The sequence below is a fragment of the Filicampus tigris genome, chromosome 13 (assembly GCF_054856515.1).
Source record: "Filicampus tigris isolate MCC_2025a chromosome 13, RoL_Ftig_1.0, whole genome shotgun sequence".
Classification (NCBI taxonomy): domain Eukaryota; kingdom Metazoa; phylum Chordata; class Actinopteri; order Syngnathiformes; family Syngnathidae; genus Filicampus; species Filicampus tigris.
Window position 1 is genome coordinate 10,076,311 of NC_141229.1, and position 121,896 is coordinate 10,198,206.

Sequence of the window (121,896 nt, forward strand, 5' to 3'; positions counted from 1 at the left end):
CAAGTCCATTATGGTAAGACAGGGCAAAGTGGAGATGCAGGAGGAATGATGCAGTGACAGGGACAAAGAACATTCATGGCCAACTGGCTTTATAGTCCATAAGAACTCTTCTTTGTTATCTTGTATGCGGTTACGTCTACACGCTGTGTGTTAATGTGATTGTACTGCGCTCTGTGTTCTGTTGGGGTCACCAGAAAATATCCTACAGTGAGTTATGGGCAGCTGCACTGGGCTGGTTCCATTTCCCAATACAGCCCAATCTCTCCCTGCGGAGCAAATCCTGGAAGATAAGAGCAGACAGCTATCGCTCCATTTCATCCATACGGACAAGCCGGCTCAGAGGAGGTGGAGATTGCTCCACGGGAGGGGGGGGTCATAGTCCTATCTAGTGGCTTTAGAGATCTTTGTGGCAGTGTCTGTCTTATCAAAACGGCTCTGATGTCTCTTTACCCACGCATTAAACATTACAATGACTGAGAGTAGTAAAAAGACACGAACGTCCAAGAAAGAAAATAAACCCATGTTGCATGAACTTGATAAAGCGCAGTATGGGACCAATCAATTAATTAAGGCCTCACCCTCATTAACTATGTGGCTGCAGGAGCTATGAAAATGACATCCAGTGTACTGTTGAGGCTTCTTTATTCTGCTTTGCATATTCATTAGCTGCAATCTTCAACAATAAATCTGACCTTGGAGCCAGTGACCTATGTGCTTGTAAACATAAAGCAATTTCGAACATGCTCTTACACTGAACAGCAAATTAGTAGTAAAAGGCACACATGATAATGAAAAATGTCCATTAAATATTCAGCGTTTAGCAGGGCTGTTTGAAAACACTGATGCAAGAGGTTGTAGATTTTCTGGCGACTATCACTTTATGTAGTCCATTGACTGAAAAGAACGTACATATAAAAGCACGGAAGAAACAATTATAACAGTAGGTATAATGGTGGACTGTATATAATGTACCGTAGGTGTTATGGTCATGAAGAATTGTAAGCCCCAGCTTGCTTCACAGTCACTAATCAGCAGCTGTTGAGTGACAAGATGAAGGTACAGTATATAGGAGGAGGTTTCCTTCTCGAGTTGCTTGAATGTCTGCAGAGTCAACACCGTCAGTTGGTGAATTTGAATTTGTGTGGGGGTGTACAGCACGTTTGTGTTCTAGAGTTTCAGGAGGATGACTTGGTTACAATCTGTGTATCATTCTTTTTTTATTTTTTTCGATTTACAATTTGTGACTGAAAAATAAAAAAGTGACTCAATCCCTGCACAAGTCACTTGCAATTACCACAACAGTAGCAGCGGCCCTGTTTAAATAAGGTGCATTGATTGGTTACCACAATTCATCACAACCGATTATGAGAGGAAATTGATGTGCAGATACTGAACATAAACAGTATATATAACTATATTGTCTCTGAATGGATAGACAGTCAGTCCTCGCATTATGACCAGATTGACAGACTGCCCACCCGGTGAGATTCATGAAAAAATATATACTTTTAAATATTTTGTAAATTATTATAAAATTACTTTTTAATTTGTGTTTTGTTGTGTTTTTATTTAATTGAATATCAAGAATGGCATAACCGTGCTTGTCTAAGTCATTTATTTGAATATGCGATGTGTCGAGACAGGAGGATTGTGCTCAGTGAGAAAAATATTGAGGCCCACCCTGATTTTCTTTCAGGCCCACCCATTAGCCACGTTCTGGTTCCCCTGGAGCAGACATTCCACATCCATAACCGCTTCCCCAAAAAACTGCTCGCTTCCATGCTGATAATTGTACAGAATTTTGTCAATCATTATCTCGAGTTCCATTGTACATCAAGTACCACCAACAAGACCCATTTACAGACAAACATTTCACCAGCCAAACGCACTGCAAAATGAGCTTTTTGAATGATTTCTGTACCCTGGAAAAAAAAAATCCATTCAACCACTTAAAATATATAATGTAATTTCTCTATTTTACAGATTATTTTTTCAAAAAGAGTGCAATCAAAACCACTCTGCCTTCTAATTTGATAGATTGCTGAGCTTTTAACCTTTTGTGCGTAGAAAGGCTGGAAATATGAAAAGGGGAAAAAAGAGTGGTAGAAATTCATTCAGAGCCATTTGGAAAAGGACAGGTAATTACAGAACATAAAATGGAAAATGTGATCAGTTTCCCAAGAACGCCAGTTGGATGGAACACTGCTCACCATTTCAGCCAATTTCATCACTCTTTCGCTAAAGCTTCTGACCGAGTTTGACGCTTAAAACTGAGCTGATCTGTGTAGACCACTACATACAACATGACAACATATCAAGAGACGCTGCTAAATAGAATACATTACAAAGTAAAGTCAGAGCAAGGGAGGAAGCACTCTGCACTGTCAAGAAAGCCTGAAGGGCAGATAGTATCAGCCATACGGGAAGTCCCCACTCAGAGGTGATGTGCTATCATTGCAGACTGAGGGGAATTGAGGAGAGTACTTTCTGCTGTACAGTTGCACTCTCCAATTCAGCAGGGATCCAAGTACTATGATGAACAGTGTTCCTGCCGATTCCTGACATGGTTCAAGGGCAAAGGCTACTTTTTACGTTGACAATTTCACATTAGAGGTCACCACACCCAGCATTCAAGAGCTTGTGTGTTCCAAAACACCAAGAAACAACCGATAAATTGCTGCTTGTTTTAGAAACAGTTTCCTCGTGACAAAGGGACATCTAATGAAAAAAATATCGATTTTGACGTCTAAATATTACATTCTAATACATGCTTTGTCTCTGCACATAAAGTTGTTATATTTCCTCATACAATGTCCGAGTGTGTTTATTTAGTCAACTGCAGATGAGGTGCGGGAAGTGGGTAAGGCTTTATTTTTAGAATTTTATAGAGAGTATTTTCCACAAATAATAATTATGCTTGGCTAAAATAGAACATAACATACCAATATGTTAGGTTGCATTGCTCCCTGAAAGATAAACATCGGCCTATACTTGTTACTGTTGACGGACCATGGAAGGAACCCCACGCTGCTGACGGATGATGAATAACGGATGCTCAATTTGTAGTAAACTGCCCAGCTCTAGTGAAAAGTAAGCTATCTATTTGAGGGAATTGCAGTGCTGAATAAAACTACAGAAAATACAACAATCCAGTAATCCTCACAATTGTTGTGTTCTGACAAAGAAACTAAAGATTTTGTCACTGTCTTCTCTGGTGTGCTCCCCTCTTTTAAAAGCATACACACTGGCTTCTGCAGGGCCAAGCCATCACCCCCAGTAAAGGTCATGGGCAACCATGATAGATGGTCGCGGCTGTGGATTTAATTTAAAATAAAGAGCAATAAACACAAGGCTTGCACTGGTGGCACAGGACAATGATGAAGGATCCATTAGTTAAGAAAAGGTTGCAGGCTCCTCCCTTGAGAGCAACTGTCACCATGGCATCACAAACGCTGACAAGGGGCGGACAAAGAGGGTCACGAGCCGACATCAGCTCGACACAAGTTCTTTTCTGTCACAGCTGTCGTGTTTATCGGCTGTGTCCATCGCGAGGGGTACTTTGAAGCACGTACCTACTGGGTCAAGAAAAGGGAGTCACTGAAAAGGAGGCTGCCTCAGGATGCCATGCGCAGTGTCTCACAAAAGGGAGTACACCCTCACATTTTTGTAAATATCATATACATATATATACTGTTTTACATAAGTATGAATGAACTTGTCAGTACTGAAAATGTGGCATTTCCTTCAAAGATATAGCCGTCCGAAAGATGATACGTACCTCAATAAGTGGAATGACTCAATTTGGTTTGATTCTATGTGCTGTCATCTTTTAAATCACGTCAGATTTTTTTATTCAAAATGGTTTTGTAACACCCTTCTTGTAGTGAGGCCAAGTGGTGTGCAAAGCAAAACAGCGACCAGCCGTTTTTGAAGCCCCTGCAAAGGAATGTTTCCCAACTCAATGCTTCTCTATCCGAGCTGGCTGCCCGTTAAGCATGCCCGTCAACACACATTTTTTTTGTTTGCTTCAGATCCTCATAGAATTCTTTGCCATGAGGTGCCATATTGACCTTCCAGTGACCAGGATGAGAGCGAAAACACCAAATTTAACACACATGCTCCTCATTCAGACCTTTAAGATTAACAAGTCACGCTATGGAGGGGAATGTCTAACTGGTCCCAATCTGGTCATTGTCAGATATCGGTGGTTCTCACTTTTGTTGCCAGTGAAACAATAGACTTAGAAATAGAAATAGAAATGAATTTACTATTACACAAACTGTACGCTGACAACTTTATGTTGTGGAAAAGTGTCATTTCTTTAGTGTTGTCACATCAAAATATATAGTGTAATAAAATACTTGCAATAATGTTAGGTTTGCTCACCTTTATGAGATACTGTGTGTCTTTATGATTTGTGAGACATTGAGCATCCTTATGATTCAGATATTGAGAGGAACTTGACAACCGCTTCATTGTCATGTATTGAAAGCCACCTAAGATCAAATTTTCTTCTTCCCAGCAACACAATCAATGATACAGGGGCAGCATACAGATTAGAACATAAACATAAGCATTTTTCACAAGATCAGCCTCAGTAGTGTCATTTGTCAGCCAGTCTGCAATCTTTCACCTTAAAGAAAATAATAGCATAGAAAACCTCTGTTTCACAAGGACAATTTGCTGCTTTCTAACTTGAGGCCACTAATGGTGTTTAATTGATACCATCAGCCAAAATTGTGACAGCGTAATATATTTTGCCAACAAGCCAAACTAATAAGTGGAATCAAATGTAATTTCAGTTTTAGGCCATGGTTATCTCAGTAGAGGTCAATTCATTTAGTGTCACCTTTTAAGTAGAAGCGTTTGGCAAAGTCACATGGGCCAATGCAAACACAAGTGAAGGCTATCAACTATTAGTGCTGCTGATTGGCTTGTAGCAGAGCTTAATTTTATTTTCAGTTTGCAAAACGAAGTAAAATTTTGCATGGGACGGGGGATAATTTGTCCAATTTATGAAGGAGCTATAGATATCCGTATCATCTGTAATAATATTTTCTCCATAAATCACTCCTTGCATAAACTCTTTTACCTCCTACTGGACCAAATTGTCAATCAATTTTGAATACATAACTCAAGATGCATCATATATTTCAATAATAATTGATACATTATTATCCATCATTTTTTGACTTTCCAGCAGCACCCACACACAAGCGCCCATGCCTGATTATTACAGGCGCTTCAGGAGCCATTTGCTAAAAAGCTTTATGCAAATTGTAATTAGCCGTAATTAAAACCCAGCCGGCCTTGAATCACTGCTGTGGTACCAGTGCATTATTTACAGAATGTAATTGAATGTAATGGTTTTACTGTGTCAAACAGGCAGGAGGTCTGAGATGGGACAAGGGATGGGGAAAATTCAAAATCAGCATTTCTTAAATACAGTATTATAATAGCGCCATGGTAGAATGTCTTTTGAATGATCTGAAGTTTTAATGCCAGTGTCTCTTTCAGCTGAGCAAAACTGCCTTAAAAAATGCCATAGTGGAGGTCTGCCTGGATGTAGCTCAACTTCCCACATGCAGCTGATGTCTTGTTTTTCTTTAGACTGCAAATACAAACTGACATCAAGTCAAAATGAGCACTTTGCGCCTCATTAAAACACATTCACTAGCAAAACTGATAATTAACAATCTTAAAGTTTTGTTTGCGGTATTTTGCATTACCAATAGCAAAAGTTGCAAAAAGTGTACCGATGAACTTTTTTAAACAATGGGCTGATTTTTTAATATCAAGATTATTAAGAAGAGATGTTAATTTACGTCATGCTGATCTAATGTTACATGAGCTTGAATATCCAAAGTCAGTGGCGTTATCACCATCTGCAGCGAAAACCCAAGCCAGATCAGGGTTTACAATTCCATACCGTGGCAAAGTGAGAGGCTTAGACCTTTGGACACTTGGTTTATGATTTCACATTGACAATAAGTCATCCTAAAGGAATTGTTGTCTTTTATAGTCCTACACTCCAGCACATTTGTAGTATATTGTTGACTTTGTCACATCTGACGGGCTTATAGTCATCAAAATCAAATACTTCTTGCTGGATTTTATTACCTAGAAATGACCTGAAACTGTGAAAAATTGACCAGCTTAGTAAAACAGAGGTGACTGTTGGTAACTTGGTACCTTTCACCTTTCACAGTTAAGCTGTCCTCTGTAGCACTGGCAACTACTGCTGAAGATATACCTTCAAATCAATCATAGATTTGCTGTGGATTGCTTTTTTTCCCTCAAAGACAATAACTCATACCTTTTTTTTCTTTTAAGTACAGTACACAAGCCTGAACCACATGGCTACACACAGCACGTTTGGATAGAAGATGTATGACGATACAGAAGAGTACAATAACATGCATATTGTTAGCCTCATAGCATAATTGCCTAAGCCATTTTTAATGATAACATAAAAAGATGCCCTTGGTAAAAATTGTGCTTTTGCTGGTTTTTCGAAAATGTTCAATTATGACTTGAACAACTATGTTTACTAGTCTAATGATATGCAGCACAACAGAGGTTCAAAGTGTTCATTGTCATTACACGTTTCCCCTTGTGCAATGGAATTCTTATTTTGCCATCTGAATCGATGCAATAACTAAGATTAAATAAAAAATCTATAAACATAAGAAAAACAATAATACTAAGCAAAAAATACAATAGAGGAATAACACTACAAAATAACAGAATACCGTATAACTGGGTATAAACCCATATGGCAATTGTACAACTTGTGCAAAATATCATTGTGCATATCATCGTAAAGGCAGATTGACCCGAGGTAGTATCAAAACATGCAATATGATATACGTGTAGATACCAACTCGTACACCTCTCAACTGTCGAGGAGTCTGATGGCAGTGGGAAAGAACATTTTTCAATGTGGTCGTCATGCTTTACACAATTCTGTACCTCGAGCCTGAGGGTAAAAGAGTGAATAGTTCGTGCTGGGATTGAGTGGAATCTTTGACGACGGAGGCAGTCCTCGTGCGGGCTCCGCGGTGGTCGATGCTTTGCTGGCGTCGTGGGGATTTTGTCAGCAGTTTTCACCATTCTCTGCAGGCGTCTGCGGTGCATAGCAGCAGTTCTGCCGTACCACACAGTGATGCAGCTGGTCATGATGCTCTCCACATTGCATCTGCAGAAGTTGCGAAGATTCTTCGGCAACATGCCAAACTACTACCTGAGGAAGTATAGCCGCTGTCGAGCCTTTCTGTCAAGCTGTGTCATTTTAGGGTTAGTGTCCGGATAAGGTCCTCACTGATATGGATGCCCAGGTAATTGAAACTGCTCCCCCTTCCCACTTCAAGCCCCCAGATCATCAGTGGTGTGTGAGGCCTCCTCTCCTCCCTCATATCCATAATATCTCCTTTGTCTTGTTTGTGTTCACGCTGAGGTTTTTGTCCTCACATCATGACATTAAACTAGCAACCTCCATCCTCTAAGATGCTTCCTCCCCGCCAGTATCGAGTCCTAAACTGCAGTGTCCATTGTCTCTGCACAAGGTGACACTGTTGCACATGAACAAGGTGTAAAGGATGGGACTGAGGACGCATCCTTATGGTGTGCCTGCATTGGTGGTGATGCTGGCTGAAAGTCTTTCACCAATTTTGACAGATTTCGGCCTTTCTGGTTATATGCACACGTTTGGAATTGGATATCTCCTCAGAAAAAAACTAAATTGAACCTTTATGACCTATGCTTTTTACTTCACAGAGTCCAGGATGGAACATGACATAAGCTAGTAAACACATGAGCCAATTATTCCTCCTGTGTTGCTCACCTATGGTCAGTAGCATATAAATATACATGCTCAAACCATCTGCCTGGATTTACTCAAGATGCAATGGGAGAAGCCAAGAACTTATCTCCTGCTGCACATGTAAGCTGACAAAGGCGGAAAAAAAGGGAGGCGAGTGTGAAGAAAAATGCTTGAGAGTAAATACCGTGTAGAGAAGCGTGCAGCAGCCTCCTCTTGATGGCCCGGCTCACAGCAGGAAATGATGATTGCAGAATGGAATTCAGCTACAAGGAGAATGAAAAGAGAATGAAGAGAGATGAGCGCTTGCTATTGCTCTGGCCATTAGTGCACAAAACTCCAGGGCTTTTATTTCTTGGGGCAGTGGTGCACACCACATTATCCACTTTAATTTTCACTTAATTAAGACACATTTGAATTTTGCATTAAAGCAGGATAAAATGAACAAAGCTTCAGACAGATTAGTTGAAGACAAAAAAAACACTTGCTGGTAAATGTATCAATGACAAAAAAATAGCTTTTTTAATCGTGCAAAATTATAATACTATTTCCTCAAAGAGAGGCTAGGTACTATGTGTTCTTTTCAAATAAGGCATTTACTCAAGAGGAGGTCTTTCTATGCGTGGATGCTTGTGCAACAGCGGAGCTATTCATGCTGCGTTGTCATGATTAGTTAACCTAGAATTTTAACTATATGAATGGATATGGAATGTAAAAATGCCTCAAATCATCCATTTCTTTTGTACTTTGTCCTTATTTCGTTTCAAACAGAACAGTTGTAGGAGGACTAATTGTTCCCAAATTAAGTTTTGTCACCATCACTGCCTGAACACTGTGTATAAAGCAGACAAGTACAAGCGCCCTGGTACTGTTACAAGCAAAGCACGATGAGAAACACTTTTAAACTTAGGTCTTAGGTTTATGATGACGTGAGCTTTATTCAGTGTTACAGTATGTCTCTTACATTTCTGCATTTGCTGCTAAAGAATAAAGCCCCGTTTTTATGTGTGTGTGTTTTCTTTGTGTGTCTTTTTAAAAAAAATACCTCTGGCTTCCTGCGTTAATTGAGAAAGCAAACAAATGACAGGGGTCATGACCCCAAAAGAATTTAAAGACATTTATGGTGCTTGTTTACATAAAATTCCACATCCATCACAATACTGTCACATTTTTGTCTGCTGAGTTCCATGCTGTCCTCCCGCTAGTAAGCGTGCCACTTACGAGCAGCAGGACATTTACTGCTTAAAAAATGTGGCCGTAGTAAAGGTAAAGCAAGGCTACTGTACATAAAGGCACCGCCTCTTTTATTTCCTAACAGAAAATAGGTGAGCTGCTATTTGAGGTGAGTTATTTATTTATTTTTATTTTTTGAAGTGGATACATTTTCATAATACCAACCAACAAAGCTTTGATTATAACACCAAATTTACAGTATGTGTTTGTTATAAACAACTCTATATAGGGTACATTTCATCATGTAAAATAAATAAATACAGGATTTATTCATTAATCCTGTGAAAAAATAAATAAATAATATATACTAATTAATAAATAAAATGCGAAGAACAGTGTCCTACAGGTCAATGTAGCTTTAACAAAGAGGTTATTCTCTGCATAAAGTCTTGCTTATTTCACAATATGCTGATTGATTCAGTAGCACGGAGCCCATCAGATGCTAGCTCCCACACAAACAAGTGGACACACACGCTGACAAGGTGGTGCTAGATGTGGTTATTGACATCTCTATCAAGCTACTACACATAAGGCATCATCTGCTCACTTGTGTGTGTAATACTGGCAGCTAGAATAATAATGGCTGTCAGCCATTGGTGTGTATCTCACATCAGGAACTGTTGGACCGTGACAGGCCATAATGTATTGCGCTTGTTCGGCTTGCATATTTCCCTAAAAATGGAAGGTCAGCAGAGCTTGAGCGGTACTTATCAAACTCAAACCTGCTCTGAGGAAGGTGATATGCAGTCCCTCTGACATGACGGCTGCTAATGATGCACACGCTGCACTGGGTTTGCACTCACTCAATTCACTGTCATGCCACAGCAAGGGCTTCACTTCATGGGTGACAGAAAGTAGGGGTTAAAATAAGGGTTAATACACATTTCACTGTTTGCTGATATGCATGAGACATCTGCATTAAAAATGTGAAGGTGGCTGGCTATAGATGGACTTTTTATACACAATAGGATGTGGCTGGTCTCAGAATATCATGAGCCACAATAGACAAAACTGCTGCACAAGATGCAAACATTGGCATTTTAAGCTGGGAAACCATTTTAGCAGTCAAAATGATTACTTTCTATCTAATTCAATATTAAGAGGGCATTGTTGGAAACTAATGTCATGTGTCTCTTTAAGTGACTGTACTATATTAGGGCTAGGAAAAATTTGACCAAGTTGACCACAAAAGTATGTCGACATAAATATTTTGGCCCAAGGTTTCACCAGCACCATGTACGCAATGCACACAGAAATGTCCAAGTCTACATTAACGACCATTCTACTGTAGCTGAACTACACATGACCTTTTCACAGTCTATTACAACGCGCTATTGGTGGAAAGTTGACACTGCAGTCAATGATACTATCTCGTCAGGGGTCGCCACAGCGATGATATTTTTTGTGGAGTTTTTACACAGGAAGCCCTTTCTGATGCCACCCCCTCCTTTTTTATGTGGGTTTTGGAGGTACTTAATTGGAGTCCAGCATACACACTAGGATTTTACCGCTAGCATTAGCCTACTAGTTGGAATGTATTGTACAGTGTTTGTAGACTAGATGTCATGTTAAGAAAAGTTGGAAATGGAAACTAATTTGTGTTAAAAATGCAACAAAGCTAAACCTAGCATAGTTTGCTGCCTGCGAAACAAACAAACAAACAAACACATCTGTTATCAAAAGATCGCTAATTGGAGAGTACCGGTATGTGTGAGTGAGGAGATTATTGTGGGAAAATGTATACAAAAAAAAGATAGGCCTAGGCCATAGCAGGCAGTGTAATGCACGTCCCTCGTAATCCATCCGATTACTCAATCATTTGATGGAATCGCCAATAGGATAATCAATTCCAAAAAGGATCAATAGTGACAACCCAATACTAAATGTGTAAAAGCCTGCCTTTACTAAATAAAAATGCACATTTTTCTTTGACACTCCAAGACGTATTATTAAAGACAATGTATATTACCGTTGCTTTTTGCAACGTAGAGTGCTTGAATATGCATGAATGTATATTAAATATTGTGCACACCCCATTTAGCTAATTAGTGATACCATTGAATATGATTAGTTTGTTCTTTTTTACACCACTGCTTGCCTAATCCTTAATGTAGTGTGCATGTGGAATGTATGCACCGCGCACAGAAATAAAGCAACACACTCTTGCATATGAAGAATTGTGAAAATGTGTAATTGTTATTCATGAAAAATACAAAGTGACAAATTCACCATTTCCTAGCTACAGTGGGGAATAAAATAAAACATGAGTTGCTTTATTGGCAGCCCAGGGGAACGTCGCTCCCTTCAATGAATATGATTTGGCATATCCCCCCCTCTACGTCTTCCATAATTCACAGTATTGATTCGAAACAAAGTCATACACTGAAGTGCACATTGCTTCCATTTATTGGTCTAGTGATCAGTGGCTTGTGATTTTGTACACAAACGTACATGTGTGGGAATGTGCTGGTCCTATGGGGAACTGTAGTGACATAGGACTACATCAGGGTGAAATAGGGACTGAAAAGAAAGATGATGTTCGACACCTATACGTCACCTGTGACATACTGATAGCGCCACGCAGGCGTGATGAAATGTATCATGGGCCAAATAAACACAACATAAAAAGGAAACCTCTTAATACACCTTTTTTTGGAGAGGTCCTTCACATTATTAATGATATCACCCGCTTTTTTTGACACTTTCAATCAATTACAGATTGTATCCAGGTGATTTCATTCGATTTTTGTGTTGCAGTGGAGCGATTTTGGGATGCTCGGCATTAATCAAAGAATTATGCGGAGTGAAACACAGGGGAGGCCTGTTGTCACTGTTACAGCCAAATCAATCAGAAGCCGCTGAGCCCCATTCTCAACATGCAGCCCATTTTTATTCTCTTGATATGTTGGGGTGGGGGTCTCTATCTGCACCAGACACACCAGCAACAAAACACATTTCTGTCTTTTTTTAAACACATGGGACACATTAGAAGCACAGAAACGCACTTTGAAACCTATCATTTTAGTTTACCCTTCAAGTAAATGCATGAAGACATTTATGCCCTTTTTTACAAATAGCACACCATCTACCATGCTGATGAGCTATGGAACAGAACAAGTTATCACGGTAAATCCTTTCTACCAGTGAATTAAAGTCATCACTCAACTTTTATGGCTCGCAGAAAAGAAGTCACAGTCTAAGACCCACTTCAAGGTCTCGATGGTCATATCTACACCACTGTGGCTCATTTTTCTGATCTGACTGGCTTTTCCATCACATGGTGTTTAGGCAGGATGGCGGTAAATAATTTATTATTGTATCAATGCCATGAAATTGATGAAAGAAAAATAACACAACAGAGAACAGTGTTGTATGCTATCAAAATATGCATACAGACTATACTGTAAAAAAGAAGGGTATGAAAGAGTGGTAGGTTTCAATTTTGTAAGGAAAATAAATGGCTTATTAGTCAATTGTTCTTTTATTTCAATGGAACTAGCGAATCTCTGAACATTCTGGACTCCTTTTTCAAGGCCAGAGCATCAAGAAGAATAATGCTACCATAACGGAGTGATGTGTGGATGTAGCTCAACGTCCCACGGCTAGTGTAATGTTGTATTCTTTAGACAGCAAACTTTAGTCGAGTGAGGAGCCTCGATGTTCATCTATTAGTGAGTGGAAGCGGAATCCTCTTCTCAGTCGTGCTACATGGCAAATCATATGGAAAGCCGTGACTCCCTCAGGGTCGGGCAACTACAATCCCCTCTCGATCAGACACCATTCACACCTCTACATCAGAAGCACGCACACATACTTCACCAAGATGAGGAAATAAATGACGGGAATAAATAATTAAGTCCAAGGGCTGCCTATCCTCCCCTCTTCATAGGAGGCAGCAGCGTCTTGATAAGCAAACCCTGATGACAGCCAGACACATTTAGTGTCACAAAACGACCGCTGACAAAGGATCATTACGAGTGTGCAAACGTTCTGCCAAAGTTTTGCTAATAATGCAGACTGATCCTTTTTTAATTTGACTCAATCTCATGAAGTCCCTCTTATCAGCGGTGTCATATGTTCCGCGTGATGCTAGAGCAACGACAGGCTTGCAGCAGGGGAGCACAGGATTAGAAAAGGATTTCTATGACAGCCTTGCAAAGCAGCCGGCTGTCCTGTGTCTGCTGGCTGAGGATGCTGCGCACTGGCAAAGGCAGACACAGGCAGCCGGTTTAGCTGCCCACTAATTAGCCCATTAAAATGGATATCCAGGTACAAGAGCGCAGTAATATAAAAATAAACCATGGTCATATCTTAAGCGCTGGGCAATGTCTAAATGGATTTTCTCCGCCCATCTTTTTTCTACACAACTGGAAAACGAAGATGCATCGAGTGTGGTTGGTTGTAAAACGATTTTATGGCCAATGGAGGGCATGGTGTAGATTCTGGTTTTAATGATGGGAAGTCAAGTGAAGTCAAATTATTTATATATAGCCCTTAATCACAGGAAAGTCTCAAAGGGCTTCACATATGTACTAGATCATATACATAACATCCCCCCCAAAAAAGTGAGAAACCTTGAGAAGGGACCCCAGATGGGGAATCCCCCTTCCAGGACGATCAGGCTGCAATGGATGCTGAGTGGGCAACATTGAACACACATTATAGTACTATACAGTGTTTGTTAAAGTGATGTGAAAGTTAATCAAATGAAGTGCTGCGGGAAGATGACATCGGTGAAGTGAGTCAACAGTCTAATTAAAGGGCACATATTGCAGTATTTTCTAATCATTTGAAAATGCCGGCAAAATAAGAACTGACAGAGGCTAGTATAGTACCAATCTGATGTTTTTAATTGTAATCTAATTTTGTCAGAGCAATAGGCAAGATTCAATCTGATGCTATGTAAAAATAGAAGACACAACATTTGTGGGAACTTAGTTACGATCGCGAACTACATTGAAACCACAGAGGTCGAACACACTTTTCACGAATTTCAAAGAACACATTTTCCCCAGAGGAAATATCCTGAATTGAAAGGAAAATTAATTGCTTAAAAATAATTGATGGTTTTGTTTGAAAAAAACACGAAAGGTGATTGCATTCATGTAGAATTTTTTCCATTTGATGCTCTTTGAAGTCTGTAAATTAGTAGTACTTAATCAACATGTAGATTAAAGAGTCAGGACAAAATAAGAGAGCTACAAAAGTGCACATTGTAAAAACAAACAAAAAATGAATGCAAATTTAAAAGCAATAGTGTTGAGTGAAGTGTAGAATTCACTCCATGTTCCCTTGAATGATTTGAGGTAAGATTTATCAATAACCAATTCCTCACTATCGACAGAGTTCTTAGCAATCAATTAGCCCATTTTAGCAGTACTACATATAACGAAAGCAAGAAAAAGAGAGGTCAGATCCCCCTCAGCATGACTTTCCAAAGTGCAGCTAGAGAGATCATCCTTCTCTTTGAAGGATTGGTGGCCAAGTGCACAGTAGTTATGAAGAACACATCAGTCTCCACTATAACAATGTTGGAATCGCGGCGATGTCAGGCGCCTGGAATGACAGAATTAAGCTCCTAAATTTCCCTAACAGTGTCTGATGAGTAATGAAGCTCTCTGGAAACAGGGCGCTCTCATCTTTTACCAAGACGTCTTTATTGCCTCTAGCGGCTTCTTCTCTGGCACAGAGACCGATAGGCAGCAATGCACATTCATATTGAGACTGAAACATATTAAAGAACTACACCAAAGGACATTTATCAGAAAATGATCCACATTCTTAAGGTTCTAAACGCATATGACAGGTGATCAGCCTGAATCACTTTTGATTCTGCTACCATTTTAGAAACATTAAGCCAGGTACAGTAGCTCTTATTAACGAAGTGTGCATTAGACTGTGACTGGAGCGTGCAAATGAGCATCTATGTATTGATCGACGAAGAGAAGACAGAGACTCCCGGGTTTGAAGTGGGCAGGGGCACATCAAGACTTCATCAAAAACAATTTGTTTTCTAGGCTGAGTTCGATGTGAAGGACAGAGCTGGTTGGGGGTCTTCACGTCACTGAAAAATAAAGAACAGCGGAAATAGATTATCTCCAAGACCATCCCTCAAGGTAATATCCCTTATCTGCCCAGGTGCCTCTGTTACCAGTTGAGTGAAGAGCTGGAAGAACACTAACGATGTGCATTTAACAACAGGCCTGCAGAAACATGCCAGCATTTCAAACTGAGCTTCGAACACTGGCCGGAAAAAAATAATTAATTAAAAAAATAAAAAGAATCACATTGTGGAACGCCCCGATCAATACTCCCATTAAGCCCTAATCAATTGACCATTAACAAGCTGTTTCTAAGCAAATTGCGGGCCAAAGATTGTCACTGAGAAGTTATGCACACGTGAAGTCGATTACGTATTTGCGAGACGCAAACGTTGTCAGAAAATGGTCAACAATACTCGCACCAATGCACAAATCCGAACCGGACTATTGTTGTAGGCGGATAATATCCCCCAGCAAAAGTCATGTGCTATAAAGCAAGTAGGACGTTTGCCGCATGAATTCTTGATATTAAAAAGGTACTTAAGTAGATAAGCCATTCATTTTCACAATTCATTCATTTCTGACAAAGTTTACTCCATTTCTAATTTAATCCACTTGTTTCACTCTGTTGCAGCTCGATGCTAAACAGTCACATTGTGGTCTCGTGAGACGCTCTCTTCATGGCCTGTAAATGGGCTCAAGCAGACTAATCCCATACACACGGCATCTCTAATCTCCATAAAAAAAGGGAGAACAGAGAAATGGTGTTATTCATGGCTGCACTGGCTGGGCACTGGTGGTAGTGGCAAAGATAAACAAGGTGGAAGGCGGATTAAAAACTCCCAAATATTTGGGCTGTTTAATTGAAACCTCCCCTCGGGAGAGCACGTAGGGTGACGGAAAGGCAGCGAGGTCGTGTGGGGACACTCGAAGGTGAAGCCATTGCCTCGTGCCTCACAGTATCTGATGATGAATCGTGTGACATCACGGCCCCGTGGGGACACGGGTGGGCCGTGCTCGGCCAGACAACCTCGTGCTATGACAAAGACGGACAACGTGGGGTGGGCTTGTGGCGTGATCAATAGTTAATTAAAACATGTCGTTTTCTGACAGGCTAATTGTTGAATCTGTCTTGTAGGAAGTGAAGGGGAGGATCTACATTTTCGAAAGGTTTTGTTTTTTTCTGAAGTAAAATGTAAAAAGTCAAATATGTGCTATTGCTGTTTTTAAAGAAGATATGCCAGCACAGGTTTGAATTATACTTCTTGTCCAATACATTTCCCTTAGTCATTTTGTTTACTGGCGGCACGGTGGTCGACTGGTTAGCACGTCCGCCTCACAGTTCAGAGGTCATGGGTTCGATTCAGGCTCCAGCCTCCCTGTGCGGAGTTTGCATGTTCTCCCCGTGCCTGCGTGGGTTTCCTCCGGGAACTCCGCTTTCCTCCCACATTCCAAAAACATGCATGGTAAGTTGATTGGACTCTCTAAATTGCCCCTAGGTGTGGCTGTGAGTGCGGATGTTTCTTTGTCTCTGTGTCCCCTCCGTTTGGCTGGCAACCAATTCAGGGTGTCCCCCGCCTACTGCCCAAAGACAGCTGGGATAGGCTCCAACACACCCGCGACCCTTGTGCGAACAAGCGATCTAGATAATGGTTGGATGGATTTTGTTTACTAAATTAAACTAATCTAAAATCCGAAGAATGGATTTGTTGATAAAAAAAAGCATCAACCACGGTCTTCCCTGTGGTAAGAATACTGGCAGGGGGAGATCATAAAATGAGATGCATTTTGTATAATATATCCCTCCCACCTTTTAAGGGACTGAAAGTAATGGTACAAATGACCAATCAATTGTCAAACTTTCACTTTTACTTTCAATACTTAAGTACATTTAATATTTAAAAAAATAATTGTAAAATCTGAAGCTCGGCAAATGTTATGGTTTAAGACTTTTTACCCAAGTAATAATCTACAAGGTTACTAAATTCTACCAGTTGTTTTTTGTTCAAATACTCGTACATTTACTCCAGCATCTTCAGGTACTTCTTACAAGACTGGACATGGGGAGGAAAAAACACAACAATTAGTTTACAACAGCAAAAGTCTTGAGTTTTTCATAACATTTATTACTGCTATAAACCAAGTTTTATGGTGTTGCTTTTAATAGATCAGAAAGGGCAAACCTCTCGTTAATATCTTTCATCAGGCAATTTTGATCAGCGGTTGCAAAAGTTAAACTTGTCGGGAATAAAAGTTACTAATGAATGGGAAATCATGCAGAATTAACGTCGATCAGTATATATACACGCCATGCATATCAACATGTGACTTCATTTTTTGAAGTTGCTTCATGTATTTATTACTTGACCTCAAGTATAGGATAGAGAGGGTTCAAATTAAAACTATACATGCCACACAATGACAAAACTCCTGAATATCTGGTGTATTGCGCTGCACTGTACAACTCTACAGCAGAATCCCGTGACCGACAATACTGTAATCAAATCAAATCGATGAGATGACTGCTATTAATAATTTATCTTGGTTATGACAGTGTTTGGTGATGGTCAAGAACACAATGCATAAAATGACAGCTAACATCTCATGCAATAAGGACTCTCTAGTAGCAGTCCCTTATCGTGAGATCTTGTATTAAAACATCCATGACGTTAAAGGAAAAAAAAAGCCATTAAGGGTTTTATGGTTGCATCTCATTTAGTACTGAGCAAAGGGCATAAAGCTGTGATTCACAGACAGTGGATGACAGACACTGTGATCACAGTGTCTGTCATCCACACATATCACATCCATTTGCAAAAGAGACCCCCACCCCCAATCCCGACAGGTCAATTGATAGAACACCTATAGAGTGATCTATCATAATTATCAAAAATCTGGGTGGGTGAGAGGTGCACTAACACAGACGATGGTCAAGTTGTTTCCATCCAATTAACCAATGTCCCTCATGGGAGGGATGTCTGTCTGTCTGTCTGTCTGTCTGTCTGTCTAGCTACCTAGCTAGCGAGCAAAGCATTTGCTACTTGTTCAAAGAAATGAGAAACTGCTTTTTTGATGTGCACAATTGTCATGATGATGTGAAAATTGAACAATTACGGAGTTTTGACAAATTCAATTCTAAACTGAGAAATGTACCAAAGCAACTGAGAAAAACTCTAAAATAATGTCTATGTCTAGGCAATCTGAGGGCATTCGTATGGTGCAATGTGTCATGAAATTGAAAACGTCAGTTCCACTGTTGACCATGTGGTGGCACTCTTCCGGCTTATAACAGCGCCATGGATGTTTCCCCAATGGGACCAAGCACTGCCATGCCCACTGAACAAAGGCGAGCTCACGCAGTGATCTCATCCTCCATGCCGTCAGGTGATATATCTATGTAATGTTCCTATTTACACCATGCTTTTTTTGGCGTTTGCATTTTGAATCCCACTGAACCAAGATGGGCAACCATTCTAACCTGCATCACAAACAACCACATGCGCATACTCGATTGATGTATATGATTTCTTAAATTACAATGAATGTTTGTTCTTTCATACTTTGTGCATGATAAAAACTGCAAACACCACCAATAAGTGATGAGGCAACATGTTGCATGTGATAGCAGAGTGTGACATCATGACTTTGCATTAATTAACAAATCACCATGAGCTAATGTCTACTGCAGAAGCAGACTGGTACTTATTGTCAAAGGCTAAAACCTCTCTAGTGCCTGACTGGCAGCAGCTCTCCGCCCCAGCCTCTTACCACGCCCACCGTGTTGACTGTCAGCAGCACCTCCCCTCCTCAGCCCTAATGAGCCATCTCCTGGGGCAGGGCTTTCCTCTCGCCAGGGGTAAAGAGGCCATCATGTTGCTCATCTAAAGACGACACATAGCCATGACTTCCACCTAATTGTGTGCTCGTGTAGGCTCATTTGTTTTCCTCATTAGAAAGGAAAAAAAAAAAAAAAAACTAAATTTGCCCAACCCCTTTGACAGAGCGGCTGTGAGCAATTTGGAGGAGCAGAACGCCTCTGTGACGTTAACACCCACAAACAAAGGCAGACTTCTATCAATCCATTTTCTGTAGTGCTTGTCCTCATAAGGGCCTCAGGAGAGCTATACAGTCTATCCCAGCTGACTTTGGCGACAGGTGTGCACCACCTGGACTGGTCGCCAGTATGGTAAAAGGCGGACTTTTAAAATACAAGTCACATCCACATTTTAGATGCAAACACACGCAATCCCACACAAACATACACACACACCCAATCAGGATCTCCCCTGGGACGGTTTGGGCGTGTGGTGAATTTCAAAGTAGTAAATATCAAAACCAGACTTCAGGTGAAGAGACCTTTAGCTGCCACATTTAATATTGATGCAGGCAAGTTATGCAGATTGTTTATTGATTAGCACTGCAAAAAATGGGGGAGGGATGAAATAATCCATCTGGACAGATATTTTTTTCCCTTAAAATTACTTAGATATTTGGAGTCCTCTTGTAAAATCAACAAGTAATTCAAAAAAATTAAAGAACATATGATGACTTAAGTGCCTCTCTTCAGTTTGCATAGGATGAATGTTGGCACAATGAATCTGTAATCCTTCAATTTCACATAATTAGGGCATTTTCTCAATCAGTTGTCTTGACTGTGACATTAGCCAGGTGGGGTTCACCTTAAGCATATTAATACCCTAAGTATCCTGTTTGTCTGAAGTGAATTTGATTACAGCAGAATCTTCACCTTTACTATGGACTCTGTAGCATTTCAATCCTATACACGCCCACCAACTATTTCTCTTAACGGTGCCAACTAAAAGTGTTCAATTAATTTACAATATGATTACATGTAGCTCCTGGGGTCAGACAGATCATATAGAAGACACCACCTACTGTCAAGTGGCTCAAAAATTCAAATTAATCCAAGCTTGTTTAATCATCAGGTCCATGACTGTTTTACAGCCTTTGCAGGAGACAAATGATTCACACTTAATCATTTACTCTGCGCACAATCGGAATTAAATTGACTTAACCTTTTTTTTTTTTTTTTTTTTTCAAAACCACATTAATTCACGTATTAATATTCAAAATGTAATTTGTGCCCACTATTAGACCTGGAGCATCTTCTTTGCGCTAAAATCCAATTTGGTAGAAAGACTTACAATAAAAACTGTACAAGCAAAACTGTGACATGAAATGTCAAATCTGGGAGGGCAACGGACATACTCTGCAGACACTGGGCAGCTACTGGCACTGCTCCCGGTATTATACATTTTTATGGGCTGTCTTGAGCTGCTGCTTATCCAAGCCACGCAGTATGGGCATAGTGCTGGCAATGTGTCCAAACCGGGCAAGCACCATGTGGTTAATCCCTTGATGAAAAAGTGCCAGAGATACCTACAAGGTTGTAGCTTCTGTAGAGGATCTTGACAGAAGCATGTCTTGTATGTCACATATTCTTCCAGGAGTGCCGTCATGATTGATAAATGCAGCAAGAATACAGTAAGAGGGAAAAATCAAAGAAAGACAACAAGAAGATGTTGTTGCCTCAGGTGAGACATTTGCTACTGCCTTAGTTTGACAAGAGGGAATCCAGAAAAATAGATGAGCTTGTACTTTAGCGTGCGCACTGCAGACATGTTTTTTTCAGGGATTACTGTCTTTTCAAACTCTCATACATCTCGAACGTGGAGCGATATTATGTGTGTAGGCACACGGTGAATGATTTTAAGCCTTGTCTTTTCACACCCGCTAGCATAGGAACCAATTGGGCTAAAAATTATTACCAAAGAATGATTCCCTCATGTTGCCTCAGTTGGTGCAAGTGTTCTTTCGTGTTGCAGATCGTCAAAAAAAGAGTAGTCATATGATCCAGAACAACAGTTGCAGTGGGGAAGAATCAATAATGCTACGGTTATGTTGCTCACTTCCCAGATTTCCAACACATGAACAGCAGCGTACCTTTTGTGGATCCCCCAAGCACCTTGTCAGTGTCTGTACTTGTGAAAGTACTGACAAAGGTTGCTTTGTGCACTGTGGGACATAGACCAGTGAAGAGCCTTCTCCAAACAGTTGCCACAGACTTGGTTCAAAGTATATTCCAAAAATATGTTGGTAAAAGGAACGACTACAATTCAGGAGTAACTAAGGGCCCTATTTTAAAAAAGTGCAGTCTGACTGTGCGCATGGGTGAATTTTCTTTCTTCTGGTATTTCACTAGACTTTGCACAGTGGTGAAGTGGGTTTTCGTCCGTCCATTTATTCGTCCCTAACCGGGTCCACTACAGACTTATGTGTTGTTTTGGGTTCTTTGAAAAGAAAGACCACTGTTCTCTTCTGCGATATCACGGAGCCGCCTTGATTAACTGCCTGCACAATACTTTTCATGTGCGTTCCCTGCAGGAACATTGCACAGACATAGTGTGCCCTCTAGTGGTTCAACACATGTATAATAACATATAAAACATAATACAGACAGAACGCCATTACACTCACAGACAACTGACAGAAACACTCACTGCCTGTCTTGGGTGGGTAATCCGGGATAAGGTCTGTATTGGGCGTAGGAAAAAGGTGGATAGCAATTTTTTTTGTTGACTAAATGTTCACGTTTAGCATACACTTCCTTGTCCTAAATTATCCCTTTGCATGCGAAGTATGTCCTTGTCTGAGACTCGGACAGCTCTTGAATGTAAACATTTTGGCTAGCGCCACCGTACGACACGGAAATGGAAGTCTTTCAGTTCCTCCTAAAATAACCCTGCATTATCTAGCAATAATGTACGATCACTACATGAAGGTACAGTATCTTAAGTTTTTGGGCAGACTAATATAGGAATAGATATTTCAGTGTGCTGGGGTTCTTGCAAAAAATCATATTCAGTTTGAATGCAACAGCGTTGGTAATATAGATTGTCCTAAAAAAGATTGCCTTGTGGCAGAATAATTACTGCATCAATCAATATCGTGATGCAATTGAACCGTGAGCTTTCGATATCGTTACATCCCTATTGAAAATAATAGTACGATATTTTGAATCGGAAAAGCTTGCCTGATGAAAATAACATTTTGGATTGTATTGGGAAAAATTTGGCCCGGGTCCAAACTAAATTGCAGACTCCTAGTGTAGACCATTGTGCGCTTCCAACCATACTGCGCTTCAATATATGAGGAACAAAGTCAGTTCTTGGGAAAAATTCAAACAAAAAAAAAAACTATCCATCCTTTATCCATACCGCTTCTCCTCACAAGGGTCACGGGCGTGCTGGAACCTATCACAGCAGTCTTCGGGCAGTAGGCGGGGGACACCCCGAATTGGTTGCCAGCCAATCGCAGAACAAAAAAAAAAAACGAATATTGTAATACAATTGTAATAAAATGAATGTTGGCAGAAAAAATTGGTTTATGGCAGGTCCAATAAATGCCACTCCACCAGAGTATAGGACGCTGTTTTGGCATTGGATAACCACCTAAAATGTGAGGCAGCCATGAAAAATTGTCATTTACACTCAATTAGTGGCTGCTTTAAAGAACTGTCACTTCATTTACAGATGTGTCCATACCTACAGGGGTTGGAAACTCAGCGAAAGCATGGACTGTAATTGTGCATGTGGTTGGGGGAGATTAGTATGAAAGTGTAATTGGCATGCAGCGCTGTTTTCATTGAATGCAGCAATATTGTTGCAGCAACCCCTCAGAGAAGCAGGTGGCTTTTCATCCCTCCTGATCCTCTAAGCACAGATGAGCTAAACGATGTCAACAGTGAGCTTGTCCTTCTACAATCTCCAAACACATGGCGCGCACGTCCAACCTAATGCAGTGGCTAAGTTTTCAAGCTAAAGCAGTCTAAATCGGAAGTAAGGTGGGAACACGGAAGCTGACAAGGTAATGCTGCATTTGCGTTGTGGCTACAGCTGAGTTTATTTTTATTTAGTATTAGTATTTAGTATAAAGTATTTTTTTAAACCGATCAAATGATTAGAGCCTATTTTCATCGTCATCATCTATGCTTTGAGAGGATGACCATTGTGTGACCACACACCAGATTGTAAATGCACACCTCTACCGCCAGACATAATCTAACACCTTTAATCCTACAACCACATCCCCCAGACACCCCTTGACAATGGTTTTCAGTTTACAGAGTGACACCTGACCCAATGTGTATAGCAAGTTAACACAAAATGTAATGACCAAAAAATAAAATAAATACAATCTGTAGAGAAAAACACAAAGAACAAAGGTGGTGATATTCTAAATTGCCAAGGCTGGGAAGGGTGACAAATGCTCAAGAAATGAAATTGAAGAGAACGTGTGAGCCTGAGGTGGCTTTTTATTAAGAAGTGCTCCCTCTCAGACACCTCTGCATCCCATTTACTGGAAGTGAAAGAACTGCATGAGCAGCATTATGACTATCCATTATATTGGCCAGGACTTCCAAAAACAGAATGCAGTCATGAAATTGAGATGCTTTTTGGCCTTGTTGTTGTATAGCTAAAACCAGATGTAAGTTGCTATATCACATATCATATCGTATCAAAATGTACAAATACAATTCTTGAATCTTTCTGGGTACTGTTGCGCTATTCCTTTGCTGCGGCGATGACATCAAGCTTGAGTAAAGTAGACCGAAGAGTGATTCAAGGAGAACTAAACACTTTTTTTTAGTTTACGGAATATGAATCAAACAGCATAATTAATCAACTTCAGCAGGGCACCATGTTTAGTAAAACAGACATCATTCGGAAGTTGCATTCGCATTCAAACTTACAGCGCTTTTCCTGCTAATACAGCACATTCGAGTAAGCCTGGTTAGTTAAAAATGGATCGATATGTAAGGTAAGTCAGTGCATTTTCAGCACTCATGCTGTCTTTGAAAAGTATATAGTTAACCCTCTGTCGTGGGCCTACTGGGCACTTGCCACGAACGCGGCCTCTTGGCTGTCACAAACCTGCCGGGGTTATATGACCACCTAGAGAGCAGCTAGCTCACCAGGCTCACCAAGCTCGCTAGCTCCTTAGTTTCAGTTCCCTTTTCTGGAGAAGAGCTGTGATGGAAATATTTTCAATTAGCTTATGGGCTACTCTTTGTTTGTTCCAAAAGAAAAGGAAGCATTCATCTGTCAGCTTCACGTGGCATCTGAAAATCACTTGCACTAAAAGCCAAGGTCAAGATGAGCCTTATGTCTTCCATATTCCATCTTCCATAAGGTCATGATCCTGTCAATGTCAATGACAGTGGTCAAAAGTCACGATTTGGCTCACAGGGCAGTGTGTGCTTTGGATGGAGCGCCATCTGTAAATTGGCCATAAAGGTCATGAACAAGACTGTTTTCACTCAAGCAATGTTTCACTATGAACTGCTTCTGTACATAAATTTCAATCTGAGACATAAAACTGTCCAATAAAAAATACGGGAATGCAACATAAGTACTCTCCCTTTGCCCCCTTTTCGTTCAACGTACTCCAAAATATTTTCTTTTTCTTGAGCATGATCAAGATTTTTGAGAAGTCACTTCTGTAATACGGTGGCAACTCCATGCTACTATTATTTCATATAGCTTGGTCCAGATTAAAAAGTAATGGAGCCTGGTTTATGGGAAAGGTGCTCGCCGTGCAAAAATAATAAAGTGGGATTCACCGCACATCATTTCACACACACACATACACAATGGCTTGGAGCGGCGAGAAAACGTCAAAAAGGTTGTACGCGCATTTGCAAAGCCATGCATTCATACAGGCTCAACCTTCACTCAATAGGGAGGGGGATAGTGCTGCGGCCCATCCATGAAATGAACCATTTCAGAAACGTGTTTGCTTAAAGCAACCAATAGAGCTACACACACCTGGGGTTACAATTTCAGTTAACCTTAGTGTGAACATATGCAACATGGTAAAAAGGCCATCTATACCATTGTTCCCAAGATACAACAAACTGAACATGCTGGATTTGCATTATCTACACACAACAAACCCACACCCACACATTTTTTTTCTTTCTCATTATCTCATCACTCAGTCACTCTGTGGCGGCAACAGTCAGCAGGCTTGTAGTTCCAAAATGAGAAAAATTTACATTATCTCTACAAAGGCACAAAATCTTTGAATACCATTTTCGTGACATCATTGCAGTACAGTACAATTTTTGGGTAGTTTTATTTACATAATTCTGGTTTCCAGACGATTACTCTGACCAGTCATTATATAGTATTTTAGCCTCATCTTATTTTAGCTATAGTCATTTATGGCTATTGTTGGAATGTTTTGCAGGTCTCGAGGCCATTTACAATTTACAAAACACCTACTTGCTCAATGCGTGTTCGTTTTCTCTTTCAAGAAGGTATCCAATGTATAAATAAAGACTCAACAAGTCGATTGAATTTTCTCATCGGTTTTTCTTTTCTATCTCTGAAGTTCAGGAATCATACAATGATCAGATCTGGGCAGCTTTTCCATCCTCGCGAATGCTCTCACCCGTGACGGGCGAGGGCAGAAAAGGGGCACGGTCTAACATGCAGCCCTTACATTTATACTGTCTTCAAAATCTAAACATTATGTGGGCTGGTCTCCTCCCTGGTTGGCCCTGTCTGTAGGGCTGATCCGCTCCAGCTTGGCCAAATCAGGGCACGCTGACTCTTAACACTTTTAACTGATTATGCGATGTCCGTAAATGTGTAATAGCCATATTGGTTTTTGGTTAATCTGATGGCTAATATATAGCCATTCATATAGATTTCGATCCTTCACAACTTACTCCTGTAACAATCTGGCTGCACCTGTCAAGCAAGTTGCCGTGCAACAGATGCAAGCCCCAAAAATAATGTTTGGGTTCTCGCAAACCTTTTCAGCTCAAGATGTATACCTAGAAATGATTGTTTCAGAACATATAAATGACAGATTAGATCTCATAGTGAGAATCAAGAATTTCAGGTGGGGGGTGGGGGTTTAGTGTACAGCTGTTGCTACTTCTTTTCTACTCTTTTTCCATTCCTCGGAGTAGAAAAATTCTGAAAAATCCAGTTATGCTTTCTACTCTACTAAGTGGCCAGCCAATATCGAGTCCTCTCTGAAAGAGGAAGTCAACCCCCAAAAATTCTTTACAAGAATATATCATATGCAGGTGCCCTAGTCGAAACATGGCATTCTGATTGATATTGTGTTTGTGGAATATATGTTAAGCAGCAACATACACCCATTTTTGTCCATTTCATTGGGCGGCCATTCTATCACTTCTGTCGACTGAAAATGACATCACAGTTTCTCAAGGCTCAGCTAGCGACCAATCATGGTGCAGCTTCAGAAAACAAGTGAGCCATAATCGGTCGTTACCTGAGCCCTGAACAACTGTGAAGTTATTTTCAGTTGACAGAAGTGACAAAATGGCCGCTCTTTGAGACGGCTAAAAATGGGTCGATTTTGCTTCTTAACTCACATGCCACAAACACATTAATCAGAATGCCATGTCTAGACTAGTGAAGAAGCACAGAACATATTATTGCAAATATTTTTGGGGGGTTGACATTCCCTCTAACCTGGCAAATGCACAAGAAATAATCCACACAATACATGTACTTACACTTAACCTGTTATATCATATAAACACTGTGGCAAAGAAGGCATATTTATTCAGTTTGAGTGAGATATTGACATCCTCAAATGGTCAATTTGAATGCTGTAAACACTGCACAAGCGCACCAGACGATTTAATGCATGATTTAAAGCCTGTTTGTTTCTTATTGCCTTTGGCTTGGCATTTCCCTCAACTAAAAAAAGTTTATAACCTTTTAAGCGTTCATAGCACATCAGTTGCATTACACTGCAGTTTAGTCTTAGTGATCAAATAAATTGGCTTCCGTGTGTATTTCATGTATGATGGTGAAGATCAAACGCTGCATGTTGTCAACGAAATGTGGCACCAATTAACCCAAACTCTTCACCATACAAACACAAGATCTGACAGTAATCAGCCATCAGCCGACCGTGCCCCATCTCCAACACGTGTTGGGATTGCAGCACTCTATTTGACATTAGAATGAGCCAAGACATGTGACGAGGTCAGTTTTACTATGCAAAGCTGTAAACCTCCTTTTATGGTGACTTTCATGAGCTCCTTGTCTCTCTGACACTCTTCATCCACTTAGTAGCAGACAGAGAACAGCTCCAGCACGACCTCTGATCTCACTTGCTCTTGCATGGAAGTCCAGATGGAGTCCAGGAAGTTCAGGAAGCTCAGCATGGGCTTTGAAGTCGGCTGTGATTAACACATAATAACACATTTATCCTCTCCTTTGAAAAAAAAAAAAAACAAAAAACACTTAAGACCAACTCGGTAAAATAACTGAACTCTGACACACATTGAGATGGTTTCACTTGACAGCAACCTGAAAAAAGACTACTCATTAATGTGGCTGTGGTCCTGTGAATTTATAGACCTTGCAAAAATGTAGTTGTTGCTAAAAAATGTGACTAATGAGCTTGAGGTGAGAAGTGAAACTTGCTATTACATCAAAGAAGCAGAGAGGTGCAAGCTGAGCAGGTCAAGTCCAGGGTGAAAAGAAAGAACAGTGATTGAAACTGCTAAGGGAAATTTGAGCTATGGGCTTGTGATTAACGCCAAAAGGACAGACACGGGCTCTCTATCATTTAACACCTTGTCTACCATGGCCCCCAAATGTCTGACTGCTTCATCAGAGCTCTTTGTCTGCTAAGAGAAGCCCATTTTGTCTTGGACTCTTCTCAAGAGACCACAGGAGAAAGGAAAAAAAATTACAGTTGGTTTGTGGAAGCCCTTGAGAGTTTTTCAGTAAAAAAATAAAATAAAAGACTCAACTTGCAAATCGTGATACTTGGTGTATGTATAGCTCCTATACTGACAAAATGTCACTATATGTTAGGGATTTGCATAATAATGGATTAATTGCTCCCTAAGAGTTCATCAGATTGTTTTTTTACTCGATTGTTGTTTATTATTCTGGAAGCAGTTGAAGTGAAATAGATTGCACAACTTGGCTGCACCAACCAAAGCACTCTTGGTTCAATCTGAAGTACCACGGCACGGAAAAGGAGCTCATAACATTGAAGGATTTTCCCATAATATGTAAATAATAAATATTTAAAACACCAATACAACAGGAAGTTAGTCAACATGCACCTCTAATAAATACTAGACCATACGTATGATTCCCAGAAGAGCTTCAAGTAAATTTAAATAAGAAATGCTAACTCCAATCTGACATTTTTCGGATGTGCCCATATTCTCATTAAAAGAAAGTGGAGAATTCATGTGTCGATATTAGCATTCTAGGCAGAACAGAGGGCACACTCACACAAAAAAGAAAAATGACAGATCCTGTTAAAATGTTCCTGAAAGAGATAGATTAAAAGGCCATTTTGAATTGAGTCAGAGAGCACATTATATCTGGATCACTTCTCCTTTTCATGCTTTTAATAAAATGTCTCGCAAATTGATACGGGGATTATTGGGGTGGTCACATCAAAATGACGATAATTATTGTATTGCCTGGTTCATGTTTTGAAAGGCATCCTTGAGCGATGACATTCAGTGTCATGGAGAAGTTCTTCCACACACTGAAGTTAATGAGATAAGTCAAAAAATGAAAGTATACTTCATGGCTATTGCATCACTGGTGCACATGTTGATTGTTTTTATCACCAGTGTACATAAGACGCAGACACCCTTTTCTGTTCTCCACCCAGGAGGCCTGGCCCTCCCCGTGACCCCAGTGTACCCCGTCAGACTAAACAATGATGTTGGGTCACCTCTTCATGGCCCAAGACAGATGGCTGCTTCGCCACCACGGCCAAGGTCACCCCACTTCCCCCGAAGCACACTGTGCACCTGCACCCCAATGCGCCACCTTAATCTTTATTCCTATACAGCACCTAGCAGAAGCAACAGCATAAAACCTCCCCCAAACACAAGCAAGAGGGGAAAATTCACCGTTTAACATTCTACTGGTGTATCAGGCACTCCAATGCATTCAATATACAAAGATACACCACAACCACCAAAGGTCAATAAAAATCCATTAGCAGTATTCAAGGCCTAGCTGTATTTTGAGTCTTCAATAAATAGGCCTTTACAAAAGACTATTCTTGACAGAAAATGGAAAAATAAGGTCTTCCGACTAACAGTAGCTAATGTCACACTTAGGCAAAGCACGAGTTGACTTGTGATCACTTGCAATATTGCGTTCAAAAATAACCTTGGACAATTAATATGGTTCCACGCCAAAGTGTACATTTACTGCACACTACTCCAGAAAAAATCAAATCTATTACCAACGTCTCCACTTACATATAATGTAAAGACAAACAGGCATGCAGTGTTTTAACTCGTCTTAGCAAGTCCACGTAAATGATGATTATGCTGTCTATACGCAAACGTGCCTTCATAGAATGTCACTCACTTTAGAGGCAGCACTACAAGGTGGAAAGATGACAGCAACATATAATCACACACAAAAAAAAAACATCATGTGTTAAATTATTCCTCCCTGGCGTTATTCCCAATCAATTGGCACTTGTGTCATTGAAGCAATGCTCCACAGCCAACCCCCAGTCAGGGGGCGAGGTATTGATGAGAGGCTGTGATCCATGACACAAGCTACCTGTCACCGTCGCATGCGTCCCTCCCTCAACCATTCAATATAGAAAAGCATCAGATCAATGTTCGCAGACATAGTCCTCCCTCTGCAAAACTAATTATCTGAGCATTTTATACTGCCCAGGCTCATCCACACTTTGTTTATGCAGGTTGCAATTAGTGAGATGGTCAATAAAAACTGGGGGTTGGTGCCCATAAAGAAGGAACAATGGCAGAAGGTGAGCGGTGGAAGTTTTAATTGTGCAACGGTGCGCACAGATTTTTGTTAAATATTCTCAACTGAATGTTCCCAAGTGTAGTGAAAGAAGAGCAGATCTGCTGCATACTTGGCTGCGAAATCCGCTGCTGCTGGATCTTAATATCTCTTCCACATGCACAATTAAGTCACAGTGAGTATTTATGGCAGGTTTAAAGATGTCTTTCTCAGTCCCCCAGGTGTCACAAAGTGGCTGTAATCAGGATTCAGAGGTGTGTCTCCCTTTGTCGATAACGTGCTTATCTATTGAGTCGTAAAATCCACCGCTCCATTCGGCTTCTTATGGTGTGCTTGAGCAGCAAAAAAAAAACTCACGCAGGAGGTTGATGATATTTCCAAGATGGTATCTCCCATTTGTCGTAGTGGCAAAGAAACAGATTTGACATTTCGAAGAAAAAAAATCATGCAAAAGTCATTGCCTGATAGTGTTGAAAAAAAATAAGAAAGAATGAGCACGACGCTGAGGCAGATTAACAAATCTAAATTGATGCGAAGTCATGTCCATCAGATAAAGAAAAGGAGACAGTCAGGGTGCCTTGGCACCGTCGTGCCATTCCCCTCGTGGATTTCCATGTTAACAGTCGAGCAGTGAGCTATTAAATTGTCCTCCAGAGAGCTGCGGATCCAGGGTCGCCAGCTTGTAGAGTCTAAAGAGCTGCTCATTGTCGTCCTTTGTGTGCAGTCTTATCTTTAATTAAATTAAAACCTTGATTTCCCTCAGCTGAGAGTTGATTTCCTTCTGGTACAATTACACCGAAGCGTTGGTCACCGGCAGATGATCTATCCGGAAGCATTGATCCCTGACCGTCATAGCCAAGCAAATCCATTACCTTTATCATCAATTTACAGCATTATATATGTGAGACGCTCAACACAAGTGTCCAAAAACAAGACCTGAGTATCGATGATATTATAATGATCAATGCAATCTATCAATTGTCCGATACTTTTACTGAGGTAACCGTTTCATTATCTGGGAAAATATTGTATGTCAAATAATAAATAATGAACCCAAATTGAAATGCATTTAAAAACTGCATAAATCACTACGTATAATCACACACTTGATATGTTGGGATCATTAGTCGTATTGGCTGCCATGTGTAAACTTGAAATGTTAACAACTGAAGCCACTATCCTCTCATATTGACTGTAAACCATCAAATCAATAACAAGACTTTATGAACTCAATGTCCAAATACATCATCGTTGTAATAAAATGTGAATTCCAAAAGTATTAAAAAATGCCAAGAGTCATTTCCACTTTTACTGTGTGTCACTTTTACATTTTTAACTACAATTATTGCTACAATTTCTCAGTTTCTTACTTCGCTGAAATATTACCTTTATGCAACATCAGAGACAAAAAAAAGATAATAAAGTCACAGCATCACTGCACATAATACTCAAGCTGTGTCGCAATGCAGGGGAGGAGGCTGCATTTGAAGGCTACAGACATCATTATGCCACGTGAAGGCTGTCCTAATTCGAATTCCATCAAATGCAGCTATCTTTTACACAGGATATATCTCAATTATCCTTCACAGCCATCCATATATCAAAATTGTTTGGGCGCCACTGCTCAATTCGGACCAATATTTTGACATGGAGGCATAAATGTAAATATTGGGATTAACACAATAGCTGAAACGTTAACATTCTTACAATATTATGTTTGTCATACATTTTACGTGCAGTATTCTTTAACAAAAAGTTTGTGGCTGACCACACCAAATCCTAGTAACCTCCTCCATCCATCCATTTTCTATACTGCTTACTGTATTTTGTTCATACCTATTCGAGGTGACTTTCCGGAAAAAGGCGGACTACACACGCTGGACTAATTGTCACTCAATCACAGGACACATAGACGTACTATGGAGGAAAATAACTACGACTGCACAGGAATCGGTGGTGACTCGAATCGAGATGCGAATTGGCCATTAAACATGAATGCCCAATCAGAATTTTCGTACGCACGTATATATGTGGAGGGTGCACAGCGTAACAGCCGTAACTGTTAACACGTGTATGCGAATGTTTAGCCAGCTAATGAACTTTAAATTCAACTGTTAAGCAGTCAGTCAATAAAGCCAATCTAGTGAGTCGTTTCTGCGATGTTAGCCACTGGCACCATCCTATCACGAAGAGAGTTTGCAAACTTGGATGTTGAACTGCAGAGATTAACCCTCCCAGGTTATTTTAGCGCTAGCTAGCTGATACAACAGAACACAAAAGGAAGTAAAACTTTACCAACAGTAAAAAAAAAAAAAAACACACTGAGTTCTGCGCTTGGCCAGTGTATGGCGAGGGCTAAAGTAAGTTTTTTTTCAACTAAAATGGAAAACCTTTCCTTCTGTTGACGCAGCTGCATTAGCGCATTGCCGTCGGTGCAGCGTACACTCCAATATGTTTTTTAAAAAAAATTATATATGGCCTGGTAAAGAGTTTTGGACAACGTATAGTGTAGATAAAGCACTATATAAATGGTGAACTCGATTTACCATAAACGGTAAATAGTGAACGATGATTATGGGTGCAAGTCCACGCTCTACAAATATCCATTTGCATCGTCACTGAGTGGGAACTGATCCTACGCTGCTTACGTAAAAGTCATGAGCGTATACTGCTACACCTTCACAGACCTTTTTGCATTTTCAATTCATAGATCGACAATTAAGAATGTTTCTAAACCAATCCCAGCTACTCAAGTCCATGACGAATACCTGTTTTTTTTTTTCTTTTTCACACCATTTACCTTCAGACATGGTGAGTGAACAGTATGTGGTTAGCGGACTAACTTGCACTGCCCTACAGGTATGCAGACAATTAGGAGAGCCTCTGTGTTTGCTATTACAGCCTGCGGCTAAACTGCTGGGAGCAGGAGAGTGGTTCTGCCTTTTAATCAGCATTGAACGTAGGATGCTCCCTTGTGTGACTGAAGCCCCCCAGACAAACTCAAATGAGTCAAGAAAAATAGTTATTTGTGTCTCACAACAGCTATGCTTTCTGTTTTTGTTGCCCTCTCTCATTTCTTAACCTTTCTCATGCTGCTGTGACATTCAGCCGTTAGGCAGGGAGTGAGCAAATATGGGGAAAATATACCATTCCATCTTGGCACTGGTCGAAGGATGAATAAGAATTGTTTTTTGGGGGCAAAATTGCTTTGAGACATCTGGGATTATCTATGAGCTCATCACCATGAGTAATTGTTCATAACCGAGCCCACCACACAGTGATATGGGTATCAACTGAGCAAAAGAAGAACAAAAAACATACTGCATGGGTCACCAGATAATCTCAAACGACTTCTTTTTTTTTTTTTTTTAACTTGATTCTCTTTACAGCCCTCTGTGATTTAGTCCCTCACACATTCAAAAGTTAATTAAAACAGTCCATTTGTTTCGGAAGCCAAACAAAGGCTTTCCCACAAACTCCAACAGTTTTGACACTGACGGAAGCATCCTCCCCTTTTTCCTGCAGGAAGACGTTCTTTGTTCTCAGCGCCGGTGGAATCGTTGACGGCATCAAAGCGTGGCAGAGCGCTTGCCCGACCTGCGTGCTAATGAGAGACAACCATCCTGTGCCAGTGTGATTACAGCTGCTTCATTAAGAGGATAAGCTGATATTGCGCTCAAACTCGGGCGCTGCCGCCTTTGGGAGAACTCCCGTTCACTGAAGATCAGCTCTGTCAGAGATGAGCAGCTGTGTTAATACACCTCTCTGATGACTTTTGATCCAATACAATGAACGCTTCCTAATGTGAATCCTCAAGAAGGTACGTCAAAGCGCATGGAGAGAGAATGACGTGAAAAGAAATATCATACAAAGGCTGACAGAAACTTCCAAGCTCTGGTGCAAGTTTTGCTTGGGGTGAGAAGATCCGGGATGCAACAATGCTGACACTGTTCATCATCGCCCGCAGAGCTGCTCACTCAAAGCCGACAAAGGAAAAACAAAAGGGACTTAGTTGACAATACATGTCAGACAATGCAATGCCAACTGATGAAGAGAAACCAACTGAGAGAACTGTGAATTTCATTCCTTCACATTTGGTATTTGTGCCTCAAGTCTTGCAGTTTCTCCATTTGCAGCCTTCGCACAGTGTATATACAAGGTTATTGTTATGGATTATTCTGTGAAACAGGGCCTTATAATTTATCGTGGTTTATGGTTAACTTAATTGGTTGACCTTTATGGGCACATATAAGCAGTGAAGAAAAAGAAAAATACACGGCTGCAATAATATAGCCATTTGAAATGTCTTCAAATCGAATCATGAATGATTATCAGATCAAGCTTGCTGACCCGGAATAACTGCAGTGCACCGAAGAAATGAGAAATTACATTTTGATGTATAAAACACAACAAAGCTCCTTTCTCCCCCCCGAGTGCGCTCAAATTATTTGAGTTCAATTAGTTCTCCCATTAAAATTAGCAATGTTTTATGGTAATTCCCTTTCAAAAATCCTGTTGCTGAGAGAGATAATTATCTCAATTATTCATTATTCTCATACCCAAGATGCATAGGGCACAACATCCCACTTGCTCGGGGCTGTTCTTCCCCACAAGTGGAAATAATTGAAATGTGGCAGATGTTTAATTATTGCTATTTGAAAACACAGCCAACCATAATGAAGGGTGTATCTTTCCAACATTACCTTCTATGGTAATCCCACATTCATTCACACTGTGTGAGTAATCATTTTGGTTGCAATGAATGGAGCAGTAGTGAAATGCCTATAAAGGTGCTGGTTTATAGCAAAGAGGAGAATTACGAAAGCGAGAAAAGCTGAGGTTGGATGTTTCTTATGAAGACAGTGGTAAGGAAACGTATTACGTGTCACAGAACAGTAGACCACACAGAATATTATATATCACAGATGATGATGTATGATATGCGCAAAAGCGAGGTTACATGATGGATTGGTGGCCGGGGTGGATGAAGACTTTTTCCAAAAGGACACCAAAGGAAACGTGCTGGCCTGATATGATCTGGAATTCTCTTAATAACAAGAATAAGCAAGGGCACAGGGCTCAAAGGACACAATCTATTATTCATTTGAAGATCTCATGAATAAAAAATGAGATTATCCTACCCTATAGGTTTGAAAATGGAAGCAGGAAAACTACTATTATCACTAATTTTGCACTGTATGGACAACAGTATATTCACAAAAGGTCATATTAATTTTTAATTTCATTACCAAAAAAAAGAAAGAAAAAAAAAACAGGGTAAAGATGTCCTGTCAACTAAAATGAATAATTCTGCATGGAAAACCCACAGTGACCAAAATGCTGACGCCATGAAAAATGTGCCCACATTAACATACAAAACATTTATCATAATTTTCATAAACAGATCAGACATAAATCTCATAAAAAACATAACTACATGCAGAAAAAAAGATAATGTCGGTGATAAACACATTTTACTATTGTCTGTAACTTTTATAAAACCACTGTGCTATCTGCTGCCATAAATTGTTTATAAGTAACATTTGCAAAGAAATTGCACACACTGCAGATACTGAATCAAGGTAGGCACAGATTTCACTTCCTGCACATTTTTATATCATTTTAGTAGCGTAAATTTGATACAATAGATCCACACAATCAATTTTAGGGCGCAGTAATAATTTGTTCCTTAATTGTCATGTGAGTTTAAGACGTTAAGCCCTGTCTTACAGCATCCGGTGTATATTCGCCTTCTGCTCTTAACGCACCTCATTGAGGGTAGTGTTGCAAAAATGCAGAAAAAGACAACAAAAAAGACAATGACATGCAGAGCTAATACTGGTTATGTGCACTAAGGACATGCATGTGGGCAGCTGAAAAGTTTTGCATGACTTTTCCTGAAATGTTTAGTTGGGCTTTCAACTTTAGATATTCCGCTGTACTTTATTAACGTAGCTACACGTGAGAATGGATGGTTGTCAAGAAGAGTGAAGAACAGACATCACACATTACATTAAGTATATTGAAGTCAGCTTTATGTATAATACACTTTATCACAAGGTCACCAATGCAACATTGTAATCTTCATAGTAATTGGCACTAAAAGACCCCATATAGGTGTCCATCTGGCTTTGTGCTTGTGGGGGCTGATGCCTCCCGTCCTGGTATCAAGTTCTCAGCCTCCCCAGGCTGAAGCTGGTCGTTTAATTAAAACATACCGGGACTGTTGCACGTGTGCCACTTTTATTAGAAGAGCACGATGAGCCCAGCATCAAGCCCAACTGACGTGATGACCCTGCCGGGAAAGAGAGGAGACCCAACAGTACTTTTGTGCACGGAGAAGGGAGGACATGGAGAGGAACAGCCATTGTTCAGCTGACCATTATTTGATACCAAAAAATGAATATAAATTAGCAGTAAGCGTGTACCAGTCTCCACCATTAACAGCAATATCCTTCTCTTTTGATATGAATCAAATACAACTATCAATACATCATCACTACACAACATTGCGGGTTTCGAGTTCTTTTCACATAGTGATTGATTACAGCTCTAAAAGGTACAGCGCACAGTGGAGCCACTGAACGCAGTGTAAGGGTGATGGTCAACCTCATGTTTGTTTGAATTCCCAAAGGAAAAAGTGGGAAAAAAACAAGGAGAAAAAAAAACATTTCCAGAGTAAGTCTGTCGCCATCAGAAAATGTGTTTTTACCGACCTTCCAACACTGTTACCAGTATAAATCACCTAAAATTTAAGTCAAACAGCTGATATATTATAGTTGTTGTCTCATATTCTGAATCATTATTTGCCCTTTTCTCCTTTGCGGTGAAGCTGAAGAAAATGTCCAAAGATGTTTTTTGTTTTTTTTTAATCACTTGACTGGGGCAAGAACAGCGCAGCGCACAGTTAAATGCACTTTATTTTAGAACAACAGAATAGAAAACAATTTTAAAACTTAAAAAAAAAAAAAAAAATTCATTTTCCCAATGGTTAGTCAAGGAAATGTTGTCAAAGTTCTTTGTACAATTGAAAAATAGCATATACTGATTATAATGGTGCGTTTTCCATTTTGTCCAACCTTTAGGGTGTTACAATTGTATGTTCCAATACATTAGCCAAAAATCTGAAACCCACTCGGCTAAGGTGCAAAATATTACTACACAGGAAAATAAATTCTTGTCTCAGCTCATTCTCAACTACAAGTGCAGAAAAATGCACTGCTCTCTGTCTACTATTTGGTCCTAATCAAGATCAGTTTTCATTTGTTCGACAATTCGTTGGTGCTGTTAGCTTGTCAGTCCACACATGGGAAGCTGAGACTTACCGTCATCTTTTAAACATTTCCATAGCAGCGACAGCCACATGTATAGTCACACTGTCATGCCCTGCAGCTCTCTGCTCCGCTCATTAAGAGAGAACATCCTGAATTCGCCAGAGCAGTGGCATACAGCTGTATTGGATGCACTGTTTTAAACTGCAATGCAATTGTCATAGTTGCCTAATGTTTTTTCAAACATTTATTTCCAATTTTGTGCATGCGGCTACGTTTTGGACATGTGTGAATCAGAGAAGGATGAACTGACATTTGCATTAAAATGCTCAGACGTGCAAATGAATTGCACATGGGTTGACTTTATGGCAAGAGATGGTGTACCAGCTTTTCTCTGGAGAATACAGAATTAGAGGCCACTTTACACTCAACAATCTTCTTATGTCCCATTTATGTTGAACAACACACACTTGGCTTTAAATGAAGCATGACGATGGTCTGTGTTAGGAACATGCAAATGTCCACCATATGCTTTGGCTTGCTTTGGTTGGCTATCAAAGGGAAATGAGAGGGAGAGTGTATATCCCTTATGTTCCGCTTTGATTTGGATTTGTTTTCAAACCACTTGGCTTGAACAGATCACTCCTAATTGGGATTGTTGTTTATTTTTTACTTGGCGCAGAGTTGGTGCATCCTCTTTTATTTGCACATAAAGCAGAAGCGCACTTGCCATTTAGGATACTGTATGCGCAACGCTGCTTTTCGGTGTTCCACTACTACAGTAACAATTCCTCAGTTGAGCAACTGAGGTGCCGAGACAAGTCTGCTTGAAGTGCTGCTGTTTCTACAAACACCATTTAACAAAGCCTGATGAATATTCAGAGTTCTCTCATCCGGCCACGAAAACCCTAGCAGCCATTTTACAAAATATAGCACATAATTAAGCCACCTTGGAAAAGGAGGTCTAAAGTCCACTGTTGTCTGAAGCCCCCAAGCTTTCCATTAACTAAATTACTGCACAGCTCAAACCTTGATTACGGCTATAGGGGTGGAATGTACTTAGATACATGGTTGCAGGTGTGAAAGTGACAAGTTACTACTAATAAAAAGTATTAGAACAGTGGGTGCATGACGTCATAGCTAGTTTGACAAAAATACAGTACAATATGTGATGTACAAACCTAACATAAACTTAATGTGACTTAAACAATTAAATGGCTCATTTGTGGCTTTTCCCCATCCCAAGAGTGTCATGGTAATTCAAAACACACATGGTAATTCACAGCACATATCCAGTGAGATTGATAGCTCAAACGTTACATATATGCCAGTGTCAAAAGAATATACATTATGAAGACTAAAGCTTTTACATGGGTTTCTTTTCATATGTGCTAAGAGCAGAGGAGGCATATGTCTGATGCCTTACTCAGGGATCAATGGCCTCGGAATTCATTAAATTGGTAGGTTGTTGTATTTATCACGTACACTCATAGAAAGAGTCACAGAAACATGTTTTTAAGAGATCCTTCACGTTTGAATGTGATCAATGCGTACCTTCCTTTGACTGAAATGTTTTTGAACAGACAGGTCATTTACAAGTGGAACATGGATTATGGTGATCTGATGTGGCCTATAACCCAAACTTGATTGAGGTGTTTACAACAACAATTAATCTGCTTTCTTTCATACAGAGGTGTTACAGAAGAGGCCATACATCTAGATAAAGCTTGATATATAGAAATAATGCTCCGATCTTCTATTTGCTGGACAATATTGTCAAAGCTACCCATGTGCGTACAAAAAAGAATAAAAACAGCAATAAGAATGCCAGTCATTCCATGTTTCGATTCAGTTTTTAGCATTTAGAAATGAATACATGTCAATAAACAATGATAGTCTTACCGTACAAGCGCAGAAGCACCACTTTGAGATAAACGGCCTTCGTGGATTTTGACAGAGCTGGGCATTTTACCCCAAAAAATTGCATCTGTTATTCGTCATTATTCGTCTGCAGCGTGGGTTCCCTTCCGTCATCTGTCATTCACCTTTTTTTCCGCGGGGAGAAAATAGTACCTGTCTAAAGGCCAGTCCGCCGTTTTAAATGGGCGTCCGTCAACGAGTCCAACTAAACTTTCACTCTCAACCAACCCACCCCGCCCCGTCCATGCTTAATCCTTCTATTTTTAAAAAATGTTCCGTCCGTCAGTGACGGATAAATGGACCGGTCCGTCAGATAGACGGAACGCCCAGCTCTGGATTATGACTTTCACATTAGAAATGATAAAGTTGAGTAGGGATCAGTGCTGGTTTGTGAGCACATAAACTATTTATTTCTGCTTTTATATCGCCGCACTCAAAAACAACATCCAGGCTTTTAGGTAACATCTGTGCCTCTGCCTGATCACCATTACTTTTGTTATCCAAGGGAGCAAGTACAGCAGCTGTAAGCACAGAGCACCTTTTGTGACATTTAGTAGATGAGGCCAGTCACAATATTGCCTCCACAAAGACATTCAACACGGGCTCCAATGTTACGATAGAATCTTTTTTTTTTCCCCCCTCCTCCTTTTCTCCCAGAGAGATGGCACAGGCGGTGGTTGGCATAAAGCTGCTGTCAGACTGCCACAGCAGCATCTCTCTCTCTCTCTCAACCAGCCAATGGAGTGCAGCTGACAGGAAGAGCTCCTCGGCGCCAGACAGCCAGACTCGGCACAGTAAGAGAGCCTTCAGCCAGTGCTGACATATTCCGTGGCCCAATGCAACAGATGGAGATTTTTACAGGTGCCGTTTGGGGCAAAATTCTTTGCTTGAGGGGACAGCATCTGGTCCATCACAAATTGGGATGATGTAGCCTGCATCCCCCCACCTTCTTTCATATCACATATTTTATCCCAATCAATTCAAGCCCCGCCCTTATTGTAAAGTAGAAGGTGGTGTGTAAAAAACAAAAATAAAAGCCCTGCTTTGAAGAATACACAGCATGCTTCCTAACAGTATCAGAATCAACAGATATCTACTGTTTTTAGCGTCATTCACAATCCCTCCACCCCCACAGGGAATAACACAGTGTTAAATCTAATTTCCGCAACAACACGAGACTTGCAGACCACTCCCCAAGCCTCCATCACTCATGATGCACTCAATAACCTTGGACTCATATTTCTCTGTTGGTGATTTAACGACTTTCAAAATTACACTGCGGTCGGTTGAGCCTGCGTTGATGTTGATATCTCAACTCTTTACTGTCCTGTGTCCCGTCAATCGGCTGCTGTTATTTATCGTGACTCACGCCATGACACATGAGCAACACCCGAGCTGCCATTCATCTTCCCGTTAAATATAAATGTGCCAGGCCAGGTCCACTTCACGGGAGCAAGGTGAACTACGAGGCTTTGAACACTGCAGCCAATGAATTACGGCCATCAGTGAGATGCTGTGAAGTTGTGTCACTGGGTGCCTTGCAAAGGCCTGACAGGCTGTAAAAAATAATTTACACGTGCAAGGCCGTTAGTGTGGATAGATTAGTGTGATGCTTGAACCTCCTGCTAGGAGAATTTATGTGTTTCTATATTACAGAATGCAACAAAATTACCACCATGTAAATTGCGAAGAAATGCATAACCAAGGGGGAAAAAAAATCGTCTATATACTTTTCACTTACTTTATTTCACAGAGCCCACAGTGAATCTAATATTCTCTACAAAATCTATATTTGAACAGTCGCCGTTTGTGCATTTTAAGCAGTCTGTGGAAGACTAAGCATGCATATCCCAATGTTTTTTGAATTATTAACAATTCAGTTCCTCTCAGTGGATGACAAAGGGCAAAAGTTACCTGAAAAATGTCTAAAATATAAATAACTGATCAGCTGTGACTGTCTTGAATTAGATTAGTAGTTCACCACAGAAGAACTCTAGTCTGGATCTGGACCCAGATACCTTTCTATACAGACGCACATAATAACTAGTTTATGTTTTGAGCAGTTTAATCCCATTATAATGATGAATTATTCAAATATTTGATCAAATATAGTTTATCAAGAACAAAAGTAGAATCTTTCTGCCTGTTTGTTCATCATTTACTGGCTTTAGTTCCATTTTCAAGCAATTAAGGATGCCTTGTGCAAAAGCTACTTTATAGTTAAAAGCGAACTTCAACAACAGTTTGAAATCTGCTTTATTACATCTTTGAGTTCAGTGTGAAAATCAACAAATATTTATACAATTGTCTTCATTTCGTCAACAACAAAACGCACAAATGTGATTGAATGACAAAGCACACTAAACCGAATTGAAGCCCCACTGCATCTTCCAGACATTTATTCCACAGGAGAGAACATATTTTCAATGCATGAAAAACCTTGTTTATCATTTGGTACACCCCAGTTTACTAGGAGCATTTTCCCCCCGAACGAAGCCTCCCCAGTGAGGATTTATTCACATACTAATCGTAATTCTGCCAGCGCCTGCTCCTGCATGGTAATTACTCCACGCTGCACACTTCTGCTAATTAATTCACTGGAAATGTGGCTGAGCAGCACAGAACATATGAACATGCAGAGCTCATCACATACTGTAAACTGTTTACATGAACTGAATGAGCTTCTCATCAGGCAGCATGATTCGACTGTATGTACAGTAAATTAAAGCACAACAAGGTGGATCTTTGTTCTTTGTTTTAGTATTATCACCGACATTTGAGGTTTAATTTGAAACCAAATTTAGAATTCATTAACATAATGAAAAAGTACAAATGAGTCTGGTTGCGGTCAAATGAAAACCTATAGCAAAGACAATGGCAGTAAAATGTCTTGATTCCTTTGTAATGCACGATGACAACGGCCACAATGAGATTAATGCTGATATGACGGCAAGACAATCATGGCAGACAAATGGCTGGTAATTCAATCACTGGTGCAGGACATGTCATGTCAGCCAGTCGATTGAGTGTGACGGGCTGCGGGAGGTGCTGCCGGTCGTACATTGACATAGGGCGCCCAAAGTGCTGATGCATCATTGTGCAAATTGGGATGAGAATGGTCCTATACAATACAGTCCTGCTGATGTTAGGCACCATATTCTTCAAGCAGCATGTGCCATATTGACATCGAACAGAAATATACTACAAACATGTAGGTGGTAGATGTGTCTGTCTGTCTTCATTTGTAAAGAACTGCATTTTGAGAGTTGAGAGTTAGAACAGTAATTGGACTCTAACATATCCATAGATGTAAATGTCAGTGTGAATTTGTGTTTATCTACATGTGCCCTGCAATTGGCTGGGAACTAGTCCAGGGTGCATCGTGCCTGTCGTCCAGTCAGCATGGATAAGGTCCAGCTCATCTGCGACACTAATATCAATAAGCACAATCGAAAATGAATGATTCCAAAATAAGAAGGCTCAAAATGAAACTAAACAAACACTAGGACAGGACTTGCATTATCAGACTGATGACCATTGATAAACGACAATGAACCAACCAGGACTGAAAGAAAGCGGGGAACTAAATACAGACAAGTTGACGATACAATGAGGAACACCTGGACAAGACACAGCGGGTAGGAGGGAGCTGATTGGCTAACACCAGGGACCGGGATGACAAGCACAGGTGGACTCAATATCCTAACGAGAGACAGACGAAGGAACACAAAGAAAAACATGAAACTAAAGTCAAAAACCAAACTCAAAAGACAGACTTTGACAGTGCGCATGCTATGACTTCATCATCCAAGACAACCTCAATGCAGAGAGAAATTTAGTTCAGATACTGAGTGTCAATTCCATATCTCTGTATACTAGAAGTCCATCAACCAAGATAACAACTCTCGCCGCCACAGATTGCCTTTTTGAGATTACCTCCACAATTAGGTGTACAAAAATTGACTGCAGTCGTACTGAATAGTTGGTGTTTATGTTTATGTTTCAGTTTATTTGCAGCTTGGTACCACCAGACAATTTGGGCAGTCATCAAACACTGGGGAAACAAACTACAGACGAATACACACATCAGTTCCAAGATCCAGACGAAATGCAGTATACCACACAAGTGTCATTTTATAAAAACAAAGAAATCTCATTTATACTGTGCGTGCCTTCATGTGCCGCATGAGGACGTGTTCTTCCTCATTTGCTACAACAAATGATCTAACAACCCATTTTTTACCTTTTATTTTATTTTTATACTCCTGAAGAAATTACACAATTTAACTATATCTCATAATTATTGATTCGACACTGTTATTTGATGCTATTAAGGATATACGGTATCAATTAAGATGAAGGTGATCACGACTAGTAACATCCTCATCAACTCCCATTCAGTGCTCACAAAGACTGATCACCAGATCCAGATGCTGTTCATTAAATAATTAAAGTCCGGCTGAACCGAACTTTGATTTAATTGATCTGGGCAAGCCCAGTGGAAAGAAAATTGATGGGCCTCAATGTTTGGATCTGCTTCAAAACATTCAAGGGGATCACAGTGTGCTGAGGATTTATTGAACACATTACAGCAGAAAGCAGTACCAAGCGTCTCCCACCAGCGTGACTAATACCATCACAAAACAAAAACCTCTGTTTATGTTTGCCCAATTACTGCTCAGACACAGTGATGAACAGGGTAAACACTGTTCATTCTCCATGATGTGGCGAGCACACACGGCTCCAATTCGAGCAAGTCGTTCGACTGCCATCCAAGCCCCATTAGCAAATAAAACGTGTTCTATCTGGTTCCATCTCAAGGTGTGGCTGAGACTGAAGTTCAAATTGGAATGCTCACGGAAACGCATCGAGCTCAGTTATAAAAACACAATGTTTTTTTCAGGGTCAAAAATGGCGTGGTAACAAAGCAGAGACAGACTGGCCAATAAAGAGGAACCAGCGGATGGCAAAGAGAGGTGGCGGTACCCATGTCGTGACACTCCAGCTGCACGCCATCCATGTGGCAGGTGTTGCCTGCCTCAGGGGTTGGACTGCCTTCCATCTTAATGTAATTGATTGTATTCTAAATCAACACGCAAATGTGAGGGTCCACAAAAAACAGAGAGTCAGAAAGGCAAGGAAGCAAAAGCAAATGGTATGACAAAAAAAGAATGGGATGCTGTCTGTGTAAATTGGTTGAGGCTGCCTCGCCTTTGCCAGATTAATTCCAGAGGGCAAGGACGCAAAAGAGGGTGGGAGAGTGTGTGTGGGTGGGGGTCTGGCTGCAGTTATTTCATCAAAGGACTTTTTCCCTCTTCTGTCTTTCTCTGTGTGCCAACCAGGGCGAGCACTCTATTCCATGATTGCATGATAGAAAGGACAGAGCAGCATCTTGTGCTGCATGGATCACACAGTATTCATATTCTTCCTTACATTTTTACCACTGACAATAGACCAGTTGGAAAATTCAAACACACCCATAGCAGAGAACTGGCATACCAATGAATTATATGCATGAGCCCCCCTGTGCCATTATTCTAATATGGGTCCCTCTGTCCTGCATTTGGATGTGCTGTTTCCCGGGCCTATGGCTTGGATGTTTTAATCTGTTGTGCCTGGCCCGAGGCCATGAGACCATCCCTCCACCCAGAGAGGGATAGGTCTTCTGATGCTCTCTTGCTTGTCATTGTGAGACTGTCATATCCCTCCTGGTCTACTTCTGTCTCCCTCTCTCCCTTGAGAGGATATAATTACATCTAGGAGTCAATCCAAGCTCCTCCAGTATCAGACCTTCAACCCAGTGCATGTCTTGGTATTAGCACACCCATAATCCTGGCCTCAAGGCAAAAATCAAGACGTATGTTTTTGAGAACAAACCTATTAACTCCATACTTGACTTTTGCCTGCTTCTTCCAAATGTTGTTATTAATGCACAGAGTTGGGCATGTGACGGACCGGTCCGTCTATCCGCCTATGAAGGATGCCAATTTTGCTGACGGTTGACAAATGACGGGTAAGATTTTATATAAGTTTTCCGTCGGAATCGCTGACAGAATCAGAGGCGGGCCGGCCTAGAGGCGGGTACTATTTTCTTCCCCCCGGGAAAGATGACGGATGATGGAAGGGTACCCACGCTTCAGACAGATGACGAACGGACGCTCAATTTTTAGTGAAATGCCCAGCTCTGATAATGTACCCACACAATCTTAGAGGTTGACCAACAATTTGCTCACATTTTTCTGTACTGAAAGCAATTGAAAACAAATAGATTTTTTCTATGGTGAAACAGGAATTTGTACAGGGAATGTAACGTCTTTAAATACCATGTCTGAAGGTTGGTGCAAACCACCACCACAGTGTATAACAAGGAAGACAATTACTTTGACAAAATTAGTGGCCATGGGGAAAATGTGTCTTTTCCACTCTTGGAAACATTTTTGAAACGCCAGAAACAAAAATCATGACAACACATTATCTACTCATTTTGAAGCTTCTCAAGGGCTGACTTTGAGCTGCTCACAAACAAGAAAGACAAATGCCATATCAACTATTAAAAAAACCAATTAAACTCTGCATTCCCTTGTGTGTGGGTTCTTTCAGCACATTGTGACAGTTGGTTGTCGCCTCTGCCGAAGCAGTTTTTCAGGTGTGCTGTCTCAACTTATAAATGCAATGTTCTGCAGAATGTGCAGACACACCCAGTTCCCATGCATTCACAACAGGTTAAATCATACATAACATAACTATTATGCGCTTGTTGGTCTCCCCCCGATTTTTGGAGCTATGGATTGCTTTTCTGTAACTCAGTAATATGTTTGCTTGTCTTCCACAAACACTTCCACTTCCATTACTACAAACTTCATTTTGGGATTCCCGCTCTCTGACAATTTTCTATGCTGAAAACCGTCAGAGCTAGCTTTACTCAGCTATGCCTAACTCTCTGCATGGCTATAATCAAAATTGCTCAAAACAATCAATCTGTTGTACTTGAAAAATGCAACAAAGAAAGGTCTAAGGGATTTTAAATGGAAGTTTTCAGATCGGCCTAACCCTTTGAAGACAAATGTAAATGGAGACCTAGTAGCCTTATCGCAATTTAAAGTCCTTCTCAGTATGGAGAGGTTGAAGTTCACCATTGTGATGTGATTTGGGAATATCCACTCATCTTAATAATTGCTTTAGCAACCAACCTGCACTTGTAATTACATCACTTTAATATCCACATTCTGCAACGGTTCATCTAATTTGGTCAGACGGTTGCACACCTCACAATGATCACTTCATTGCGTTACAGGCTATCATTTTCAGTTGTGGCTTTGAAATGGATGATTTCCTGGTGTGGGAAATTCCTGAAGGAAATCAGAACAGGGCAGTCATGAGACAGAGAAATCCAAAGAAAGGTGACATGAATAGTTAGCTATGCATGTATTTTTTAAATGGTTTTATAATAGCAGAGCAACTAAAAGAAATGTGCCTTTGGTACAAGCCAAAATACATCACCACATGAATTGGTGTGAAGCTACAGTTACATGACTTTGTTTGGTTCAGTAGATGACAAACATTGAGGAAAAATACTTTGATATCATGCAAAGTATTGAAGCACATGAGCCTTGTACAAGATAAGTGAATCATTTTTATTTTCACCTCATTCCTCCTTTAGAAGGGCGGCCATGACTCAGGAAGTAGAGCGGGTCATCCAGTAACAGAAGGGTTGGCTGTTCAAATCCTGCTCTGTCCAATTCATGTGTCATTGTGTCCTTGGACAAGACACTTGACCCACCTGGCCTCCAGTGTCACACCCGTTGGTGTTATTATTATTATCATCAGTTTGCCACATATACAAAAGCAACAGGACAAAAAGAATTTTCCAGTAGCATTGCTGAAAGGCATCTTCGCTCCTTTCAGATAAGCTTATGTATCCATTCCCTGTCTTTGAGGGCTGAATCTATGAATTTTGCAGAGCTCCTCTCAAGACAAAAGTGGCACGTTTGTGTTGGAAGCGCAGGCACTGTGCTGCCCTCCAGAATTCACTGCAGACCCCCTGCAAAGAAGCTCATCTGAAGCAGCTCTGAAGAAGAGAGGATATGCCTGCCCGCACGCCCTATCAAGGCTTGGCTCCTCAATATTCATGTGTCGATTTCAAGGAACCCTGCTCAAACACTAGAGAAATAAAAAAGAAAAAAAAGTTTATCTCACGGCCCCCCTTTTTTTTGGGGAGCTATAGTAGCTACAGTAGTCAGTTTGATTTTTGCAGAGGAACATTGTCAGGAAAATGCTACAAGAAGTATGTTCTCTGCTGTAGTGTCTTTATGATTTAAATTGCCCATCCATCAATTTTCTGTAGAGCTTGTCCTCATTAGGGACGAAGGGGACCTGGAGCCAATCCTTACTGACTGGTCGTCATTAAATCTGTCATGTTATGTCATCTTCCAAACCGCTTATCCTATATAGGGTCGCGGGGAGTTGCTGGAGCCTATCCCAGCCGTCAATGGGCGAAGGCAGACTACACCCCGAGCTGGTCGCCAGCCAGTCGCAGGGCACACATAGACACTGTCACTGAGCGGGAATCGATCCCACGCTGCCCGCACACAACTCAGGCGTGTGTACCACTACACTATCAGCGGACCTGTCATTAAATCTTTTTATTATTATTTATTTTGGACTTGCTGAGCCAAGTGTTTAGCATGTCTGCCTCACATTCTCCCCGTGCTTGCGTGGCTTTTCTCCAGGTACACTGGCTTCCCTCCACATTCCAAAAACATTGATCATTGAAGACTCAAAATTGTCCAAAGGTGCGAATGTGATGGGGAACTCTGATCCTCAAGGGCCGCAATCCTGCATGTTTTCGATGTTTTTTTCCTCCAACACATCTGATTTTAAAACTTGCAGGGTAGCGGCCCTTCGAGGACTGGAGTTGCCCACCCCTGTTTCAGTTCATGTTCAACCCTAATAGGGAGAAGAGAAATGGATGAAGATTAGAAAATGGATGTATGGAAGACTTCCTGAGACCCAGCAAGAGCGAGTCCCATTGAAGCAATATACTGTTTTTCAGCCGACCGGGTTAGCATAGGTGAGAAGGTTAAATATCTATCCTGGAATTGGAGTTAAAAAGGTTACACTAATGCAGGAAGAGATCAAATGAATAATTAGCGTGATGTTACAAATGTCCTGGCCTTGTGTGTTTTTGCCTTTCTGGATTGGAATTTTTAGTATGCGGCCAGCTGATGCCGCATCGCGAGTTGACCGTGGCCCAGCTCATTTCCCTTCAGCAGTGATCTCGCTTAAATAGAGGAGTTTACGACGCAGGGCTATCATGTTCAATATGTGGCTTGAGAATACGCATGATGTTCACGTGTATCATAAAACCAATGTCATAAAGATTCCCATTCACCAACATTGCAGATGGTTAGAAGGTCTTTTAGAGGAAACAATGCACATGTGTGTCCCAATACTATATAGCAGCACAATAATAAAAAACAAAAAGGTTTTTGAAAAAAGAAATCACCTTGATAAGAAAGCCAGAGTTTTCCAATTGTTTGCCATCTGGTGCCAAAGTCAGTGCCTCTGCATCAAAACCATATTTGCCACTAAGTGCATACACAATTGCCAGTTGGCTCTTTCTGAGTTATGACAGACTTCATTAAAGAAAAGACTATGCAACAAATCAACAATGTACGACGTGTCTGTCAAGAAGTGTTTGTCTTCCTGACTTGTGCCAGTTGTTATCGTGTTACTTTCTTTATCAGAACATTTGGAGGTTTTATGGTGATGTGATTTATACTGGCTTGTGGCACGTTAATGATGCCAGGGAGCCTTGCCTGCAATCCATATTCATGAACAACTGTGTTTGTGGAGCCGTGGCGATGGGGGGAAGAGGGGGTGGGGAGGCTGCATGTCCGCCAAAAGTCTCCCGAGTGCAAAATCTGGATAGTGAAGGCCTTGGGTTCACATGCCTGCAGGCATTGGCCCACCTGTTCATCCACACTTGTCACGTTCCCCAAGAGAAGCTCAACATGAACCAAAAGAGATTTGGAGTTTTTTGGGGGTTTTTTTCAGAATGTATATGCCAAATGAATTTAAACTTTGTTATTGCATGCAGCAGATTTTGTCCCTTGCTGTCGACTGAAAATGACATCATAGTGGCTATGATAATCATAATGGCTCAGCTTCAGAAAAAAAGTGATTGGCATGATTGGTCGTTACCTTAGCCCTGAGCAACTGTGATGTAATTTTCAAGTGACAGCAAGTGACAAAATGGCCACCCCCTGAGATGGACAAAAATGGGTGGATTTTTGGAACTCATATTTCACAAACATAATATCAATCAGAATGCCGTGTTTAGACTTGTGGGTGCGTTGAACGTATTATTGTAAAGAACATTTGTGGGTTGAGTTCCCTTTAAAATGTGCTGCTATTATACACCAAATATACAAAAAAACTATATAAGATAAATATTTTTAATAAATACATGAATGAAACATAATATATAGCTCCAGGGGTCTTAGTCATTTGTGGTATGGCTTTTAAGATTTAACAGCTGACAGCTGTACTGCAGGGATGATGAAATATTCGTTTTATATTTATTTCTACTGCATGTGATGTTCTTGGTTTTCACATTAATATGCAGTTCTCGATGGAAAATATTTGGACACCCCTGCTGTACTGTAAGATGTGTGGTGGGGTCGGCCTCTATAAGCTTCTGCTTCAACCTACCTCTTTTGGGCTCTTTTTACTACGTACTGAATATTGTATGTAAATGCATTGTCTGGTATATACCACGCCCAAATAAACTAAATGAAATTACGTAAACTAAGATCCACATCATGGCAGATAACACTCTTGAGTGGATCATTTTCTTGAAAAGGAATGGAGTTTAGAATTTACATATAAATAAATAAACACATTTATGATGTAGGCCCAGGAAAAAACGAGCTCTTTGAATGACCAGCAGCTGCCACTGGTTGGCAGCATGGGCTTTTAGTTTACTCGGCTAATGCGCTCAACTCATTGGCAGTCGCAAAGTCGAGGGCAGGGCTGATCGGCAGAGGATGACCACCGTTACACTTCTACCTTACCACTAATTTAAACCGTGTGAGTGTCCTCTGTAGGCTGTCAGGAGGTCTCACTACTTTACTGTGTGAAATGGACCAGGGGTCGGAGACAGTATACCATTTCTGTGCAAGTTACCAGACAAGACTTGGTTTTCATCACAAATAATGCATTTCTAATGCAAATCACCATGTTTGAATAAAAAAAAAAAAATCCAGTATATTATTACGACTCAGTGAAAAATCAACATAAATCCAACACATATATAACACACTATCATTATGCCAAGTCAACAATCATTCATTGCAGTCTATCGAGAAAGGAGCTGAGTTTCACGTCCTATTAGCAGTCACGACCTAATCAATGAGCTGTGCCTTAAAACAGCTTACAGCTAATTACAAGGGCAGTTTGCCGTGTGCCATTCAGGTGGCTGGTCAGAATTATGGAGGACCAAGAAATATCTGTAGAAGCTTGTCTGTAGCACAATAAATAAGGGCAGGCGTGGACTGCACTGCCACTGTTAGGCAAAGCCTAATTTGTTCCCGAGCCAATAAATGAATGAGCTTCATCCATGTTGCCATGGCACAACATACGCTTAAACACAATGGACATTACCTTGGGGAAATTGCCATGAGGAATAATCTCTCCGCTGATATTTTGAACGATGTGTTGTTGCTACTTTTGGAAGCGAGGAAGAGTGTCGTCAAGGACGTTTGTGTTTCGTTTTATTCTCAGAGGTGTCAGCATCCAATACAATTTCTCAAATCACGAGGGCCAAAGGCAAATTACTTTCCGGTATAGTGGTGGAAGCAGAACAAAAACATCCACTTAATTTAAAAACTGCTTGGTTTCTTTTTAAAATAACAACTAAACAAACAGAATTACACCAGTCATAAAAAGTGTGCTTGATTACATTTCTCTCTAATATGAATGCCTTTGGGAATCTGTAGAAGTTTTCCATCTTTTCTATATGGGGCTCCATAGAGCAATATAGCCATGGAAGCAAATAATTAATAGCAGCGTCCTGGTGTACAAGTATCATCCAGGGATATTTACACTTCTTCTTTATTGCTTTCTAAATTGCCTACAGGCTACAGCAGATGCAGAAAAATAAAAAATTATCATGGAAGACGTAATCAAATATGTCATTCTGTATTTAACATCAGCTTTTAACTGACTGAATTTAAAATGAGGGTTGCTCTTGGAAAATGAGCTGTATTGAATGTCTGTATAAAAGACAAATGGTTCTATTTTGCTGGCTTTAATGAGGGACAAAACAGACATGAGTATGAATAATATAGGCTATTGCTAAATTCACAGAAAAAAATATATTTTCCACCATTTTTGGCTTAATAACAGAAAAGCTGATTGTACCCGTCTAGTAACCAATTCCAATAGTCAAACAGCAGGATACACGCTTCCTGCCAGACGAGCCACCATCAACGTAACAGTTGCCACGGCGCAGAGCTGCCAGCTTACGTTTGATTAGGCAGTTATCAGGATGTGATTGGCACCCGTGTGGCTGGCGAGGCGAAGGAGGGACCTAAACATTGTGTAATTAACCTCTGCGCGTATGTATTCTACTTGAGGCGTCGCTAACACTGACAGCCTCCTGTCAGTAGCCTGCACCAATCAAATGCGGAGCTCGGAGATGGTGGGGTACAAAGGCTGGATTTGCTCTGTCAGCACTGCAGTGTGCATGAACTGGTCTGATGAGACAATGCGAAGCGCCTTACTGTGCACTAACAATGAAGAAGGGCCTGCAGTGCTACAGAGGCTTATATTGCAAGAGTTTCATTGAAGTCAAGGGCAAACCCGAACCTTAAGCTTGGCTAATCGGACAGACTAATTGGCTCAAGAAGCCAATAATATGAAGCAATACCAATGAAGTGCTTGACTGCATACTAGGATGTGCATTTTGATAAACTGCTAATGGTACATTCAGAATGATAAGGTGTCTGTGTTTTCAAATCTCTCCCTCTCTCTATCACCTCTCCCTCTTCCGATACATTTATTTGAGAAGCAGAAATGTCACATGGCTTGTTATGATTCTACTTTTGAAAGAGAATTCCAAAAATGATAGTAAATAATGAAGTAAACCATGGACATATATGCACACCTACCAATCAAACATCCCCAGGACAAGAAGATACCTCACTTAACACTGCACAATTTTGATCACGGCGATGACAAGCCACGCTGCAGTCCACCTTGGTAGCAACATTTACCATTCTAAAGATTTGCCGGTTGATTTCAAATAAGTTATATCAATGCAATTTTGCTGACGATCGAAAAACAGAGATACCTCTGAGAGCAAAAAATTAATCTCTTTATGCACGCACACCAAGCATGTACACAAGAACCGTGGCCAAAAATACAAGATACGGACTGTACCAGGGGTTTGCTGTAACGTCCCACCCCAAGCATCTACACAGTCGCAACCATTATCGTCAGTGCCAAACACCAAAGCGCAAGAGTCCTCAAACAGAAGTGTTGTGATGTAAAATTGGCTAAAGTTATTACAGTATAGGAGTCATCACTAACTCTATCTGTCCCAGTTTGGCCGTGTTTCCCCGGCCACTAACGTGACAACTTTTCAGCTCACCATCGTCATCATGACAACAACCTGAGATGGATGCACATTGGTGATTCAATGGCATTGTGTTTAGAGTCTGAACTTCACGGCAAGAATTCAATATATGTTCCGATGGCAAAGTGGGAATAGTCATTATAGATCTATTCTGCTCATTTCACGTTGTGCAGTGTCGCTTGCTTTCATTGTATGGGAGTGCAAAAAGTGTACAGTGTAGAAGCTGCTTCATCAATGCATACATTACTTCAGTAGCAATTCACCCATCCGTTTTGTATACCACTTGTCCTGTTCAGAGTCACATGGACTTGAGCCTATCCCAGCGACACCGTGCACAAGTCGCCAGTCAATCATAGCACGCATATAGAGACAGATTCCAACATCTGACCTATACATTAAACCACTCTTGTCCACTTCCTGGTGTCCTTCAGCTATGTGTATTTGGACCCCTTCAGGAACAACACCAACAGATGGCTGTTAGCAGTGCTACTGGGAGCCAGCAAAAGAACCTGCCTGATGGCCAGTGAAACTTAAATATTCAGCGGGGGCTGATGAAGAAACCTCTTCAGACAAACTCATTAAAAAGGTCTTCTCCCCGACGCATGACCATCTGTTGAAATTGCTTCCCTGTTCACTTTCACTACTCAATTAACAGTTATATCTCAGCAAGTATTTTTTTCATCCGGTTGCGTCTATGGGAATAATGGATTTTTACGAAAAGTCATCTCCTGAGTACAATTTGCTGATCTTTAAAAAAAAAGCAAAAGAGAAGTCTCATTAACCCGACTGCAGCCTACGCTGACCCTCCCAACAACAGGGATAATCAAGGACTTTGTTCAATTATGTAGAACCTTTGAAAAAAAAACATATTCATAACTGTGTAAATCATTATTCTGAAAGCATTCCAAATGGCCTTTCGAGGTTAGGCAGCATTGTCCATCAGTCCTCCACAATGTCCAAACAGCATGGTCGTGCTCATTACTCTTTGACAAGGCCAGTGAATCGTGGACTGACCACCATCATCAAAACCTGCATGCTTGATTTGCACCCTGAAGTCAAGTCTCAAACTTACAGAATGTGAACAAAAATGAACAAAAAGGTGAACAGGCACAACACCATTGGACCCCTCTTATTATGTACACTTTAGAAAGGTTCCGAGTGTTAAGTAGTAATTCTAGGTTACATATGCAGCAATATGGTGTTTTGAGAGCTGGGCGTTTTACTAAAAGCCGAGAAAATAGACATTTACATAGACGGAAAAAAACGGGCTTCCGACTATGCTTAGTCTGACTATTTTTTTAAGTTTCCCGTCGATCGTTTATTGCCTACAAAATGGGCGTTTGTCATTGGCGGATAGGCGGACCGGGTCTTTTGATGATCTTATTTAATGATCTCATGCACACTATATACACTAGACACATTAAAACAAGTTAAATCCTCTAGAATGGCCATTTCATTGACTTCATGGATTGCTTTGGTCTGATTGATGACCGGCATTATACAAGCCCAGTGGCATGTTGTTTGGACTCGTATGGCCACCCAACCTGAATGTACACATATTGTGCTCGGTGGCTTCAGGAGTTCTTGAGGTTTTTCCGTGTGGGCACGGGACTCGACTCAGATGCAATCTGTGTTGGGGTTAGAGGCGTCAATAGTTATGACCTCCCAGAAGCACGACCACATCTCACATCTCTCGCGTGGCTGCTGATAATTTAGGGACTTTACTCCACGCCAGCTTGCTTTAATTACTGAGCATAAGTGGCAGCATTTGGTCAGGTTTATGGGTTTTCTTCAAAGAGCAAGCTAGCTTCAGACAGACCAATCTGTGGGACTGCAAAGCCGTAAATCCCAAGCTGAGCAAGCAGCACTACTAACAATGCCTTAGGGTGATGTGGGGCAGAGGAGCAAGACTGAGATTTTTCATATAGACTATTTTTTTTCTTTCATGTACCTGAAACAACAATGAATAACGGCAAGTATGTGTAATATAGTTCCTCTATTTTCTTGTCATATTTAGATTTTTGACCTTAGTCTTACAAAATTACATTTTTGCACGCACAATTGCAACTGTTTCTTCGCAAAATTTGAACATTATTTAAAATTACCACTTTATACACATATTTTGACTTAAATAACTGACAGTTATTTAAATTTTTCCAATGCTTCTTTTTGGTGTGGTCCTGATTCTGCTTCATAGACACGAGATTATGCACAATGGTGAGTGGTCAAAAAACTAAAGCAAATAATTGTTTTCTTTGAGATTTTATCTTGCGTTGCAGAATTAGACATTTTGTGTGTCAGGGGGCATAGAAAACTCAATTACAATGCATTGAACCCAGTCTGGAAGAAGGACGTTTGGCAGATATGAGGTGATAGTGAAAACAAAGGCCTATGACTTAAGGAGCGGCAAATATATTACATAGCCAGAGAATGGATGAGATTGCTACAGAATCAAAAGTCAAGCGTGAGCAGAGTGCTCCAACACAGGGTCATACAGGAAAAATGGTTTTAGATAGAGGGGGAACTCCTGACTCTTGAGTGAACCCATTTCTGTTCTTAAACAACAGCCAGCTTCCTGCAAATGATTATAGCCGACTGAGATTCATCAGTCTAGCTCAGACTAGACAGTCTGCCACAGCCCCTTGCAACTGTTTGCACTCAAACAGCTTCCCAGAACAACATGATGCATTCATAGCTAACATGTTTAGCCAAGTGTCTGTTATGCCACTAAAGGCTGAAAATGGCTTTTAAAAATAATGAAATTCACTTAAGTGACATTTGTAACAATTATGTGGGTGCACATTTGATGCCTGCCAGGATGGTTTAGTTCATAGCTATAACTATTGTAATGGGGGTAGGTTGTCCAGCATAGTCACATGCCAAGCAAAACACACCCACAGCAGGACTCCTTATTGTAGAAGTCACTGTTCACTTCAACAATTCCTGACGTTTGATACTCAGTAGTTCTAAAATGTCACACCTTGTTCATGAATGAGGTCAAACAGCATAGTACTTTGTAACATGTTTGGCTAAAAGATGTAGCTGCCATGCACAGTAGTTGTTGGGCAAAATATCATAGCCTGTGGAGCTCTCTAATGAAGGTAAAACATCATATTGCACTTGACATAGCCTATGAAACCAGACGCGTCACACATTGTGACTTCCAGAAGGATATGAAATGCATATAAAGAGATTTAACTTAAAGTGAGCCCTGTATATGATGCAAGGAAGGCTAGGCACCATAGATTTATCACCTTTTTTTTAATTGTTGGACCTCCAAGTAAGCATTCAATCATAAAAGCAGTATTTGATTGATGGATTATTTCCTACAGAATAAAAAAAAGAAAAAAGCTCTCCTTTAAAGGGTTGATTAATGTTTTAGTTGGAGTGGTACGCGCGTGCCGACTCAGCAACGACACATACAGTAAGCGCTATATATACATGTGTACCGGTAACCTATATGAGCAAGAATCAAGAGCTCATTTTTACTCATGGATTTCAATGACATTATGAAGTTTCCTTGGTGTTTGCAAAGTCATTCCCTAGTTAAGCATGGCAGGTTTCTCAGCAGCAGTCTGGACGGGGGAATACACTTAGATGAAAAGTAAGCACACCTACGCATGTAAAAGAACATTTATGTGCCAATGGGAGAAAATAGAACCGAAAACAATAAAAGTCTGGATCATCAGTAAGAAGTATTTTATTCACAGATACTGTAAAAGTAAAACACAAGCTGCCATATCATACATTTATACACAGGGTTTGAAAATCCTATACAAAAACAAAGATATTCGAAAATATGGGTTTCGATATGAAATATGACCTTACATAAAATAATTTCTTGGAAAAAGGTCTTGGTTTGGTACTATAGGTTTTTCATTCATAAACCTAAACCCACATTAGTGAAAAGTGAAGTTATTGTAAAAAATTTGAATGGTAAAAATGGAGTAGAAATCATTATATAAAAAAATGATTAAAAAATCTCATGCAGCATCTTCAGAGAGGGCCTGAGAGAGAACATCTTTGTTGAAGAAAGTAAACAAATTCCTATAGATATTGAAAAAAATTGACCAAAATAAAAAGTTGCTTGTTCACAATCATTTCCAGTGATCATCTTAGATGACATGCAGATTGCTAATATCATAATTTCACTGGAAACTATAACATTGGTGTGGAGTCATTTTATGCAATTTTTAAAACTTTCCTAATTTAAAAATAATAATAATTGAAAAAAAATTTGTCCAGGGTAAAGAGTCCAACATGTGCTGTTGCACTTAAAGTCGGTACTGATAGTCGGACAGTAGTTTCAGTAAAAAGTGGAATGCATAGAGCTGAGGCTCGGCTATAACAAATTAACACCAACAATCAAAACTAAACAACAGGCTTATTTGTGCTTCCTCCTCTGTGCCTCTTTTTTTTTTTACATTGTATAGTTAGATCCCCATTTGATGTCAGTGTAAGTGTTCATCATGCTTTTTTTTTTTTATTATTATTGTAGGCTTGTATAGAAAACCATTACATGGGCACATGTGGAGGCACCAAGGAGAACTAACGCTAACTGTCCGTCACAGTGGCTCTCTGATTGATATGTTTTGGCATAACATCTCTTTTTGGGCACCCATAAATATACCTAACTGCTGCTCTACCTTCTTGCATCCACTGAGACTCATTGTGATCAAGGCAACTGGAGTGACAAAAAAAAAAAAACATTCACTCAACCTTGCAGTATTCCGCAGGCAAGCTGGCAGGTGATGGGGGATGAGAGTAAATGCATTGTTAATAAGAAAACACAGTCCAGTTTGAAGGTCTAGAAAACTACAAAAGTCAACATAAGGCGCAAGAGGCTGAATGAACATGACGAAAATGCTGACTGAGGTTTCAAACAAGAGAAAAGGCAAAGTCCGGGAGCGCAATAACATTAGCTTATTGCTTTTTCTTTTTTCCCCTCTTTATTTCTACCCTTTCAATGACATTTTTTTACACACCACATGATCATAAATACATTTTACAATGCAATATAAAATATTTGTTCTTAAAAGCAATATGTTCAGGGTTTGCTTAGGTTTCTAGGTATGGGTTAGAGTTAACTCTAACCCTAGCCCACCAAATGAAAAACAATGACATGAAACACTTTTTAATAAAGGCACTTCCAGGTGTTCACTGACTCTTGAGTAAGAGTATGTGATGGCCACTGCTATGCATTTGTGCTCACGTTTCGTTTCACTGCCTTCAAACATGTCCTGTACAACGAGGCACTCTAGCAATGTGGTTACGATTTCCTGTTTTCATGCAAAGATGCCTTCTTGTCATCTTGGCATTCTTCATCGCAGTAATATCCTTGAAGTGGCTGCTACATTTCACCATCCTTTCACTTCCTCACTTCCTCACTTCCTCGTTTCACCGCATCGACTTCCATTCGTCCTCAGACTTCAACTTCCCGCGGTTCCTCGTGAGCGGCCGCCTGCGTGCTGATATCGAAGCAGGTCACCATCATGACCCGTGACTTGCACAAGTTGACGCAAAACTCCAGCTCCTCTGTGATCCGCTCCAAGTAATCCAGGTACTCTGGAGATTCTTTATCCAAACTTGGGTCCACTTCAACTGTTCACAAAAAACAACATTAGTAGTTTAGATGTTGGTAAAGTGATAACACATTGAGCGTGGCGCAAAAAAACAATTACTTACACTCGCCGGTCCACCTGCTGGGATCCATCATCAGCCGAGCCTTGGTGTCCTCCAGCTCCTCCATCAACACCTCATGCTTTGATTTCAATTCCCTTACTTGCTGTTGCCTTCTCTCCAACATCTTCAACTTATTATTAAAATACAACAGGCCCTGAGGGACCATAAGAATTGTTTCAATACCCATATTGATGTAAAACATAATTCATTTGATATATGGACATTTGTGGAGAATATACAAGCAAATGTTTTCTCACCTTGTCAACATCGTGAAATGGTTGCTGAAAATGATAAGAAAAAAAACATGACACTGTTGAACATGATTAATCATAATATATTTGACTGAAGTGTGCTAATCATTTTTTTATTATTGGAATGTGTCCACTCATTAAAAGCAAATCAAACGTGAGAAGTTAACACATCTCTGTGTGGCTGTGCTAAACCTATGGGAGCAATCAATGAGCCACAGAAGAGCAGCTATAAAATGCAATCAGCGATGAGCGGTGAGCTGATTGAGCCTCATATTCATTGCACATTCTTCCGCCGTTCCTCACAATTTCATTATCCTCACTTATGCCATCATGAACAGTCCATATATCATTTAAAGCCTGTTAGTAATTGCCTCCAGAACTGTTGACATTCCTGAGGAGTCAAAATTCTGAGCTTGCAGGATCTCTGGACTGACATTTCCACTCAGGGATTTGACACTCAGCTGACTGAAGGTCAGACGTCTGAGACATGTTATTCCTGTCTTGGTCTTTAAAAAGAAACTGGGAAGAAGTGAGCTAAGAAATTCCCACAACTTGTTGTAGATGCAAAATACTACTAAGGCTTAGCAAGTCAGCTTCATGAGAGCCAGACGCTACATGATCCATGACAAGGTCAGCAAGATGCAGCGCGATGTAGACTATGTCAGGAATGACCCGCCACGCACCTCTGTAGCTTGTTCCTGACGTCCTCTCTGAAGGCGTTCCACATCGTCAATCTCATAGACCTTGATTTCAAAAGGCTCTTTCAGTGTTGGGGGCAAGTCGACCCACTGGCCTGCTGTGCCTGCTTTCTTCCCCAGGGAAGAGGTATCTGGCAGGGGTGCTGGAATTAGGCGTCTTCTCTGGAAACCTACAAAAGCACGCAAAAGCATGCATTTAGTATTTGTCAGAGTCTGTGGGTAAATATGTATGAGTCACAAATGATGCAAAGCTGGTCTGGTGCTGGTGGTTGAATATTTATAGGATTTTCATTAGTTACTATGTTGCACGTTCACAAACAGGAAAATATGGGCGACAGTATGTTTAAACCCCGTTTAAGCTCTGAATTCCAATGCTTGTATGTAATGGTCTAAAAAATGCAACTAGGTCCCCCGCGCTCATGTTCAATTCATCTAACTTGATCATCACACAGTTTGAGGCGTCTTTTTGTGAAACGTTCATCACCGGTTTCCCATATATACATGAATAATTCAAGGAGCGGAATCAGAGGGAAAAAAATACAATGAAATACCAATTTGCAACTGAATAAGAAAGGATAATGGAAAGGAAAGGATAAAGAGCCTTTCTCGATAATGGAGTATGAACTCCAGGCAACATTGCTATATTAAAATGTTGAAAGTTTACTTTTACTTTTCTCAACATGAGTAAAATAGTGCGATCCATTTAATGTGTTCCTCACCAGTTGCTCTCTTTTTGGGATATTTGGAGCTCCTTGTTCTGCCGGAAGACGACATTCCACTCTCACTCATTGAGTCATGGGCAGAGGAAGCACTCCCTGTGGCTTCACTGTCACGAATCATACTCTCGTATCCGCTGCTGCCGCCACTATGATAGAAGAGAGCAGTGCGGCCCATTGCTGGAGGCAACTCCCCACTCAGCACGCTACTGTTGTCACTGCCATGTCCACTGCTGTAACGCTGGGGCCGTCTAGGCGCTGTAATTTTGCTGTATGGAGAGGGTAGCATAGCTATCGGGGATTTGTCATCACCCACGTTCACGCCGCTGTCATTACCACTGTCCGAGTCTCCGGAAACTCTCACGTGTTTGCCTGATATGCTACCTGTTGCCAGTTCACTCACACGGCTATTGGCGGCTCGTACAGCCTGCTTTGTTCCCATGATAGTGCCTCTCCCAGGCTTGCTACTGACAGCAGCAGCGGTCCGAGGAGCTGATGTTCTGCCTGATGGAGGAAGGTTGGCATTGGTATTTCTAGTCACAGCAGTGGCCAAAGATTTGGTGGAGGAACTTAGGCCTTTGGAACTGTTGGCAGACAACGAGCGTGCCTTACTGTTATTGAGTGATCCTAATGCCCGAGTGTTTCCTGATGCTTTGACCTGGCCTGTTTTGCTTATAGTTCCTCCACCTGGGGAAGACGGGCAGGTAGCGATAGGAGAACTTGATGAATTAGGAATACCAAATCTTGGTATAGATTTACCAAGTTTGATGCTGCTGCTACTCCCCAGACTTGCTCCACTATTTTCCCTACTAAGCCCAGCTCGGGGGCTGGACGGAGACAAACTGTCACACCTCTCTAAGGACATCTGACTACCATAGTGGTGCCCAGCTTCACCTCTTGTTCCCCTAGCCTTCAGACTTGAGGTAACTTTGACATTGCTGTGGTCAGCCCTTAGGCTGGACGTTTTCAAATGAATGGAATCTACTCTGTGACGAACCTCAAGCTCATCCTCTGATACCCCTGCCCTTGCCCCAATGTTCCTTCCTGCCTCCCCATATGCTGACTTTAAGGCACTTTGGGGTAGAATGATCTTGGTCTTTTGGTCGAGACTGGACTTTCTTACTGGCGGTGGAGGAGGGGATATGCAACCGGGTCTGGGTATATTACTTGATTTCTGTGAGTTAGCCTTGTTGCTTTTCCCGAGAGAGGAGAATTTAAGGCTTGTTGCTGCTGCAACATCTTGGGTTCCCTTGTAATCCGTTGAGGAATGGATGACGGGCACTGTTCCTAGAGTGGTAGCACCTCTTCTTAGCTGAGGCATTCTGCTGGGAGGATCAGATTTCTTACTGGTAGACTGCTCACACCCATCGACCACCCTTTGGGACGAGCTAGACCCATGTACCTTGAATGGTCGAGGTACACTGTTACAGTTGTTGGATACTTTGCTCGAAGCGATACCACTGGGAGGGGTTCTGACAAACCTGCTGTTGGGGACAATCGGTTGAGCTTGCGGGAGGTTGTCTGTGCGCTGCCAGGGATTTTCCTGCTTGGCGTCTTGCCTCAGTGGATCTCTGTTGCTGGTGCTACTGCCACTACTGGGGATGGATGAGGTAGGTTTGACCTTCCTTGGAAGACTGGAGTGAACCATGGAGGGACTCTGTGAAAGTGTGGAGCTTAGTGAATGAGCTTTTGTTATTTTAGAAGGTAATCTGAGGGATGCTTTGGTTGAATCTGGAGATGGGGGGCACTTTGTCAAGGATAGCTTGCTTGAGGCAGCACTGTCACTGTCCTGTTCAGAAAAACTAAACCCACTGTCATTCAATGAATTCTTGGCCTCTCTAGTTGATGATACAGAATGGAACATGTCGAGGGAATCAAAATGAAAGGTGGCTTCTCGTCCAATGCTCTTGTCTGTTGGAAGGAAGACATCGGAAGATTGAGCCCCTTCACTCTCCAGGGTGCAGACACTAACTTCACTCAGCCAAGAGCTGACAGATGAACCCCTACTATGCACACACTCAATTGCTCCTTCCTGTAGCGGTGTGACCATTTCAATGTTTAACTCAGCTCCCCCAATAGATGATGTGTAGGCATCAAATTCATCATTGATGCTGCTAATAATGCTGACAGGTCTGGAGCCAGAGGCAAGGGCCTGCAGAGAGCAATCACTGTTAAAGCTGATAATGCTGGATGGCCGTCCCTTATCAACAATACTGCCTATAGACAGTTCCTCTACCACAGTGAACACCAGCTCATCTTCTCCATTCAGTTCCACAGGCTGCTGCAAGGTTACAGTAGCTCTCAGGATGTCCCGATCAAAACACCTTTCCTGCAAGGTGGAGCTCATCTGGCAAACCTCCATAGGAGCTCGGAGAATTGGGGAAGTACAAGGATCCCTCCTTTTCATAGCTTGGTGGCTCATTCCTACCGGGGGCATTCTGGTGCTGGATCGTTCTGCCTTTTCTGAATTTTCCTTGCGAGAAGATTTCTTGTTGAAGTAGATCTTCTCCCTTACAACTGGTTCAGGATGAGGTGTTGCAGCCATTGGCAATTTATCAGCATCAACACTGTTTTCTGAAACCAAGTTCCTCTCACCATCAGCACTGGTTCTGCATATATTTGGAACACATTCTGGTTGTTTTCTTTCTGCAGGTATGCCTTGCCTTTCAGAAACGTCCACTTTAGATTTAGAACCAGGACTGCAAATTGGCTGTACGGCAATTGATTTAGGAGATTGTTTGGGTGAGGTTCCATCTTGGTTGCAAGTCACACTTGTAATAGTCTTTGGTGAAACAGAGCTTCCACTCTCCTTAGATTTGTCCATCTTGGGGCTCGCTTGATTTCGCTTGCCCTCACCAACAAATGCTGTAGGTTCTTCACTGCCGTCTATACATTCTAGCCTCTCTTGCAGTTCAGCAAATGTGTTGCATTTAAAGAATTGGTCTCTGTCCAAGAAACCCTCCTTTGTCGTCCTCTTCTTGTTCAGGGAAGGGATGATGGGAACAAAAGCAGGTGGGCCTTCATTGTCACTCAGCTCCCTGTCTGAGATCGCAGCTCCACCAGGGCCCACGTAAATTACAGTATCACATGACTGCTCACTACTGGAGGAGTAATCTGGGTCACTGAGCAGAGAGGGTAGATCCGGGTCCAGGGCCACAGTCCGAGGGTGGAAAGGCCTGAGGTGAGGTGGTCGCCGGATCCTCCCTTCATCACAGGAACTTTCCCCTCCAGATGAACTGGATGCATACTGGAAAGGAAACACAAGTTCGTTAAACAGGGTTCCTATATCTTAAGGCAAGTTTTAAGACGTTTTAGTTCCATTTCAAATTAAGTTTAACACCAACTTCACAATGTTCCAAATCTCCCATTTTGTCCAAAATTGTTACAGTACATAAATTGTATGCATCAGCTCTTCATAGTCCCAATTAAAACCAGATCCCTGTTTTGTTGGTTCCGCTATCATGATTGATTGTGTGATATTAGAACGAGAGGAATTTAATAATGTTAACTGTTTTAGAAATTTGAGACTATCACGTGAGAAATAAGAGACTATCACATGTAAGACTTTCTGAAAGGTGTATTTTAGACTTTTTTTTGCCAATTAAGGCCTTGTTTTTAGATTAATGGATTCACTGCCCTTTAAGACTTTTTAAGGATCTGTGTGAACCCTGTTAAGGGATGGCAGTAATACTAAATCTGTAATCTGATCGTTCTATGAAACCAGTTGATTAGTACTGTATATTAATTCCCACAAATCAGTCAATCTTGAAGCAAAATTGAGTCGAAATTAATTCCTGTGAAATTATCAGTCAACGTTTATCCCAAGGTTAAAAGTGCACATCAATAGTCACACAGAAATTAATGTCAATAAAATGAATTGCCACGTGCGGACTACATTGTAATCATGCCTGGAACTGCAACCGAATAAATGTATGCTGTCATTGCGCCTAATTATCTTCTGCATATATTTCCCTAATACAAAGAAATGCATTACACAATGCCTCAGGCAGTGGTATTGATTTCATGATTATGTGTTGAGGAGCAGAGAAAAACTACCTTCGGAGTTACTGCACTGATAATCTTTCATTTGGGGAGGCGTTTACACATTAATTTGCTTAATAGCTCTAGAATTGCAGGAGGAAGACCTATTTAAAGAATGAAGTTGTGTCATGGAATATGGAGGGTAAAATTTCAATTACGGTATGCGGAGTGACTCATATAATGTTTAATAACAATTACTCTGCACTGATTCGTTATCTGACAACAGGGATAGTGATTTTCTGAATAATATAAATGGCTTGAAAATGTTCTTCCAAAAACGCACCATGACTACCTGGAATCTCATTAACAGAAGCAGTTTATTACTGCTACTATCAATATTTAGATTGGCAAGTGATCTGGTACCTTTGATTTCTTTTTTCTCATCCGATGAATGCGGGATGCTAGTTGGATTGTGGTGAGTGAGTCAGCGTAGTTAACCGGAGCATCAGAGATGTGGGCAATCATGGTGGTTCGACAGTTGATGTTGCCAAGGGACTCTCTCAGCAACATTGTCAGTTTGCTGTCCCTAAGGGGAAACATTGTTATTAGCAAAGAACACTATCATAAACACTGTCATGAATTCCAATGACAATAAAGTGAGCTGACATTCATTTAAAACTCTCTCCAAGACAAACTATTTGAAATTCATTTTTAAAGTGACATTAATACAGTTTTGCCAGCCACACTCAGTATAATATGCAACATCAGTGAAGGCTTTCATCAGAAGTTAAGTTAACAAACTAAATGAATAGAAGCTCAACACGTGTCACAGGATAATGGAACACGCGCAGACTTGCCTGATACAATGACATATGGAAGAAACTTTGCGTAGCATCTGTAAATGATAGTGGAGCCTTACCTGTAAGGTACGTGTTTCGCTCCATTCGCCAAAGCCATGATGACATTTCCCAATGCATTCAGAGAAAGACATGCTCCGCCCCCTCCATCTCGACTTTTACTCAAGACTTTTTCACAGCTCCCCAGGTCAATGAGGTGTAGCCTGCTTCGCCCACCTGACACTAAAAGACAAACGTCAGAGAGGAAAAGAGTGAGTAAAACACAGACACATCTGCAAAGTTCCTTACACACTGTTAATTGATGTGAAGAGTCACATAGCGCTGGCCATACAAAACCGTTTGACTATCACTGTGAAGTAATGCCGGTCTATGCCAGACATGTATCTCATAAAAAAAAGATGTGTAACTCACAGAAACGTGGAGCCTACATTATAAATTATTACTGTGTTTTTATCATAAGTTTATGCATAGTGGGCTACATGTCAATGTTATGCTAATTTTTGGGGTGTTCACGATTAAAACATTTGTGAAACCCTGTGACAGTGAATTGTACAGTAGCTGTACAAGAAATGACACTAACTTCCTCCCTTGCCACTCTTCTCCATGCGATACTGGTAGATGTGCAGCGTGAACAGCATATGCGAGTTGCGTCGCTCCTCCACATCTGCATTGGGCTGGCTGGTGCTGCGGGCTGTTATGGCAGCATCCAGGAAGAAGGCCGCCTTCTCAGCTGTTGGGGCATGAAGCTCGTTCTGATTCTGAAGCTGTAAATGGGTTTGGTGGGGATGAGGGTTTCATAGAAAAAGCAACGGTGATCAAAACAAACCACATGGTGCTTGAGAAAAAGAACAGTCCGGAAAAGAAAGGACAAGAGCAAAGAGGGGAACTGGTTAATTGGACGCCAGCACACATTTTTGCCCATTAGATTGAGTCTCAGAGGCAATTAAAACAGCAGATATGTGCACAGAGGGAGGACGATGAGCGGCGGTAATGGTGCAGCAGGAAGCGGAGGTAAGCCTTTCACCATGGATGTGATGATGATGATGATGATGAAGTTGGATGAGACATAGAAAGAGAGGAAATATGAAAGGAGCCTCCATGTGGCTGCTAAGCAGAAGAAGAGCCGTCTTTGAAGTGAGGGCACATACACATTCACCCAAACATCTGACAGCAACACCTGTGAGTGGCACCATCCCCCAATAATACTTCTATTGTGCTTAGAAGTGCTCACACACGCACGTAATAGATACTGATGGATGCTGACAAGACAGTCAATGCAAAGGTAAGCCGAAAGCCATCAATAAGGCACAAACGGCTTTGGTGGAAATCTAGAGCAAGAGACATACTGTATATGGTAGAGTACAGCTAACAACAATAGCTGGGAGAATTAAAAACAAGATAAGACAAGCATTTTTGAAGGCGGAGGTTCATGAAGGGAACATTGCCAATATTTCCCAACAGAAATGCTGTAAAACCCGCAGAGAAACTACAAATGTTGGCCGCTTCTTACTTGAGTGCCACAAATGGGATCCTCTCTGAGATGGATGCCTGGCGACTGGCCCTCCTGCTGGCTCCCCGTTGATACTTCAGACAGCAGATCCTTCAGTTCCTCTGCTTGGCCGAAGATTTCCACCGCAGACACCCGCACAGAGAAGCGCGCGCCCGTCTTCTCCTTGCGTTCGTTGATGAGCTTGAAGAGCCAGGAGATGGCACAGGGCACAACACCTAAGGTCTGAGTGGAGCTGTCTTTGCCAATCATAGTGTATGTTTTGCCTGTGAAAAGAGCAAAGTATATGTGACTTGCGGCTAGGTATTATAAAAGCGTATTAACGACAGAAAAAAATACGAGATGTGATTTCATGAGAATATTATAAACACATGGGCGTGGAGTTGGTTTAGGGAATTGATGGAGTTGCGGTCAAAGTTAAAAAGGTTTGCTGGTTAGGAAAATTGTGAGTTCTTCTAAGTAGGGCTGAATAATTCATCAAATTCAAATTGACATCGCAATGTAGTACAATGCACTTTTAAAATCGCAAAGGTAAGGCAATTTGAAAAAAAAAACTGCTTCATTTTGGTCAGTTGTAGGCTTTTCATAAAATGTATATGTGTATATTTTTTTTTATTTGAGATATTTATATAGTGTCTAGATAAGAGAAGTTCAATGCATATTTGTACATATCATTATTTGTTGATACATGAAACACTGAAATGATAAAGCCGCAGATTTGTTTGCATTATTGTTGTAATCTTATATATGATTTACAGTATAACCTCCTCCATTGCAGGTTTTTGCCTGCATTTTGCAACATAGATTAGAGTTTAAATCCCACACGTCATGAAAAAATCCCCATATGTAGTAATTCATTTTATCAGAACATGTCTATCGTTTTGCCAGCCAAGATTGGCGGTTGTGTTGCATGCTGCTCGCCTTGCTGGTCACTTCCCTGTTTCCCATGGTGTAATGCAATGTTAGTGGAGTGGCATTCTGAAAAATATGGAATTTTCGAATGTCAATCTCAACACATGAAAGGGGAAAGTACTGTATTCAGCAGCTTCATCATCATCACGGTCATTGTGAGGTGTCGTGAGTACACAGAGTTACACTGTACAATATTTTGGTGTTATTCAATGATCTTAATACATTACATTTTCAAACATATTTGTATTGTTTTAAAAGTGTGTTTAAAGACCTAAAAATAAAAATGAGGGTGTGTGAACATGACCTCTGCGATGGAGGGGGATTTACTGTACTGACTTATGCTTATGCCACTCCTGTTCGGTAGAATTTTGTGAAATTGTGGTAGTGAACGTGTAAAAGTAAATTCTAAGTGTTTGGTAAGATAACAACTCAAATTGAAGTAGATAAATAAACTGTCTGCGCAGTTCATTGGCTTTATTTTAGTGTAATCCTAACCTACAAGACCTAAACATTCATGCATCATAAATCTGACATTGTACAGTGTAATACGGATTAATATATTGCTGGTGTTTGTTAAAAAATGCATAGGAAGATGAGCTTGAAAAAAATAATAGCATGTTAAATCGCAATCGCGAAAATGAGGGGGGAAAAAGTAGAAAAAAAATACAACTAGATTATTTTTCAAAATTGTTCATCTCTATTTTTAAGGTGTGGGGGGGGGCTTACCAAGCTTAACTTGACCGAAGCAAAAGATGCACCCGTCGGCACCGTTCGCCACTGACTGGATGACCTCCGCTACTGTACCTGAGCACACCTCAGCCTGTGGAAAAACATCCAACACTCAAATCAATCCACAGCCACAGAGGAGCCAACAATACATCAACAAGTAGGCTTTTAAATGAACATTTATTTGGCATCGGTTAACCAAATCTTGTTTTTCATTGCTCTGCTGTGTATGCATGTTTTAATGCATTACTCATTTTTTCAATTTGTTTTAGTATAGGCCCTCTGGGGCAGAGCATGTGCAGCAGAGGCCCCCCTTCCCATACATCATGCAGCAAATAAGGCTTCTAACAGCACAGCAGCTTGCTGATACAGTTAGCCACCAGCAGTGCAGTCCCAGCGGCACCATCGAAGCACGTTGGCCTCAGCTCTGCAGTGAAAACGTTTTAGGTTTAAACTATCAGCAGCTTACTTAGGCAAACACTTGTTGCAAGTAGAGAGAATGATGAAAGATCTCTCTCCAATACACAGATGATGTCTAGCTTGAGTAATGACACTCATATTTGCACTTGCACTTATCAAGAGTTCCCCGCTACATGTTATGTTAATTGCATAATAATTGTACTTGTTATCTGCACTGACGACATAAAAGTGCGCCACCGTATGGTAAACATGTATCTGACCTTTTGTCTTTCATGTCAGTGGGTATGCTCCCCAAGGGCTGAGATTGGATATAGCGGTGAGGTTAGATATAGCTGCCGTGGATTCAAACCATTCCCCAGAGGGTTTAAAAAGCCCAGCTGTTAGGCCCACACTGGTGAGAGTGCCCCCTGACCCAGGAGTGGCATTTTTAAGCGCCTGGCCACTCCGTCACTACTAAGACGTTCCTTTACCCTTGAGAGAATAAAGCGCCACACGACACGTTCAAAAACAATTCAGACGCATACACAATGAATACATATGTACTTACTTGTGAGGCGTCCTGGGTAAAAACTGCATCAAAGGCAAATATCTTTGGGACAGCAACAGTGGCGGAGCGTCTGTGCCCTGAACTTGAGTGTGGTGGGCTGGATGCGGGATCGTAGAGGGTGACCTGCTTTTTCCTGCTGTCCACTTTCAAGAAGGACTGAGACTCTGACGAGTCTGTCGCATCCAAAGATGGGCATATACGCATCATCACTTTGACCTGGAGCCCAGAGTGAAACAAATAGCAAGGGAGACAAAAGGACAGGTTCAATTATAAAGCAAATAACAAAGCACGAAAAATGGGCAGACACGACTACACAGACGCATGTTTTCAAATTCACCAGAGAGGGAGAAAAATTACAGGCTACATTGACCATCTTTTTGCTTGGAGTGCTGACAAAAGAGAATAAATTACATAGGCATTATGAATATAGCTCAGGCTCCAAAAGGAAAGCTCAGCGCCACATTGTGCATTAACATCACGTCATCTGTATCAGGGTTGATGGACACTGAAGGTTTCCATGGAAACACTCAATCCAACATTGACTGGCAAACCCGGCAGGTCAGCCTAATGCCTAATGGTGTCAGTGCGAGGCGGCAAGGTGTGCATTGAAAGTCAAGGCATAGAGTGCTGCAGATGAATGTGTCTGAAGCAAGTGCCATGCGAGAGGATTAGCGCTCCAGCGGGGTGTTTTTCTGGACGAGGGGAAGCTCACCAGCATGGGAGCGCACAAGCATAATCCCCCCAGAGCACCTTATTCACTCTTTCTACTTTCTACTTCTCACCTCCCTCCCCTGTTGCTGTCTGTGATTGGAAAATGGAAAATCTACATTAAAAGGTTCGGAACAACAAATTTAGGGTTCACATTAGCACATTCCAAAGGCCACCATCATACCCGACCGCTATATTACCACGATATATATATATATATATATATATATATATATATATATATATATATATATATATATCGGCGCATACAAAGTACATTTATAGGGAACTGCACTCTCCACTTGCGTATGTTGTAAAGTTGGCCACTGCGAAGTGGGAACTTGGAGAGCGCCTACTGTGTGTGTGACAAACGCCCCTCCCCACCCCCAAGCCACACACATAGACTAGTTGTGCCGCGGTACTGCCATCCAAATCTCATTCTCTCTTTCAGCATCAATGCAGTTTAAAGTCAATTGAGGTTACTGCACAGCTTTAAAGTCTATTGAATTGTCATTCATTTGAAAGGTGGAGTCAATTAGCAAGGGCAGTGGTTTGGAAGGGAAGTTTGGGCAACTGTTCATGGACTTGGATATTTGTAACGTGATGCCCAGCTGGAGAGGAGTGTTGACTTCAGTCAGTTCAGCCCAGACTATGGTCTTTAACCCTGTACAAAAGCCCATTCATCTTACTACTATGGTTAAATAAATACTACTGCACATTCAGGCACCAGAGCTCTAAAACAATGTGGCTGGAAATCGCTTTCTTGCAAAGTGCATTTTTTTCACTCAGCAGGGGAGCTGTTGCCATGACTGACACATGCATATGTTGAGAATATTACATTTGCTGTGACATTTAAAGAGGGCTTCCACGCAACTCACACAGAGGCTACCAGCCAAACAAATGCCTCAGCTATATTTATGTTGGCAAAGATCGCATGCTTGAGGCCACAAAGGAATGGCTCCAGTACTTTCACACCTCAGACTGCTGTGCTAATGGCCCCTGGTTTGCTGCCCCTGGATCCCCCAACAAGTCCATTAGTGTGGTTTGGCAATCCCCAAATCAACACTGTGCCTGAGTCAAAAGTAGATGTGACCCACTTTTGCCATGACACACAGTGGAAAATTTAAAAGAGGGCCTATCAAGGAGAAAGTTAGTGGACACAGCTACTTTTATTACATAGTCAAGCAACAATGAAAGACCGATAAGCAAAAAAACTGAAAATAAAATTGCAATCGCTTTAGAATTATAACCAAGCTTTATATACTTGTTGTAACAATGCCATAAATGTTAATCACCTCTCTGGAAACAACCCCTTCGGGTAAACAGATGCACAATTTACCTCAATTTTGGACTTGTTTACAACACAGACTTAGTGTGTCTCACTGGGGAACTCACAATAAATGACCCGACAGTCTCGATACCTAGCACAAAAAAGCAAGCACTTCCTACCCAGATGGGACCGAATCTTGTTCGGGAACTTCTGTTTTATAAATACAGGACGCCAGCTCAGACAAACAATAGCCAATAAACCACAGAGGAAGAGTGATGTGTTTACACAGCTTACTTTAATGCCTTCTCCATCGCTACCAGTTTGGCTTTCAAAAAAAAAACTACTACTCGCAATTGGTGATAGTCTTTTGCCACCCTCCACTGTATTCAGTCAGAGGAATGCTGGTCTCACAAATGAGTGGATTCATGACATTCCTGCAGGCTTATCAGAATGAGAATGTTTGAGCCACAGTAAACTGCCTTCAGCATGTTGCCCAGTGCATCTCCAACCCACCTCCCCCACCCCCTCTGTTGTCTTGTGTATATTTACCTTTGTCAAGCGGAGCGATGAGGTCATGTTTTCACGACTGCGGATTTATTTACTTTCTTATCATTTATATACTTACGTGATACGTCCTGGTGTGTTTGTGTGCAGGAATAAACAGCAAGTCCCAATACTTCACAAAACATTAAAGTGGGGTGTGGCATGCACAAAAGAAGATATTGTTAAAGATCCAGGTATCGTATTCAGGGTAGTTTCATCTCATTTTTCAAATCACAGGAGCTGGCAAGCGTATCTTTTTATCCATCATTTTTCTGGCAGCAAACCACTATGAAATGTGCACTACTGCCACTTACAGACCCAAAGAGGAGGATTCATTTATGACCGTACTTTTATACTTTACTTACAGACTTTTATTAACAGCAGAATAAGTTTGAAAATGTATTCTTCTAAATACTCTGCTGCATTCCTTTTTCTGTGAAGGAAATCACCTACCTGCTAAGCTAGAAGATGTGGTTGGCCTTAAATGAGTTCAGTGTGTGGGATTGGTTGTATATTATTGTGTTTTGGGCTTGGAAGTGTGGCCCATGGTGGTGTTGGTGCCTCACCTTTCCCATCCCTGGGTTCTCTTTCACTTTGGACACGGCGCGGAGCAGGCATGGTGGGGCAGGAGGCGGCGACACCTGCAGGATGCCACTGAAGTTAGTGGGGTAGATGGAGGGCTCCTGTGGGTGGAGCAGGGAAGGCTGCTGCTTCTTCCGTTTGGAGGACAGGTTCAGCTTCTGAGCTGCCCTGCAAGGAAACAAGAACACTGAATGTAAGATCTAAAAAAAAAAATTTAAAAAGCCTTTAAATAGGCAAAGGCTCTCAGTTGAGTTTATTGATAATACCATGTCTAGCTTTTTTTCAATGTGTTCCGAGACAAAACATATTGTGTAATAACCAGAAGGCCAAGAAATTCTCTCATTTCCTCAAGAGAACAAATTCACAGAATCCATTACCAGGAAAGATGCTGTAGTTATGTGTCTTCTTCAGAGCCTATTCTGATATTTTGTCTCCCACAGGGGATCTTTGTGTACTATTAGCATAGTTGCGAAGAGCATTGATTTTATCTGGATCAAACAAACACACACCTCTCAAAGATGAGGAACAATAACGACAATTGGAAGTCTCTCCTCTGAGGTGATTAACACATAATATCTTCCTGTCTAATAATTCAAAGTGGAACATGCAGTGTTGGATTTTTTTTCCCCCCAAAGTAACCAAACCAAGTAGGCTAGCGTAAAAATGTATAATTAACTATATTTTTTTTGTCATCGCAAAATATATCTACAATATATAAGAATCCTCCTGAGAGCTACCATCTTAAAACTAACGTAACACAACCCACATTTCAGAAAGTCCTCTAATTGTTGTCTACCGTACAGAGTGTGAGACGAGGTCAACTTTTTCATCATCATCATATAGCCAATCTTGGGCATGGTATCCACTATAGGATCAAGTAACACACCCTCTGAAAATGCAAGCTGACAGAGAGGGCAATCCTTGACTGAAATTGTCTGTACTCTACAGTTGCTGTTGGGAGGCCGCATGGGAGAAGTAACACGAACAAGCGAGCCCCATTAGTCCTTCTCAGGGATCCCCCGGACAGGACTGGCGACGCTACTGCCAAAAAACACAGCCCCCTCCCTGTGTCCTGGAGTGACAACTACCACCGCCCCCCCCCTCTCAACACTCCCCTCATCGCTCGCCTCTCCACTGTACGCCCCCCTGCAGCGACAGCCCTTGAGCACAATCAGGAAACACGCTGCCGGCTGATGGAATAATTATTGCATCCAAGAGGGCTACAGGAGAAGGTTCTCCCCGGGGAGTTGCTCATGTGTGAGAAGAGCATGCCTGCTGGTTTGTGTGGATGAAAAAAAAAAAATGATGGCGGTGGAGGTGAACGTGAGGTGAAATGAAAGAAAGGTTGAAAATACACCGGGCACACGTGGATTCATGCAATACACGTTGTGTGGACTGGGAGGTATGTGCTGCCCATTGATTCAAGATAAATGTACCGCGTCTTGCACCCCTTATTCGGCATCAGATATAAGATATATCATCAATCATCAAAAAGCAACAGGAAGTACAAAGATGCGGATATTGATTTATAACTGTTGTGCAGTGTGGTGTTTTCGCAATCCAATGCGGTAAAACTTAAATTCACGCTGTACATGTAAGGAAGAACAAATGAGATTTATCGCTTTTTCACCCAAACAACAAATGCACAGGAAACGCAAAAGGAAATGAATGACTTGTCTCTTCCTCTCTTGCTAACGCTCCCCTCATCTCTTTTTCTTGGCCATGATCAGTCAATGGAAAATAAGCTGTGAGGACAGGCTCAGAGAGCTTGTCCACCTGTTCATTGCCAACACTGTGGCAATGACGTGTGCAATTTGGAAGAAATGAACAAAGCAAGGAAGGTGTCGATAAAATAAAAAAAACAAAGGCAATGCTGTGATGTATACTTACAGCTCTTTCCAATCCATTATCTAGAGGATGCTCATAGTCAGCAAATAGACACCTGATTAAGTTCAACTTTGTCTGTGATGTCAGCATTCTCCATTACTTGAACATTTTATATGCTGCCACAGTGTGGCGAGAATGGAGCGAGGCGGGGCCACTCGCCAGCCGGGGCGCCGGGGTCCTTTTCACGCCGATGACAATCATAGAGGGTCCACCTGATTTCGCACAGGGAAGACTATGCAGAGAAAGAGGAGGAGGTGTGGGCGATCTCGTAACCGAATGAGGGGGGAGCGTAGGACGGAATGGGCAAAGAGGAAGAGTACCCAGTGAGTGAGGGGGGGGGGGGCAGGTAGTCCGCAGGGCTTCTTGGAAGGAGGAAATGAGGGGTCAGGACGAGACTGAGCATCTCCTCATTTCACGCACCGCTAACACACTTCTAAAGCTTTCCATCCCTCTGCCCCCGAAAAAGTTCAGCCGCCATCCAAAGATTCAGGAATCCAGCAACAGTCTCCACACAGTTTTGCTCTCCGCCCCTTCATTCACATCCATTCTGCATTCACATCACAGGCTGCGTGGTTAATCCCCTGTGGTGGTGTGGCTGCTGATTCTGAAGTCCACGTCCTTCCCAGAGTCTGCGCTGCTCACATGCAGGAATCAGCATGCCTGACTGGGCTGCAAGATTTCCACTGGCTGGCTGGGAATGAGGAGAATTCCTAGTCTGCCTCTCGCTCCTTCTACTACCGGAGAAATTCTGGCAGCTGTCCTGCTATGCTTCTCTCTCTCTCTTTCTCCCTCTCTCTCTCTTTCTCTCTCTCTCTCTCTCTCTCTTTTTTCGCCAGCCCATCCCCTTTTCCCTTCAACAGCCAGACGGAGTGGCAGCTCACTCGATTGCTGGCTGCTTGCGGCGCAATTTGGGAGTACTGTTTTTCTCTACAAGTACGCGCACGCACACATGCACACACACGTACGCACACACAGGCTCCTATAACCCCAATGCGCGCGCACGCATACGGTGCACCCCACAGCACGTCAGATGAATACTTAATGCTCACAGGAGCCCTCTCTTCTTTTAGGGTCCCACACTTCAAACAGATTTGGTTAGTATGCCTACAGTACATGCGGGTGAGTGTGTTGGTGTGGTAAGTCATTACATTATATGCACGTTTGTATTTTGCCTTTGTTGCAGGATGCAATCAACTAGGCGTTATTAACCCATTCAGTACCAGACTTTTTCAGACCCATTGTGAAATGACATGTAAATATGTCATTGGGATGGGATGAGTTAAAAGCAAACTCATTCAATCCCAAAGACATATTTATACATCTTTTCACAGTCCGGCCATTCCATCCCAGGAATTTGTTTCTATTTTTTTCAAACGTTGGGGTAAAAGAGGGTTCTGAAAATGTCTGGTACTGAATTAATCAAAAGGACTAGACGCGCAGATGAGGAAGGATATACTTAGAAGCACCTAAATGGATAACCTGAATGAGGAATTCTGCGACGAAATGAAAGCGAGATGGCAAAGACATTGAACGAGTGACATCATCGAGGGACAGATTGATGCCGGGCCGTGAGAATGAGTGCAGTCAGTCAACGGTCAAGGGTAGAAAAAGGAGAATGAAAGCCTGCGCGTGGGCGAGAGTGCCCTGTATTCCCCGGGCTGCCAATTTAGCACGGAGCTCCCTGGGCCGCCGACCAACCAGTCTTGTTGGAGAGCGTCCGACAGAGCGAGTGCGAGTGCTGCCAGATGAAAGAACATTCAGCACAAATATACACACACTCTCTCTCTGCACCTCGCCCCTTCTGACACAGTGCCCCTTTTATGAACTTGGATGGATTGACTATGGAAGCAGAGAAGAGAAAAAAAAAAAAAAAATCCAGACCGCTGCCTACCTATTTGCCGAGCACAGAATTGTAATGAAGCGGTTTGATGTATCACGTAACCTTTAGCTTCCAAGCCGCCGCACGCTTCTCTGTGCTGTTTTGTAGCATGTCCAACTTAATTTGCCTCAGGGGCTTATTTCAAAGTGCAGGAGTCGTCTCTCCCCTCAAGCTTTGCCGCATGCTTCCAATTCCCTTGTATCCTGTTGGGCCCTGATTGCCAAGCATCCACATGGAAGACAATACTAATGTGAACATTGCTCACACTGACAGGCTAACCAGTCATTATTAGACTAATGCTGCTCCCCTCAGTGAGATTTCAAGTGTTATATGTCAAGATGACGTCACATTTGGGAGTGGTCACAATTGGAAGTGCCCTGATAGCATTTCAGCTTCATCACTGTCTCCTAATGAACAGAAGTCAGAGGCAGATAATGATTGCTGCTTAAAGAAATGACCGAAAAGAAAGATGGGATGTAAAGGAAAAAAAAATCCTCTTTGTTGGAGGAGAATCATCAGGATCGTGTCCTCTCTTGCTGAAGGAGTCACAGTGGGGAAGAAAGGAGCAGAGAAAACGAGTGTTTAGCCTAGCTGCCCCCCCTTAAAGCTTCACTTTTGCCCGCTGTCGCTAATGGCGCCAGCCCGCTTTTCAGCCATTGTCAAATTACCAAGAGAAATTCCTCAGCCCCAGAGAATCATTAGTTGCTTGCACCCATTACCTTGTTTGTGCAAATGTGTGTCTGTGTTCCCCACGCCAGCTGTACAGATCTTCATGTAGGCCTTTTCTGGAGCTAATTACCATGTTGGCCACATTTACTATCCTTGACATTTCCTTTCGGTGATTCTGCCTTTTTTGTCCCTTTGTAGACATGCAGAGATCAGATCAGTGAGAGCGGTATCAGACTGTGCACAGCACATGCTCACGGTGCAGCTGATTAGCTGTCCAGCATGGCTCTTCATGAATGGAAACGGGAATTTTGAGCACCAGCCAGCCTCACCGCTGTGCAGTGATAATGACTACAGCACAATGCTTCAGACTCGCTCGCATTTGGAGACATTCCGAATTTGTCCGGGATTTATTAAAGGAATGTTCTACTGGCTCACAAAACCATGTTGTTAGCAGGATAGGCAACCAAAATGCCAATTCAGCAGATTGACTGAGGAGGATGTGCGCTAGTCTTTCAGGTGAGGTGCTGTGTTTTGGAGAATCAATAGGAGGAAACCTCCCCTGAGCTAAAATCACTACACACTGTCTTATTGATGGGCTGCCCTTGACACAATCAAACAACATTTTGGCCCAAAGATGTGCAGGGGGATAACATAAATGCAGCATGAAATGAAGGAGAGCTACACACAATGTAGCAGATTCAAACAATGCGGACTAGTATGGCTCCTATTCAAATAGGTGACATAATCTGCATATCTACGCTAGACTACAAATGAGCATGATGCCGCATGACCCGGCCAATGCCACGCTTCAGTTGTGGTTCAGCATTCATGACAACATGTCCACATATTCATACAGTTGATCCAGCCAAGAGTTTGGAGCAGCAAAGGCCACCCAGTAAAGATTGACATGGAGCAAATAATTGAGATTAATCAGGAAATGTACAGCTTTGGGTTAGTAAAAGTAAAGCTAGCATAGCATTAGTCGCACAATGGGAGAGAACAGACGTTAGAGAAAAGACACAAAGCTTTGTTGTGAGCGTAGTGAGCTTTATGATCCTCCTTATGAGGGCTCACCTGCAATCATGAGACCAGCAGTACAAACATTTATTTTCTGACTTCCTCTTCCTTTTCCTAATTCACTAAAAACAAACAATGCCTACGACCACAACATCATAAACACAGCGATTCATCCTTCGAGTGTTCAAACAAGTGGCATACATCTGTTATTTCACTTTCCCAAGTCAATATTTCATAAACCGAGAAAAAAAAGAAAAACAACATCTTTCCAACCATTTTGAAATGATGGCAATGAAGGGAGAACTAACAATCTTATCTGTTGCTGAGTGAATGTTATCACTCCCAAGCATGGATGATTCTAACTGCCTGCCTGCCTGTTTTCCTCCAGCCTGTGCGTAGTCTGTCATCTCTCCAGTGTCAGTTTACACAGGAAAAAGACCAACACCTCCAGGCTAAGATTTATTAGCAATAGATAATCCCAATAGTACCCGCCTATAGGCCGGTCCGCCTCTGATTTTAAACGGGCTTCCGTCAGCGATTCTGAATGCAAACTTCAATATCTACGTATAGGTTAAATATCCACTGAATTTCTTGTTGCCTCATTGATATTTTTTCTCTCAAATGAGGATCCACGCCAACAAGCTGAAGAAGTACACTGACTTCAAAGAAATCCACAGAAAGTGGAAGCTTTCCTCTGATGAACCTACAGTAGAGAAAGCTAAAAGCTATCATTATTATTATTATTACTATTATTATTATTATTATTATTATTATTTTTAATAATAATCATATATTATAAAGACTTTATTTAATATTGTTTTAGTTATAGCTACATTGTTGAACAATTTGCACATTTGTAATACTTTTTAATATTACATATTACATACACAATATTGTATTTGTATTTGTATTTGTATTGTATTTGTATATGTATTTGTGTATCTTGGCAGGGACCGGCTGGGTCTCGCTCGCTTAATCCCTTGAAATGCATTTTTAGTGTGTGTGAACGCTTATCTGCATTTTGATTGGCTGTAATCGGCGACGTCACGACATGGTGCAACAGTGTAACCGATTCAAATATCAGGCTTGGCCACTCATGATAACGAGATCCAAACCTCGCACGCTGTGCGAGAGTTCACTCGTGTTTCGCCGCATGAGTCGGTGTGCGGCAGCCTTTCAAAGTTTCAAACGTTGCACCTTTTATCTGAGCAGGCCTCATCAGTTCATGCAACAGACTAGTCAGAAGTGGGCTGGTGCTGTCCTAACTAGCCTGGGAAAGAAGAAAACGTCTTCCAAGACAAACGGAACAGACCACCTGCGATTGAGTCAATGCAACTGAGATTGTTAAATGTTAACAGCCAAGGTTGTACACCATTTGTTACTCTTGAAACCTCTCAACATTGGTGAATGTATAGGGGGAAGTGATCAAAAAACGTACGCATGAGAGTAAAATCTGAGACGATGGAATAAGAGAAACAGTCCAAAGACAGTGACATTTAAAGTAAGATGAAGAAGAAAAGCTGTGAGAAAAAGCAGCTGAGTCTTCTCATGTATTGGCTCGGTGCCAGTGAGGCTCCACCAATGCGGCACTACTGTAATTTTATGCCTGAGAAGGAAAAATTGATCATTGAGGCTTTGACGCAGCCACCTTGGAATCTTATTTTCCCCCTCAAAATGGTATTCCCCAGCTGGCCAAGAATAAATTGAACAGTTGGTGCAAAAACTCATCAATATTCAGGAAAACCTGGTTTGGTGTAATGACAGATTAGAATAAAGAGCCATTAGTCGGATTAACCCGAGATTGTATTAACATGGATATAAGACAAATATCTCTTTTGCATTGAGACTTAAATACTCACACAGTGCTCAAAGTGTACAAAGGCGAAGTGTGTTTCCATGGGGAATGATTTGAGTACTTAAATGCACCATGTGGATGTGTGACCCTCCTTGCTGTAACTTTCTGGCTTTTGTAGGTGTTTCCTGCTCTCCTCGTAAAGCCTTCCAGGCCACAAAGCTCTCTCGACTAGACAACCATCTTAATGAGGGCTTAAGACCAGTAAATGAGGGACATTTGGGGGCAAAAGTCAGGGACTATAGTTCTATTTACAGTTCATTTTATTGTTTCCACTAATGTGGCCTTAAATAGGCTGAACATTAGGTCATGGAGGAGCAGACAAAAAAAAGGGCACTAGCTCTGTAGGACCCAATTGTCAGTCGATGAGATGAAGAAGCCAATTTCAAGCCCTAAAGGAAAGAAATAGAAATACAGGCAATGAGAGTCAACGATAAAGCCTTAGCTTTTGACCCCCTTTAGTTTGTGGGTGACTAAATTGTAGCTCTGCACGTTAGTTGCTGTATACAACTATTGCGGGGGGGTTGGGGGGATCAGCACAAAAATGCACTTTTCATCTGACGGGTGACAGATGATAATGAAGACGTATTCTCCTTGGATTGTGCAGACTGCTGTTTATCCCACCCACTACCTCACCTTCACCCCCAGCCGCCCTGGCACCGCTGACAAAGATTAACAGCTGCTTTCATCCCTTCCTGTGCATTCACACCCTGCTCCTGCGCACTCTGCACCCGCTATTTCGGCTGTGCTGATCCCCGCGGCTGCAGGGAATCATCTGGAACGACTTCACACACTCGGTACACATGTTGAACTCGGATTCAACCGCCATTCCCACCCACACCTTCCCGTTAAAACCTCAGGATGAGCGTCATTGCTCACTTCACCGATACATGACTAACTATTTGCAGTCTAGGGAATGTGTGTAGCGCTTTCAGAGTTATAAAGAAAAAAACATGAAAATGTTATTTTTTTTCTTTTTTATATTAAATGCTCACATTTGTGTTTATCTTAGAAAAATGCCACGTATCCGAGTGGTACGTGATGATTGTGGAAGTGACAGCTTCTGCCCCATGCACTTTGTTTTTTCATTAATCACTTGCAACCAAGGAGAGACACCCAGTGGTTATTTATTTGAATGTCCACTTAAAGGCTATCACAACAAAGTGGCCTGTGGGCCGCAAAGATCATTTCAGTGATTAATCAGTGGGTCCAGAGGGCTACAAGGCAGTAAGGAGAGGGGAGTTTGAACATGTGTTTATTCATCTTTCATGTATATCTGAGCTAATAGGCAGTCTAATAAATGCTGCAGGCGTTCAAGTCTGCTACAAGGAGCCATACCGAGCCATGGTCGCAGATTAGAAAGGTGAAAAGCTCAAGAGGAACATAGCATAGCATGCAGATGAAACAATGAATATTCAACCGTGGCAGACGAGCCGCGCTACTTATTGTACTTATTGTTTATTATGTATTGTTTTGTAAAGTGCTTTGTTACAGCTCTGGCTGTTATGAAATGCGCCATATAAATAAAATTGTATTGTATAAGTCAAGAAGATGATCCTGTATCACACACGCAGTAACACAGGCCAAGCCACTTAATGTGTACTGCGGAGAATGTTTTTTTTTTTTTTTTTTTTTGCATCTACTGCCAGCTCTCACGTATCGGGTCGTGAACAGATTACAGAATAATCCTGCATTCAGAAAAGCAGATGGGAAAAAAGCTTTACTGCGGCTTTTAGTTTGACACTGCACACATCTAAATAGCTTCGAATATCTGAACAAGACTTTATTCATTCTCAAAGGTCGTGTGATATTGAGAGTCTATTTGCCTAAAAAGTATCCACGCTAAAGCACCCTCATTATTGGACTCCAATCTGATGTTTTATACTGAAATTGATTAATTAAAAGGTGCTGTGATGATATTGAAGAGTTTCCTTTCAGAAGCTGTTGCTGATGAGTTCAGTGCAGAGTGGCCTGCCCTGACAAAGGTCGTATCCTCAGTGGTAACCTGAGCTGGGACTTTCCCATTGATGAACATGTTGTGTGTGTTTTCCAGAGAGAAACGTTTGGGGAAATCAATCGACAAGCACTGATTAGGCAGCTATCAGCAATTCATAGAGAACAGAAGGACGGCGGTGATGCTGCATACTGAGCAGTGATGCATGAATAGTATGTCACGAGCCATGTTTGTTTCTGTGAATGGGAGCATATTAAAGCCAGGGAGCGCTCTGGGGATCAGAGGCCAATGGGACTTATTTTGCATGTGCACATAATAGGTCATCCAATTCCACAAATGCATATCCCATTGCATGTGCTAAAGCACTTTAGCGCAACATTATCCTGAAACACTCTCGCACTGTATGATAACAATGTGCATTTGCATGACACCTGTCACCGACACTAAAACAGTTTGGAGGGTAACCCACACAGCTGTGAGATCCGATATCCATTCAGAGCAACAAATCAGCTGAACTGAGCATGGTAACTAACAGTCCCGTTTCCAGGGAATCAGTAGGGTTTGACTCTTTTTTTTTTCTCCCGCCCATTTTTGTCTTTAACAGGGTCAACAGCTCATCTGCTCCGGAACACTTTTTAGCACCTCTTTTGGTGTACCACACACAGTAAAGAAAGAAAGCAAAAAGCAGGATTTACATTGATGCCCTGACACTATTTATTGCTCACAGATAGCTGACCATGCTTTGCAGGCAGGACCAATGTTGCCACAGCAAGAAAAAAAATAACCATTACCACGTTCAACTGGCTACACATATTTAAATGTTTTTATCACTACCAATCCACCAATATAAGACAAAGGAATCCCTATGTTGGGTGACAACTAAGTACAAAAGTCCTCTCATGACGCCACATGTGAAAGGAATCTATAAGGAGTGCCATGCTTCTTCCTCTCCGCGCAGGGTTGAGTCCACACAGCCCCGGGGTGAGCACATCGCCTCACGTCAGCACTTCAGCTCTTTTGTTTGTCAGACATCCACCCTCTGCATGCCATGTGAGTGGGCCAGACAGACTTACTGACTCAGAGGTTTATCTGGGGGGGAACAAGAGAGAGAGCGCACACGCAAGCCGCATCAAACACCCCGCTTTGGTTCTCGCTTGCAGGTTGGCGATGACAGGCGCAAGTGATACCCTGCTGGCCGTCACAATAGCATGCATCAGCCTGCTGCTGCTGAACGGGTAACTGTTGCACCATGTTATCCAAGCAAAGAGAGACACTGACAGAAAGCATGCATCAAATTCAGCACCAACAAAGAATCAAAATCTGAATTACCAACTGAGAAACAAGAAGATCTGTGGGTAGATTAGCAATCAGATGAGGGTTGTCGAAGGATTTGTCCTTGACACAACAAGGCCAAGCTGGAGCTCCATTAACACGTCAGCCTTGGCAAAGCCCAGCTGGGCTTGGATGGAATCACACCTGCGTATTTGGATGAGCAGCCCCTACACAGCTTCAGTTGGTGCAGACATTTGTGTTTGGCACTGCACGGTTAGCATCCATTAATTCCGCCATGTTGTTTGCAGTAAAATCGCAGTCAGTGTTCTAGCCAATGGTGAAAAAAGACCAATACAGCAGAGCAAACACACCATCTCAAATTCCACCCACTCCGTACTTCTGACTGAAGCATTTGCTGCCCTGGGCATGTGTGCTCGCCTTCAACAGATTGATATGAATCATTTCTCATTTGTCAGGTGGTTGAGGTGGCTGTGTTAACATTACACCACCATCTCAAAAGAGCGCCAGCATTTCAGCAGTGTGTTTTCTGCTATGCTATACATTCTGCTCACACTCTTGCCCCAGTAGAGGAATCCATCTTGCGGTGGCTTGACAACACAACCATTACCCTCTCACCTCCAGGGAGCAGACAGTCTCAGCCTCAACTATGCAAAACTGCACAGTAGAGAGAGAGGGCTAGAGCAGATAGAAACATACTTTTGAAAAATCAAAAGAGCAGTGTGCGGGAACAAGAAATGAAGGAAAAATTAGACCACAAAAATAACAGAGGCATAACAAAGACAAGTAAGAGGAATGTTGCGTGTGACCACAACTTACAGTTATTTAACACCTTAGTGTTAAATCGAATATTCTTCCCAACATTTGCACATCTCCGGTTCCTGATGCTGTTAGAAGCGAGGCCGAGCTGGCTTTAATTTACAAGCACACTGCTCCATCCTTTTATTCCTCTCATCTTGGTCCACACTCACTCAGTGGACCTCTGTATTCCACATAATTTGCCCCGCCTACTTGTCAGGTGTCATGATGTCAACTGTCAATCACACTGCAGCCAACCAAATAGCACTGTACTCACTTGTCTGCCTTTCTATATAAAGATACCACCAACATGAGATAAGTCAACAAAGGCTGACTACCCTCTTCCTCACTATACTAGACTATTGAAAAAAAAAAAGTATTGGGACATTCTTGCCATGATGCCTCCAAGAACTGGAACTGGAAGCCAATAGGCAACCGCTCTCTCTTTTGCAGTTACATCTTACATGTTTCGAGCAAGAATTTCTGTGAAATTTTAGTGTGAGTCCGTGGGAATTGTCCATTCATCCAGATGAGTGTTTATTAGGGATGAAACGATTAATTGGAAACCGGTTTAAAATCGTTAATTCGAAAATCGAGTTGATTACATTCTAGAAAATGATGTCGTGAAACGTTTTTTCATTCCAGATACATAGCACATTTTGAATAGTGAATCGTTACATCCCTAGTGTTTATAAGGTTTAAATTCACTGATCTTGGCTGACAAATTCTGTTGAAGTTATTCAAAAGGTGTTTAATGGGGTTGAGGTCCAGGTTCTCAAATTTTTCCACTGCTGGATCAGAAAAGGGCCTTCCACAAACGGAAAAAGCCCAACCCAAAAGGGTCCATTTATTAAAGGGATACAGTATGTTTCAGTCAATACATACCCATAGTGTATATCATTGCACAATACATGATGAAAGCTAACGCTAATACAACTACACGTTATCACAGTTAGAGGAACACACATTCTACCATCTCGCCACTTCTATACACAGTTCTAATAGATGAAGAGAAGCTTATCCCTCCATCGGACTATATTACACCCGAGTGATGTGGAGAGGCCTATTCAAATGTCCCAATTTTCACTGGAAAATCAGTCAGATTTCATTTGTAAAAGCCAATGACGTGTTTCTATGGTTACTCAGAGCAGTTAGGAGGACGAGGCACAGGCAGGCAGGCACAAACGCACAAAAGTGAGTTTGCACAAGAATGATGACTGAATGGCCCCCTGCCACACTTACGGGAAGATTCCTTGTGTACAGTCAGTCATTAGCAAACAACATTCACCTGGGCAGCAGCTGCAGAGCAGGTACAATAAACCATCTTCCTCCTGACACTCCTCCAGGGTCACATTCCAGCAAACAGCTGTCCCGGCCGTGCCCCTGCAACACTGATGCCACCTATGCAGTCTCTGGCCGTGAATTCAAAGTAGGTACAATGAAGGCCCGCAAAACTGTATTTCATCGCTCAGCGATTGTTTTTCATGGGTTTTTACAGTACTGTATTCAGCCAAGTTCGACTTCAGTAATTGCCATATGCTTATTTATGTTACCCCGTTTGTGGTGTTTTGCGCTATATTAGCATGAAGTGAGTTGACTTACATTACATTAAAGTTACAAGGGACGAAGGGTATATTTTTTTAATTTCATATGCTTTCACAGATTTTCACTCCTATCACTCATCATCATCTGACAATGGTTATAATAAGATTGCCAAGTTATATGGACTGCACACTAACAGAAGACTCTAAGATCGCGGGAGTTGTCTTGAGTAAGAATGAGCAGATAAGCAGAATATATTGAAAGCTGAGCAGTCCGTTCCTCCCTGTAGCTTCCCCACCGAGAAATCCCGTGGGCCTTATGGGTAATAAACACACCTTCACAATCAGCAGGTGTTAATGGAACAGGAATATGGGAATAGAGGCAGCAGTTATTTCCACAGTTTCGCTCCTGCTGTGAGCTCCGCCTGGTTTCATTACACAACGTTGTGTCAATATACTAATCATATGCTCCGTCACAAGGCAATCAGTGCTTACCGTGCTAGTCAGCTGAACACAAGGCTCTAAATTCATTAGCCGCACTCCCCAGCTGTACATGCACACACACACGTGCATGCACCCCTACACGCACGCACACACACACACACACACACACGCAATGATATGCACAGCAGCCAGTCTGTGTTTGACCCTTGACACGTCCTGTTTCCATGCAACTGTCGAGTCAGTCTAATTGCTCATTGCTGACCCTCTGTGTCTTCCTGGCTTTTATGCCTCTTTGCAAAATTGTTAGGGAGGGGAAAGGGCGAAAGAGAGATTTTATTTCTCTAAAATATGATTCAGCTGACTTCAACATGGGCAAAAAAATGTGGACATAGTGTATGTTACTGATCTGTGCAAGAAATTGTGATTGCTGCGCTTGATGGTTATCCCATTCAAAGTAAACAATACATTAATTAAGAGGAAGATATTTCATCATGGAGAGGTTGAATTGTTATTACAAAGAAAAAGCCAACAATGTTCGGTGTTTGTTTCTCACTATAATACAAAAGCAAGAGCAGCGCAACCGAAACGAATTGTATTCTGATTAAAAATTCATTTGCAAGTGAAATGTTGTAGGTGAATGTCAAACAAATGTCCAAGGAGCCAGCAACTGTTTGATTATTCAGCTTCACCATCCCGGTGCTGTGGATTTGCACACAAATCCCACTAATTGTATCTTTCCAGAACAAAACGGAATACTAATCAGATATGGGTTTTTCAATCAAGTCTCAAAGCTAAAGGACACTAATTTCTTTGAATATTTTTTTTCTCGTCATTGTGAAAACACAGAGGAGTTCAATTTTAATCAGCGTTTAGGATGTTACGACGGCGAGAAGGAGATAATGATTACAATAATATTTTGCTAGTTAGCAACAGCTGCATAGGGTCGGGAAGCTTCAAACCAACCACAATGCATCTCTAACACCCTTTTTTGTATGTGCGGAATGTTGTTCATAGCATCGTAACACTTCTCCTGGCCAAGTAAAACACCAGATTCCTGCCAAGCAAATTATCTTTGGGATCAAACGAAAGGTGGAACCTTTCATTGTACTTCCATCTGTACCTCCTCTAACCCACCAGGACCTGCTGCAGCGGAAAAAACAGATTCACCTCACCCTCTTATTTTCCCCGTGCTTGGTCCAAACTGTCTGACTGGTACTTGCTCATGATCATAATCTTTTTGTGGTTCGCTCCAACGAAAACATGACAACATATAAATCAGCGTTCCGAATCAACCCTGTGTCACACCTCACTGCTGTCCCGGCCGTTGCTCTTAGAACAGAAAGGGAGATGCACAGGAAGTTGGTGGACCTGGAATTCCCCTGCAAATTGAAGGCCCCATACAATCCCTTCTGATTCCTACTGGAGTTATTCACTCGCCCCCCCCCCCATCGGTGATGCCCCACGGGTTTCTTGTCACGGTTCCTTCACTGGTTTCCTCTCCCTCATGTGGTGCTTCAATAGTCCCCGTGCATCATTCTGAGCAGGTTTCACTATTGGCAACATTCACCATGTGTACAGCACCCCTCGGAGAGAAGAGGTAGCGAACGTATGCCCTGACCAACCTGCCAGGGAATTTGTCAGTGACAAGCTCCAATTACAATAGCAACCTGGCAAATGTTTGGAAGTTTATAAAGTGAGGGAAAAAAAATAAATAAATAACAAAACGGAAATTAAACATGAAATACCTCAGGACAATACACAGCTTAACCTAAGCCCATTCGTGAGACACTCCCTCCTCACATCCAATTATGTAATTCTATTATGCATTCATGGGCACTGGTGCCTGTAAACTGAAGGTTCATTTAAATTTGTGATGGAGCGTGTCCCACTGAATGCCGTCATTCAACCATGGCCACAACATCACCCTGGAAGCCGTGGCCCACATTAAAGTTAACGCCATGAACCAGCAGCTTCAAGGGCGGCGAGTCCGTGCATAACACACCTGCGGTTTGCATGCACGTGTGTCCTCCATGCACATTTTCCTTAAACAACAGCTTCATCTTGTCAGTCAACATTTGGATGGCAGCCTGGGGGGAGGTGCTCACCTGATGAAGAAGGAGGCCGTGGCAGATGAGGAGGGTGTGATGGAGCTGGATGCACTGGTGACGGGGGTAGGGAGCCCCGTTTGCACGTGGCCTCTGAGGCGACACGGCGTCAAGGTGCCGCTCTTGGTAGTGCTGCCGCTGCTGGTTATGGTGGTGAGCGGGGTCGCGGAGGTTGTGACATTTCTGCAGGCGTCCCCCATCAAGCTTTGGGCCTGTTGGCACATAGACACCGATCAAAGACCACAATCTTCACCTCCTTCCACTCCATTTACTCCCCCCTCTGCCGAGCTGTGCTACAGATGAACGGACAGATGCTGCAGCCAGTGTCGCTTAGCTGGAGTCAGCAGCCTTGACTGCTGAAAGCGAACAGCAACAACGGTGCCATTCATCGTTTTTTGGCTTATTGGTGTAGTGTACTGTGATGAAGTAATGACCCACATTTTATTTTTAATGACAGAAAATATGATTAACTTCACTAGGCTTACATATAGCTTTACCTTGTATTCTACGTATCATGAATTATTTAGAATTTTTTGACTATTAAGCAGTGTAAACAAATAGCCAAATCATGGACCAAACCACCACCGTGGAGAATCACTGTAAGCACGTCACAATATCATCTCTGTGCGTCGGTATTTTGTAAAAAAAAATTTACAAAACAAAGCTGACATGTCAACATGTCATCTATAGTGTACCGCTAATGCGAAATGAGAACCACACATGATTGGAGGTCAGCAAACATCTGTTTTGTTTAGTTTCAACAGGAATGCCTTGAGGTGGGATCGCCTAAACTTTGACTGTGGTATTTCAAATTTCCCAGCAGTCTGGAATGCAGTACAAGACTTTGATTGACAACACAACAGCTCAAGAAGACCACGTGGATATATAAATACATGGAAATGTCATGTATATGCAAATGGTGGTTATACTTGTATTGAATTATTGTTTTTGTATGAGAAGCTCACAGAGCTTAACAAAGCCGCTCCTTGATTTTGTGGGACAATGATCAACAGCAGCTGACAAAAACTGGATTCCCAATAAAGAAAAAAACGTACTGACATACACACTCTGTGCAGCCTAAGATATTTGGAAGGACATTGTATGTTGTAAGTATTTCAGGCCTTGTGCATTTACCACCTCGGTGTTTACCCTAAATTCAAGTTTAGGTAACTAACATCCTTCGCAATCATTTTTATTAAGTGTGCTACCTTAAACTGTCCGACATTTGTTCGTACAAACTTGCAGCTGCACTATTTTTATGGAGAACCTGACATGAAAGCTATATATCAGGGTGCGAGGACATATTTACGTACATTGTGATATTCACATGAGAGTCCTGGCTATCGTACTGCAAAGTGCTGCTGCTGTTTGCTTCACAAGCATATATGATATTAAAGCTTGGCTGGATGATTTAAACAAGTTTTCAAAAGGGCCAGCAGGGATTGTTCACAGTGGGTTTCCCATTTCACATTCCTTCCTTTGGAGCTTGTTAGCGGCGCGCTTTTGGCGGTCGAGTTTTTGATATCTTGTGGCTTCATCATGGATGTGAAGTCGATTATCAAGCTGACGAATCTAAACTTGAGCCTGAAAGAAGGTGAAGGGGGGAAAAAAAGTCAAATGAGCTATCTACAGCTCGCCAGTGCCATGTTGGCTAGAACCTGGTCCCTTGCCAGGGAAGTGGGCCCATTACACTTTGGCATGAAAGGCTGCAGCACTTCACATTCAGCCGTGCAGGAAGCGGACCTGTATGGCTCATCAAATCGTTCACAGATTGAGCCTATTAGATATCAGTTTTACAAATCATCAGGCCAAAATTTCACAAGCACACAGGGACAGCTGGTTACAAGTGGAGTGCATCAGAGTATTCCCCCTGGTGTTGAGAATGAGGACTTAAGCCCCTCAGCCAAGCTGCTCACTGCAGCCTTGGACCCGGAATGGCTCCTTACTCCTGGTGAAAAGTCCAATTTATCCCCCTGTCAGGTAATTAGACTGTGTCAGTGGAGCTTTTCGCTCAGTCGGTAATGAGTTGGCCTTCCACCATCAGGAAAGGTGTGTGAAAGAGTAGCAAGAAGGAAGAAAAAGACAAAAGACTTCTTGAGAGTAAAATGTGAAGCAACTAGGGCTGGCTGGTGTCCTTTCAGTGGTGTGGCAGCACTCTCCTGTGACCTTAGATCTCACTGGTTAACAGATGATCACTGGCCAAGTGAAAGAGGTTCACTTAATCTGGGCGGTCACACTCTCTTGATTTCTGTGGCTAATGGAAACGAATGGAGGTGCGAATCTGAAATACCTATGAGAAAAATTGCGTATGTGCGTGTGTTCGAGTGTGTGTGTGTGTTGGGGGGTTGAAGTAAAACGCGGCTGATTTTCTGAAGTGACAGAAAATCTTTAAAGAGAAACTAAACCCCATATTTTTGGGGCAAAAGTACGTTGTATGTGCTAGCACTTGTCAAAACACGGTACTCAGAGTAATACAGAATTTCTAATCAGAGATAGAATAAATCATCAATTTCAGGGGGCTGCTGTTGGACGATATTGCCCTTTGGAAGTGATGTCAGAAACTAGGGTTGGGAACTTAAGTGGCATGCCGGGAATTCAATTTCTGATATATATATATATGTGTTTTTGAGGTTTTAAGTCAGGTTTTCGGCGAATTTTTTGCCAGTGGCTTGTAAATGAAAATACTGAGCATCAATTCAAGAGACAACTTCTTCGGAGTCAGTGTGCCAGGAGTGCCAATTCAAAAGGCGCCCCAGATAGTTTCAATTCCAAGGACTACAACAATTATTCCAAATATAAGGAGGGCTCTTTCCCAACAGGGAATGGCAATAGATCCGAAGGAGTACTAAAATGGGCTCAGTGTGGGACTCTTCTGACCCCCACTGGATTGCACACACAAGGATTTCTGTGCACACACAATGCACACACAGTGAGTGTATACTTCTTTGTCTGCACAACACTGCATGCCCTCCTCACCAAAGGAGCCAAGTGGGAATCGTGAATTAAAGCTCTTGCCTTCTGGCGCAGTGGACCACGAGAGCTTCTGTGGCTTTTTGTCATTCTGAAAGATCTGGTTTTAATGAAGGACAGATCTTAGAGCAAAGAACAGCTCTGCCCTTGCTGTGTTTGTGACCCTCCCTTGAAAACTCTGCGCCCCAACGCTTAGCTATGAGCAACTCAACCCCCGAGTTGCTATTTTAAATTCACTGTAAGGTACCGTAGATGTAAAACACAACACGGATTCTCATCGGAACTATTTTGCCATGACCTGCAATTTATGTTTAGAAATAGTATTAGAAGATATGGACTGATTAACTAATGCATCGGATGGTAAATGTCTTGAATCGGAAAGTTGAGTGTCAAACCAATGAGATCATAATGGTTGGTTGTTCATTAAGAATAAACCTAACACTAGCAGCCAGCCAAATTCTGTGCTTGTTTTGTTTGAATGAACAACGTGTAGATGAATTATTCTTGCTCATAAAGAAAGTACAGCATGAGGGGCCCCAGTGACACAAAAGAGCAAAACACAGGACCTCCATGACATCAAAGACTAGTCTAGCATTTATCCAACATGACTTAAGAGTTATGGCAATGCTGTGTGGTGGACATCTAAAATGGCCATGAGAAGGAAGTCATAAGACAAGCATTGTAATGAGCTGTGACTTAAAATAAAGATGGCTCTTTGACTCCTGACTATGACAGGTCAGTATTTCTGCAGACAATTAAAATGTTCTCAATTCACTTCACTTGTGTTCTCATGGGAGAAAAAAAAAACGTTACCTCAGTATTTTATGGTTATTTTTTTTTTAGGTATAAAATTACAGAAAAAAAAATCCCCTAATGTTGCCTCACTCTCTACACATGATGAGCTTGTGGCCCAAGAGCACAAAGAAACTAAGTGGTCAGACTTACATTAAAAGACAATGGTGTTCGTGTTCTCTCCAACTCAGTATTTAAAACTTGCTTTACTGCCTCTCCAAATTTTCCTCAAAAAACAAAGTGTGGTTTATATATTTTGTGGTTTATGTTTATAAGGAAAGGCACAAAAATGACATACCGGCTTAAGCTGAGGGAGGAAGTTGTTGACCCTGGAGATGCTCCAAACGCCCTCGAGGTACTGCTGTGCTTGGATGGTGACAGAGCTCAGAGATCCAGTGATGTGCCCTCCAGCCACTGTCACCTGGACACTGGTCTTTGGACCTGATGGCATTGAGGAGTTCTCCGTCCAGCACGGCCCCCTGGGCTGCTCCGCCAAGGGAAGTATTGAGTGTGGCGCAGTTTGGCCTTTGGACAGCTGGTTTGCATGGATGCTGGAGGATGACACAGCAAATCTCGAGGGCTGCGGGAGAAAGGAAGAGGCAGGCAGGTCCGGCATGTCGGGGCCACGGGCAAGGACGGGAGCATTGAGAGTCTGCAGAGCCTCCTGCTTCAGTTGATGGAGAGGCGTGAAGCACACCTGACAGCAAGTGACAGCACCTTCCTTGCACCCAGATGTGTGCAGCTGCTCAAACAGAAAAGCCGCATAGCCCGTGTCCTGTAAGCATAAAGAAAAACACACATAGTAGGCTTGTTGTAACTCTTTTCTCGAAATGTCAATGCGCAAACACGTTCATGTTTTCTGGGAGTGTCCGTGGCGTGCTCACTGTTCTGTTGTTCCGTTACCATGTTTGTTCAGACTGAGCCATACTGTCTGCATACAAACAGACTGTTGATCAGGCCCGTGTTCGTTTCATTGTGTATGCTGAAGAGCCAATCAAGGCCAAAACAATCAGAAAACATCTGAGATGACAAAATAAGGCTCTAGTGGATTAGTACACCAACCCACAGACAATCCTCATACAAATTCTAGGGTATTTTGATGTATTTTGCTATGCTTGAAGTTGAAAGTGGCTCATCTTTCTCTAGCTTTTGGAAGCAGCGTCCAGTAAAGTTTTGTCCTTTTACTTCAACAGCAAGAGGGTTCCCTAGGGTGTTCTTCTCTGCTTGGGAGGAATGCTGAGGGAAAACAACAGCTGAAGTGAATCTGGCACCCAAAGCTATCCAATTTACATATGATAAGTGTCTCTGCGTGAAAACAGATGAGAAGCCAGTAAATGTGAAAATAAGCACCTCCTGAAGCTGGAGGCACACCAAGATGACAGAGACCTATTCAAATTCGACCAGAGACAAAAACATACATTTTAATACAAACAAACACACATACAATGGGCACACACACACACACACACAGTCCACAGTCTCTTAAGAGGCATAAAGGGGCATCAAGCTCTAGCCCAGTAGAGTCATGGCCTAAGACAGAAGCCCACAGCCCAAACATAAATGTTTATGAGGCCTTTGCTCTGTGGACCCTCGGAGGTCATCAGGAGGAGTGAGGAGGAAACAATAATCCAGTGCCCTAATGCAATGCCACTTAATACATCAAACCCAGTGGACACCTAATACATTGGACCCAGAAGACACTACAGTATAGTGAAGAGCAAACGGTATCTAAAAATATGAGTACAAACTCCAAATTAAGATTATTAATAGAAGAAGTCTATTATAAGGACTGTGGTCGAATGGCATGCTGGCATTATGTTGTTGGTTGATGATTTACTGTCCTGGCTACCTGTTTTAAACCTCAACAGGTGGGAGCAGATTCCAAGCACAACCAAGAATCGGGATTTACAAAGGCCCATAAATCCAGACTGCAAATGACAATCTGGGCCTGTGGCCAGCTCAGTGGCAGATTTAATATAATATGGAATCAAGTGAAATGCTATGGGCTCTATATTCATGCCCAGCGCAAGTCGAGCTGTAGGAAGGCGGGCTACACCGAGTGTTGGTATATTCACAGACACGCACAGCTTGGTGCAGTTGGGAACTGGCAGTTTGCGTTGCTGTGGGTGTAAACACAGTCAACTTGCTTCATAGCCAACGGAAGCGGTTCCTCTCAATCCCATTAAAAACCAAGAGGCGCACAGTCCTTGACATGGCAGAAGCAGAAATGTATTTGCTGGAGTCCATGCAGGAGGTTAAAGCGCACAAAGTAGGTTTGTAAGGAATGGCAGGCAGACCTCCATGGGCGGATGATGTAAAGTTGTCCAAGGCAATTACTGCTCACCACTTTGAAGAGCGCACTTGGAAGGCGGTCGTCCTTGCTGATAGTACATGTCCGTCCGTGTGTGACACCCTAATGCCCTGCCCCCGTGGCTTGTCAATAATATAATGAAGATGATAATAACGTTATACGTTCAATAAATCCATTTTAACAATGAATCAAAGACTTCAATGCATGGCGTTGTCATATTTATGAATGAAATACAATGACACATGTCCATGTGAGCTCTGCCTGACCTAAATTACATTAGCTGAAATAGCGTTACACTCACTGCAGCAAATCTTAGACATGGTTCCAACAGCTGTAAATTTTAGTCTACTTTCAAACACCAAATTGTCAGGTGCGCCGGAAGCACGTCATAGGAAACGCTGCAACGCAGAGCATGGCACAGAGACGAGGCTTGCGCTAGGACGAAAAGCAAAATGCTGCAGGTTTTACGCTTGAGCACGCTTGTGCTGTCTACGACTATAGAGCTATATATTTCAAAAGGGGTTAGATGAGTGTCAGATGCTTTCTTTATAAATACTGTACATGCAATCAACAGCTGTCACTTTCAGCAATGTATCCACAAGAAACAAACATGGTTTCATGAGACATGATTGAAAGTCCTTGATAAAAGCCAACGAAAACAGCACAGCCACCCCTTTGACTATTGTACATTGCTTCTCAGCCGGGAAATTGAAGCCACGTCAGAACCAGTTAACTCTGTCCATCCATCCACTCTCACCCTTTACCCTTCGGCAAACCCCTTACCCACCTCAGGGCACCGGTAGATGGAAGAAATCAATTCCCCTGCCGCTCTCCATGCATTGTTAAGTGTTGATTTAGGAGAGCTAATAAAAAGACACACAAAGCTTAGCCCATCTGCTATTCAGTGAGGTTTTGGGAGGTTAGAGAGCAGGCTTCTCCAGTAAAACTGTCCGCAAGCTTTATACCTAGCCGAGTGAACAGAGGGTCAGGGCCACAACTATGGGAGGATGATGGCACTGATGATGTGAGAATGATAAAACTGAAGGACACATTGTCTATGTGCATCACACTTAAAGGCAGTGAGGTCCACAGTCTTTTTGCATATGAGACCATAAACAGAAGACGGATGCAGGAGAGGCCCAACGGCAAGGCTGTTTTGTTAAAGTGGAAATCAACCCAAACATATTTTTTTCAAGAATATGTTCCCAGTAGGCCCACTAGTTGAAACACAGCATTCTGGTTAATATTGCATTTGAGGAATATGAGTTAATCAGCAAAATCCACTCCTTTTTGTTGATCTCTGGGGATGGCCATTTTGTCACTTCTGTCGACTGAAAATGACATCACAACTGCTCACGTTTCATGTAACGACCAATCACGGCTCAGCTTGAGAAAACAGGTCAGCCATGATTAGCCATTACCTGAGTCCTGAGCAGTTGTGTTGTCATTTTCAGTCAACAGAAGTGACAAAATGGCCGACCCCCCCGTGCTAGCTAAAAACGGGTGGATTAACTATTATTCCACAAATGCAATATTTATCAGAATGCCTTGTTTCAACTAGTGGGCTTGCATAGGATATATTATTGAAAAAAATATGTTTGGGTTGACTTTAACTATAAAGAGTATAAAGTATAAAGAGTATCACGTCTTTGGAGAAGAACATAATGCAAGGTCCCACCCCAATCAGAGCATTCAAAGCATTCCTGTTGGCGAGGAGGCGTGGTGCTACGTTGGGGATCTGAATCGCCAACCATTGTTCTGTACAAGTGGGAGATGGTTTCGGTTTTCAAGCAAGACTCACTTGCACGGGTGCAGATAAAAGGACAGACAGAGGAGGTAGGCCAGGGTTGTGGCCATTTGCCTGGAGGCTTGTGGGTGGTTAAGTTGGTTTACTGCCTGTCAGCACTGATCTTTATTAAACTCTGGGGACAAATGCAGTCAGATGCCATGGCCTTATTATGGAAAGGAGGTTGGTTGACCACTGTGGGGGGAAAGGCAAACCTGCCTCTGTGAAATAAACCGTGCACAGCCCTTAGAGACCCAAGTTTGTCACCGTCTTTGATGAAAACCAGGGCAGAGCAGCTAACGTGATGTGTCCCTGCAGGGTTGATGGAGTGTCATTATACACACTGCATTCCCACAGGCTATTGGAAAGAAGTCATTTATGAATGATTGGACGGGCAGATAGACTTTTAATAAAATCACACCACTTACACCGCCTAATCACTGAATATTTTCTTGAAGTAGAAATAAAGTGAACTATTCATTTAAAATGTGGTGTTTAGCATTGGTCTGATGTGGATTTGACTTAAATCACAAGGTCACAACGGTTTAAATGCATGAGTTCCCTCACTCATTGAAGTGCATGCTTCATTGAGGCTAAAAGTGCTCTGTGAAAAAATATTCCAGTTGAGGCCATTTCCCTCCATTGCCCACGGTGGCAGCAAGAGAAATGAAGAAAAATTGGACCAATATGCACCCGTAATATAAAAAAAATAAAAAAAAAAGACTAAGATAGCACACCCTGCAGATATTTTTTGCAGTCCTGCTCTGATGATTTATTTTATATCATTATTATTTTTTTTTTATTTTTTATACACATTTATTTTGTCCACATACCACTTCAACCAGAATTCGTAAACAACTATTGGTAGAACCACCTCTGATTCATAAGAACTACAGTAACTTGAAACACAGGCCAGTTTGACGACGAGTTTTAATCAGTCGTTCGTCATCCCTTTACAGTAAGTATCCAGTTTCATTTAAATGATTATTATGACCATGATTGTCCTCATCAAAGTTTATATCCACACCAGCACAATGCATTACTTGACCGATGTACATCCTATGACTGAGCGTATAATAAAATCAAGACCACATGGTGCTCTCATCTCCTTGTTTTGGCCTTTGGTCAAGACTTGAGCCATCTTTGTTTACTTGGCCTAAGACTCTGTTGACCATCACCACACACCGAGTCCATAAGACTCAAAAGGAATTGACCCCCAATAAATCTCCAGGTCCTTGGCTGTGGACGAGAGATTCAAGCTGATCGGCGTTCCCACAGGTAGTTGGGCTCCGCCTGACAGCCAAATGGGAGAAGGACGAGCACAGCTGCTGGTCTTGCCCCAGGTGGGTGCAAAGCATTAGGGCAGATTACATCCCCAGGACAAAAGAAACACATCCAGCGGTGTAATCCCTCTCTACCCCCACCCCTTTGCCCTTCCTCAACTCACCCAACCACCTCTTCCTCTCTGACCTGCTCTCCAAAACCGACGACTCTCCTCAGGTGCCCTCAAGGAAAGCAGCGGGCTCGAAGGCCTGCAAGCACTGACTGTGATTAGATATCAGGTTGAGCTTTTAGTGGCACAGCAGTTCTGTAGGATACACACCATTAAATTTAACCACTGCCTGCTTGGAGGCACGCAACACAATGACTCAGGATGTCACACTAGTGTGCTACTCTGCCAACTGTGGGAACGCTTTCAGTGGAACACAAAGCTGGACGGCTCTGCAAATCACTTCAAACACATGTTGGCGCCTCACTTATGACTGGATGAGATTACACAAATTGGTAGTAAAACGGACTAAAGAACAGTATAAGACCATGCCTTCATTAGGACCACACTTTTCTCTCCCCTTCATGATTCAGTTAAATCTGATCTACATGCATTTGCTGTATATATTAACCACGGAAAATCCCATTTAACATATGCAGTTGCTTATATACGGCGCTCATATTGTAATGACGTGACTTGCTGTGCTTATGAAGGATATTCTGTCATGGATCAAGAAAAAAAAATCTAAATATGGAAGAAACTTTGAATGCTTTTGATTTTTAAGATTTTTAAGTTACTATAATGTACTTGATCACTCATTTATTTCACAGGTGAAAGATGTTTAACCCTTTGTGGAGGTCTATTCTTGCTCTGCTGCTGTCCTCACAAAATGCAATGGATATCAGTGAGATTCCATCAAGTATTGATGAGGTATCACATCAACTGCAACATTAGGCTCACACATACGGCTACATGTTGTCACAATAGTTCTGTTTAAACATTTGCGACAGATAAGGAAGCAGAGTCGATTCAGCGTGTGACGGCATGCTAAATTTGCAAGAAAACAAAGTACAGGTGATACAAACAGAAGTGACACAATAAATCAAGCATAGCAGTCTTGCAGACCACCCCGTAAGACACACAACTTAATACTTACAGCATAAACAGCATTTTGCAGTCAGCAAACATTTCTAAGACGGAATAGGAGATCAGTTGTTTGGAATACAGCGTGAGATGCATGAGTATTCCCTTATATGAGCAGCCCCATCTGAGAGCTTTAGGCATCTGTTCCCTCGCGAAGAGCTTACGGAGACAGATGTCAGACTGTCTGCCCTGTGTGATTTAGGCCTCTCCTCCGTTTGACCGTCAAGGAACTGCTGACTGAAAATGCAAATAGGCCTTACCCTTTTGTGACACTTTCAACACATGATAGAACCACCTGTCCACCAATGGTGTGCTGTCAGCGCCTTCAAAGCCTTCTCTGCTAGCCAATACACGATCAGAAGCACGGACCATGTTTACAATGTCCATTTTTTTTGTCCAATCAGTTTTCAGCTTTGATGTGTTGTCATGCAAATGGGATTTGTCCAACGCCTTCAGAATCCTGAGCGCTGACGTGGACCACATAAACAACGTATCAATCCTTGTATTTTAAAATCACCACTCTGCGCCTTGCACTAAGACAAAGAGTGACGTCGGCATGTTTGTGTCCTCTGATTGTTTCAACCATTATTCATTAATAATAAAATGCGCACCAAAGATTCATTTACAGGACAATGCTAAACATGATTAAAAAAAGTCATTTTCAACGCATGCTTTTCAAGAAAAACTGAACTTCATGAGGCTTGGTGGCTTGTTTCGACCTGGAAAATAATTTTCTTGGTGAAACAGTTAGTTTTCACAGGTAGGGGCAAAGAAAGGAGGTCTGTGTTTGCATGATATCTATGGTGATTGATCTTATATTTATAAATATTGATTCCGATTGACTGTTTCCTCTTTAATAAATAGTCGTATAGCATTTTCGTGCATTATTTTGTAGGGTCATTATGAGGTTGGATTAGATATCGTTAATACCCACTGAAAGCCCAGGTCCGGAACTCACCGCCAGTCTCTGCTGCTCAAAGCATCACAGCGACACATTCTCCAACAGACCAAATCCTGACCTTTTTCTCAAGTATCTGGACTAACTTAGCTTTTTAGTGCAGCATCAAAAATAAAGCTCTCGCTTGTGTTGGTAAAACAATGATGGTGTTAGAATGCAACGATCAGGACTTCATATGTCCACGTGGCTAGCATATCCATCAGCGGAGGGGTACTTGTAGCTGACCTTACTGTAAAACTGTCATTCCATAAAAAATTGACAGGACAAAGCTTTTATGCATGTGAGTGTGTTGTCCCCCCGTGTGTCTCTCTTTCTACACCACGCCCATCCATCACTTCAGCCTTTCGCCACTTGGCCAGTTAATTACGCTTTCCTGTTCACTCACGCACATAAAGAAAACAAGCCCCTTCCACATTGTTTGGACAGACTTCCATTCTCCCTCGCGCCCCCTTGTCCGACCTCTCTCGCTGCCCTCGGCAGGGCTGAGGCAGGATTTACTGTCTCTTTCATCGACTTTAAAAAGGGTAATAGTACTGGGAGGACTTTCCACTTAAATGACATCTGCTTAGGCATCCAACTCACTGACGGCTTGCAAAAAATACCCTAAATAAACTGTTTGTATTGGTTGAAAAAAACTCAAGCACTAATATTGACTGTGCCATTCTCACACACTGCATTGTGTTTATATCGCTATCACCAAAGAACATGCTCGCCTAATTGGAATGACTGCTCTTTGCCTCTGTGATGTCTCTCATGGTAGGTTATTCTCGCTTAGCAGATTGAGCTGTGAGAACAAATCAAGATGGGAAAATATACCTAATGAAAGATTCAACAGGCAAGCTGGAGAAACAAATACCAGGGGCCCTATTTTCATGCCCAGCGCAATTCTCGGGCAAGGTGCAATCTAACTGTACACCTGGGTAGAGTTTTCTTTCTCTTGGTATTTTAATTAATAGTTAGATTTAGGCATTTGCGCTGATATGGGAGGGAACACAGCGGACTTGATTCCCGGCTAATCGAAGCGGCTCCTCTGATTCCCTTTAAATTGCAACGTACGTTTATAAGGAATTGTAAGAAGTGCATTTGGAGACCGCCTTGCATTCCCGATCAAGCGTCAAACACACACACACCAGCTGTGCCGCGGTCAGATTGTCCTTTTAAAAATAAAGATTTATGAATTAAAGAAATTAAATAATGATAATAATTCTGCATTCAATGAATTGATTTCTACATCCACGACACATATCAGTAGAGCGCAGAATCATTCTGCCTGCGCTTCAAATCCATCAAAATTGGGTTACAGCAACGGCGCCACAATTTATACTGCTTATAGTTGGTCTAAGCAGGTCAAGTTTACTTTCTGTCACCAAATTGTCAGGTACGCGGGGGGCGTGTCAGAGAAAACGCTCTCGGTCCGCTGGAATACCCAACCTGGCGCAGTGCGGTCTGCCAAATTCACAAACACAGTAAACTAGACTTTCCCGGCACCAAAAAGAAGATGCGTGATTTTTTTCCCAGAGCACACATGCGCCTGTCGACAGAAATAGAGCCCCAAGTGATGTCCCAAAATGCAGGTGAAAGCGAGAAAAGACATGGTGAAGCGAGGCCTGTTAAGCGGGCAGCAGGGTTCAAAACCTATTTGCAAATTCTCATAACACAGCAGGAATTAATATGAATCTTTTTCACATTAAAGATCAGATGTAAGATATGTTTTCCATGCATTTGTAAAGTCCTCTGAGGCAGTTTCCAAAGTCAACCAGGATTCTGTATTCTAAACCAACCCCTGGAGCTTGTTGAAAGTCCTATTTGAACTGAAGCGCCCACTTTAAAACACTCACCACAAAGTACAGAAACCAGACTCAAGAGTTTCTTCCAAACCAGTGCTTGAAACCCCCCCTTCAGTGATGACAGCCACCTGCCTCTCCTCTGTCTCAACTGTCACACCAGGGAGGGAGAGAGAGAGAGCGAGGTTTCTTTTGGAGGGGGGGGGTTGTTCTGACTCAAAGGCGGAGCACCCCCACTTTTCTACAGCTTATTTAGAGAGAAAACAAACTGCTACTAATGCAATGAATCCCCCTAGAAGGCTCTCTCAGCCACATAGGGGTGTCATGTGTAATACTAACCCACACCTAAAACAAAGTGTGCCTGTGATTAATCATTTCAGAATAATGCAAACGGGCTCATTCATGCTCAGAATAAATGTACTGAATCTCTAGCGACATTATTCACATCTCTCGATAGAATAAGTCTATTCAGACATTAACAATATAATTAGGAATTTGTCAGTATTAGATGAACGTTTCAAGATGCTGAGAATCATAAGCTTAAATCTATAGATTGCGGTTAGTGCATGTTGTTCTCATTTGACATAATCATAAAAGAAAAACCACACAGCCACATTCGCAGTCATGACAATAGAGAGGTAAAAAAGTGATGACGAGGTGAAATGTTGAGTATCCTGGGAAAAGTATTCGCTCTAGTTGAGCGTGCAAAACTTGGTTGATTGAACCATAATCTGTCTTCAGTTAAAACAAACAGAGGTGACAAAACATGATACTAGCTGACAAAAGATATATGAAATACAGTACAATGCGTAAATACTGGTGTCACTCACAGAAGAACGACCCAAGAGGAGAAAAAAAAATAAAACATTGCCAGGAAACCAGAACCAGGAAAGGCCATCTTTCAGTTGTAATCCACTATATGGTACAATTTTTGACGATGCTAACATGAGACACTTTTCTCTGCTCGTTCTACGCCAAGGTGAGCTGTGCAAGCACGCCTCTTAAAGTCATTATCTCACAGAGTGACATGCTTTGTGTGCGACAAAGCCGCTTGCTTGTCCACAAGGACAATGGAACAGCAGAGTTGCAAAAGGCAGAATCAATCTGGTGCGAGCGCCAACCGCTGTAGGTACAGGGAATATTAATTCATCATGAAAGATGTCCATGTCCCAGATTACCATGTCATTGATTTCTTGGTGAACACAATTTTCACTAATAATAGATACTTAGGCTTCTGTCCGGGACTTTCAGCCAAGAGGCGGGAGAGTAATGCAAAACTGTTGTCTGTTTATAAAAATTACACCACGGTGAGACTAGAAGAGATAGAAAATAACACATAGAGATAACGCTAACCAATTCTTATTTTTTGCTAATGGAGCTGTCTAGACACATTCATTTGAAACTCGTGAGATAAGCAAGTGGGTGGAACTATCGTGGTGGAGAATAGTGTGCACTAATCCACTTAGTGAATCTGAATTTTCATTCAACAGCATCAAAATACAGGGCTTATCATTTTTTTCTCCACATGCACATTTTGCTACTTTTGTCTTACAGGAACAAAAGAAACCTGCCAACACTCTCCTATTCCAAATGTTTCACCACGGTTACCAAACAGTTTCTCTCATATCAGGGACACCAAACATGCCTGGAACCTTTGCAAATGCTATACAAATAAGAGCTTGAATTGCGACACACTTAAAAGTGGACAAACAACCGCAAGGAGTAAAGTTTTCTACATTACATGGATTGAAAGAGCAATTGAGACTAACTGGCATTTTTATGTGTAGATGACAATGATCACGTAAACTATGATGAAAATGGGGTTGTAAATCTTGACCCTCTTTTCAGAGCTATGATGTCAGATTGAATCACACACACGCATCTTTATGTAAAGCAAGTTTTGGGATGCACAAGCATGCTTCTGTTCGTGCTTGCTGCTTGATTGTCAGACTGAGAGGTCAAAGGGTAACTAATTGTGCGACTCATAGAGGTCAGCATCGCAGTGGCCTCCTGCCTGAGCACTGAAACATCACCTAAAGGACTGCCAAGAAAAGACAAATGAACCCTCTCCTTGCAGTCGAACGCACACTTCAAATCTTAAGCTTCTCGGTTGGGGCTGTAGTAGACGTTTCCATATCCAATATTATTTTTCCTCATTCTCTAATTATTGCCTCTAAAGTCAGTGTGCACTCAATTCCGCAGACATTGTTGGGAAAACACAAACACTCTGGTCAATCGAACAATAGCATTCTTGGGCAAGCTCTTTTTTGAGTCTTCATAAAAGAGCTAAAAGTAGCTCTGCTGTCTGACTCGTGGAATTCCACAACCCTGAGTTGAACAGAGTGAATTGTGACTCAGGGCAGAATAGGAGATGATTATCATTTTTCACCTGTCAATAATTAGTCAGTTCCCTAATGAGCTTTTTTTTGCGCTGCCCTCTCTTCTCATGTAGCCACATCACAGCAGACTTTTGGCCTTTTACCTGCTTCGCCATCAGCAGTTAAGATGCACTGATAGCAGACTTGCAGTCCGGAATGTGATTAAAATCAGCTCTGTGTGTGCATTTCACTAATGTGCATGATGAATAGATGAAAAGCACATGACAGCTCAAGTCAGATAAAGGAGGTGTTGTGGTGCTGTGATTGGAGGTCTACGGAGCGAGATCCATCCAGCGAGATAGCATCTCATTTTCATCATTAATCAAAAGTCCAAAAATATTTTATTTTTTAAACAGAAACCTCAATCATGTGAGGCCGGGTTAGGGTGGGACATCTCGCCTCGCTCCACTGCCAGCAGCTGCTGTAGTGTTTTGAGAGATAAAAATGACTCAGTCAACTGTTGGGGAAAAGCATCCCTTGTGCTGCTTTGTGAAAGTGATAAAAATAACACCATAGGCGCGGGATACGCCCCGAACCTGTCTGTTTTTCCTGACCAGGAGCGTCACTGTCAGGCAGGGCCTGAGCTCAAGCCAACACACATCAAGGGCAGCACTTTCCTAGCCTCCATTTTCACCCCTGACTTTTCCTGTTTTGACAGGAAGCAGGCAATGATAACACAGCCACACAAATAATCAGTGATTGCCTGCAACATGCTGCATGAGACATGCATTTTCTTTAAAGGGCCTGAAGTCCAAACTCAGGAAGAAGACGACCAAGATGAGCAAACAATTTGAAGTTGGATCAGGACCAGAACCATTCATCTTCATACACATGGACCCACATCCTGTATGTTGGAATTTTGTTGGAACTCTCTTGCAATGTTGAAAATCGTTTAAAAAATTCTGGTTCCTGTGGCGATGTTCCACATTTTTCATGTTAGCATACAAAATAGGGATGGTCCGTTTTGATCCACTGGATTGATATTAAGTCTGATCCAGGCCAAAATACCTGGATCCTTATCAGTATTTGTATTAGAAGTAGTCCGATCCGATCCATAAGGCCAAACTATATCATATATACTCAACTTGACTTGCGACATGCCATAGAACAGATGAGCAGTTGGCATGGTTGTTAGTTTTAGATGTTAGTATCAAGCAAATTATATTAACAACTTTTAGAGTGACAAAAACAATTGGCTCATTATTGGATCAGTATTGGCCGAGGGTGCAGTGTTGATATCGGTGATCAAAAAGTGGTATCGAGCCATACCTACTTCAAAACATTTGTTAAAATCACAAAGGTTGAATAACATCACTGTCCATTGAAAAGCATATATCTCCATATTTTTTTCTTCTTCTCATCCAAAATAAAGCCTAGTCGTGTATTCTTTGTCTGTATGATTATACTGCAAACATAAGTAATTGGACATATTAAGATCTTACATCTCAAATCAAAATATGATCAGTTGGAGCTAAAAGGTATGTCAGTAAAACAACACAACCATTGCATGAACAACACAAACGTTTCTCCAAAACTGAAGTGGATTGATGATGACACGGATGAGTGAAAATCCAAGCAAACACTGTCAGTGTGATGTGGTTTTCACCAAAAACATAACGAGGGCACACTTGGAGGGAAACATACCCTTTTTTTTTTTTTTTTTTTTTTAATTGAGGCTGACTAACAATCATAGCCGGGAAATTACAAACAAAACAAGTCAAAGGACAAACCCATATTGAAGAAAACATGACCTCTTTGGTCGAGGTAATAACAAATAAGGACACCAAGCCACTGTGACATACAGACCAGCTCAAAGTCACACACTGTATGTCAACCTATCTTCATGCCAAGCTTCAAGGCTCGGTCTTGTGCCAGTCAAACACAGTGACGCACAAAAGGAAGGCAATAAAAACAGACCACCAAAGTCACGGACACATGAAAGCTGGTGCGGTCGCCACGGGGAACCAAACATGCAGTGGTTCGGACGTGAGCTCAGGAGCAGTGTCACTACCCAGCAGCAAGAGGAAGGGGCCCATGCTTTGAAGGCCAAGGGAGGTGTGCATGTTGACGGTCTTCTGTAAGAAGCCCTTTTTGGAATTTGGGCCTTTTATCTCGGCAGGAAGAACGCTGTAGTGAGACACAACAAGGATGGAGGAACGGGGCTATTAGAGATGCTTTGTTGATGGCGAGAGCACCTCAAACGAACAAACCACTTTGATTACCCCCACTGATTCCCCCCACTAGCTTTTGTTTATGAGCTAATTAAGCATTGTGCAGGGACGGCGGGAGCCTCCATCCACTATTGTACCAAAGTGACTTTCAATGGCTACTGTAGGGCTTTTACAGCACCTTCCATAACTTAACGACTATCAAGATCTAGCAAGGGATCACCGTCTAAATTGACTCTAGATGTGTGAAAGCCCGATTGTGTGTCAGGAAACAGTGTGGTCCGGAAGGTCAAATCCAGTTCAAACGCAGTCTCCGGCGTCCATTTCTGGGGTTCAAGTGTGCCCTGCAGTCACCTCACCAACGCACTCACAAAGACACCGAGACATAAATGCCCAGCGTGGGACGAGAGGAGCTGAGGGGTCAGCGGATGGCCAGAAGGAATAGGAGGGGGCGAGGTCTCACCAGACACATGTGGCAATGACCGTGTGAAAGCAGTGAACACTGTGGAATGCACACAAGGAGGGAGGACACATTTTGACAAAAACGACTCTTTGAGCAATCATACAATTTCTCCCCCGCTCATGAAGTTCAGGCCAAAGCTCAGAGGTGTGTTGCCGGTCTTGCCGTGGAAACTGACGTGCTGCTTCAAAGTGACACTAAAGTGCAACTCGTAAAACGCTGCATGCAAATAAAACCACACATTTGTCCACCTAATATACTTTTACACCCTACTGGCTGTCTGAACTTGCAGTGAGAATGCCCTTTTGCAATTTTGGCCTCTGAAGTTGCGTCTGTTAGAGGTCATGGGCGGGGGGAGCTGGGCCAACATGACTCCAAACAGTAAGGCTAAGACAGGAATTTACTAAGGACACAGGTGTGCTCGCCACGGTTCCGCCTTTTTCATGTATCGTTTGATTCAAGAAAGCATTTCTGTGTTGCTAAGACGTGTTCAAAGACATACCAACCATGGTTCTGCGGGACGCGTTAATTCGGAGCAATAAAAAGCTCATCTTATTTAGATGTTTCCCAGCAAAGCATCAGCAGTCAACTAGTGCCAATTAGCCTGAGGTGGGGAAATTAGCCAAAAATTGTACTCAAGTAAGACTACTGTTACTTACATATGACTCAAGTGAAAGTTAAATAATTATTTGAGTAAGATGAAGTATTTAGTGAAAAAAATACTACTGAAAAAAGTACTGAGTATCTTGTGAGTGAGTGATTTCTTTTTTTTTTTTTTTTTTTTTTTTTTTTAAATCAGAGCATTATTGCCAAATGGACAAAAATATAAAATGGGAATGTGCAACTTAAAATATTGCCCAAAAAAAAAAAATGATTTAAATCTTGTGTGACTCTTTTGATTAGTAGTCATACAATGTTTTTTCGTTGATTAGTTCTTAATACTTTACTTAAATGAGCTACTTTGAAAATGTCACAGGAAATCCGGACAAAGCCTTAAAATCAAGAGAGATACACTTTTGCACAAATCAAACCTATTGACACGTTCATCGGACATCACTCAGCTTGTGCCATAAGCTTCAAGTTGCCACAACAAGTGCTTTTATAGGCGATGCTGTAGTAACCGGTGAGCCACAAATGGCGAGGATGGAGCGGCAGATTGGGGCTCATAAACAGAGAGGTTTAAGTTTAAGTGCCTGACACACACGAAGGAGATAAACTGGCCCAGAGCTCTCCAGTAGCAGAGAGTGACATCATAAAATAGAGCAGCAGCAACAAGATGGGAAACATAAACGATAGATATATTAATGGGAGTCACTTCATGGAAGGTTTATTGTGCGAGCATCCACCGGGAGTGTCGACCAGTTTAGGATGGCATCAATTCTCAAGGATCATCATTTGTTTAATGTAAATATGAATCTCATTAATTGTAGTTTGCACTTTCAAACGTATTGTTTTTGCTGTTTGATTCTGTTTAACTCAAACATTTTTACAATTTAAATTCCTTATAATAATTCCTTATTCTTGCGTATACAGCAGTTACTGCTGTTATATTCTGGTCCAGGACAACTCAACAAAAGCATCGCGTACTTAAAATGTGTAGGGAAAAAAAAGTCCAAAACAGCAGGATCATGTCAAAGGCACACGATTCCATCTTTTGTAAGCCGATTGAATTTTTTTCTGGTGGGAATAAATCGGTTATTAAAATCCATACAGAAGAGGGTGACCTTTTCAGCAATCTGCCTATGGAGAAATTCACTGTTTTTTCATGAACGACTTTGCTGTCATTTTGTGGAACACATTGCTTCGCTTTTTCTTTTCAAATGTCACCATGCAAATTGCAAAGCAATTGAAATCAAATCACTCAAGTGGTGAAACAAAACAGGACAGTGGAGCATGCAGTTTCTCTCTGTGGCCTCTATGCAGAAGACGTACAAGCTTGCAAATATGGGATTATGAATTTTTTCCTCCACCAAAAGGTTACATTTACATTATGGATTTGACTCTTTAACTTCCTGGATACATTCAACTTGTCTTTTTTTATATGTAGATGGGTTGGTATTCATTAAAGATTCATTAAAGATTTAGATTCAGAAAACAGGTCAGCCGTGATTGGTTGTTGTGAGCAGGTGTGATGTCATTTTCAGTCGACAGAAGACAAAATGGCCGCCCCCAGAGATGGCTAAAAACGAGTGCATTTTGCTGCTTAATTTATATTCCACAAACGCAAAATTAATCTGAATGCCGTGTTTCAACTAGGGGGCCTGCTGGTAACATATTCTTGAAAAAAAAATGTTTGGGTTAACTTCCGCTTTAATGGCTGTTCTGGTTATGTTTTGGTGAAACCCACACCATACAACGATCATGTCATGAAATGATCAAAATCCTTATGATATTTAACGGATGGAAAGTTGTCAATTAAATGTTCATGGTCAGAAGCATTAAAGTCAATCCAGATCAAATCCAGACTGCATGTTTCACAAATAAGCATAAAAAGACTTCAACAGTGGAACCTCTGCGGGTGAACACAATACGTAAAGTATTGTACCTCAAATTTATTCAGATTTAAAAAGAATCCCATCGGAAATGTCTATGGTATGGTAATAATCTGCTTCAGTCCCCAACCTTATTAACTGTACAGACAATTTTAGGTCGGGCACGACCGATATTTTCGCAAATTTATTGCAAATGCAATTAATCATTCAGCCCTAATGCCAATGACGATTGTTGGCAAGAAAATAATTATTACAGATTAATCAGACAATTAGTATACCCATATTTTCGCTATTAGCAGGCCAGCCTGGTCCATATTCCTCACAAATAGTGGGGGTCAACTGTAAATATATTATTCAAAAATTAACTTATATCACATATAATATCCCAATGTAGCATTTTTAGAACTACATCTTTAAATTGCAAATTAATTGCAATTTTATATTATCTTGTTTCCATTTTTTCATAAAATATATATTTTGCATGGAACACACAATAAAATAAACGAAAAATAAATATATCAGTACAATGAAACACAAATATCCAATGGCAGGAAAAAAACATTAGTTAATCCTTGCCTAATGTTTAGTTGAATATGGGTCATATTTAACACATTTATGTTTGATTTATGCTGCACTATGTTTTTATTATTTAAACAGCCCTTGGCTTTAGGTTAGGGTTAGGGTTAGGGTTAGGGTTAGGGTTAGGGTGGAAAAATTTAGGTCACTTCCTTGCACAACTTGCATTGCTAAAAATTAAGATTTTCTTTGTTTTGAATGACAGGTCCATAGAATGACCTTTTCAACAAATTTGGATACTTGGTATTTAGGGATACAAGGTTATGGTATAGAATTATGTTTAATAAATAGTGAGGTCAGTGTTACTGTTGGAGTACATATAAGGTAAAAACAATTAGCAGACAATGATTTTGGCCAACGATTAATTAATCGGTTGGACCCTAATTTTAGGAAACATTTTAACACTAACACTCAGGTGTAATAATTCCCCCCTAAAAAGTTTGTTGGTGCCCAAATGAAACAACCTTTAGCCTGTCAAGGTTGACCAAGCTCCATATATGTTTTATGACACTTATGAAAGCTTGCAGTCTTACAACAAATTATTATATAGATGAGTCAATCTAAACAATTCACACAATGTTTAATGTCAATTTCCCCCTGAAGCTAAGCCCACTAGGGTATCAGAGCACAAGTGATTCACATTCTCTATTAAGCAGACCGCTGTGAGCCCTGTGTGCTGGGATGAGGATATAACACCAACTGCAATAATGCAATCATAAATTGGTAGGCAGTTAAGTTGAGAAAGATGGATGACATCTGAGGTAGACAGGAAAGAATGGTGGCAGAATGTGCTTCATCTCTTTCTCTTTCCTCTAGTACTTACAAGCACGTTCGCACGCCATCAATACGCACACTCGTCTTCACTCGCAGAGCAGGACACTCAAGCATGAAATGAACATGAGCGGCGTGAACTTTGACTGGCATTTTCACACAGTGACAGGATTTATGGAGCCCTGTATATGTAAGTGGAATGAGGTCCTGAGTGGAACGAATATCTTCACTCATTTTGCGAGAAAATATATTAAGGCTAGTTAACACAAACTATCTATGATACATCACAACTCAAACACACAAATATGCATGTGCACAGTGCACTGCCACAACATTTGTCATGTCTTCATCATTTACCACTCGATTAGCGTCACATGCTACTATTGGGGGTGATTAAAGTATGACATCATTATGTTGGAGATGAATTCTGGAGCTCAGTCAACCAGAGGGAGGAGGCCCCCAATACAGAACCAGAACATGCCCACTCATGTGGCCTGGGAATGCTGAGCGATCCCAAGGGAGTGTTGCTCATGGATAGATTGATAGAGGGAGCCAGATATTTCCCAGCAGAACATCCTCCAATCAACATCATAAAAAGAGAACTACTGTCAATATTTTGCTATGTTGTCACTTGATTGGGCAAATGATAAACAAATGTACAGTGCGACATGTATCACTTAGCTGATGCAAAGAGGGAAAATGCAATTATTTTTCTATTTCTTTGGAAAGAGGTGATTTGTTTTTTTTTTTTGTTTGCCGCTTGTTTTGTTTATTGGCAGGACTGTTTGAAACCTATTTTCACAAAATGTTTTGTGCCGCAGGGTGGCATTGGCACAGAAAGTGCCAATTGTGGTGTAGACCAGAAATCTGGATTTATTTCCCCATTTTTCCAACGTTGCAAGTGAGAGCACTTTTTAGCATTCCTCCATTAATAACGCATCGGTTTGAGAGCAAAACTCTGTCTTATGTAGGAAAATCTAATAATAGGTGTAATCAATCCTTAGTGAACTGCGCTTAACAGCAAATTATAAATATAGTAATCAGTAGTGGATACGGAAGTGTATTGCCTGTAGTTTATATTGTATATAATACTATCTCTTGTTATGAAATTTGCGGAAAATTGTTATTTTGTTGATGAAATGGAGATAAGGGGGTAGGAACATAAAAGTTTATACTTCTTCCTACTCCTTTTCGAACATGTAATGTTTGTCTAAAATACTGCTAATGGATCAACCAGTGTCTTACTCTTTTTTTTTTTCACCTCTCAATTGATGACGACTTCTGTTTGGATGTTTGTTTAAATTTTGTTGTTGTTGTGGTTGTTTGATTCAGTTTTTTAATGCACTTTGAATGACATTTTTTTTCTTGTTATTTATTTATTGTTTTGTTACATGTTTCCAATAAAGCAAGAGGAAAAAAAACTCTCTGAATGTTCTGAACTTGAACTGATTGCATGCCAGTGGTATATCAAGTAGAATAATGCAGCCTGGTGGAGTTGCCATAGTGAGGAACTGGATCTACCCAGAGCTGATGTCATGCAGCAATTAGTTGAGACTGAAATAACAGCATTTTTCCTCAAATACTTAATCTACTGTCAGTTACACAAAATTGACAGAATCAATTATCCAATTATTTTGCCATGCCCTAGTATATGTCAAAATTGGTACTGACTCAGTAGTACTGTTAGTACTAGCACTAGTAGTAGTACTTAGTAATGTTCAGCCTTGGCATATGTCTGCATTTTCCCACTATCTAGTCTATTTTATTGATTAAAACAAAATCAATGTTGCTACCGTCCCTTCTGTGTGGGCTGTGGGGGATAAAAAGAAAAACACCAGAGGAGGCCAAACAATGCATGGCATCCCTCCGAAGTGCTGGGAGAGAGCTCCATTCACATCTGCCAAAGACCAAAACAAACAGAGCAATATCAAGGCCACGTTAGGCATCGCACCCCCGGTCGAGTATTTGCCTTGAGCAAGGGAGCCACGCCCGGAAAGCCCAGTTTGCTGTCTGCATATCCATCTTGGCAGGCGTACACAACACTGGCGTTCTCTTTCAACGCTTTACTATAAGCCAGGCGATTTGTCTGCTACCACAAGGCCCGCTGTCAATGGAGCACGTTTTATGGAGCCAGCAAGAGATTACCTCCAGCACTGTGCTCCTTCAGTGTATGTGTACCTAGCCTAGCGCCTTGAAAATTTATCACAACTATGTTTCACCGATACTCTGAATCAGACTCAGTAATGGACTGTCCTCCTTTTTTGTACGCACCTCACTTCACCTTGACTTATGGAGCTGAGCACAAGCAGCACAGTGGCGGAAAAAGCAACCAAATCGGCATCGCATACACATCGTCGCACTTACGCGCGATATTAAAAAGTCACCCTGATTAATTCACTTGCAGCTGCACTTCTTGTTTGTATTTTTGTACTTTGCTCATTGACATTTCGGCTCTTGTTGTGTTCACACACCAACACTGTAACGTATCAACTTGTCAGCCCAGACCGCGGCACCATTGTTTGGTTCTAGTCTGGCTCTTTGTTACGCATGATCCTGCACCCAACACCAGCAAACACAAGCGTTATTATGCAGGGAAGGCCTTCCTCAAGCACGTACGCAATGACAAAAGGGTAAAGAATGCACGTGTTGCCACAATGTCCACATTAGATGATGTTTATGTAAAAACACTGTTGTCAAACAACAAAACACATGCAGGCCATCCAGTTTCAGATTTGGATTCAACACTTCAGTGGATCTATTTTGAAAGATATTAAACATCAAGTTTATGCGATACAGATGGGTGATGGCTGCAAAAAAAAAAGGCAAAAATGACCACATAACGTTATCGTACCCTGTTGCTGTGCCTTATCTTTAGACACTGTAAAATTATACCTCACAGTAACCACTTTGTTGCAAGATTTTGTTTTCTTGCTGCCCTCAGTCTCCTCTAACCAGCTAAATTACGATGAGTGAAGGAGCCCTTCATTTTCATTTATTATGAAAAACAGGGAATGTGAACCTTACAGTTTAAGAAAAAAAAAGATACAAACACATACTTTAGAGGTGATTTATTACTCCTATGAGTGAATCACTGTAGAGATTACCTTGACGGACAGACATTAACTGTGACTGTGCCCCCAATTCAATTACAGTTGTACTGTAAAGATCGAAAGTGGGCTCCAGTGCTGAGAAATGAAGAATATTTAAGTACTGTATCTTTTTTTCCCCCAGAGAGCTGCAACCACCTGCTTTACTCAATAAAAAGAGTGTTCACTCCACTGAGCCTTTAATTTCATGCTACTCTACCACTGTAGTGCACAGTTAGTGAAGCCCACTATTTGACATTTTTAATGTTCCATCACCTAAGGTTTGCTACCACTATACCAACAAGAGCTTTGAGAAAAGCAGATTTTCTGCACACTCTGAAAAACAATTTGAATTTTACCTGTCAAAAAGAAAATATGTCCACACATAGATATTCTACGTCAGTCGTGTTAAATCATCTTTGACCATTGACGTTGAATAGTCAAGCACCAAAAAAAGAACACATGATAATGTGGCAGGCAGCTGCACAAAGAGTAAACAATAGAATTTGAGTGGAGAGGTAAATTGGCATTGAACAGCTGCAGGAGTTCACAAATACAACACCGCAGAGCAGTGCAGAGCCATGAGTGATGTCTGAGGTCTGTGCACCACTTGACACCACATTATCACTCTGTGCTCCCACACAGACACATGCCGTAAAACAAAAGTCACACAGCGACCGCGTATGACACGAAGAGACCAGACATATCTCATCTTGCTGAATGCGACCACGCACGCACATGCCCTGCATTCTGAGCCACAGGGGCAGAGGTGCGTTCAGTTGAACAAGATATTGTGGTCATATTCTTTTGTATTCTGTGTTTTTAAAACTTTCTTTTTCCAGCCCCTTCCCACCTTCAGGCTGCCAGTCACCTGGTCCTTTTGTTTGCCAACCTGGCAGTGTACATCAGTTCCAGGCCATGAAAGTCAAAGGTAATCAAAACCAGACACAAAGGCCTGAGCTTGCTGGACTAAGGAGAGGTGTATATCCCGTCCGCCCACCTGAGATGTAGAGCAGCCGCCGCTTCTTTGCAACACTGCCTTGTAACCACTTTTGCATGTATAACAATGTAATGTCCTTGTTGGATTCTCAACCATGGCAACCAAATACCGTTGAGTGACAGCTATTGAAATCTGTGTGTGGGAAGAGAGGCATTGATAGGGAAATTACACTAGTATTTTCAGGGAAGTGAAATTACGAGTGTCACACACGAAATTAGGACTCAGGACTCACTTTTTAGTCCAGCAAAATTAGTGGCATGGCGTAAGTTTGCTTCATTTATTCCATCAAGAAGCATGTAAACTGCTTTGTTAGACATGAACTGATTCGTTAAGTGTAATTGGATGGAGGGTCAAGCGGGAACAAAAACATATCACATTAATACAAATGTGTCGCCTGTGATTCATTTGCTTTCCAGTATTTTATAAATGCAACATAAATAGGGACAAAAAGGTCCTTATGGGGTTTATTAATTCCAGAATCCATAATAAATTTGGACACATTGTGTATACATCAGCTGCACCTGGAAATTATTTATAGCCTTTTTTTGCTTTTACTCAACTAATATTCTGCTTAAAATGAGGTTCCTGTGCATCAGCTCGACCTAATTCACATTTGTAAGACCTGTAAGATCCCTGTAGGAAGGTCTCTAATAATGAATTAGTGTGCTGGTGGAACTAGTAAGATTCAACACTGCATTTATATTCATGAAGCTGAGTTTATGAGAGAGTGTTAAACACTGCTGACTCCATCATTGGCCTGCAGTGTCTGCAACCACCAAACACTCATAGCTAAAACCCTTACATAGGCACTTTTTCACAGGAAAGCAATCACTAGACATTTTTGGGAAATAAACAAAATGGTGTTGGAGTTAATTGAGACAATGTAGAGAAAGCTACTAAATGTAAGTTTTTGATGTTTCTCAAGTGCTTCGGTCAACAGATGTGAAAGGCATTGAGAATAGCAAAAGTAATTGACGACCACCCCCTCCCCCTGTGAGAATGCTCAGAATTGCAGATATTAGTCATATATCAAATGCGCCACCAACTATAACCCCCAAAACACTTAAAGGTTCAATTCAATTCAAATTCATTTTACATTACTCTTAAAAAGAAATGGATTACAGATTATTTGATTTTGGAAAAACAAAATGCACCAGAAGTGCACATATACATGCACATATGGCAAAGATCTGTGACTTCCACTAACAACCCAGGCTAAACCCAGCTCCTTCCCAGCATACAAAGATGTAAGTCTGTCAGTCGTGATATATCACTTCAACGTACTTCTTTGCCACCAATTTGTAATTTCATGCAAGCCAGAGCTTTGGCTCTACCTTGTGGCACCTTAAATGAACAAACGAGAAAAAACATAATAGGTGTGTATTATCTGCAAATAGCTTATGGTACGTTCCACAGGGGGGAAAAACCATGATTAATTGAATTCATGAATAGCAAATAGATGGGGGCTGACTGTATACTTATGGTGTGAAGCTGGTAGGGTTTTATTAACTTTGCACAAATTGCTACCTGGAGCTTTTCCTTTGCTCGCTTGAGTTACTTCTTTCCCTCAACTAACCTTCTTTAAAACGAGGACAAGAGAGCCTCTGTCAGCACTGTGACTAAGGAGTTTCAGCTTTTCAAGATTGGCCACTAGCAACGAATTAGTCCAAGCCGATCGCATTTACTGCAAGCAACGGGCTGCACACCAACCTAATCACTTTTTCTGGTCACTGACACTCTCCTGACTTTATTTTTATAAGCTGGTTGAGGGCACAGACACACAAAAACAAGAATCAAAGCGAGAGTCGGCATGTGAGGATTTTAGTCAACCAACCACAAGGTTCTGTCTGCAGAGTCTATGATTACTGCAAGGCGCTAATTTGCTACTTTGAAGTTGGAGTTTTGCAGTATATGGCCCTCTTTCTTTTCCGTAATTCCTGGCCACCGTGTCCTGCCACAATAAGCTTAGTCCACAGTTCTTGAATCCGCTTCTCTCTATTGAAATAATGCCTGTAGGTTTTAATTATGCAAATAGAAGAGGATGAATTTCCATTTGATCAACTCAGGATGGGGGGTTTCTGCATGTTTTCAATCATCTGCTATTTGGTTTAGTCTTAAAACAAAGATATAAAACGAATTCCACGAACCTTCAAATTTGCATAATATTAAATGACTCAAAGGCCCCAGTGGTTGTATTAAATGGGTCACTCCCTGCAGGTACCCATCATGTGGAAGTAAATAAATAATTGGGGACACAGGCTCACAACAAAGAAGATATTGTGTGGTTTTCCCTCTGGGTCAAACTAGATTGTTTTTGCATTTAGTGCATCTACATCACAACAGAGCTGAGTTCCAACACAGTGGAACCTCATACTCAAATAGCCCTGAGGCTGACCTGTTTTCTGAAACTGAGCCGTGATTGGTAGTTACCTGAGCCCTGAACAGTTGTGATGTCATTTTTGGTCGACAGAAGTGACAAAATGGCTGCCCCCTGAGATGGCTAAAAAGGGCTGGATTTTGCTGCTCAACTCATCCCACAAACGAAATATTAATCAGAATGCCATGTTTCAAGTAGTGGTCCTGCTGGGAACATATTCTTGAAAAAAAATCAGTTTGGGTTAATTTCCCCTTTAAGGCTGTGCCATATATCATTATTTTTTATGTTAATTTGCTTTTATATCCTTTTATATTGATCATGTGTATAAATGCACCTTCATAGTGGACAAACACTGTTGCTTGAATGTTCACCTACACTGTACTAATTCTGTATTCAAACAATAAGTCTGCGGCAAGCGTGGGGGAAAGAGGGGGGATGTCTGGGGACCACGCCGACTTCCGCTTCACAATAACGGGTCAGCCAGCGGATGAAAAGGGAGGGGGAGGCACGACTTTGGGTAAACAGTCTCCACTCTCGTTTAGCCGTGACTATTGCAGACACAACACTGGCCAAACTCCATCCAAATTCAGCAGGTAGAACCCTTGCAAACGGAGCAGAAGTTGGCCCGAGTTGCCCCCGTGACCTTATTCCCGCCGTGGAGGAGCAATTTGGAGCAATCATCCAGAACTGTGTCCTCACTGTGAGGGTCAACAGGTGAGCAGCTCAACTCACAAAGACAATGGCTTCATTATACATTAGGGATTCAATGACCGTACTCAACTTAGAACACCCTGCCATCACTGTTTGCCACCCCGGAATTAAGGTCCAATTTAGCTATCAACAAGTGCATACTGGTGATCTTCCAGCAGACAGAGCACCTGGTGAAGGCCACAAAGTGCTGTTGAAGGGTCCTGCACTAAAAGAGGTGGTCAGTTCCCATGGGAGAATAGCACTCAAGGGGAGGCTTAATGTGTTGTCTTACCTGATACCCAAATATGGATCTGATATGCACCGAGCAGAGACCACACATGCAGATGTCTGGAACTTAGAGTCCAGGTGCCCGTTGTCCCTTGTATACCTGCCCTCTATGAATATCAGCTGCTAAGGGATTTGGAGGGAGAACCTTGAAGTGCTGTCACCCAATCTGACTTTTGAGACTGCCTCACTAAAATGGGACAACAAAAGGCAGACCGTGCCGGGGGGCAATGCAGCCCGTCAAAACAACAGTGGTCTCTGAGCCTATATTTAACAGTGGTGGGAACTGTGCGAGTAGCCATACAGGAACACTTTCAATGCGTAGTGAAGGTCGACTGGGACGCGACTTCCTCCTCAGTCTACAAAGTAAGTGGCTGGTTTAGTTCAAACCCCCTCAACCCCCTTCCTTAGACCCAACAGCAAAACGAAGAGATAAGCATTGTTTGGCCAAACAATGGCCCACTTTCAAAATCTACAAACCTTTCTGGCACCCGAGGCCGGTTTTAAAGTTAAGCAGAGTAATAACCAACTTTTCCCTGCGCAGCGACAAATTGTCAGGTGGATTTAAAGAAATCATCTTTAAATATGAGGGTTAAAAGCAGGTGTAGGTGGTGGCCATGTTATGCCATGAGTAAACTAAGTACACTCTAGAGCAATGGTTCCCAAATCAGTACACCCATAGAAGAGTCGCACGCCCCCACCTAAAATGCATTCCAATCTCAGTTATACTAAATTATTTTTTTTTCCAAAAAGCAATACATCATTGCTGTGTGATGAAATCCATACTTCCACTTCAAGATTTTTCATGGACTGTTAAATGTTTGCAGCTATATGTCTATGAAAATTCTACATGGAATGAAAGACTCAGTATGTAAGCATACATAAAACCTTTCACTTTTCAGAAACCCCAAAAACGGCATGTTTGTTGAACCATTTACATAGCATCATCAAAGAGAGCAATTCACTTTCAACTCCAAATTGGTCAGTCATTTGTTTTAAAAAAAAAACAAGAATGATAGACCTATGTGGGGACTGAGTGAGCAGTCATGTCGATTTGTGAAAAAAATATTTCGTTTTCCAAATTTGGACACAATTGGTCTCCACCTGACAGTGATGAAATATGTCCTTAATTGGATGGCAAATTCAAAATGTACACATACAATGTACAATGATACTCACATTTCTCGTGCTAAAATGTCTAATAATGGCCATTCATGGTGTGTTTTTAAGAAATATAGTAAATCAATGTAAAACAGTTTCTCAAGATGTGCCCGTTTTTACGCCAAGCGCATGTGCGCCTATCTCTAAAAATAGATCCCCAGGTTTTTGATCCATTAATCGACCAATTATTTTCCAAGAATGTCCACATCAATGCCTTTCTGTGACTCTACCAGCTACTCTGTCTCTCTGCTGCAAACCTCTGACACTGTGACAATCTTAATTACGCGCAGTGGCCACTTCCCTCTAAAACATCCCAAAGCCTCACAGTTGTGATGTACTGTTGATCAATTGTTAGGTCTCGTCTTGGTTCAGGATGTCAAAATTTGAACAGCACGGTGAAGAGAAATTTTTAAATACCAACTCATTTCAATTGAATTCATCGATCAAATACCTGATGTGAATTTTACCATTAAGCAAAATAGAAAACAGCAAAAACTGTGCAAAAAGTACTGAAACACTGAAGAGTTGGACGTGTGCATTCCAAACTTTAGAGAAGAGCAAATTAAGTTCACCTGTAGGTTAAAGTGAATTTTTGTTTCATATAATCACGTCCCAACTTTTTGTGAGCAGTGAAGCTTATGTGTACATTTTTGGCCTTGGAAAAAATAAATAAAAATACTACTTCCTTAGTGTCCATCAATTTTCTCTGTATCTAGTAGTAAATATTGCATACTCTAGAGCAGAAAGTTTAAATCGGAAAGAAACGAGACCTACCTTGAATGAGGTTTGGTCAGCCAGGGCCAACGCCAGCTTCCTCAACTCAGACACTTTCTTCTGACAACTGTGACAAAAGCCTCCCTTCTCCTCTGTCTCGGGCAGAGAAACAGAGCCGGCGCCCTCGGGGGCAGGCCGGCTGCTGCAGCGCGGGTCCTCCGCAGAGAGGAGCCTCTTCCTGGGGGTGGCCGGAGACTCTCCAGTCGGACATCCCTCCAACTTCAGCGGGGGAAAAAGGGTGAGTTTTTGTTAGTTTCACCTGTCGTGGCAAATGACACATCTTGAGCATCCGATAATGATCAGGTGTGTATTTTGACAACGTTTCAAACGGAGCGTGTTTTACAATTAATTAACCACATATTTTAACACTTACTCTTGGATGCCCCCCTTCATCAAGAGCAAGCTGGTCGTCCCCGAATGCGTTCATTATACGCTATTAGGCAATGCAGCTTTACGACTTAAAACAAGCCGGATTAAAGGTTGTGATCGAGACATGGACGAGTCATATTGGCTGCGGAGATGACTTGACGGTAACCTGTCATCTGTTGAAGTCCACCTCAAGGTGTCCTGAGGAGTTTGCAAGCAGAGCACTGCGGGGGAGGCCAAGAGCGTGCTCAGTGCTGCGCGAGAGGCGGTGTTCTTGTGTCGGAATGGGAGGGCTAAAAGTACAACTATCAGATTAAGCTCAGGGCACGAAATACCATTTAAACATGTCGCTTTATATACTGTATTTTTTTTTCCAACAGATTGAAATGAGTGGTATTGGGAATGTTTTTAACTGCCCCCAGCCCCCACCCCAACCAATTGTATTTATCTGTAGTGGGGGAAAATCATAAAATGAGTACCCACCCAAAAATACTCATATGCCCAAAATACAAATAATAAAGTGATATCACGTTGATCAATTGAATGTAGTACATTTGTCATAATTCAGTTTGCATTATTTATTTATTTATTTATGTATTCATTTATTTATTTATTTATTATTAAATTAAGTTGTCAACTGTGCCCAAAATGCGCACTTCAGTGGTGTGTTCAAGCACCAACGATGTAAACGCACCACCTGCATGCATATTTGGCGTTACTCTGGCGTCACCATCTGGCAAACAGTGGCAACACCTCTTAACCCGGATAGCAGTGGCAATTGAGCACTGAGTTGGGGTTAAATATTTCATTAGTAAACTTTCAATATTTCATGGTGGGGATGACGTAAGTGACAGCGGCCTCATGAAACACCGAAGAACGCCGCTATGCCCTCGAATGGCCCAAGTAAGGACGCGACATGTTATTTTCTTTATTTTCTTGTTTATTGTTTTTTTTTACTTTATTGTTATATGATAGGCTATAATGTATTTGTCAAATTTTGATTTAGAGTGATTGAGCACGTACTTTAAAGTAACCACGAGTTTTTCATAGAGTGGAATAATTTACAAACATCCACATTAAATGCGTCCGGTGGCTCGCACTTGTTTCTCATTTGTCCACTGCTTCGTACGTTTTTTTACATCACATGCTTAAGTTAAAACCCCAAATATTTTAGGCGGAACATGATGCAGTTTGCACAACGATGCACAAAAAGTGAAGTTTGATGTTTTGGAAAAAAAGTGATTATCAGTGCTCTACGAATTCAAGATTTTCAAGTATTGAGCACTACTTGCTGATTGCATTTGTTAAACATAGTTACGCCTACATTTTAGTCTCTGACCCGAGGTGCTCTTACCTTCTTTTTTCTTTTCAGCAAGTGACTGGTAAATCCAAAAATGATGTCGGAGTCAACGAAGATGGTGCCGAGGTCGATGAGGCTGGGCTCTGGTTTGTCACCACCGGAAGAGCCCGGTGAGTTCGGGAAAGCCATGCGGGGCTGCAAATGTCACCTACAGTTATATCCCACTCGTCTTATCGCATCCCCAGAGCCATCTGAAACAGAATGTATTTGGATCCCACCAAAAAGAAGAAAAAAAGTCCACATGCTATTTTTAATCCGGGAGTCCACAGAATTGGCACATTATAATCTCTCAGAATTCAATGAAGTGAAGCCATACAATCCATATGAGGCGCTCCCCATCCACTGGGATACTTCTAGGACATCATCTGAGGAGGACCCTCTGCTCTTCTCTGCTCTCTTGCCTCCCCATCACCCTCCCCTTTAACTCTGTACCTCTCTCTCTCTCTCTCTCTCTCTCTCTCTCCTCTATCTCTGCTCCCTTCCCTTCTCTCTCCTCCCCTATTCACAATACATGCAGGGCTCCCTATGCCAAGATGTACAACCATGACATTCCAAGCAATAATCACTAACGACACTGCCATTTCTGGTGCCATTTCTCCTTCCTACAGGTTGCACTGCGTATACAGTATTACAGTATATCCTGTTGAATAGTACTGATGTATTGCAAGGTAGTATCAATGATTTTTCTTCATGATGAATATAAACTGCAGTGATAAACTAGAAGTGATTGGATTCGGATTGGTTTTGATATACAGCTCTGCAACATGTATTCAACCTAATCAGCATTACTGCCTCAGAGTGTCAGCTTTCAACAATAAAACTTTAATGTGACCTCTGTTCATCTTTAATACCGCGATTGAGAAGCCAATAAGACTTCATGATTGTGGATCAATAGTCAATGAATAGCTTTCACTTCAGCATTTCCAGCAGGCTTGACTCTTGTTATCACACAGATTGAATGGTTGAGGCTGTTGTGTGGCATTTGCTTTGGTCCAGTGGAACCATTAATCCTTGTCCATTGTCATTATAGGCGGACCTCTGTGTGAATGTTAAAATATCAGTGTGGATGGAATCCGGGTAAGAAAAAATGTGAATTTTGTCAATTTTCTGACAAAAGTGTTGTCTTTGTCTTCAAATGTGTCCATGTGTTTACGTTGTCAACGTACATTCTAGTCATTTTTGAAAGCTACTTTTGTTTTCAATGCTTTTGCTTTTGAATGTTGTTAACTGTTGTGTTTGTAAATGCTTGTAGGTGTTGTGTCTTTTCTTATGTGAAGCACATTCAGTTGCCTTCTGGATGAAATGAGCTATATAAATACAACTGCCTTGTCTTGCC

At 41.6% G+C, this 121,896-nt stretch overlaps 1 protein-coding gene across 2 annotated transcripts; it reads right to left on the reverse strand.

Moving 5' to 3' along the window:
* Positions 1 to 56,448: 56,448 nt before the first annotated feature.
* kif26ab (kinesin family member 26Ab) lies at positions 56,449 to 120,689 on the reverse strand. 2 transcript variants are annotated; one of them, XM_086050167.1, is made up of 16 exons: positions 120,555 to 120,689; positions 118,835 to 119,053; positions 91,663 to 92,139; positions 87,603 to 87,814; positions 72,151 to 72,334; positions 69,064 to 69,279; positions 68,097 to 68,190; positions 66,462 to 66,724; positions 65,532 to 65,715; positions 65,014 to 65,173; positions 64,518 to 64,680; positions 60,117 to 63,360; positions 59,383 to 59,567; positions 58,706 to 58,729; positions 58,452 to 58,602; positions 56,449 to 58,367 (listed from the first exon to the last, which is right to left on the reverse strand). In XM_086050167.1, exons 1-16 carry the CDS (start codon positions 120,687 to 120,689, stop codon positions 58,189 to 58,191), a joined length of 6,090 nt encoding a protein of 2,029 aa, XP_085906293.1. In that variant the 3' UTR covers positions 56,449 to 58,188. The 2 variants fall into 2 exon arrangements, with proteins under 2 accessions (XP_085906293.1, XP_085906292.1); XM_086050166.1 differs by lacking the exons at positions 87,603 to 87,814; positions 91,663 to 92,139; positions 118,835 to 119,053; positions 120,555 to 120,689 and adding an exon at positions 74,057 to 74,773.
* Positions 120,690 to 121,896: the final 1,207 nt, after the last annotated feature.

What these genes read in the sequence shown, in the direction of transcription:
- kif26ab (XM_086050167.1), bottom strand. Translation starts at nt 120,689, where the DNA reads ATGGCTTTCCCGAACTCACCGGGCTCTTCCGGTGGTGACAAACCAGAG. An exon ending in TCCCAAAAAGAGAGCAACTG is followed by an intron (nt 59,568 to 60,116) that starts GTGAGGAACACA and finishes GTGCTTTTGTAG; the next exon opens with GTTTCCAGAGAAGACGCCTA. An exon ending in CAGCAGGTGGACCGGCGAGT is followed by an intron (nt 58,368 to 58,451) that starts GTAAGTAATTGT and finishes TTTTGTGAACAG; the next exon opens with TTGAAGTGGACCCAAGTTTG.